We start from the raw sequence: 144,179 nt of genomic DNA, 5'->3' as shown, positions 1-144,179 counted from the left end.
AATATGAACATAAAAGCTTTATAAGAAATGGGGGGAAATCATGCATTTTTCTCAAGCATTTTTAAGATTTCAGACATGATGAAAAACAAGTGAGGATGGAAATGTACAACAGATTCAAAACAGGATGCATTGGATACATAAATTAAGAAAATAGTTTTGAAGTGATTTAATGAAGATATAGATTGGATGGCAGTTTGGGCCATCACTTTCCATTTATGATATTGTCTGTGGCTCCAAGAGTCTTCCATTTTTAATATATTAATTCTTTATTGCTGTTTAATTTTTTATTGCTGTTTTGTAAGAGGGTTCAAGTTTGAATCGTGTACTTATATTTTATATATCGTGTGGTTTTATACATCTTTTATATACTATATGTGGGTGGCTATATTACGGCATTTCAATTTGTTTGACTAACTGTTGTACTAAGGGAAGAAACTAGCATTCACTTTTCAAAAACCTTTTGTTGTTGTTGCTAGGCTTGTATTATTTAGGGTGACCATATGGAAAGGAGGGCAGGGCTCCTGTATCTTTAACAGTTGCATAAAAAAGGGAATTTCAGCAGGTGTCATTTGTATGCACGCAGCTGCTACATGCATACAAATGACACCTGCTGAAATGCCCTTTTCTATACAATTGATACAGGAGCCCTGTCCTTTTTTTTCATATGGTCACCCTAGTATTATGTATGGTAACTCTAATAGGGAGCTATTGCCCTTTAATCCAGGAGTGCAGGATTCTCATTTAGACAGTTGGAAGGTTGTGCCTATTTAGTTAATGCATTACAGACATCAGATGAATTGGTTCCCTTTCTGCTGTATGTGCTCCAGCTGCTCCAGAGTGGATTTTTGAAGGGCTTGTAAAGAGGCATTTCATGTCTTTTGCTTTCTGATGTTTGCTTTTAGAAGTGAGTATTATGTGGAGAGTGGAGGGTTGCTGATATAGAGTTTAAAAAAAATGGGTGAGTTCCCATATGCAGCCCAACCCATAATACTTTTACAAGTATGGCCTACATATATAATAATGGAAATGTAATACCTGTATTTTAAGAACATGACTCTGGATTTAGTCAAGCCTGAACTTGATTCTTCTCCTAAGCAGCTAATCTACTAATTGTTACTTATATGCTACTGAAGAAGATGACTACATTGAAATGTATCTGGTAACCGAAATTGTTGTTCAGAATTTTATTTTATTTTAGTTTTTTGAGTGATTAGGCTGACTTTTCCCTGTCCTGAGATAAAGATGCTATCTTGTTAATTATAAGTTCAGCATTTTAGTTTTGTTTTTAATTGTTTGGCTATATATACATGAGGACAAAATGAATAAAACCTTATTGCATGATTTTGTAACATATTTTTCTGACTTCTCTGGTTTCGCTGGGTAAGAGATTATTTGCTTTTGTCTTGGTTCAGTGTGATTTCTATACCATCATTGGTGCATGTGACACTTGGCAGTATCAAAGAGGACAGATCTGTGCTCTGAAGAGGTTAAAATCTAAAATCCGACTTAGGGAAAATGGAGGAAGAAGAAGGAAGCTGAGGCAGTGGAAAATAAGGAAGCAACATCCTGAAAAAGGCTCTCCTTCCCGCTTTCTCGAACTTTTAGGGTCATCTCACAAGACCCTTCTCTGACTGCTATCAGGAGGAGAGGAACATTATGCATGCACACAAGAGAGGCTCTGCCCTGACCCTGGCATACCCTGCCAGGGAAATTTGACTGGCACCAATAGATTCTTTCTGGTGCCCTATCAACACATTTTTATTTATCCAGGCATTTTAATTGATTGTATTATACTCTTGCCAGCTGTAGTTTGATAGTTTTATTGCCTCTTGCTTGTTGTTCTCACTGTGATTTAATTGCTTGTTTTAGGATTGTAATTGTAATATTAACCTTCTTAAGATGTCTGCACTCTATCCTGGAATCCGCTTTTAGGTGAAGGGCAATCTAGAGATTTTAAAGCATAAATAAATAATATGCCATTCTTTCGGTACCTGTTTTGGCTTCGTTTTGGGCAGAAGTAAGTAAGGCATGGGATCTAGGAAGTTGGGTAAAACGCTTTATGGAAGAGATCAGTTTTGAGGAGGGATTTGAAGGAAGAGGTGCCATCATTTGCATTGCATTATGCCATGCCTATCTGTGGATGATGGTACAGCAGACAATCACTTGTAGGGAAGCAGATATCTCTTGGCTTCCTGTCTCATGGTGGCTCTGCCCTTGTTCCTTGGAAGGGTTTTTTTTGGGGGGGGGGTTACATTTGTTGTTATTTGCAAGACTGCTAATAACAGATCGGATCTTTTCAACCCAAGAAGTTTATGTGCTTTCTCTTGTCCTTATCCAATTCTAGGCACAATGAGACTGGAAAATTTAGTTAGGATTGAGGAATAGAATACTGTTAGCATGTTTTCATTATCAACCTCATATCTGACTGGCCAGTAAACATTGTTTTCACATGTTTTCCTTGGTGGAATGAGAACACTTATGTCCAAATGGCCTCCTCTAGCTTTGTGCTTCCATCTGTTTCTTCTTCTTTTAGGACTGACACGTGGGCAACAGATGGTGCAAATGGACCAAAATAGATTTGTTAAATTGGTATAAAAACACTTCCAGGTTGCTGGATTCTTTGGCAGGAGACCTTGTGGCACCAAGGTCTGGTTAGGAAAAAATGATATCTGGAAATATTGACACTGAACTTCTTGGACTTGTATTCTGAGTGGCTAGAGCATGACAATTTTGAGAATATTTGGGAGTTAGTGTAGAAAGACAAATAGTTTATGAAGATTAACAAGAAATCTTCATACATTCCATTAAGTTTGATGGCGCCTACTCCCAGGAAATTTTGTATGGGATTGTATGCTAAAAGCAGTAGTTGCTAGAAGTCATTGTACTCTATCCTTAATGTTTTGGATCTGGTGTTGCTGATCTTTTTAGCTTTTTATAACAACTTATTCTAGCCTCTATGCAAGCATTGAGACAGAGAGAATTTAGGACTATATTCCTAAGCATCATTAACCATCATGCAAATATGAAATTGGTTCTTCTGAATATAATGCACACTGGAGAACTAACTTCATTATCTGTTAACTAATTAAAGATGGCACATGCTAGAAATTTGGTACTAAATAGGTTTCCTATGTTCTCCCTAGGTTGTTCAAAAATAATCACAACTATCTGTTTTGTAATTTCCTTATGTTTGCTGATTTTACACATCATGAAATTAGTGCAGTCCAACTGAAAGTTTCATGATGTACAGGGGATGCAAAGGGGATCTGTATAGTATACAGCATTCTTTGAGGTGGTGGTTTTATGAAGGATAATAATGGACAAAATTGAATTGCTGACAGTAATAAAATTGGAGGATGCCATGCTTTTCTAATGAATGCTTATTTAACTTAGGATCCGGCATGTACTATGAGAAGGAATACATATATGGAGGATATATGCATATCTTCTCCCTTTACCTGAAGAAACCCCATAATGTCAGCTAAAACTTTGCAAAGGTCAATTTGTGGGTTCTGTGGACAAAAATATGCTGTTTGTCTGTTAGCAGGATAAACAGATATATTGGACCTGTTCAGACAACATGCTAAGCCATGGTTAGGCCTCTAACCCTTTTGCAGCAAATGGTTAGTGAATGATTTTAAACTGTGGTTGTGTAGTCACCATGTTTAGAAATGGTCCACACAACATACTATAAGTCGTGGTTCACTTGACACGCTAAGCCATAATGTTTAGCTCAAAATGCTTGACCACTGTGGCTTAGCGTGTTGTCTGAACAGGGTCATAAAGTTATGTGCTCTTCTTTTAATGAGTTGCCAGCTACCAGTTGCAGCATGACACGTATTCTGATCAATACCAATATTTATTTTATTTATTTCTTAAGACATTTGTATCCCACCCTATATCACAAGGATCTCAGGACAGCATACAGATAAAAACGTTATACATTATAAAACACTTACGTTATAATACATTATAAAACACTTTTTAAATTGCTGAACAGGCAGATGTAGCTATTCTATGCTCACCATGACATCTGACTGAATATAAAACTAGTACCCTTAGAGAAAGTACTAAATCCTAATAATAAATAAGTATTCTGCCCCTGTTTACTGATTGGGTGTAGTCAAATTAGTAAGTTACTTACTATGGAGTGTTGTAATGAGTAGTCATGATGAGTAGTCTAGATAACTTTTTAAAAGTTGCATTCACACCAACAGGATAAGACCACCAGTTCAAGATTTTCCATGAGTTTCTTTTCCCACCACTGGGAAAAAAACCCAATTATTTTAAAGTCAACAAGCCAGTTGTAGTTCTCATCTCCACTAGGAGCAGACCTTTTGTAAAGTTAATGGGTCTTAATTGCCCATTAGAATCCAATACTTTGCTTTACAACAGGGATTGCTCACAGCAATATATTGTTGCTGGGAAAGTCTGCTTCCCCCAGCTGTTGCAGCTCAGAGGGAACAGGAAAGTCTGAGGGGGTGGCAAACGAGGTCATTGTCCCTGCTAATCAGAAAGTCCCAGCACTTCACCCCTGCTTGTCCTGGCTCCACTACACCACTGGAGTGCCAAACTGGCAATGAGATCACAACCAGTCCCATTTGTAGTCCAGTGCTCCATTCGTCTCTGAACAGTAGATGCTGCCAGCTTTAAAACAACGACAAAAAACAACATGGCTTTGATTTAGTATGTTTAGTCTGTGAAAACACTGAGCTGCCAGAAATATTGAAACACCTGTGGCTTTGTTATATTGCTACCTGCTTTGAACAATTTTGCTTTTAGCCCACTGTTACAGCACACTGGGGCATGAAAAGGAGTTTAAAAAAAAGGATGATGAAGAAGGAAGAAATAGCTGAGACAGCCTTCAAATCATTGAAAGTAGTACATTGCAAGCAAGAAGGCCAATAATACAGATTACATTTAGGATATTTCAGATTGGCAGGGAACCCAAGAATTGCCCTCAGTCAGAACAATCAATCCTCCTGGGCCCCTTTTGGAACAGTGGTTGGCAGTGTCAAGTGCTTTCCATTAAAGTGCAGATAATCCATTAAGGGGCAGCCATGAATATCTTTATGTCCTGTAGCAATGAAGCCTACATCACATTTAAACTTAAGGGGACTTTATGTCCTACTATACAGAGGACAGCCTTCTATTTGGAGGCATCCTTTACTTGGAAGTGTGTCCAGTCTAGGTCCAATTTAAAGATAAAGAACCACAAGAAGGGAGAACAGAGACGGACCTTGACGTTGACCATTAATGGTGAGCAACTGAACAGCAGCCTGAAAAGGCACGCGGGTCATCTGCTCACTGTTTTCCTCACTATTGTATGCAAGTAATTATTTCTACATTTTCATCTATATGTAAAAATTATCATATGCAAATTTTAGGCATCTTGCTGTCCTCTTTTTGGTGGTGGTGGTGGTGCATTCCCCCTCCTCCTCCTTTTCTGCAATGTGGACCCCCTATCTAAACTCCACTAACATAGCAGTGGACCATCTCAATTCCTTTTGAAAAATGTAATAGTATGTATACATGAGACTTTTTTTAAAGATTTGGATGCATCATACAAACATGTCTGAACAACATGAGCCACCCATAACCTGAGCTGAACTCCCACTAGCTTTGAAGCCAGCTGTGTGGCAGAGAGAAAAGTGAGGCCTGGAGGGGCAGCGGACAATGTCAGTATAGCATCAGCCACAGGGGGAAGTGGAAACTACTACATGGGTCATGTAGAGCAATACCATTGAGTTCAATGCTATTTCCTGGATGAGTGTGTTTAGTTTTGCAGCCACAAGAAAGCAATGTTTTTACTGCTGCCAGCCTCCTCTGGAGGCGTAATGAGAGAGCCAGGTATGAACCATTTTTGCCAATGGATTAACTACTAGTATGGGTTGCTTTTATTAATTTATTGCCCTGTTAATTTTGAATTTAGTCCAGACTTGTGCATTTAGATTATTTTATTGTAATATAGAATGAATCCTATGTTTATTGACTTGCTGATTTTGTCTTACTTGAATTTGTTGATCTGGTTTATAACAGCTGTTTTTCAAATGTTGCATGTTCTGCAGTAATTATACCGCGTACTGTGTAAAAATGGCATATGAATAAACTAAAGTTAAGTGTGTGTCATGCATAAACAGGTATTTTTGATGGTGGTCCCACAACTATTGGATTCACTGCCTTTGAAGATCCCTTTCACTTCATTTTGGAATACAGAACACTTTATTTGGATTGGCTCTTGGTGGACGGGGCTATGCTGAACAGGATGGTTTTTGGTATTCATTTTGTTCTGTATGAGTTTTAGAAAAATATCTTAAATATAGTTACATGACTTGATCCTTTAAATGGAAGACTACGAACATCATCAGACGAGCATTTTATTACATGCTCATTACTGACTGCTCACTCATGGTTTTTCACATGTCCTTTAGACGATGCTGTCCACCTCCCGCACATCTCCTGCTCCTTCTAGCCTTTGTTCTGTCACAAAATAGACCCCAGTAGATCCTTTTTTTTAAATGAAATGTTCCGCCATTTCCTGCTGTCTTCAGGAAAATCTGCATGATAAAAATGCCCACTGAATGGGCCATGTGGTCATTGTTTACTTCCTCTTTCTTCCCCTGCATGAAGAAAAAGGAAGTATCATAGGATAGAAGTGGGGAGGAAAGCGATAGTAAGGAAACACCATTTCTCTCGTCTGTTAATGCTCTACATATGGGGATACATATGTTTCTATATATGTTTTAAAGACTTTCATATTTCAGTTTTTATGTCAGGATAAGTGCTGCATGCACACATACCCCCCCCATCTGTTTTTCCTCTATCTTTTAACTTATTTGCTAACTGTACTGATCTGCTTAAAAATATATTTCTTATGTTTATTTTTCCGTTGAAGGGTTTTGTGATCAGTTGTCTGGATGTGCTTCCAGATGGAGGATTCCTGGCATTACCAATCAAAAGGCATTGTGCAGCTATCTTGTCTTTTTTGTTCCTCAACAGAAAACAAAACAAAACAAGCAAACAAACAGTTAAGAAAGAAGATGGAAGAAGGAGTTGGGAAAACATAGGAGGCTTACAAATTGAAGATGACACCCCCCTTCCATAACATTCTGTGAATGAGGAAGAACAATTCCAAACAAAACCTTTTCCGGAAGTACCCTATTAATGAAATCAAATTAGTTCACTAGACTGCAAGAAATAAAATAATATCTGGAGTATTAAGAAAGGGAAACAACTGTCAATCCATAATATTGCTAGATTACATCCTAGCGTGCTTCCAGATGAGCCTTTTATTGTGCAATTACCCTGCTCCCCTTCATGGAATGTTATAGGGGATCCAGGTGACATTTGCCTTCTACTCACAACCCTCCTGTATTTTCCTACTGGTTTGTCCATCTTTTTTCTTACCACACAAAATCCATTCAGGAGAAAGATGGAATAGCTGCACAGTGCCTTCCAACCCAACACCTTCCAACCTATTCTGCTAGGAGACCTCCATCTAGAAGCATCCTGAAAGCCAATTTCATGTAAAGTGCACTGAGCCTCAGGAGGTTAGGATTACATCTGATATTAATAATTTTATCTTATCTTTTGTAAGTGGATATGCACTTACTGCATTTTTTTTCCTTTCCAAAAAGTAAAACTTGGTTGCTTTAGTGGCCAGTCTGTGTCTGTAATTAAATAAACAACATCATTTGCTTAATCTTTCTAAGGGGGTATGTTTTTTTTAAAATGTGAGTCACTCTTATCAATAATACAGGAAGCAGCAAATACAGCAAATACTTCCTCATTTTTAAAGTGTGTATGGGCTAATAAGATATATCTGATATTCTGCCAAATTACAAAGGAAATAAATTAAGAAAGTAATATGAAATTATACAAGAGTGATGTCACCACCTAAATTATTAATCTCATACAGTTGCAACTTTTTCATATTGGTCTTTAAACTGATTTATTGCATAATTGGAAGCCCAGAGGTAGCTTGCCTGAGTCACACATAACCTGGAAAAACAACACAAAGCTCTAAATCTGAGATCAGAACGTATATGGCAGCAAAAGCAGGACTTAATTTTGAAAAGAAAAAAAAACTGTAGTTCACTCATTTCTTATTAAAATACCTTGAAGTATCAGTCAATACTTTGCTTTGATGTGATGCTTTGGATGGATATTGTTACATGCTGCATTTGAAATCCTGAACACCATGGAATTGACCAAGATCCCCCCAAATGTGCAACACTTACCTTGTGCTCCAATGTCTAAAAGTGCTCTCAGGGTATGTCTGTAGGGAACTATAGGTTCATTGTAGCAAAAAAAGTTGAGCTGTCTAAATGGCATTCATCTTAAATTAGACATGATGGCACATGGGATGATCCATCACTACTCTTGATATAGTGTGACAAACTGACCCAGATATCACCCCCATCTGCCATGTTTATCTTTCAGTGGAAGCTTTGTTGGCATCCATGGTGGAATCTAAACTTTGTTGGCATGTATGGTGGAATGCATGGTTCAGTCCCTGGCATCTCCTGATTGAAACCCTGGAGAGCTGCTGCCGGTCAATGTCAGCAATACTGGGCTAGATGGACCAATGGTCGCACTCAGTGTAAGCAACTTCCTATCTTCCTAAATTTCTTTATTTATTGACAATATTTCTATACCGCTCAATATCTAAAAAAGATTCCAGAGCTGTGAACATAGTATAAACAGTAAAAAGAAAGAAGGTTTAAAAAACAAATTAAAATTGTTCAACTTAAAATAAAGGGTCAGAAAAAAAGTGGCTAGTCAGTTGGAGAAGGCTTCTCGAAACAGAGTTGTTTTCAGGAGGCACTGGAAGCAGCCTAGCGTTGGCGCCTGCCTGACCTCCAGAGGCAGGGAGTTCCATAGAAAAGGGGCTGCTATACTAAAGTCCCTTCTCCTGGTGGATTCCAATTGGGCCATAGGTCCATGTGGAGCATGCCCTCCAATAACCTCAGTGACTGGGTAGGTTGTTAGGGGAGAAGGCACTCTCTCAAGTATCTTGGTCCCAAGTTGTTTAGGGCTTTTGTATACTTAAAGCTGGCCTGGTAGCCAATAGGCAGGCAGTGCAATTCCCTCAGCAAAGGAGTTATATGCTGAAAGAAGGCAGATCCTGACAACAGCTGTTCTGCACTAGCTCCAGCTTCTGGAGCTGCCTTTAGGGCAGCCCCACATAGAGCGCATTGCAGTAATCCAGTCTTGAGTTACTAATGCTTGTACCACTGTGGCCAAACTATCCCTGTCCAGAAGAGGCCATAGCTGGCGAGCCAGCTGAAGCTGGTAAAAGGCATTCCAAGCTGCTATGGCCACTTAGGCCTCCAGCAACAAAGATGGATCTAAGAGCAACTCCAAACTATGAACCTGATCTTTCAGAGGGAGTGCAACCCCATCCAGAACAGTGGGCCTATTTCCCGGACTCGGTAACCACTCACCCGGAGGGCTTCTGTCTTGCCAGAATCCAGCTTCAGTTTACTGGCCGTCATACAACCCATTACTGAGTTTAGGCACTGATTCAGGACTTGCACACCCTCTCCTGATTCAGATGTCATAGGGAGATAGAGCTTGCGTCATCAGCATACTAATGGCATTTGACTCCAAATCCCCTAATGGCTGCTCCCAGTGGCTTCATATAGTTGTTAAACAACATTGGGAACAAGATGGTACTCTGACGAACCCCATAGCTCAATTGTCAGGGGGGCAAGAAATAGTAATCCAATGTTACTCTCTGAAATTGACCCTGCAGGTAGGACCAGAACCATTGTAACAGAGTGTCTCCAATGCCCATCCCACAGAGTCTATCGAGGAGGATACCATGGTCGATGGTATCAAAAGTTGATGGGAGATTGAGCATAAATCCAAACTTAACCAAGCTGGTGTCCTCCAGATATTTTGGGCTACAACTCCCAGCATTCCTGACTGTTGGCCATGGTGACTGGAGCAGATGAGATTTGAATTTGAAACATTTGGAGGGCACCAGCTTGGGGAAGGCTGGTGTAATCTGCAGCCCTGTGCAGATCACATTGGTTGGTTGCGTATCTAATGCAGACAGAGGCATGCATTTGTGCTACTGCAGTCACAACTGTGCTGCCTGGTCATATACGTATTCATTGAGAAGTGAGCCCTCCATAAAAGCACACATAGGATTGCAAACGTAGCAGATGAAGATAACTAGTAACGTTTCTACAGAACCATAGATTCTGATGGACCTGGACTTTTTGACATTGCTAGGTCAGGAATTAAATTACTCTCTTTTCTTGCCTCTGAAAGAGATGTAGCAATTAGCTATGCTGACAGCTAATGAGTGAATAAAACAGTGAACTTTGTTTTTCAGAAGTGTAAATAACTCATACTTCCTCAGAGTTGAACAAATACCTAATTGCTGATTTTGCCATGCTTTTGCCATGCTGCAACAGTCAAAATACTTGTGTTGATAAGGCATCACTTGTTCCAGTTGGACTTTCCTGAAAGTTAAGACAAATGCAGGTAATACCTATGACTCATTCATACATTGCATGTATGCAGATTTCTGCAGATAGTGATCTCACCTATGAACAGGTTTGTAAACCCTGGCATTCATTTTGGAATCCTGAGTTATACCTAGGAATTCCTATGTAGGTATGAATGGATAAATCTCCTTGCAGACCCTTGTCAGTTTCACATATGCTGATTCAGAAGACCATTCTGTTCTGTTCCTATGTCAATCTGTGAATTAAAAAAAACCCACATGAAAATATGGATTTCTGCTTATTTGTATTTTCTTACAAGATATGCATTTCTAAATGTATTTTATATTAAAATATACATTTCAATATGCATTTTGGTAAATCTTTTGAGCAGAGAACTGCATCGCAGAATTCAGAGAAGAGTGACATCACAAGGATAACTGCATTCCAATTTACATACTAGTCCAGGGGTCTGCCTAGACTCTCTGAAAGACCCACACTGGGTGGTGGTGCTGCGTCAGTTATAAGAAACAGCAGCCACCCTGCAGCCATCGCAGGGCTTTTCCACGAAGCTGTGAGTTAAAGATGTTGGGGCCTTACCCCAACTTTTTTATCAGAGCGAGGCGAATACAGAATATCCACCATCTAACCTCATTTGGCATTTCAACAGAGGCATTCCTGGGTAGATGGCAACCCCTGATTGGTCTCCATCTACCCAGGCAGAGTGCAGGGGGTGGGCCTGGCATGATGAATGGCCACCAGAAACCCGCTCTTCCTCTGCATTGGGATTAGCCTCCACCACCCCGCAGCAGAGAAAGTGCAGTTTTTTAAAAAACGTGGCCACAACCCAGCACTGTCTGGGCAGCCCCCAGGAGGTGTGGATCAGGTTGGTTCACTTTGAAATGCAAATTAACCACATTTTTAATTGTCTATAGGAATTCTATCTCCCTCTGCAGGCTCCCTGTCCATGTGACTACTGGTCTGGAGTGTTTGCACCTTGTGTTGGGTCAGCGGGACAGATTAGGGATTCTGTTGGTGTACCACCCACCCTGCTGCTCAACAGATTCCCTAGGTGACCTGACGGAGGTGGTGTCGGCTACACTGCTGAGATCCCCCAGACTGTTGGTTCTGGGGGATGTCAACATTCATGCCGAGGGTGCCTTATCCGGGGTGGCTCAGGATTTCATGGTCTCCATGACAACCATGGGACTGTCCCAACATGTCATCGGCCCAACACACTCTTGACCTGGTTTTCACAACTGGACATGGAGATGGTGATCTGGAAGTGGGGGACCTTACATCAATCCCCGTGTCATGGTCAGATCACTGCTTGCTGAGGTTTAGACTTACAGCAGCTTTTCCCCTCTGCAAGGGTGGGGGACCTATTAAGATGGTCCGCTCCCAGAGACTAATGGATCCGGATGGTTTCCAAAGGGCTCTGGGGAGTTTTCCGGCTGATAGGGCTGGCTCTCCTGTCGAAACCCTGGTTGATCTGTGGAATGCAGAAATGACCCGGGCGGTTGACAGGATTGCTCCCGAGCGCCCTCTCCTGAGTAGAGCTCGTACGGCTCCATGGTATACCCCAGAGCTGAGGGCGATGAAACAAAATAGGAGACGGCTTGAGGGCAGGTGGAGACGAACTCCTAGTGGATGCAATCAAATATTGGTAAGTGCCTATAGTAAGGCATATTCAGGGGCACTGAGGGCAGCAAAAAAACAATACTTTGCTGCCACTATTAAATCTTCAATTTGCCGCCCAGCGGAGCTTTTTAGAGTTGTCCGGGGGCTATTACATGCTGGCCCCAAGGACATGGTAGAATCATCTGAGGCCCGCTGTAATGAATTTGCCAGGCACTTCCAGAATAAAATCTTTTGCATCCGCCAGGACTTAGACTCCAGTGTTATAGCAGGTGAATCTAGTGAGGTGTCCAGAGTACAGTCTTGTCCTATAATCTTGGATGAGTTTCAGTTGGTACAGCTCGAGGACGTGGACAAGGTGCTTGGACAGGTCCGCGCAACCACCTCTGTACTGGATCCTTGCCCCTCTTGGCTAATAAAAGCTAGTAGGGATGGAACAGCCGGCTGGGCCAAGGAGGTGATTAATGCCTCTCTACGAGAGGGAGTGGTCCCAGACCGTCTGAAAGAGGCGGTAGTGAGACCACTCCTGAAGAAAACTTCCTTGGACCCGGAAAATCTTAGTAACTACAGGCCGGTAGCAAATGTTCCATTCCTGGGCAAGGTCCTTGAGCGGGTGGCGGCGGGCCAGCTCCAGACACTCTTGGATGAGACTGATTATCTGGATCCATTTCAGTCGGGTTTCAGGCCTGGCTTTGGCATGGAAACAGCCTTGGTTGCCCTGTATGATGACCTATGTCAGGAGAAAGACAGGGGGAGTGTGACACTGTTGATTCTCCTTGATCTCTCTGCGGCTTTTGATACCATCGACCATGGTATCCTTCTGGAACGTCTGGCTGAGTTGGGAGTGGGGGGCACTGCATTGCAGTGGTTCCGCTCCTACTTAGCAGGATGGCTCCAGAAGGTGGCGCTTGGGGGACATTGCTCGGCCCCGTGGATTCTCCAGTATGGGGTTCCGCAGGGGTCGGTCTTGTCCCCCATGTTGTTTAACATGTACATGAAACCGTTGGGTGCGGTCATCTAGAGTTTTGGAGTGTGCTGTCATCAGTACGCTGACGACACGCAGCTCTACTGCTCCTTTTCATCCTCATCAGGTGTGGCTGTGGATGTGCTGAACAGGTGCTTGGCTGCGACGATGGACTGGATGGACTGGATGGACTGAAACTCAATACAGACAAGACTGAGATGCTGCTGGTGGGTGGTTCCTCTGATCGGATGGGGGGTGTTCAACCGGTTCTGGATGGGGTTGCACTCCCCCTGAAGCAGCAGGTTCATAGCTTGGGGGTTCTCCTAGAACCATCTTTGTCACTTGAGGCTCAGATGGCCTCAGTGGCACGGAGTGCTTTCTACCAACTTCGGTTGGTGGCCCAGCTACGCCCCTATCTGGACAGGGATAACCTAGCTTCAGTTGTCCATATTTTGGTAACTTCCAAATTAGATTACTGCAATGCCCTCTACATGGGGCAGCCTTTGAAGACGGTCCGGAAGCTGCAGCTTGTGCAAAATGCGGCGGCCAGATTGATAGCTGGAACAGGGAGGTTTGAGCATATAACACTGATTCTGGCTTGCTTGCATTGGCTGCCTATATGTTTCCGAGCCCAATTCAAGGTGCTGGTTTTAACCTATAAAGCCCTACATGGCTTGAGACCGCAATACCTGATGGAACGCCTCTCCCGACATGAACCTACCCGTACACTGCGCTCAACATCTAAGGTCCTCCTCTGAGTGCCTACTCCGAGGGAAGCTCAGAGGATGGCAACAAGGGAGAGGGCCTTCTCAGTGGTTGCCCCCCGACTGTGGAATGATCTTCCTGATGAGGCTCGCCTGGCGCCAACGTTGTTATCTTTTTGGCACTAGGTCAAGACTTTTCTCTTCTCCCAGGCATTTTAACAGCATTTTAACAGCATTTAACAACGTTAAGTTTGTTTTTTATGGACCCCAGAATTGTTGTTTTTAAATGGATACTGTTGTTTTTATACTGTTTTTATGTTTTTTAAATTTTTGTATACTTTTAATGTTTACTATTTTTAATTGTTGTAAACCACCCAGAGAGCTTTGGCTGTGGGGCGGTATATTAATGTAATAAAATAAATAAATAATAAATAAATTTTTGAGCATCCCTATTCACATGTTACATTGTTCCCATGTTTGAGCTGGGAGTGAATTCTGTACCTGATAAAACTTGTACAATTGTAATACATGAACTGGTACTTAAAAGCTACTCAAATACATTAAAAGCCTGTTTTAAATAACTGTGACAGTATCTCCTGGATCAAATTACAGGTGTCAAAACTAAAGAGCAAACTAACAGAAAGCTATTTCACAGCATAATGCTATACATGTCTACTCAGAAGTAGCCCCCACTGAGTTCACTGAGAGTTAGTCATGGGTACATGTGTATAGGACAGCAGCCTTAATGTATTTGAGAAAAGCTTATTTGTAGAAAGAATAACACAGAAGGTAATGAAGTAAGCCATGCTATCCTATATTCAATAGATTAATAGCAGTTTTCCTGAAAAGATTAAAGCAGGCAGCCTGGCATAATTTTGCATTGTGCAATGTATGAATACATATGCTTTGAAGGGATATATGTATTTGTGCTTACGGCAGAGGATGAAAACAACAGACCAAGGTTTTTAAATGGCACTCAAGGACTGTCAGTCATGAAAGCACTGCTATAACCTTTCTCCTCCCCTTCACCAAGGCCGGTAGTCTTGGCTTGTGTTGGATACACCTCGCTGGAAGCTCAGTAGCTATTTTCTCTAATAACTAAAAGCTGACTGGCTCTGAAGGAGGCACGTTGATGTCTTACCAGGATGTCCATTTGAACTCCTGTTTTGCAGGGAGGGCAAAGGGTCACTTTCTTCTCACCTGCAGTTGTGTAAATGGTTTCACTTCCCTAAAAGGGTATTCAACATGAACCTGGCATAAATCAGGAGTGATCCTACTCAGCTTCCTGAGAAGGAAATGTGAAGAAAACAAGAACAATCTGCAATCGTAAGAGGAGCAGTTTCAGGGACACAGTTTGATTGAACCAAACTGAAATGTGAGATCAGCCAACTCAGGATACAGAGAAGGGGGAGAGACAACAGGTAAGTCCTAAGAGTCTCTTATGTCAATAACAAAATACAGGTGATGCCAAATAAAATTACTTAGCTAGGTGGAAATCCTTTATGAACAGTACAGAAACCAGGAAGGTACAAGCCTATACAATGTACTTGATGTTAGTGTTTATGGGGGACTGACTTTTACAAATATTTTATCATATATATTTTTCTAATAAAATATAAATACCCTTTTTAATGTTGTATAACACTACATTTTAGCTCCAGCCTTTGGGGTGATATATATATAGAGAGAGGTAGGAGGTAGGTAGGTTTTATAATTCTGTACATGCCATTCTTAAGGTTTTATTGAATCGATTGGAGTTATTTATTGCTCATTTGACTAAACAAGATAGAGGCAGGATTCAGCCTTATGGATGGAAAAGAGAGAACTTCCCATCAATAACACATTTCCTAAAGTTTCAAAAAGCAAACAAAACTAAACTAAGGTTATATAGCTATTAATTCCAGGTTGCTATTACTTGTAAGGAACCATGAACATAATTGAGAACAACAGAATCCAACAGAAAGTTCTCATAATCCTAATTATATTTTTATTTCCTTAAAATCAAAATAATTGAGGCCAGCAGAATCTAACAGAAAGTTCTCATAATCCTAATTATAGTTTTATTCCTTTAAAATCAAAACATATGATCCAACTCACTACAAAATTATGGGCAGATGTGCATTTCAATCCTTTTTAAATGCATGAGTTGCAGATCTCAGATCTTTCCTGTCCATTAACATATGAGCCTACCAGTATTCCCCCCCCCCACACACACACACTTTGAATCAGGAAAGCATGTTTATTGTATAGACTGTATAAGAACAACTATGCATTTTCATTTAGATATTAATACTTTGTGGGAAACCTTTTCCTGATTTCCACTCCTTCCTACTACATATGATCATCAAAGCCAATTTATTGCTGAAGATTTCAAGTCAGTTCAAAAGCTTTTACACTGTTTTACATTCGTTAACATTCTAGAAATGAACCTTAGGCAACAGCCACTTCCACTGCAGGATGTGTCTCACCAGATGCAAATCTAAACAAAACCCACTACTTTCAACGTGCCAGTAAGAACTTTATTCCATATGGCTGTAAAGTGATCAAATACAAAATGGGTAAATTGATACACAGATGACATTTTGATAAGGGAACTATATCAATATTCCTATGGAACCTGCATTGCGTTTTCTCATTTACATATAGGAATGTTCATCATGCTAAACATAGCCCACCTTCTATGTACACTACTTGGTAATGTGGGATATGTCAAGTACGGGTTTCTAAGGCAGTTGCAGCTGTGTCCAGGAGTTCCTTCTGCTCGTTAAATTGACTCCTATAATTTGCTTCATGTCATACTTCCATTGAAGAAGTTTGAAAACTGGAGTTGGTGGAAATGCCACAGCCTTCTCCTTGCTGGTGAGGACATATATGGCTAGTTCTGTGATGAGAACATATACAGGTACTTTTGTGGCAAATGCATGCTGCTGGTTAACTGGCTGCCTATACCTAACTGGTCGCCTCTTAGCTACCGAGCCGCGTACGAGGTTATGTTATTATCCTATGAAGCCCTAAACAACTTGGAAACACTCAGATGATATTTAGGATCTTCAGAGGAGGTCTTGCTGGTCATTCCTATAAAATTTGGGACAGTTATTCTTACTGTGCTATTTGAAGACATACTTATGCCCTCTGGAGCTATAGTGGAAGATAATATATGAAAGCTTTCTTTTATTGCAAAAAGAAATGAAGAAAAGAAATAGTAGGATATTGGCAAGCCCATTTTTCTGAACAGCAAAGCATAATTACCCACGAGTCTTCAAAACAGTGGGAAACCACCCTCTTTTCCTTTAGAAATATGTGCAAGCCTACTGATCTTTTTTTCACAAAGTTCTCTGTATATGATGTACTCTGATGTATTTTCTATAAGTACTCTGTCATACAGCATGTATTCATCAAAGAGCTAATAAGAACATAGGCTTTTTCAACTTCTTAATGAATATGACTTTATTCATTATAAATTAGATTATTAGAGGGACAGGACGATCTTTTGCCAAAGGAAGGGAAATTCAAGAAGTGTGGCATTCCACAACACATATCCTATTACATAAAGTGGATAACTCACTAAATTTCTCAGGCCAGTATCATCAGGGGGCTTGTGTCCCCACTAATGCCACATAATGGCTTATGCCCTGGTGATTCCTGTGTGCAAGAGGCAATTTAACGCTTCTGGGGGCAATGCAAAACAAGCAGAAGTACTCTTTGCTGAAAGGAGGCAGGTTGGCAGAGCTCACATAAGGGAGCCCCACCATAGAATCATAGAATAGTAGAGTTGGAAGGGGCCTATAAGGCCATCTGGTCCAACCCCCTGCTCAATGCAGGAATCTAGCTTAAAGCATCCCTGACAGATGGTTGTGCAGCTGCCTCTTGAAGGCCTCTAGTGTGGGAGAGCCCACCACCTCCCTAGGTAATTGGTTCCATTGTCTTACTGCTCTAACAGTCAGGAAGGTTTTCCTCTTAGAGGAAAGTATTGTGGCATGGCAGAGGTGAGGATGTAGCGAGGTCAGTGGATGTTCTGAGAGTAAGTACTACTGCAATCTTGTTGGAGTCAAGTGTGACTCCTGATCAATGTCTTGGTGGGAGGCTACAGGGAGCCCTATGTAAATTGTACTGAGTATTGTAAAGGTAGAGTATATAAGGAAGGATATAAGCAAACTAAACACTTTAATCTTTGAGCGTCAGCAGTTTCCCCACAAACCCCAATTGTTGCTACACAGCCTTTTGACAAATAGTATCTATTATTTCTTGCTAAGACATCAGACCTGGAGGGATAGTTCTAATCACAATAGCTGGATTCTGTATCCTACTGAGCCATTGTTGTTACAGCTGTACAAACAATGGATCATGCTGCTCCATTGGCAATGGAGGCAGAGCTTTTCAGCCCTCCTCCCTGCCCAAACAGTTCTGCTTCCACCTCCATAAATATACCTGAAGCCATGACAAAGTAACACTGCCCTCGGCAACCACAATGATTATAACTGGCTGACATAATGCTGCAGACAGTATCTGCACCATCCAAGATGGCTTCCATGCTGTGATGATAGATTTAGGAAAAAAAGGAACTTCTCCTTTTCTAGGAGACTTCTTGTGCTGTTGGTTGTGCACTGAAGTGTCCACTGGGAAATACAGGTGGATGCCGCAGGCTGGTACCTCGCAGTTACATCCTTGGTTTCCTTTGGACTACCAAGTTGACGCTCCGTTAATGGAAGGGCTCCTTCCATTGGTGGAGGGAACCAGATCCCGTGGAGCCTCCAGACTGCAAGAAGGATTGGAGCAGTGATTTTCACTGACTCCTTCTTTCCCAAGCAGCCCCAGCATATCATACACTTTTCAGGGGGGAGGGTTTTCAGTGAAATTGCTTCCCTTCTACCACCCATGAGAACACCCGCTTCCTCTCTGCATAAGTGTAGATCCAACCCCTTAAATTTATTTATTTACCACATTTATACCCCATGCTTTTCCCTCCCTCCCAGAGTGGTTTACCAAGATAAGTAGCATCACAGTCCCTTCCCCTTAGGCTTACAATCTAAATGTAACATATCACAGTTACTGCTGTTACAGCTGATGTGTGCCAATCTCCCTGACAGTTTTAAAAGAAACCTTTTAAAAGGGAAGGAGTGAATGGCACCCTATGGAGGGGGGCATGCCTAACTATGCCCCACCCATTTGCCCCATCCCGTTCAGCCACCATCTAAGGGTGGCTTTAAAAAAGCTGTCAAGAATATTTGCCCAAATTTAAAGGCTGGGAAATAAATGGATGGCTATTTTGCTATAATTTAAGGGCTGGAGAAGAAATTTGCACACCTGCTGTAACTGCTCTGAAAAGGAGTCACAAAAAAGGGTGTGGAAGCCAGTAGCTCCCCTTTATGGTCCAGCTGGAGACTCAGGGAAGTATTGAATGAGAGGAGGACACAGACACTGAGAAGTGTCACTTCAACACTTAAAAGTGAGAGGATCATATTGCCAAGGGGGAGATACTGTCCCCTTCCTTTTGGTGAACTTACTTAGTTTGCCTCCCCCACCCCACATTTTGGGTGCTTCTGAATTGTGCTGCTGGGCCCCTCCTTTCTGTTACCATTATTTCTCTCCCAGCCCTTCACAAGAGAGTGCAAATTAGCCTATATCCAGCCTCATCTTGTCAATTTCCTTATGTGTTACCTACTGCACTACCTCTGGTTGACACCTGCAACATACAAGGATATTGACGAAGCAAGGCTACAGATACCATACAGGCAAAAGTGCATACTTGCACACTTGCAAAACACTGACAACCCCCCCCCTTGCAATCACATTTGTATACTCCTAAAAAAAAAAGTGGCAAATGAAAAGGGAGAAGGGGTAGGGAAAGAGCAAAGAGACAAGACGGGTTCTTCTGCAAAGGTGCCTGGGAAAGGAGGGGGAGAACAAACCAAGGCAAGCCCATTCATTTGCTGGGTGTATCACGGGATGTTCAGCGAACAGCTGACCCACCATGGCTTATTCACAGAGTGGCTTAGTGTGATGTGAGAACCCACCTCATATTTTAAAATAAAAAAAATCACACTGACTATTAACATCTCTATTATATTATGACAGAACCATTTTATTAAAATAGTTTGTGAACAGAATTGTAAGTATCAGGCCTTGGTTAGGCACTGTCATAAGTCATATGGTTATATTCTGTCATCTCCAATGTTTTTTTTTGGGGGGGGGATGTACATACACTTTGAGAACTGAGAGCAAATAAAATAAGATATTCACTGAGCAGGGTTATCTTCCATAATGATTTCAGATTGCTATATCCTGTCTCGTATACAGTTAGTTAATTTCTTTTTCCAGCTGTGCAAAATAATTTAGCTATCTTTCTCCATCATTTTAAACCAGCTGCTCTTCCTTCTAGAGATGGTATCTAATGTAACATTTGGAAAGCCTATCTTTTATCATGGCTGTCATGGAACAAAACCAGATCAGAGTGGTCATAATTACAATGTCATTTCCCCCACACCTCTGGATAAATACCAACAAATTTAGGTATAGATTAATCTGTCATTTTCATTTTCTCATTTTTCCAATATTCATTTTGTCTCAGTGTGCAAAAAACAATTATAAAAATAAGTTCAAAAAAGTGTATGCATTTTGTGCACATTTCTCCTAGTATATACATTTTTGTATTCTAGTTTGCCAAATACACGCTTTTCCAAATAATTTCTCCTAGCAAAATGCATTTTTCTACATTATTTTTACTAATATTCAATAGTTCACTAATTGTACACTATTTTCATCAATTTGTTGTGCACTACTTTCATGGCTTTTTAGGAAAAAGAGAGGATGCAGTATATAAATGCTTACAATACGTATGAACATTTTTGTTGTCGTCCCCCATTCACATTTTTGTATTGGGGAACTGTATTACAAAATCTGGAGAAGTGCTAATACCAAATAATAACTGCATTTCAATTCACATATTAGTTTGAGAAATGCAGATTAAAAAGTGTCCTGGTTCAGAATGATGCAGTTAGATTGGTAACAGGAGACCCATACAGGGAGTAGTTATTGCACATTATTCCACATCTGCAGAGGCTTCCACTTCATTTCCAAGCTCAGTTCCAAGTGTTAGCAATGACCTTTAAAGCCCTTCATTATTTGGGACCAGGCTATTTGGAGGACCACCTACTCCCTTATTTCATTTATTCAGTTTATGAGCTATTGCCAAAGCTCCCAGGGTGACATACACAATAAAAGCAAAAAAATAAAGCCAACGGTAAAAACAAATAATAAAACACATTAAAAGAACTGTTTTTAAAAGGAGCAAGAAAAATTCATCATCTAAAAGGGATAAATAACTGAGGAACTATAACATGAAGATCATTTCAAAATGCAACATTAAACATACTAAAAATAGAGCCAGCAGAAGCTGACATACATATGAGCTAGCCTGTCTACTAAAATCTTCATCAGAGGCCCTCTTCTGTGTCCCAATGTCCTCAGAAGTATGCTAGTTGGGCCCTTTTCAGTGGCTAAACCCAAGCTCTGGAACTTCCTCTTGAGGAAGCTTGTCTTGCCTTCTCCTTAATGGACATCACCAAATGGTAAAATCTCCCGTTTAGGAGGCTTTGGGAATATATGAAACATTCTGTTTTCATATATTAAACATTCTGCGCTGATTTGCATTTTAAACTTGCTGCACTGAATTGTTTTCATCATTAAAGGATGCCTACTTGCTTTAATGGCTGCCTTGTATGATATTTATCTTCTCATATTCTCTTACTTCAGATAATCTAAAAATCTTAATTTTATATTGTTAGCTGCCTTAGGCTTTTTAAAGGAAAGGTGGGATGTAAATGTTTCACATAAAGAAATAGGCTTTTCTCTCTTACATCTGATCTTTCTAAAAGTTAAATTGCAGTATATGGCCATAGCCCAAGACACATTTGAAAGAACTTTCCCAACTTTATTTTGCCACTAAGTTCTCCTATTTTCTAAAACAATGTGCTTTGGAAAATTATTTGATGGAGCATAGAAAAATAACTACACTGTTCTTCACATTGACAACAATATAATGAAGATGACTGATCTTAACATTATTTATTAGGAAAGGTTTCCCATTTATGGTTCAGAGGATGTGTAGAGAAAATATTGCTTACCTACTCTGGTGTTCCTCACATGGCTTTACCAAAAAGGAACTGGTAATTAGACTTGAAATAATAAAGACACATACAATGAGTTCTTTTTTTCACTAATACAATGGCAGTGTGAAAAACTACGGTTTGTTTATGAGCTTTTCTACATGAAGCATTCATCATGCACTTGTAAGTCTTTAATCATGGTTGTTTCTGGGTTTTTTCGATGGCGTTGTGATTCTCCAGTTTCATTCTATTTTCTTCTCCTGGGTTTTTTTTTTTTGGGGGGGGTGTTGCTTTGTATTGTTCTATAGAGCAGGAAAAATGGAATATAATTTCTGAAAGCAAAAAAATTACCTGTGTATTTGCACTATTCCACTATAGCACAGTGCCACCTAGAGATCATGTAGTAGAAAAACAGGAAAGGAAAAGCTCTGAATTCTGTGATGAATCCAAAAGTAGATACAGCGATTAACAACCTTGTTTAGAAAAGCTCTATTAAAGAATTTCTATGTTGCCTTTCTACACGTAGCACCCTAGGCAGATAATAATAATGATGATAAAAGCATAATAAAAATTAAATGATAACAAAATATAAATAGAGAAGAGCAGATAAAAGCCAATCAAGGGCCATTTAAAAAATAAAGTGAAACAGCATTAATTTAAAAACAAGTCAATCAATAAAGGGGTTAAAATCAGCTTGACACCCAAAAGCTCATCTAATAAAAAAAAGTGTTTTCTGCTGGCAGAAGAAATTACTGAAAATAATATAATTTACTATAAGGGATATGAACTGCTACAATATTAAAAAGTTCCCTAATTTTCATGCCAAGATATGCTGGTTAGGATTTTGAATGTGTAGCTATATACATTGTGTTAATGATTTATTCATCTATGGATACTCTGCATATTATGGAAACTGCATATTGATTTGACCTTGTGACCTATTCCCATTCCATTGATGTTAATAATAACGTCACAGCTTAGGACATTGGAACATTTTACAAAGACGAACAGCTGCAGTAATTTAAAGACAACCATTCTAAATAAATTAATAAGTTCAGGGAAGGCAATTACAGTAGCTAACTTCATTGTACGTAGTCATTAATATCACAATAGTGTTTTGGGGAACAAGGACTTTGGATACTTAAAGGAACCTTCATACTATCCTGGCACAGCACAATAGCATGGGATCTGTGGAACTGTTTCGATGGAGACTGATTCATTATTATTATTATTATTATTATTATTATTATTATTATTATAGCACCATCAGTGTACATGGTGCTCTAAAAGTAAAACAATAAAATAGCAAAACCCTGCCGCATAGGCTTACATTCTAATAGAATCATAATAAAACAATAAGAAGGGGAAGAGAATGCACCAAACAGTCACAGGTAGAGTAAAACTAACAGTATAAAAATAAGATCAAAATCAAGTTTTAAAAGCTTTAGAAAAAAGAAAAGTTTTTAGCTAAGCTTTAAAAACTGCGATTGAACTTGTAGTTTGCAAATGTTCTGGAAGAGTGTTCCAGGCATAAGGAACAGCGGAAGAAAATGAACGAAGCCGAGCAAGGGAAGTAGAGACCCTTGGGCAGGTGAGAAACATGGCATCAGAGGAGCGAAGAGCACGAGCGGGGCAATAGTGTGAGCTGAGAGAGGAAAGATAGGAAGATATAAAAATGTGTTAGCATTTTAATGTTTGCCTTGATCATTGTATAATAAGTGCACATAATTCATATATTCAGTTGATTGAAGTGATGATTTGGCAAAAATTTACAAACAGAGATATAAACATTCCATCCTAAAGTATAGGGCGCCTCCTTCATGTCAATGAAAGCAAGTCCTGCTTCCTAATAATCAGAACTGGCACTTCTAAAGGCTAAAAGAAATGGGTTGTGGAAGTGAAAAAGGGGAAACTTTCAGTTTTATACATGATAGCAGCATTTCCTCATTGTTTTGAAAACAGAAGTTGTAACCATTACCCATTTAGATAAAGAAAAACTGCTTCTGATGGGGGTAAAATGGAACCCTTTCTCTATTCCAAATTGTTCAAATAGCCTTTTAATTCTATTGCACATTAAATGAGTGTTTGCAAGACTAACATCCAGGTATTTTTTCTTTAGAAAGCAGGCATGCAGTGCAATCCTATATACATTTACCTGGGAACTCAAACAGGCTTACATCTGAGTAAGCATGTATAGGATCGCACTATTAATGAGTGAAAAATTAGAAATTATGCCTGGCATTTAGTATCCTAGTAGCTATATCTTTTGAAAGGGACAGATTCCTGTGCAATTATGTAGTTGCATGGATTGGGGAAATATGCAACTAGATTCTAATGTGTATTAAATAAAAAGATGTCTATCAGTTTTGATCACTTATAAAGGTACTCCACTACAACAGCATTATTATTTGCAATATCAGTTTACACCAGTGTTTTCATCATCTTATAACAGTCAGAATAGACTTGGCTCTGATCCAGAGAGAAAATCCAGGAACAGAAGCAGGTATCCACAAACACATCCCCCCTCTGAATCAGGACACACATACCCCCGCCACATGCTCACAACACATGCTGCATGAGTGGTTCCCTTTGTCTAGCAAGCAGAGCAGGACATATGGGTTGAGTTACTAGATGAAGACAGGGTGTGTGTTGTACCAATCAGATGCTTGGTACTGTGAACTTTGACAGTGGCAATCACCATGGGGGAGTGAAACATGATTTCTCTACTTAGATTATGCATGATGTGGAATAGTTATTCTGGTACAGCCTTGGGATAACTGAAATGGTGGTATCAATGAGTGGTTAAAGAAAATTACATGGTTTTAGCTTCCCATGAAATGCTAGATTTCTCCCATAACCAATGGCACCCCCGCCATTTTTAAATGATACCACAACATTTAAATGGTATCAACTTAAACACCAACTTAAATGTATCAACGTAAACACCAACTTAAATGGTATCAGCTTAAATGGTATCAACTGAAATAGTATCAACTGAAACGGTGGTATCAGTGAGTGGTTAAAGAAAATTGCATGGTTTTATCTTTCTATGAAATGCTAGATTTCTCATATAACCAATGGCACAGGCCATTTTTTATTTATTCTACCTGCAGCATAATATAAATAACTGCCAAGACCTCAGAAACGGAGAAAAAGGCTATTTCCTGTTCGCCAGTCTTAATAAAATAGAACACTCCAGCAGTTTCACAAATTTACGAGTAATGTGTGTGTGTGGGGATTCTTTGAAGAAAGTTTTTTTAAAGGGATGTGCTGCAAGAACTTGAAATGAATCTGCTACTCCTGCCACCTGCATGTATTCTGCCGATAAAACCACACCTATTATCTAAATTATTTCATGTACTGCTGCAGAGCAAAGTGTCCTTGTGGCAACAGGCTTTGCCCCTTCCCACATAGGTGCAGACTGGGACCGGTCAGTTCGTGGCATTGACAAATCTGCATACAGGGAATGCAACATAGACTGTTCATTCTGTTTTTACAGCTTAAGATACTCTGTCACAAATTGCAAATATATTTTCATTAGTAGAAACATTGAAAATGGGTACTAAATTGGGCAAATGGAACTTTGTAACAAGATCCTACATGCTAGCGTCCAGTTGAGGGACCCAGATAAAAAACAGAGTGTTTTATGAACTACAAAGTATCAGTATACAATAGGACAGATAAAGTTTGTAAGAGAATACAGATAAGAAAAGTGTTACAGAAGAGTAGTCATGTTAGCAACAAGACAAAACATGCTGCAGAACGTTTGGGAGTGAGATTTACCTGATTGTGCCACTGAAACTGCATGCCACAATAACCCCAGTAGCCTCTAAGGTCCTGCAGCATGTTTTGTCAATAAGAAAGGAGTGGGAGAATGAGCCAGCTGCTATTAAAGACAAGGAACTGTATGAGGTTTGCTGGGAAGAATGGCTCCTGCAGTCTGGTAAAAGCCAGTAAGTGCACTGTGCCTGGAATATGTTATGGAACATTGAGCAGCTGCTTGACAGGAGACACCTGGAGTCTGATTTGCAACTGGTATAAATCCTCACAAGTCTATTGATTTCAGTACTCTTTAATCAACTTAGGTTAACAGAGAATCTGGACCATAATGGCATTTTTTATGACAGTTTTGGAGAACAATTTTAAATCTGCTTTCATTTTCTTTGATGTATACTGGTTGGAGATAAAGAAAAGTGAAGATTCTATAAATAGTTACTAAGGATCTCAATTCCATTCATTGGATTTGTTTAAGCAGCTAAGCCCTGTTTCATTTCCCTATTGTACACCTTCTTTATCCTTCTAGTGTGTGCAGAGTTTGGGTTTATTCGCTCTTTTTGGCCTAGCTGTGAAGCTTTGCTCCAACTGCTTAAAATCTCCACAATTCGCGGAATGATTTAGTTGTGTCTTTTCAAAGTAATATTCAGAATGCTCAGCACTCTTTTTGGTTGGCTTCATTTCTAAAACCATCCTACAGGATCAAGCAAAGAAAGAAATGGATTGTTTTCTTTATGCACAATAAACATTTGGTTAAAATAGCAGAGCAAAAAACCACATACTGTGTCTATATAAGTGTCAGAAAAGTTAGCCCTTAAATGAAAAGAAAAATCCTATACAAATTGATTTTTGCTCTCTCTATATGCCTGTTTTCTGAATAATTCTGTGCATCTGATTTACATATACTTTTAGCATTTTCTTGAAAGCACTATCTTTTATCATTGCCTCTGATTTGGGTGCTCACAGACTTTTTTTTAAAAAAAGAAACAAATTATTCCTTGCATCCATACCAATACTTCTACAATTGGTTATGGTCTGGATTCCCATAGAAACAGTGTGTGTTGACTGCATACATTTCATTGGATAATGTGGGTACAGGCTCATGGCTTAGTCCAAGGCATTTCCAAAAATGCAACAGAATGGTTGTATGCATGAATTTTAGAATACTGCTCTTAGTGAGATAAATCTATTTTGAAGGTGACAGACAATTGTTTGCTAAATGACATATTAAATGTTGTTTAAACCAAAGCTATTTTTAAAGCTGATTTTTTAAAAAATAATAAGAATGAATCATATTATTCTTGACAAGATGAATTGTATTTTGAGTCATTATAATTAGAACAATATGCAAGTGTGTACATGTTGGGCTTTGATCCCACAAATATTTCTAACTATGAGCAGTGCCATTGACAATCACTGATGAGAAGTGCACCCAAGAAAAATGAGGGATACAGCAAACACAAAGTCCTCAGGAGAAGAAATAACATTTAAAAGACCCCATACTACTTTACATAGGGTCTCTTCTTTACAGAGAATCTTGAGTGCAAAATTAATAGCCTGTCCTTCAGTAATGACCATAGTGAAGTCAACTATTAATAATTAAGATATTGCTATTTTTTTCTCTTCAGTTAGCATGATATTGAAATGTTGTGCACTGAAATTGCATTAAGAACTTCAACACATGCTAGAAAATACAAACTGTTTTTAATCTATCTGCTTTAAAAATGGGCAATTTAGTGCATGATGGAAAGCCTTAATTTGTTCTTTAACAAATTTCTTTTCTTCTTAGTAAACTTAAGACATAATCTGATTGGGATAAGACCATGTCTTGCTTTGCAAACATTTTCCTGTCTCCCCCTTTCTTCCAGAAGTAAAAGGGGGGGGGACTCAAATCTCTTTGCTTTGTATGATGCTGCAGTCAAAAATAATTAACTGTCTAATCCATAACCCAGTTAAGTCAAAGTATATGATGTTGTCCTACTGAAATAAATTCCAGTATTTCCTCTGAGATTAGTTGTGACATTTTTGTTAACTGAATGATCCAGGATAACTGGTATATTTTGAGGAGAGAATCTTAAGATCTAATATTTGGGGGCTGAAGCAGTTGTTCCTCTATGTGTGCCAGCAGGCATCCACAAACCCCTCAAAGAAAGGCTACTTCAAAGCCAAGTTTCTAGAACTTCTTGAAATAAGATAATACAATATATTACTCCAACATGACTTATATAAATAGATTTATAAAAAGCCGACTGCGAGTTTGAACTGGTATTAAACCATTAAAATGGAGGGTAAAGATTCTCAGTTAGTCTTTTCTAATCCATGCTAACTTTTTGGGGAGACTGCAGTTCAAAAAAAAAGGTGAGCCTGGTCCAATCCAAACTTTCTAGTTTATGCTTTACAGATCATACATCATGCTACAGTGTAAAAGAGAATGTCTGTGCAAATGAAATGATGACTAATCCCAGACCCACCCAGCCACCAATCTGTCATGATTTATCAGACATACATGCCATTTAATTGCCCACCTCCAACTGACAAGCAGATTCAAACTTTCCAAATCAGTTTCTAAATGAATTTATAAATCAATGCACAATTCTTACATTGGGAAGGAAATGGTTTGGAACTTTGGGCACTTGTGTTAGGTGAAAATCTTTCCAACACCCATTCTGTAGAAATTGAATTAATTTCCAAAAAGACAAAAAGTGGGTGAAGGAATCATTACTGTTCAGCTTACTACAGCATGAATTTCAGGAGTGCTCAAAGCCTATGTCTTCAAGTCTCAATTAAGTTAGAAAAAAATAAAGATTCAAACAAGAGTCAAGAGAGTGACCTACCAAAATCCCTAGAAATCCCATCTCTGGACACCAGCAGTATCACAGAAGCTTCACAGCAGCCTTGCAAATGAGCACTCAAAGTTACAAGCCCTCCATGCTGCAGCCAACCTGCACTGGATAAATCCCCAAGTTCGGGTGCAAACCCGTATGATTGTGCCCTACATCTACTTTGTTTTTCTACTTGAGTCCCAACTTACACCAACCAGAGACTGGTGCAAAAGACACACACTTCAAATTAAAAATTCCAGAACAGAACATAAGAAAACTCAAAGCCCTTCCATACAAAAAAAAACCAGTCCTGTTTACTGGCACCATTTCAGGGCTTTAAACAGACATTATTTTAAAAACATAGCTATATCTCCGCCCCCATTTTTACTTTCGAGTAGGTGAGAGGGTGATCTGTATCAGGACCATTGTGCGGGTGGGGTAAGGAGCTTTAACCTTTTCTCCTCTGCTATGGGCTTGATCTAGAGTTGGCCTCCCACCCCTCCAATATCTATCACAAAATAGTGATCACTATTTTGCAATAGAAATTGGAGGAGCTTCCAATCCAGACCTGTCCCATAAAGCCCCCTGCTTCCCATGGTGGGCTCCCAATCCAGATTGCTGCTAATAATTGAGAACTTGTCAATCAACTGCAATTTACTGAGAGATCTAACGGTAGATCCAGACCTAACTTCTGCCTACCCCTCACCTAGGACTGGCATTTTTGAGAAACCTCAAATTATGTGTTCAAAAATATTGATGCTTCTTGGCCACTTTGAATGGAAACATTTTTGGACTGTACATTTCCTATGGCCCCTGTTTCCTCTGTCTCTTGAATCCGTGGACCCCTTGCCTCTGTATACTACATCTGCACCCTTGCCTTCTGATTCTGGGCCCTCTGAGAGCTCCATTGCACCTACTTTTTTCCCTAATCTGCACCAGTGATTTTGACCTCCGTTTCATTAGCACAGCAAGTACTAGCCACTTTCACATGTGTGCCTTGTGCTATTTCACCTCATTGCTTGTTCACTCTCCCACTCTACCCTGTCCCACTCTGCCCCTTCTCCTTCCCCCTCCAGTACATTGGTCCTTGCCATTGATGGACATTGTGATGGCTGTGGCTGCATCCCCCCATCCCTGCTCATCAGAGCTCCGTTCGGATAACCACTTCATTATACCCTATGGGAATTAATCAAAATGCTTATGGCTCCCTCATTTTTAAAGATAAAGAGATGTAACTTGGCACTGTGAGATCTTAAGTAGGGCTTTAGCCATGCCAAGTTTAAATCAGATCAGTTCATCTCTCAAGTTTTAGGATTCTTTTTTTTAAGTTTGAGGTTTTAAAATTAGGGTGTTTGTTGTTGTTGTTGTTGTTGTTGTTGTTGTTGTTGTTTTTACAAAAAACCACTGCCAGATTTAAAGATAAAGAGATGAAACTTGGCACTATGATAGCTCTTAAGTAAGGCTTTAGGCATGCCAACTTTGAAGCAGATCCCTTCATCTGTTGATTTTTTAAGGATTTTTTGTTAAAAATCCCCTCAAACCATTTCCTCCCCTTAAACACACACACCTCTGATTCTACATTAATCCATCCCTGTGAATTTATGGAGGGAGCTTTTCTCCTTTGCTGATGCAGAAGGGATGAAGGGATTCGCTTCAAACTTGGCATGCCTAAAGTCCTACATAAGAGCTATTATGGTGCCAAGTTTCATCTCTTTATCTTTAAAAATGATGGACCTGTAAGCATTTTGGTTAATTTGAATTGAGGGTGGGATTGGAGCCACTGAAGTCCATTTGTTCGACACAGCCTGCTGGAGAAGGAGAACCACCCTGCCCTCCTCTTTCCTCAAACCTCCCTTCAAAGCACACATCCCCAACAAAGGACATAGCTTGAGGACTGCAATACACAGGAGCAGAAGAGTGCTTTGATTCCATGTGGAAGAAGTAACCTGGACTTTCCTCCCTCTAGGAAAAGACAAAAATGGAGGGGAAGAGGTGGAGTGACTGCAGGACAAGCACGATGACATGTGAGTACCGTGCTGCAAAACAGGCATGAAGAGAGTGTGATAAAACACTGGTGTGATGGAACCCTGAATGGAGATGCCAGGGACTGAATGTGGGATTTTTAATTTTCAAAGCAGATGCTCTATCAGTGACCTATGGCTGAATGGTTATTGTTTCTTTAACAAGGATGCAGCATTGCATGAGGGACAGACTAAAGTTCAATACAAGCAGATACAGATTTTTTTTTTTAAAGAGTCAAGCAAAGAATTTAATATTTAGAAATACATCCTGACATGCAATTGATGCCTCAATGTGAAGAGGAAGAGGCAATTTTCAGTATCCCTCACAGTACAAAAGCCAAAAGTAAGCTTCAATACATCATCGGAAGTCAATGCTTTACATGCAGCAGTACATTCAGACAAAGTAACCCACCCACCCCATTTACAAACTGCAAGGCCATGACTAACACCAAAATGCTTCTGTTTTGTCCCTGACTAATTTGTACAATAAAATAGTACAATAAAGCAGTGGTCAGGCCAACAGGGAAGCGAGGAAGGCTGGTAAAGAGCGGCTGCACAGCCACCACAGCAGCACAGCACAGCTCCAGCATCAGCATCTCCTTTCCAGGAGGGGACTGCTGAGCCAATCAGAGCAATGATGAGGTGGGACCAAAGAGGTGGACCCTGCAGAGTGAGATCGCTCCTTTGTTCTGCCTTCAGTTCAACCTGAGGCTCCCCAAAGACAAACCTCCCATGCAGCTCCAGGATTATTTCCCTTGTGTAAGTGGTGCATCCCACTTAGAGCTCCATCCGATGAGTGTTTTATTGCATGCTCGTTACTGGGCACTCACGGAGTTTGCTAAGGTCCCTCACATGATGTTGTCCACCTCCCGTGTGCCTTCCATCCCTTCTGGCTTTCCTTTCGCAACAACCCCCCCCCCCATTAAGTCCGATGTATTTTTAAACACAGAATTGTTGCTCTCTCCTGCTGTGTGCAGGAGAAGCAGCACGATTAGAACAGCAGATGGAATGGGCCTTGCGCTCATTGTGTACTTCCTCTTTTGAAAGAGGAAGTAACTGAGGACTGAAAACACAGGTGGAGAAGCGATGGTAGGGAGCGGGTTAACCCCTGGTGTGATGGAGCTCTTATATAAGAAAATCAACAGGATCTACCACTTGTGAAAGGGAATCCATTTGGGAAGAAGGAAATTGGCAGGGGCATAAGTGCCCCATTGGATAGTGCCATTTATTTATTTATTTAAAAAACTAGTTTGCTTTAGAATTTTTGAATGGTATTGGCAGAAATTATCTTTTAAGTTCTTCATCTTCTGCAAAACTGGAAGATAACCTTCATGCTGGTTCAATTCAGCTACTATCTGGGATGTGATAGGTTTCATCATCACCCAGGAAGAACTTGTTTTGTGGGAAGGAGAATGTTCTCCCTTTTCCACTACCAAATATGGCATGCTGTTGCACTGGAATCCTTGGAACTGTGACTCCATATTTTGTATATAATTTTAGAGGCTTATTTTTCATTTGCTGTGATGCATGGTGGAACTGCAATTTTAGTTTTTATCTTTGAAGAGATGAAAAATATGAAATCCTTGAACAAAGGAGGCAGGAGATGAATTCTCATTGTATAGAATTGCACAGTAAAAGGTAGTTCAGAACTTGTGAGATCATCAAATATTTATCCCTTCTACAGGGCAAAGAAATATTCTTTCAGAATATTTAATTACTATTTAACACTAATAATCCTGATATATTAAAATTATTTTTGGATTCCTTTTCCATAATATATTTAGGGTCATAACATTTGTTTTATACAGAATTAGCAAATGCCATTTAGCTTGAACTGCAAGCTTATAATGCTTAATGAGGATGGCAAATTGATAACAGATGACAAAGAAAAGGCTGAAGAGCTCAATTCCTACTTTGCCTCGGTCTTCTCCCAAAAGCGGGTCTATGACCCCCCTGGAAAAAGTGAAGCAGAAGTTGAGGGGGCAGGATTGCAGTTTGAAATTGATAAACAAATGGTCAAAGAACACCTAATTTCCTTGAATGAGTTCAAATCTCCAGGGCCCGATGAACTGCATCCAAGAGTAATGAAGGAGCTAGCGGAAGAACTCTCAGAACCTTTGTCTATTATCTTTGCAAAATCATGGAAGATGGGTGAGGTGCCGGACGACTGGAGGAGGGCTAACGTCCCTATCTTCAAAAAGGGCAAAAAGGGGGAACCTGGGAACTACAGACCAGTCAGTCTGACATCCATCCCTGGGAAAATTCTGGAGCAGATTATAAAGCAGTGAATCTGTAAACACCTTGAAATCAATGCGGTGATCACTAGAAGCCAACATGGATTTGTCAAGAACAAGTCCTGTCAGACTAATTTGATCTCATTTTTTGATAGGGTAACCTCCCTTGTGGACTGTGGGAATGCTATGGACGTCATATATCTTGACTTCAGCAAAGCTTTTGACAAAGTACCACATGACATTCTGATTAACAAACTAGCTAAAAGTGGGCTAGATAGAACAACTATTTTGTGGATTCACAGTTGGCTACAGAATCGGACTCAAAGAGTACTTATCAATGGAACTTTCTCAAACTGGGGAGAGGCAACGAGTGGGGTACCGCAGGTCTCAGTCCTGGGCCCAGTGCTCTTCAATATTTTTATTAATGATTTGGATGAGGAGGTGCAGGGAACGCTGATCAAATTTGCAGATGACACAAAATTGGGTGGGATAGCTAATACCCTGGAAGACAGAAACAAACTTCAAAGTGATCTTGATAGGCTGGAGTGCTGGGCTGAAAACAAAAGGATGAAATTTAATAGGGATAAATGCCAAGTTCTACATTTAGGAAACAGAAACCAAACACACAGTTACAAGATGGGGGATACTTGGCTCAGCAATACTACAAATGAGAAGGATCTTGGAATTGTTGTAGATCGCAAGCTGAATATGAGCCAACAGTGCGATATGGCTGCAAGAAAGGCAAATGCTATTTTGGGTTGCATTAATAGAAGTATAGCTTCCAAATCACGTGAGGTACTGGTTCCTCTCTATTTGGCTCTGCTTAGGCCTCATCTAGAGTATTGCGTCCAGTTCTGGGCTCCACAATTCAAGAAGGACGCAGACAAGCTGGAGCATGTTCAGAGGAGGGCAACCAGGATGATCAGGGGTCTGGAAACAAAGCCCTATGAAGAGAGGCTGAAAGAACTGGGCATGTTTAGCCTGGAGAAGAGAAGATTGAGGGGAGACATGATAGCACTCTTCAAATACTTAAAAGGTTGTCACACAGAGGAGGGCCAGAAACTCTTCTTGATCATCCCAGAGTGCAGGACACGGAATAACGGGCTCAAGTTAAAGGAAGCCAGATTCCAGCTGGACATCAGGAAAAACTTCCTGACTGTTAGAGCAGTACGACAATGGAATCAGTTACCTAGGGAGGTTGTGGGCTCTCCCACACTAGAGGCATTCAAGAGGCAGCTGGACAACCACCTGTCAGGGATGCTTTCGGGTGGATTCCTGCATTGAGCAGGGGGTTGGACTCGATGCCCTTGTAGGCCCCTTCCAACTCTGCTATTCTATGATTCTATGATAAATGGATGTACCTGAATTTACATTGTTTTAAGTGCACAGATTCCATCAATAAAGCAAGTTCCTCCTGGGGTGATGAAACTTGCCACATCCTACAGGGCACTTGAACTGAGCCAAGATTCAGGCTTTATGAAGTCTTATGAATTTCAAACATAACATGACTTGTGGCTCTATCATTCAAAACTTCAGTTGTATGACAGCTTCAGTTACTCCACCATTCTCCCACTGACAGTCATCCAAGGCAGTGGTGAAGCAAGAACTAATCACAGCATAGTATACCACACCATATGGATATTGCCTAAATAACATGTCTGTTAAGGACATGGCTCATTTGGTTTTTATGTATTTAGTTGTAGGTTTTCTTACTAAAGAGTGTTCACCACCTTTAAAGAATTGAGTCCTACAGGCAAAATATCATGCTTTCATTAAGATAAATAGAAAATTATTGTACGCATGTAAAAATCAGAGAAAGGAAACAAAAATTCATGCATACTGTCAGAGAAAGTTTTGGCACTGCCATGGGGCTTTGTAATCTGTAACTAGGATTTAATTAGAGGTAGTAGTCTGGAAGGGTTTGGGCCTATTCATCCTCTGGAATGAAAGAATCTGCATGAATTGATCTGTCTGTCAGCACTCTCAGAGCAGGGATGGGAAGTTGCCCTATTTCTTGCAGCCACCTGCTTGCTTTGGCCTTCACAGAGAAGCTGTCTGTGAGAACTTGATAGAGAAAAGGTGGGGGTTTGCAGAATGATTGCCCAGATTGAAGCATCATCGTGGTGGGCTGAGCAGTGCTGCCCTGTTTGGACAGGGGCATTGCTGAAAGGCCAAAAGCCCCTGTCCATCAAGTCAAGTGGTCTGGAAGAGGCCTACATCTCCCTTTTCAAGCTGGTGCAAAGGCAAGAAGCCTTTGCTAGGAACATCTGGTCTGCATTCCTGGAAAACCTCCCTATTTGGATGCATCATCGCCTGAGACTCTGGGGGCACTCTGCACATTCTCCCTCCTAAGTGGAACTTTGCATTACTAAGAACTTGCCATGAAAAGTACTGTGAGACTTTTCATAGACTTGAACTCTTTTTTGCTGCATATTGTGTATCTTTGTTTGTTGTCAGCTCAGTGTACTGGAAGACTGGGTTTGATCTATAACTATTGGACTTCCTTTCCTCTGCCTGGACTCATGCGGTAAGGAGTTGCCTGTGTGAAAGCAGTGGCATGGTCCTCCTTGTGTCTGAGAGTTTACCTTTCCTTGTGATCTTGCTTAAGCCTTGACCATATTGCCTAGAGTTATCAACATATGATCCGAGGTTGGATTAGCTCTCTTTGAGTGGTTTGTTAGGCCTTTCAGGAATGTCTTCCTTTGATTGCCTGAAGGATCATATCAGGAAACATGACCCTCCCTTTTCTGGGTTTGGAACCCGTGTATCGATTGATCTTCCTTTGTGTTCGGAACCGTGGAGATGGCAATGGGGAAACCATGTTGATCTCTTCATGGTAATAGTGACCAGCTTTGGCTATACTGGAATTTCTTGAAACTTATAGCTACTGATCATCAGCTACATGATTTCTGAAGTGTGCAACCATTAAGCTTTTGCCATGGGATTTCCTGCAATAAAGGTCTCACTGATTTGAGTGTCTTGTGTCAGCTTGCCTGAACGTCTGTTTGCCTGAGGAAGTGGGAAACCCAACACATATGTAAATATTTCCAAACACACACACAAAAAAAAAAACAATTAAATGAAGGATGCATGTTATTGTAAATAATTTCAGCATCAGATGACAAAATATCTTCATGGTGTTTAGTACTGATATTCTTATCACTCTAGTATATTACTTGTCATATTCTTATGATACTAAGTAAATAGTCTTTTCACTTGGTCTTTCTCTATTTGCAGTAGAATTTAAGATATCAATGCTTAGATAGTGACTTATATTTATGAACTGTATTATGTCATGCACTTTTTGAATAAGTGCATTGACATGCTAGCTTGTGGTTTGAAAAAAAATCACATATTTTAAGCATCAGTAAATAAATGTCAACCCTAATGATATTCAAAAAATAACATTAATAAAGCGAGTAAGACTAAATCACTACCTTTAACAAAATGGACAACTGGGAATAAAGAAAGAAGAGAATTGTGTTTCCTTTTCTTTGCATGAATTCTTTTGAATAAATCCTAGTGATTTGGCATTTTTGTTAGCAGTTTAAAAAGCCATTTCCAGCCAGGCAAGGGGAATATCATGAAGACATTCTCTTTGAGAATAAATTTAGCTGAAACGTTTATACGTGCGCTTTTAAAATTGTCCCATTAAGGCAAACAATGAGCCATTATATTTATATTTTAAGCACTAAAATCTAACCTTTTTAATGAAGAAGCTAGTATGACACCACAAACTATTCTTTTCTTGAACCATGCTGGAGAGAACTTGCTAGAGCTGAAGTGACTCCATTGAATTAGTAATGAACATGAGCAAATGTTGGAAAATACTTCTAAACTGGCAATCATTTAACAGCTGCATCTCTTGAAGTTGACAGCCTTGACACTTATACAGAACACTGCAGGCTTTGTCCTTCAAATAATTTTATGCAGAACTGACAACCAAGAGGCAGGATGAGACTGAATATATCAATTCATTATTTAATGGCAACATTGCCTTATACTGAGGTTGCCTTTTGGTATATACATAGAGTGTTACAACTTGAATACTCTATTCTACATATGATCTTATGTAAATCCCAAATCTCAGACGTAATGCAGAAAGCATTCAAAACAGTCATCACATACAAAACATAAAGTTGGCATTTTTAAACATGGCTTTAAAATAACTCTATCAAGCAAACCAGTAGTTGTGACAGAAATGGCATGGCAGAAGCTCAGTCCTAAAATCTGTTCCTAAAATTTGTCCACACAGAAATGCTTAGGGTGGTATGTAACAACTGTTTTATTACTGTAGCATACATAGGTATTAGGCAAATTGCAAATAGGCACAAAATCAAATGAGCTTCTTGACTATTTGCCACATAACCCATTTCTTAGCTCCATATGGCTGTTTCTAAATGTGGACCAAACTTATATTTTAATAGCAACTTGTATTTAAATATGTGTTCTTTGGTATAAAATGGAATTATAAGCAACTGAAGGGAAACAATACTGATATTATTTGAGATACTACTTTTTAAATATTGTACTTTGCAATGTGAAGACAAAGTATTAAATAGAACTATTTTCTTTACCCCTATCTTTTGAATTTTTCTCATGCACACTGTGGAGAGGAAACTCTTGGTTCTCCCCCCAAACTCCCATATCATTAATAGGGATGAAGATGAATCATTTGTATCAAAAGTAGAAAACAAAAACAAAAATAGGCACAAAAATAAAAAGATAGAAATCAAAATTGGTCATCTTAGAAAGACCTCATCATAAAATGGAAGATGTGGCTATACAACTGACTTCATATAAATAAAAGTATGTCAATGCACACATGTAAAGTTTCTTTTTATTAGTAAAAACATTGTTTTCAATGTATTTTGTGAATGCTTGTACCCATTGAGGCAGCTCCCTGTGAACTTGAGATGCAACCACAGTTTAGTACAGCTTGCATTTGAAGACCAAAATGTATCCCAGTCAACCCAACTCTCAAACTACTGTAAGAATACCTAGAGCTCATAGATGAGCTGTACAGAGTCTTCAGTAGAACTATTTATGTCACTGGAAGCAATGCTGTGCAACTATACTGAACAGTGAGACCTTGGTATACAGCCTATATTTTAAAGATATGATCACACTCACAAGTTGACATAAAATATTTTTAGGGTTATGTCAGCCCAACTTCAGTTAGTATAGGAGTATGCCATACATAATTATATGGAATTCTCATATGAGAGCCATTGAAGCTCTCTACATCTTTGAGAGATCAGACTTTATTCTATGTAACACCAAGGGGCTATCTATACATCTTCTAAGCTCCTCAGTGGCTGTGCAGTGGTGCTGGGTCAGTCATACGATGCAGCCACCAACTCACAGTCTTTTCATCAAAGCTGTGCGGTAAAAAAAGTCAGGAACTTAGCCTGACTTTTTTCTTCAAAATGAGGTCACCATGGCCCTTCCGCCATGTCACCTCGCTCCAGGGTTGGGCCAGGGGTGGATGGTAACCCCTGATTGGTTGCTGGAAGCTGGGCAGAGGGCAGGGTTGTATTAATTAACTTCTTTGATTCTGCGTTAATTCATCCCAATTTATATCTGAAACTGCACATTTATGAAGGGAGCTTTTATCCTTTACTTTGCTGATCACAGTTGTGCATCTCCAGTTTATAAAAATAGAGATCTGTCCTCTAATGGGGTGAAATTGGGGTGGGGGGTGCTCTTCTAAGAGCTCCCTCCACAAATGCACAGATTCTCCCTTCAGATCCTGCCCTGAATAACTCAGAATTTTTGCTTCTTCTCAGAACAGTGGACATAATAGGGGGAGGGTGTGGGAGCTATTACTTCCATACCCACCCACCTGGAAGTATTTTTTCCAGGTTTTAGGGACAGCCAGCCCTGCTCTATAACACTGAAGGAGCAGAGCCAATTTCATCATACCGAGGAAAATAAGAGCAATGCGCTTTCCTTCCGTGCTTGTCAAGATGAAGCCCAAGTGCTCTGACCACTAGGAAACACCTTCATGTTTTATTTCAGATGAGAAGCTCCTTGATGTGCTGTCCAAATTAATGTAATTTTGTTACACAGTGATTAACACATTTTTTCTTGGCTATATGAAATTGAAATGGCTCTGGACTGGAAACGCAGACATACTTAACTTTCAGTTGGTATGGCTTCAAAGGCAATTGATGTTTCTTATTTACTACATTACCCTTGGAGGACCTTTTGTAATTTTAATTCTTTCAGCCAAGGCTGGAAATATGCCAGTGACCTTGTTGCTGAGGCTTCTAAAATGTGGTGCTGGCACCCAAGAATGGATGTGTATATATTCAGTTCAACTGAGGGCTTGCCCTGAAGGGCCTGAAATATTTTTCCAGCCCAGCCCAGTAATATGCAGCTGTATTCTTATTAATATGCTGTGTCAGCTGCAGTCTCTTGCTTTTTTGCTCCAAAAGGCAGCAGATGTGATGTTAATATTAATCTAACAATGAAACACTGATTTCCGTTTTCTCTAAACACCTAAAGGTGCAATCTTATGCATGTTAGGCAGAAAAAGGTCCTGCAACTACTAGCATCCCACAGCCAGCTATGCTGGGAGTTGTATGACTTTTTTCTGCCTAACACCCATAGGATTGCACCCTAACTCTGACAATGAGTACATTGAAGGATTGCTTCCAAATAATTAGTTGGTCCAACAGAAAGTGACATCTGATGCATTCAATTCTATTATTTCATCAACTATTGGATGATTTCAGTTTGTGGGGGGATGCCCTTGCCCCTCTTTGTCTAGGGCAGAAAAAAACAATCCCTTAACGTGGCCTTACATCTGCCAAACAGAAAATATATTAACTGGAAGCAACTTACAGTCTATTAATGATCCAGAAAGCCAAGACCTTCATTTAATCAATTGCTCTTTGTCTGTGAAAATAGTTATAGATTTTCATTCCCAGGAACGCTGTTAAAAGGTGTTGTACAGGTTTCCTTTTATGATAAGGCCTGAAAGGTTAGAAAGCAGCCGATCACATTGGAAGATATGTTCAGCCACAGTTCATAAGTTGATCTCACCCATGTCATTCAAGATCTCAAAGGCTGCTTTGTTTTATGCATAGCAGTGGAGGCATGTGGCTCCTATTTCAGCGGGTGGCGTTTCCGCTCTGGATTTCAGTCAGAACTCTAAAGGAGCTATCCAAGGTTCTGAATCCATTTTGGGGATAGAGTTCAGCCCTTTGGATAATTCCTTTAGAGTTCAGCCTGGTTTTGACTGAAACCCAGAGCGGATTCATTGCCCCACTGAAATAGGAGCCACCAGCTTCCACTGATGCATAGAGCTGTCACTAGATATTTACTGTACTAGATATTCCACACACAGTTAATGTCTGATATTTGCTATCATGGCTATTAACTATCTTAGTGGACAATGTTTTGGTCTGTAAAATGTTCATTTGAGTACAGCTAATGCCCCAGTCTGCTTTAGAGATATTTTAGGTTGTCAAAAGCCAAATGTTTGAATGGAGCAATAAGAGGGTGTGTGTGTGTGTGTGTGGTGTGTTAGGAAACATATTTCAGATTGTACAGATTACACATGCTGGATGGCTTTTCTTAAGGAATTTATATGAAACCATTTCTTAACAAAAGCCATCCCATATATATTTTCGTGTGTGTGTGTGTGTATGTGTGTGTGTGTGTGTGTATGAAAACACACACACACACACACACACACACACACACACACACATATATATATATATATATATATATATATATGGGATGGTTTTTCTTAAGAGGCAGATGATTATCACAGGCAGATGATCATTTACATTATTTATACAGCTTAATTGGGGAACCCGGGATCTTCTGCATGCAAAACAGGTGCTCCACCATTTTAGCAGGTTGTTACATGGTATATATAATCAGATCCAGAAGGCTAAAACGGGGAGTGGAGAGATGCTTAACCATTCCCCAACTCATTTTGGGGGAGGCCCATCAAAATCACCCCATGCTATTTTTCTGGAACTGAAAAACATTTTTCCCTCCACCCAAGGGTAGGGGGGAAATAGCTGGGACTCGGGGCAAATGCCTATGGAGAAATGGCTGATGGGGAGATGGTAAAACACTGCCATTCTTCTGCTTCTGACTGCAGCTTCCCAAAGCTGTATTTCATTAAAGAAGAAGAACCAGGTCACACCATTGGTCCATCTAGTCTATTTGGGATAATAGCAGCTCTACAGAGATTCAGACAGATGATCATTAACATTACTTGTTCAGTTTAACTGGAGATACCAGGAACTGAACCTAGGATCTCCTGCACGCAAAATAGGTGCACCACCATTTTAGCAGTATGTTACATGCATCAGCATGTAATATCTAGTTCTGTCCTTTGTGTAGTATTATAAATAAATAGTAATTAGAGATTGAGGTTGGGTGGGAGTTCTTATCTCCATATTTGATAAAGTCTCCACCTTGACAGTTCATTCATGCACCAACAGAAGCTGCTATAACAAAATGTATAATTTCTGATATTTTCTATTTCTTATTCTCCAGGACCAACATAGCAATTACTGTCTATATAAGGATCAGCCATTTCATCTTCAAAATAATGTTTTCAATTATGTTTTATTGCTCTGCATCTTATGCAACAGGTAAATTGTAGGCAAAAGCGAATATTTAAAAAATATTTTATCTGAGCTAAAACAAATACTCTAGCCCTCTTAAAACAAAAAGATTTTTTTAAAAATCCTGTAAGATGTAATAGGATGACTTGATTTTTTTATTTTATTTTTTACTGACCAGAATGCCATATTAGTGCTGTCTGAGATAACCTTACTGGTTCTACTGGATCTTCCAATGGCTTTTGATAACATCAGTCATGGTATCCTTCAGGACCATATGGCTGGGTTAAGCTTAGGAAGTACTGTGCTGCTGTGGTCCTGGTCTTCCCTGGAGGGTCAGTCCAAAAAAAATCTTGGGAGGGGGAAACTTTTGCTGTTTGGCTTATGTATGGAGTACTTCAGGTTCCCACTTTGTTTCCAAAGCTATTTAACTTCTACATGAAAACATTGTGGGAGAGTCATCTGGAGGTTTGATCTGTGCTGTTCTCCTATCCATGTGTATTAAGAAGGAAGTCCCATTGTGGATGACACACAACTCTACCTCCCTTTTGCACCTACAAAACAAAGAGAGGCTGTGGAATTCTTGAGTAAATGTTCAATTGGCTTTTGGGTGAAAAAGGATGAAGCCTAACCCTACTACGTTAGAGGCACTGTAAGTTAGGAAACCAGACAAATGAGATAAGAGCCAAGTGATCAATCCTGGATGTGTTTGCATTATTCCCGAAGAACCAAGTTTGTATCTTGGGATTTCCCTACACACCCCACTTTCTGTGAGGGAACACCATTTACCAGTTGAGACTGGTTTACTTATCTAGAATGGTTGGTCTTAGCTTCAGTTGTCCATGAACTAGTTACATCTATGTTTCACTACTGCAATACACTTTAAGTGGAGCTAGGCTTGAAAATGATCCGGAAGCTTCAATTAGTGAAAAATGTAGCTGCCCAGATATTGATGGGGCCAGGAAATCAGAATACATAACAATTTTGCACCACTTGCACTGGTTACCAGTGCATTATTGGGCCAAATAATAATAAAAAAAACTAGTGTTAAACTGCCCCCAAACCACTTAGAGGTTTAAAGATTATCTAAGAACCACCTTCACCTACATTTTTAGCCATTTTTAAAGATTTGTTAATTTTTGTTAATTTTTATGAACGGCCCTGAGAACTTCAGCTAATGGGCAGTATAGAAATGTAATAAATAAAAATAAATAAAAATAAATCTTCTTTGGAAGCCCTGCTAATAAGATTGAATAGGTTGGTGGGCATGACACACAGCATATAGGGCCTTCTCAGTCAGCATAGTCCCATGGTTGAAGAATTCCCTTCCAAATGACATACCTATGCCCCTACAGTACAGGCCTTAAATGGACCTGAAAACCATACTTATTCTGATTTGCTTTCTCAGTACTGCTGGATTCATGTCTTTTACATAACCTTTAGGCCTTACGTCTACCTGACAAGCATCTCTATTAAATTGTGTACTACAGCCTGATCTGATCATTTTAATGTATCTTAATGCATCTTATGTTTTCTGTTTGTCACTTTGTGAGCACTATACCCTAAACGTCACCTTTTAGAACTCCAACTCAGTTTTAAAAGTGGATTAGAATTTGGTGGGTGAATGGAGGTGTGCTGTTTCAGATACACACACCCATAAGGAATTAGCTACATAGTTCTCTGACTCTGAATCAGGAACTACAGAATTAAAAGAACTTAAATAATTTAAGAGAATTGGCTTTTCTATTAAAGTTGTGGGAATTAGAATGAACTTTTGTGTTAAATATTGGCACATTACAGTATTTGTTGGCCTAATGAGTTATCATCCAACTCATAAAATGTTCCAGAAGCTGGAAACAAAATAATTTATGAACTTTTGAATGCATAAAATGCCAATACATTACACATGAGATTTAGCTATCAGTGCATTTTATGTTAAATTAAAATGAAGACTTCCTAGGGAGAACTGGTTGGCTATTACATGCACAGGTAATCAGTCTCTTCAACAGACCACATGGAGTTGAAATGCCACCTCTTCTCCAGAAAGTTGGCCCAAAGGGGAAGGTTAGAGACTGTACAGTAGTTGCCCCAGATCATCAGGTATTTGTACAATAGAAACTTCTATAATTCGTGTTTAGTGTAATCTTATTCATGTTTGTTTAGAAGTAAGCCCCATTAAGTTTCAAGTATAGGGTTGCATCCTTTGTTTAGTTTTCCAAGTCAACAAATATATTCACAATCCTAATGAAAAGCAAGACTAAACAGAATAGAGACAACTATGAGTACACTAATTAGAAACTAACATTGTTTCCAATGTTAGTCCTACTTAGAGTAGATCCATTGAAATAAATGAGACTTAAATTCAATCAACATTGAACACAACTGTTGGAATAAAACATCCAATATCCAAAATGGATGAAAATGTAAAAATGGCGAACTTAAAACACCACTAAAAGCAAAACGGAGCTTGTGGTAGAAAACAACAAAATTAAGAGTTTATTAATCTTTTCATGAGTCATGTTCCTTTTGTCAATATTACGAAGTGCTGCTTTAGTGTAGAAATATACTTTGTATGGTTCCAATTTGCAAGCATTATCCTCGGTCTTGGCATTCTAGACTACCCTAAGACACAGATCACTTGAGAATAAGTCAAAATAGGGAAATTCTTAATTCTTTCCTTGCAATGGGTGTATGGTTAATTTATTTAGATATGTAATTTTAAAGTAAAATAGATAAAATCCCTGTCTGTTGAGTGTACAAAGTGATTGGCCTGATTTATTTGTGATTAACATACACTAATACAATAGTACAATTCTCCTAAACTTATTTATATGGTAGTAAATCCTGCTGAGTTCAATGGAATTTACTTCCAAGAAAGTATGCTTTGGATTGCAGCCTTAGATGTTGTTATGTTAATACAATCAAGAAAGGACCTTCCTTATTCAAATATAAATTACAACTCCTTCAATTCCAGATTATTAACACAGTAGACTGTGACATATTTTGCAAATCACTATGATATCCTGGATTAGAAAAATCCATTTAAATGGTCTAAGAGTAGCTGAAATAACCCTGATTTTCAGGATTACAATAATCTTGTATTTTTATATGTATATAATCTACTGTGAGGCCGCTTTGAACATTGCATAATCTGTTTGAGCAATAGAATCTGTCTTATTTTCAATGAACTTGAAATACTGATCACATTGATATATCTGATCATGCCATCAATTCTTAGAGAAGAACTTAAAAGACCAAAACATGTCACTCATATAAATTTATTAGAGGTGTTTTAGACATTAAATATTTTGCAGATTAATTTAGAATTTCAGGCTCATCCATCCAAGCAAATTGTTCCTGTAGACTTTAATTTTTAGAATTCAAAGCAATGGAAATATGGTTACCAGTTTAATGATGGGTGTTGAGAACAGCATAGCTGTAGCACAGGGATCACTTTTTTGGTTTAGGAGTTTTTCTTTCTGCAATTAAAAGCAAAACAAAACAAACAAAGAATTTGTTCAGCACATCCACCTTATTCTCTTTGGAATCTGTTAAAATGAATTATTCACCTGAAGATGCTGGGGGAGAAAAGACAAAATGGTAGCAGATGATCAACTTTAGGGTTGCTGCAGAATAGAATTTCAGGAAACTGGATCCAAGTCAGAAACGCAATTACTTAATGACACTGATCCCATTTCACTGTTCGGCTTCTGCTGACCCACTAGGAGTGTCCCTATGACATGAATCTTTTGATCATTTGGTATACTCCTGGGGTAGTTTAAAAAGAAAAGATTTTACGTTAACCAATGTTTTCCAGTCTCTGAGGTTTTCTTTTACAATAAAATACTTTTTAAAAAGAACTGTTGCTAGAACAATTTTTTTCTAAAGGTATGTAGGAAAATGACTGAAAGTGGAAGAAACCTCAAAATCATATATCTGTACTATAGAATTGCCATGTTTGCAGTTTTACCATTTTTAAAAAGAATTAATTGCTAGACCCAACCCTGCAGATTCTAGTGCAGACTTTTTCATTCCATGTTAATCAGCAAATCACATGAGAAGCCCCAGTGAGTAATAATCCACTGCGTTCAACATATATGACTGTGTTTAAATCTTGGCCATCATATGATTTGTTTGGACTATACTCCAACATAGCTAAAGGGCTGGATGCTTACAGCTTATGTTTGTTGGGCTGCATGGATGCTTGGCTGCATATCTGGCCTGGAAGATATACAGTACCATTTTGTGAATTGGGCTTTTCCCCTATCCTGGAAATGTCTTAGCCACATTCTGTCTTTATTATTGTAGAACACTCCTTCTATACCACAAATTCCACTGCAATCTGATTTTATCCGGTGTAAGATGTAGATAATATATGCAGTTCTGTGCAATATAAGATTTTAGTGATGTACTACAAATGTTCATAGAAATACTGTATGACATACACTGAAGTAGTCCCAGTGAAAGGGTTACTCATGAACAAACACGGAATGACTTATATACACAAACATCTACAATATTGGGTCCAGAATATTTCAGTTGTTTATTTCATTTTCTGATCCAACACAATGGCAAGGGCTGAAAATTGGCAAACAATATTTTAACAGTGGATGATGGCACAAGTGATACAAACATAAAATACAAACATATGATAATTTAAAATACACTCCCCCCCACCCCAAATACAACAAGCCTCTCAAATACACAAATCTTACACTGCAACATTTATTATTATTATTATTATTATTATTATTATTATTATTATTATTATTATTATTAATTTATATAGCACCATCAATGTACATGGTGCTGTACACAGTAAAACAGTAAATAGCAAGACCCTGCCGCATAGGCTTACATTTACACTATTGATTTTCATTTCAGGTCTAGGAAAGGACAGAGGGAGAGAAGTGGAGGGTGAATCTGTGATTGGATTGTGCTTCTTTAAAACGGGGAGACTTGAAAGCGGTATATTTTTACCTGTGTTTCAATGCCATAATCTCTCTCACCTCTAGATAATACAGGAAACTTATCTGTCTAGGGCTGTAGAGGTTTCTTGAGTGATTGCCTTACATTCTGTCGGGCTTTCACAAACAGAAAAGCCCAGCTGAACAGAGAAAGGCGCTAACCAAATTTCGTGTCTCTCGTGTGTGTGTGTGTGTGTGTGTGTTCGCGTGCGCGCGTCTGTCTGTCTGTCTTGCAGAAACCCACTGCGCGAGGCTAAAGGGAAGCCCTCGCGAAAGGCGCCTGGGGACAGCGAGGCCGCTCGACGGGATTTGCCGAGGCTGGACAGCTCCCAGCGGATCCGAGCTGCATCACGCTCAATAGCCAGGGCAGACCCTCCCTCCCAGCGCCGTTCTTGGTGCTGCCGAAGGCAGGACGGGCGGAAGCGGGACGCTGCTCGACATGTTTCGGAAAAAGCGTAAATGTGCGCGAACGGCGAGGCTCTCCCTCGGGCGGCGGCGCGCTCGCGAGGTCGGGGGAAAACCCCGCTCCAGCTCAGCTCAGCCCAGCCGCTCCCTCCCCTCCCCGCGCCAGCCAGGGCTTCCCCGCGCCACTGCTCAGCCCCGGCGGGGGAAGCGACTGCAGTTGACTCAGCTCCCGCCACTCCCCCCAAGCCGCGACAGCTGGCTTTGGGCGCGCCGCTTTCGAGCAAAAAGGCCACATTCCCGCCACTCGCCCGCAGCACCGGCTGCCCCGTGGCTTATAAACGCTCCACCGAGGAACAAGGCGTCTATGGTCTTCCCTCAAAGGGTTAACGAGTGCTCCCTCCCTTCCCTTACTCTCTGATGGAAAAGCATTTTCCAGCTTCCTCCCTGGAACAGGCGGAGGCGCGCGAGCACCGCCTGCCGCGCGGGCATTCCGGGATTTCCCTTTGTTTAGAGCCGGGAATCCTCAGCCTCGGCATTCTTTCCCTCCCGCAATCCCCAAGACTCTCACTCCGGTCCAGTTCTATAGATTTCAATGGAATTACACCGTTTTGTGGTTTGGATATTTTTTTAAAATGTCGTTTTTATGGCATGTCAGAATTCCTGCTCTCTGCCAGTACATTATATACATAGTAGGTGCTTTGAGGATCGCCTCCCTCCCACCCCCCGCCCAAGGCATCTATATTCGATTAAGCCCCCCCCCCAAAAAAAAACCACCCTCAATCACCCTCAATCACACAGAAGACCAGTTTGGCCGAGGCTGCCTGTCCATCTGACGCGCTTCGATTTCTCCTTGCTACCTGAGCCCTCGCATTAAACGCAACGGGTTTCTAGCTCTGGTGGAGGTGGGGGCGCCTTGCACAATTTTTAGAACCATTCAGGAATTCAGAGCATCTAAGACCAATTTAAAGCCTCGCCAAGGGCTCACGCGCACGTCGCCTACACACTTGCAGGGGCAACCTGGGGGAGTCGAGGGCACGATATAGAGATGCAAATTTATTAATATTCTGAGTTTTAGGGGCCGGAGGGGAGAAGGGATGGGATAGGAGACCACCACGCTCTTCCTTCCCGGGTGGGATGGCGAGTCGTCTATATTACTGCTCATTTTAGGCTGCTGAATAATTCTTTAAGGGGAAAGCCCTGGTTTAAACGCCCCTGGAGGAATCCAGATTAAGGGTGGGGGGATAAAAATAACCCTTACCTGTCTGAGCAGCTCTTGCAACAGCAGCGGGTGGTGCTGGTGACAGCGCCTCTCCTCCCGCCCAGGCTTCCACTGCAGTGACTGTCTGGTGGTGGCAGGTGGAATCCCCACCCCGGGCAGACGGAGACACTGTGGGAGGAAGTGGGGGGGGAGGGAGGGGAGGGAAGCAGCACGCGCGCGGCCACCTTGCTGCCTGTCCCTGGCACCAGCAGCGGCACGCGCCGCTCCTGGGATTCTCTCTTTCCCTCTTTCTCTCCCCCCCCCCCCCTACCTCGGCTCGCGCGCTCTTCTTCTCACGCTGCAGCTTCCCCCCCTAACCCTTGCAGGTGACGTGATGCCCGTTGTTTTGGTACGCCCGACCAATCGGACTCGCCGCCTGGATTCTACGGGAGCCGGGATGGGCCCGTCGTGGCGGCAACAGGACTCCCCTCTGCCGACCATAACGCATTGCGCAGGGTGCACCACCGCCTGGTCCTCCTGCAGCTTTAACAGCTCTGACATGGAAACACCATTGCAGTTCCAGCCTGGCTTCTGCTCAGAGCAGCAGCAGCAGCAGCAGCGGCGGCGCCCACACCCGCATTGCCAGCAACAGAGTCAGGAGAAGCAGCAGCAGCAGCAGCAGCAGCCGCCCAGCCCATGCCTCCAGTGCAACAACTGCGCTTACTACGGGGCTGCGGCTGCAGCGGGAGATAACCTGCCGCTCTTGCTCCGCACTTCCTCGCCCCTGTCGGGCGCCTTCCGGACTCGGAGCTCGCCGCTCTCGTGCTCCGCAGCCTCGTCGCGCCAGGGCAGCCAGCTCAACGTGAGCGAGCTGACCCCTTCCAGCCATGCCAGTGCGTCCAGGCAGCCCCACCACTCTTCCCACCAGTACCACCACTCCCACCAGTGCCATAGCGTGCAGCAGCAGCAGCCGCAGCAGCAGCCGGGCAGCCCCAACAGCAGTGTCAGCAGCGGCAGCGGCAGCCACCACTACCAGCAGTCCCAGCAGCAGCAGCGCCGGGAGAGCAACCCTTTCACGGAAATAGCCATGAGCAGCTGCAGGTACAACGGCGGCGTCATGCGCCCGCTCAGCAACCTGAGCTCGTCCCGCAGGAACCTCCACGAGCTCGACTCTGAGTCGCAGCCGCTGCAGCCCCAGCCCCAGCCCCAGCCCCAGCCCCAGCCGCCGCCACACTCCAGTCCCAGCGCCTCGGCCGCCGCCGCCGCCGCGGGGGGCGGCCCCGAGATCGTGGTATCCAAGCCCGAGCACAACAACTCCAACAACTTGGCGCTCTACGGCTCCGGCGGCGGCGGCAGCCAGACCAACAGCGGTGGCAAATCGAGCAAGAAAAAGAACCAGAACATCGGCTACAAGTTGGGACACCGCCGGGCGCTCTTCGAGAAGAGGAAGCGCCTCAGCGACTACGCGCTCATCTTCGGCATGTTCGGCATCGTGGTCATGGTCATTGAGACCGAGTTGTCTTGGGGCGCCTACACCAAGGTATCTCGCCCCAGCGTCGTCCGCGTCCCTTCGCCTCTTCACGCTTCCCCCTTTCCTAATCTTTACTCTTTTCCCCCTCGGACTTTTTAACCCCCTTTCCTTTTCTCGTTGCTTTCCCATTCCATTTCCCCCCACTTTGCTTGGTTTCGCTTTCCATTCTCTCTCTCTCTCTCTCTCATTCTTGTTCCTTTATTTTTCCTACTCCTTAGATACTTTTGTCCCTTCTCATTTGTCTGCACCGCCTTTAGATACTTCTTCCCTTTCTGTTCTCTGTAGAGAGAACCTCTTTAAAACCCTTGCCGGCACCTTAAAGACTTTATTATGTGACACTTTTATTATGGCATAACCTTTGGTGGACGCAGTCCATTTCATCAGATGTGACATTTATTGAGAAAGTCCCAACGACAATAGTGGAAATTAATTCTAAGGAAGTGCCTAATGTGCCTAATGTGGCCGAACCCTGCAATCCTATACACGTTTACTTGTGGAAGTAAGTTCCAACAACTGCATAGCCACAGATTCCTGAGTTCCCACTAGGAAGTCTGTGGGACTGTCCTAGTATATTATGGAAATAGTCTCCAGTGCCACTGTTCTTGAGTACCTCGGTGGGTAGCTAGTTCCAACTTGCTTGCTTTTTCTGCAGCTATTTAAATGCCTATCCATCCATGCTTTGTTATAGAACAAATGTGCAATGTACTTCTGCTACATTACACATTAGACCGTTCAATGAGTAACGCAGGAACTTCTGACTTGTACATCCAATAGAGATTAGCCTAGTCAGATTTCCCTAATCTGCTTTGTATCATTCTTGTTCATCCATACACTCTGAATGAATGCCTTCTGCACTAAGATGCCCTGCATCTGGCATGCAGGCATTTGCAGCTTGTAGCTCCCAAACAGAGCAGCGACAGCTGAATTTTAAACATTGTCTCTTTGTTACCCATACTGCTAAGCTTAACGAAACATTGGGTAATGCCTTGATAAGATAATAGCTTGAGATGGCAGCTGTTTAAACCTCTTGCACTGAAGGTTTCAGCATCCCTTATAAGGGTAATGTCTCCTTGATTGTTTTAATTCCAAAAAGACTTGCCCAATTTTGAGACTAACTTTTTTGGATTGGGGGTGATTTTGTTATTCCCCATTGTTTTGGCAGACTCTTAAGAGTTCATCTGTTTCCAGCACAGGGCTCCTCTGCTACAAAAATGAGTTTTACATTATTATTATTATTATTATTATTATTAGACCATTGGCACTTTTCTCTTTTCTCTTTTTCTTTTTAGGAGAGTAAGTCAGCTAGTAAGCTAAGTCTTCCTAGCAACAGATAGCCTGTGTTCCCCTCTGCGATCTTCAAGATGAAGGGCAAAAAGATCAAAGTAAAAAGTATCTATTTTTTTCTTGCAGGAGTCGCTGTATTCATTAGCCCTAAAATGCCTTATTAGCCTCTCTACAATCATTCTGCTTGGTCTGATTATTGTATACCACGCAAGGGAAATTCAGGTATGTTCCACTTATAAATCTGAGGCTTGCTGCTACCTGTGTTTCAAGGACATTTCTGTGAAACTAAGCAGACTGCGTTGATGCATTCTTACTTAACAGTTAACAGTGCAACCTCTTAGGTGCTGTATTTGCTCCATTGTCTGAATACAGTAGTCTGCATGTACTAGTTGTGCTTTGCTTGTCATCAGAGTCAATTTATTAATGCAAAAGTAAGAGATATAATGCCTGCCCTTCTACAATAACTGCATGTTATGCTAATCCACAGAGGATCACATGATTAACTGTGGCGTCCCCAGTCACCTCTAAATATCAAACCTTGGTGATGTTGTGTTAAGTGTTAAATGTACAAAGATGGGCTTGTTAAAAGAAAAAAAACCTCAAGAAAATATATGTTTACAATCCATTCATAAGTGTCACAAGATGTTCAGTCCTCAAACAATGAAATTTAAGATTTTTTTAAAAAGTCAGCAAAGCACAGTGTTGGTTAAATAGTGGATGACTCACTTTTTCTTTGAATAAACTAAGTTTTCATATCAATTAATCTTGAGACTAAGATACTTTTCACTTAAGACAAATGTTTTTTCTTCTAAGGAAATTGTCTCTGAATTGTAAAAACTACTCCCATACTTATGAAATGTGGCTTCCTGATTTGTCTACTTGCAAAAAAACAAGTAACTCTCTTACACAAGTAGTGATGTATGTGTTTTCCTCTACATGCAACTTAGTGCTGTGTATGTTTACTTGGAAGTATATCCCAATAATTTCAGAGGTACTTACTTTCAAGTAAGTGTGTATAGGATTGCAGTCATGTAAATTATCACCAAGTAGGAAAAGTGTCATGTGAAGGGTATTTTGTATTCCTATATAATGCTGGGCAAGTTTTATTATACCCGCCTTATGGTCATAGTTAATGTCTTTCAAAAGGCAAGAATTTTTTGTGATGATGGAGGGAAATACAAAACATGTAATCACATAGTGTTTTAGGTCATTTTCAGACTAAGCCAGATATATTAAAGGCCCTTATCGAGGTAGAGTATATGGTTTTGGTTCAAGGTCATAGGATCTGATTGACTTAATTTGCATGTAATAAGACATTATTGTAATGATAATCATAATAATGTCTTATTATGATTATTGTTATTAACAGGGTAATCTTATACATATCTACTTAGATTTAAGCCCCACTTCATTCAATGGGACTTACTCCTAGGTAAGTGTGTATGGGATTGTAGCCTTCAACACCCTTTCTTTTCCCCAAAGGTGAGAATACATCTCAATGAAAAGAGTAGGAATGTATGCAAAAACAATATTTTAAAATATATTTTAAAAGAAATCTATTTTTTGTATCTTTTGCTCTTAAAATCATAACCTTTATGCAACATTTCTTCATACACAAATTTGCAGTAAATCTAAGTTAATATTTTCCACACTACACTAATATTATATCATTTTCAATGCCGTAAATAAAACACCCCAGAGTCAGCTGAAGCTTTAAAATCTTACTGCTTGTCATAAAAGATGAATAAAATTTTACTAGTAAATTAATATAGATAAAGCAGATCTTTCAATTTCTTTAAACATACTCTTGATATATAGCAATTTTCTAAAAAGGTCTATTTTCATTTGTAAATAAATGTGGTATATGTGATTAAATTCAATTAAAAATAAATACAAGGCCACAGTTCTTTTTATACTTAACCTGGAGCAAGCCCCATTGAACAGAGCAAAACTTACTTTTGAGTAAACATTCACAAGATTGAGTAGTGTGCGTTATAAAAATGAGCATTGCTTACACTTCAGTGGCTTCTCCCAGCAAATTCAGAGAAGCAGACCTGAACAACAGTTTTGATTCTAGAACGTTTGAACCCAGTAATACCTTAGGGAATTGCAAACATACAAATACTTTGCACTGGTGATTATCTTTATTTTAAGACATGCGTTTACAAAAATGTTTCTTTATTGACTAAAGCACACCTTTTGTTACAGTTCTGTAATTACTTCTAGATATTACCCATTTAAAGGGATCTTCAATAAATAATGAAGTTTTTTTTAAAAAAAACACCAAAGTTGAAATAGTTGTTATTATGTTGTGTTATTATAAAGTAGTTGGTGCAGAGCAAATCTTTGTGGGCATATTAAACAAGGAACCAAGTTTTTTTGTCTCTCTGACTACAACCCTACAGATTACAACGTGATCTGTGGATTATGTGGTTCATTTCATATTTTATCTAAAAGGGCTTTGACTATTTAAATGTATTCTGAAGAAATTTGTATCAATATAAGTTAATAAGAACAGGAAACAGCAAAAGATTTCTCTAATTATGGTGCAATGAAATGCTTTAGTTTTGAAGAATGTAGTACTACATTCTATCCAAGAACATTAAATTATCAAATGATGACAGTTTTGTGATAAAGTTTGAGAACTGAGGGGCTTATTTCAGTTCTGGAAACGCTCTCATGAAATTATCCACTACAAATTGTTTCCTTGGGCTTTTCAGTGTCATGCTCTCCAGAGAACTTAATGGTAGAAAGTTCGGTAGTCTTGTTTTTCTATGCATTTTCAGTAACTATTTTTAGTTCTGGTATAAAGCTTTTTAGATAGCATATAAGCCTACATTAGTAGTAAGTCTATCATTGTACATGAGCAATCTTATAATCTTGGTTGATCTTAGATAAAATATCTAAGCTTTTTTTTCAAGCTGAATTTCTATAGAAAGAAGTATATCATCAGCTCTCTGCACTGTTGCTTTCCTGTTCAGCACTGTGGACAGCTCAAAGTAACAGAAGTTTTGTCTCTACTTGTGTATGCAATTTAGGCTGCAATCCTATACACACCTACTTGGGAGTATGTCTCATTGAACTTGATGGAACTTACTTCTGAGTAGACATGCATAGGATTGTGCTGTAAATATTTTTTCTTACAAAATCAGAAGTACATATGTAAACTTTTAGCAAAAAGAGTATTTAGACCCTGTTTCAAACTATTTGTTGAAGATATACGGTTTCTTTTCATTGTACATATATGTTGCATATACATACTACATTTGTTGTCTGTGTTATCTGTCAAAACATAAAGGAAAACAATACAAGAAATTTGCAAGTAGAGAGGAGTCAAAATTCTTTGATTTTTGTGGAAGGTATTCAGAGGTGATGACCACTTACTTCAAAAACTTTTTAGTTTTCTTTTATTTGGCCAATTTAGTTGAGAAGATTTATCAAATGCTAGAAATCTGACAACTGTGCACAGCTAATCTTCATGTTCTAAACCCATAAGCAAAACAAATAAATGTTTCTGCTGCAATAAATGTGCATGGAATTTTGCAATTGGCAGAAGAAGCCTCCTAGCAGAAAGTGATACTTGGCATGCTGTGAAAAACTTTAAAGTTGTTTTGATTTACAAAGGAGCACAGTCCTTAATGCACATAATATTTCAGAAATTAATTGCCATAAAGTTATTCCAGGTGTTTAATGGATGAACTATTATAACTATCATTTTTGAAACTGAAAAAGAAACATGAAGATCATTCTTTAGGCCAATAGAGGGAGGTATATGTTTTGCTTCAATATGAATCTTAAACACATGTAGGCTGGTGAGAAAATCTTAATGAAGAATTAATGGTTTTGGGGTGTGTTTTTTTAGTGAAAATTAAGAATTACTTTTTTTTTAAAGGGGAGCTATTGTGAATTAGATCTTGTTGCTAAATGGAGTAATGGCTTTCTCTTTCTAGAATACAGCAAATTAATAGCCCATCACTACTTTTACCAAAGGACTTATAGACACAGTACAATCCAGTAAGAAATAAGTCCCATTGAGTTCAATATGGATAGCTCCCAAGAAAGTAGGCATATAGGTGGTAAAAAGACAAATAAAAGAATATGGACTTCCTTATAGTCCAATGGTGACTACCCAATACTGAAGTGAAAATGATTTGTACCTGAAGATATATAATTAGTACCTTCAGTGATATGGTGTTTGCTTAGAATCACCAAATTCTTGCTTATTTTGAAAACACATGTTAGTGCATATGAATGTGAAAGAAAATAGGTTTGAAAAATAACAGCTAGGGCAGATTTGATTACTTTTCTGTAAAGGATTAGTGTCTGCTTGGTTTTCAGTGTTGCCACTAACATATGTTCAAGTGAAAATGAGAGAAACAGGACGTATCAGCATGTAATGCAAATTGCACCTTATTTAGTACTGCTTTGTTGTAGCCATATCATCAGTGTTCATGGAGAGTCAAAATTTTGGTTATTTCCTTCGATTTACAGAAATGTACTACCGTATTTCTTTGATTCTAAGACACACTTTTTCCGCATATAAACATCTCTAAAAATGGGGTGCATCTTAGAATTGCAGGTGCGTTTATTATTTCTTAGAATCAAAGCTTTTTTTCTGTTGGTACTGAAATTAGTGTGCGTCTTAGAATCGATGGCATCTTAGAATTGAAGAAATACGGTATATTCAGTAATTGTGGTGTGAGTTACCCAGATGGTGACGATAGTGATCGGTTTGTAAACCATTTGTGCATATTTCGTAGAATTCTCTCTGTGTGATAGGAAGACCAATAAAAGATATATAGACTGTCTTATAGCAAGTTGGTCCAATCATGCTTGCCTGATACTGAGAATCCTTAGCAGTACCGTTGTTGAGATCCTTTATCTAAGGCCTTTGCTAGTCCTACCTTAAAAAGCGCGACGAGGAGGGGAGAGCCCGCGATGCAACTATCATGGGCTGTTGTGCTAGTCTATATGTCAGGCGTGATGAGCTCACAAAGAGCCGTCGCGCCAGCCATTTTTTTTGTTCTTAAAGGGCCAGATGAGCATGAACGCTCATGTGCCCAGGTAAGGTTGTTTTTTTAAAAAAACATTTTCCCTGCTCCCCCCACCCTGCCTCCGAACGCTGTGCCATGTGCGCAGCTCCTGACTATGCATGAGTAATTTTCATGGCGCGTAGCCGTGAAAATGGGCCACACGGTCCGCGGGCTCGGGCTCAGCCCGAGACCGCAGAAAATACCGGGCCCAAAGGGGTAGGCTATATCCTGGGGCCAGGGAGGGGTGATCCCTCCCTGAGCCTGGGATCCCCTGTGTGTCATCTGGATGCACAGGGATGATCCCAAGTATCAGCCTGGGATATAGCCTGGTCTAGCAAAGGCCTGAATGTCATAATGATTGGGACTGTGTGCAAGGAAAGAACACATGCTGCCATTACACTGTGGTCCAACGGGCATGGTTTGAGAGTGGAAGGCATGGTTGTTTTGAATAATGTAGTCTGATCGGTGAGATGGAATCAGTGGCAGAATATATTTCCCCATCCCACTTGCAGCCCCCCACAATCTGCTCAAGAGAGTTAGGAAACAGATTTTAAATGTGTGTGGAAGGCTGGAGGGGAGAGGAGAGGACAGGAAAGTCCCATCATATGAGTGGACCTCAGCTAACATGAAGGTTGGATCCAACTCCATATCTTTCAGAGCAAAATGTTACTTGGTGGTGATTGCAATTTTAAAAGTGGTTTTTAATCATCATCATCATCATCATCATCATCATCATACAGCTGTTTTTATGATTTTAATAATATGTATGTGGGCTCTTGGTTCTTGATGATCTGACTGAAAGTTTTGTATAAAACCAGTAGTCTGTGTTTAGTTGTTAGGCTTATGTCATTCTTCAGATGGGATAGATGAAATATGCAGAAAAATATTTACAAATTTATACTCTCATTTAGAGATTCTCTCATAACTACAACAAGCAACAGGAAATTCAAATTGGGATTGATTATTTGATTGTTGATTTCAACAATAAGTGCTTCTGGCAAGAAGTTACCTGATGAATGTGTCTGCCTCTTTGTGTTTATTGGTGTTCAGAAATATGAAATATAGAGGTCATGCTAAAAAGCTTGTCCTACATATTTGTTAGCTTTGATAAGCCAAGTCCCCCCCCCCAATGGGGAGCGATGAATTGTGGGGCAAGCAGGCCGGCAGTGAAATGAGAAAGGCTGGTAAAGAGCGGCTGCACCACAGCAGCACAGCCCCAGCAGCAGCATCTCCTTCCCAGCAGGGAATTGCTGAGCCAATCAGCGTGATGATGAAGCCGAAGAGGCGGACCCAGCACAGTGAGATCTTTCCTTTGTTTTGTCTCCCGTTCAATATGAGGCTCCCAAAGGCAGACTTCCCATGTGGCTCCAGGATTGCAGTTGTTGACTTACCCACCCACCCACTCACTCGCAGTAGTAAGATGTCTTGCAATGCCAGAAGTAGTTGCCAGTTAATGGGGCTGGGAAGGAATTTTACCTGCACACCTACTGACGAAGACTGTGCAGGGTTTTTGGCTTCCCTGTTGCAAGATTAATCCCAGTTGATTTGGACTATCAGTAAATTCTTTTTTAGGGATGCTTCCTTTTATAACATTAGTCACAACTTACGTAGGTGTGATAGGCATTGTGCTGGATCCATTGGTGAGGATTCACAGTGAGGATTCTCATAAGGTATCTCGGGAACGTGGCACCAAGACCAGACCAGCATGGGGGCTGTGAGCTGGCCATGTCCGTGGTGGTGGAAAGGGGTTCACATTAACAGTCTGTGCCATGGTGTGCTCCTGGCCCTTCCAACTAACACCAGTGCTCCTGGCATGTGGGACAGAGGAATTGGTCAGCAGGTGGGCTGGCCAGTTACAAGATCCATGCCCTATGGCACCATCAAGCCTATTCAAGTGAGTCAATAAAGTTGTGGCCAATTTATTATCCCAGCTGTGTGTCTATTTGTTCTCATCACTTCACCAACCGGACCCAATTAAGCGCTGCCCACACAATTATAATTGTAGAGCAATTCGTTAGATATGCAGTACATTCCTGTTCATATTTACTCAGCAGTTCATTCTACCTTTTTCAGTGGGACTTACTCCCAAGTAACAACTTTAACAACTTTTTATCCCATATTACCAACTTTAATATAATAGATGCACATTTATAATAAGTGACTGTGTAAGTTTCTAAAATTATTTCTTTTTTTCCCTTGTGAATTTAACAAAACAGAACAGAAAACAAATCGTGGGAGGAGGAGGGTGGAAAGAACAAGCATTACAAGCATAGCGGGGGTGGGGGAGGAGAGTTATGCATAGGCTTCAAGAAAAGCGGACCAAATATCCATGTGTTTATCCACTCACAAGTGGTGACTATATACCACCCATTCAGGCATTGACAGCATTGTGAAATCCTCAGTGTAAAATTCATCAATCCCCCTCAACAATTCATGTATGGTTTTATGTATATAAAACCCTTCCTGTGACCCAGATCTTGTGATTGCATGGTTATAGGTTCAGATGCCTGAACCATTTGTTGCAAGATATTTTGTACTCGGTAAAATTCATATAACTACAAAAAAATAAGATGCACAATTATTGTTACTACTACTATAGAGTTGCTGTAGCTCATGTTTTCATTAGCTTTTGAAGGTTTATTCTAAAATTACTGTAGTAATTCAGCACTATGTTCTTTATATATCTATTTTTTCCCAGTAAACCCCCCCACAAACCATGACATGCTATATAATAAATAAGCCCATTGAGGAATCGTGCTGTCTTTACTAGTGTGAAAAATAAAAATAGGCTTTGTAATAACAAAGAACCATATTTTTGGTAGCTGTCTGGATGCTTCAGTGAATAGATAATGTATGCATAGTTTAGTAAACTATCTATGAAACTTAGCAGGATTTAAAATTAAATGTAAAGCAAAAGAGTACCTAGATCTTGAATAAACTATTATGATTTGGATCCAGAGTTGTGTGGAGCAGAACTGGGTGGTCTCATGGGTGGAAGGTGTGTGATTTTTCATTTATTTTTGCCAGTTTCCCCTTGACCCTGCAAATCTGCTCTGGAAGGCTGAGGCCCCTCCAGAAGACTGTGGGCACTGAAGACTGTAGGGGAGAGAGGAATTGGTGACATCACCACTCCACTTCCTTTCAATGGAGCCCCTGCTGAATCCTTGCTCTTTGTACCAACAGAAGGAGCCCTTTCATTCACAGAGGGGCAATCCTGTGAATGGAGGCAGGAGCCTATGAGGCAGGTGAGACTGAATGAAACAGTGTTTAAATAAGAGAAAGCAACCCCAATAAAGGTGGTGGTGGTGGTGGTGGTGTGGGGACTAGCTTAATTTAACATTAGATGTTATTGCTTCAAAGTGGGTCTGCTCATAAATCTGAGGTTACTTCTCTGTCCTGCAGATGAAAAGGGGAAAGCATACATCTGCACCCTTTTCTTTAATATTGGGTTCTATCCAATGTTGCATAAGTAAACTTCCCGTTCCTCTCCTCCACCTTGTACCTCTTGCATGCTTCAATGTGTTCTGAAAGCTCCCACCCCAAACACTATGGAGAAGATCTGGGGTGTATGCAGGAGGAAAGGGACACAATTCTGTCAGTGGTGTCTGTTCTACTGGTAGATAGACTGGTGATTTGCACTGCATTTATGCTAAAACAGTGTATGGTTTACTTTGCCCTGCCTTTATGCTAAGAGCCTGCTCCTGATTAAAACCCAGGTTCACTACGTTTTAGGGGACACTAGGGCCATTTCAACACCTGCCTTTTTTCCAGGGATCGTCCAGGCATCATCCCTGTGCATGCAAATGACACACAGGGGATCCCGGGAGCAGGCAGGGACGATCCCTCCATTTTCCTGGGATATTCCTTAGGTGTAGAAAGGGCCTAGGATATCTTTGCATTTTAGTGGGATTATGGTGATGGTTATTCCATAGACTAGTATTACACAGAAAACATCCAGCTGTCTTCTATTACATTGGTATGTTTTCTATTTACATCTCTAAAATTCAGTGTAAGTGAAAATGTCATTTTAGATAAGTCTTCTAATGACACACTAAAAGACAGTTTCTCTCTCTAGAACTCTATCGCTGAATGAATAGCCTGTGAAACAATGTGGAGCATTCTCAAATGTATACACATTCCTGCTTTGGGATCCTTCCTGACAGGGGTTCATAGACCCTTACCGGCATTCCCAAAATGCTTTGCCTTGGCAGAGGACTTTCTCAATGACTGCTTCTGTCTGCAGCCCCTTGCATCCTGCTGGATGCTGAACTGGCATCTCCCCAACTCTCCTGAGAAGTTGCAACATCTTTGGGAATTGCAAGAACAGTTGCTGTGGACAGGGAGTGCCTAAAAAGTTCCAGTGTATTTCATTTGTTACTTTATGTTTAATAAAAGAGTGTTATGTCTGCAGTTCTACACACAGTTACTGGAAAATAAGGCTCAACAGCATGTTACATGGCAACACAGTTTTTTTTTTTTAAAAAAAAAAAACATTTGCCCCCAATAGCACCTTTTTGCTGCAAATTGGGAGAAGAGGGGGCAATTTAGAAATGGAGAAGTGACTGCAGGTGCTTTACTGTCGAACGGTCTCATCTCTTTGCAAGTTTGTGGGAGGAATTTATGGGGAAGGAGACAGGTGGTGGAAGGATTAAGTTTCCCTCACATTGCTTGTTCTCTTCAAATTATCACTTCCCAATTTTGTTTTGAAGCAAAGAAATCTATAATTGTAATGCAGCTCCCCCAAACCCCGTTGAATTCACAAGGATTTTATTCCCAGGACAGTATGCTGAGGACTGGGTATTTAGGCTATATCTACTATATATAACAAGGCTCTGGATTTTGACTGGTTGCATATATTATTATAAAAACATTCCTTATTTATCTCTTTAGATTTGCTTTTTGTTTTTTAAAGGAGAGCAAAAGACTAGCAATTCCTCAAAAGCTAAAAGTTCAACTAAAGGGAATGGCATAGTCAGCAATAAAAGATAAGTTGCATTAGTATGTAATAATCCTTGTATCAGATTCAGCACAGATATTAATCCTTCGTTCAAAATATTCTGTGGCCTTGCTCAGTTATCTTTCTACTCTCATATCCTAATAATTGCTCCTGGTTTCTGCCCCACCAGTCAGTTTGGCCATGAGCTGCCACTGCTTCTCTGCCTGTAATCTTCACTTCTCCAGATTTATCACCCTCAGCAGCCCCCTTCCCCCTTGGTCCCTTACCGGGCTCTGCCGCCGTCGCCGCACGGGCGGCGACGGCGGCAGGGCCCGGTAACCCCCCCGCCCTCCTCTCCCGGCCTTACCTGGCACCACTCCCCTCCACTGCGGAGCTCCAATTCAGAGCCGGAGCTCCGCGGCGAAGAGGAGCGGAGTATGGGCAGAGCGGCGCGGAGCGGGCCGATCTGAAATTTTCGGATCAGCCCGCGGGGCAGAGCGGGGGGTCCGTGCACACCCCTAGTTTATAACAGTAGTGACAACTGTTAGGGCCCAGGACACACTACATATAGTTTTCAAACTCTTTTCAAAGTGTCATATCCTGCTTGGTGTAGATCTGCCCTAAGACTCACCTGTTTATCTTGGCCGATAATTTAGTTAGGGCTCTACTTTGGTGTTAGCTGGTTTTAGTGGTTAAATTTTAATTTTATCATCATCATCATCATCATTATGGCTTTTAAGTTTGGCTGTACACTAGAGGTGTGCAAAGTGGGTCTTCTCCAACTTGAAATTCGATCTGGAGCTCTGAAGAGGTGTTTCTCCACCTCAATTTCTGGAGCAGTCCCCTCTCTGCCTCATCAAATTACCCGTTGAAGAACTGTTCCATTTTCGGTTAACTGCTACATTCTTGTCAATGAAAATTAACAGAAATGTTTACAGATCCCTCAGTTTTAAACATAAACACATGAAAATTGGCACCCAGACAGCTTTTAAAAGGGGCTTTAGGCATGCCAATTTTGGAGCAGATCCCTTTATACAATGATTTATAGGGAATTTTTAAACTGTGAACTCAAATGTCCTCTCTCAGGCACCTCTTGTGGGGGAGAGGGAAATGAAGCAGTGGGAAAGCTCTTAGTGCAATAATAAATAAGTAAATATATTAATAAATGCCACAACAGCAGCACACAGCTTGCCCAACCTCAGAGAGGACTGTTGGTCGGGCACATTGAAGCGAGTTGAGTCAAGGCAACAACAACAGCTTCTCCTTAGGCTAGGCGGCTTGGAGGAGGAGGAGAAGCCCTCCACTGCACTGGAAGCCCAGCTAGCCTATAGGAGTAATAGTTTAACTGAAATAATAAAGAACCTGCCTGCTGAACTCAGGTGTAGACGAAAGCTTACTGACTCAGGTGTAGAAGCAAGCCCAGCAGCACTTTCATACTGTGGCTGACTTACGAGTCTGAGCAGAAACATGCAACCAAGCAGCCCTGCACTACCTATCTCTCCCCTCCCCTTAGCCAAAACCACCAGCAGCAGTGCATCCCACGCCTCATGATGGAATGTTATCAAAGTGTGCTTTATTAGTTGTATACTGCTTGTGTGCACGGCACAACCCTAAGACACTCAAACATACAGTACGAGAAGACATTTGTAACTTTGAAGCCAAGTGCTGCTGGGAAGGCTTAACTTAGAGGAAGGAGAGCTAAAGCACATCAAACCGTTAAGGGGAATAATAACATAGTAGGAAAAAGCTTGAACAGAACAGGCAGCAATATTTCCAAAAGGATTTCAATTGAAATGGCTTTCCCCCCTGATTTTAAGTTAAAGAACACCCCCACACACACACCTGCCTTGCGTGGACTTAAATGAATATTTGAAGGAACAAGTCAAAGAAAAGTCTTTTTAAAAGGATTTCTTAAGATTTTTGGATGCGCATATGCTGGGAGTGGAACAGCTCAAACAAATGAAGCATTAAAGACAGTCGAATTAAAAAAACAAGACTCTCTCCTAAATAAATTCAATTGCAACAAACACTAAACAAACAGAATGTTTGCACTCTTTCTGTCTCTGTCTGTCTGAAACAAATGCTGCAAGACCGAGAACCCCAATGAGTGAGATAAAATTATTAGCATTCCCTCCCCTGAACAGTGATTGGAGGAGAATATGGTCATGGACAATGCTGTGGCAATTCCTAATTGGTTGGCCACAGATGTCAATATCAATTATCAAAACTACCCCACTCCATCACCAAACGTTCCTTATTCAGAGGTTTTCAATTAGACACACCACACACACAAAACGGTCATGTTCCTTATTGGGATGTTTTCAATTAGCTACACACCCCATTCAAAATGGTCAAATAATTTCGGAGATGTTAGAAGCTCCAATTGGGCCGTCTCTAATCTGAATTTATTTGATGGGTTTTAGAAGCAGCCAATCTCTGCTCTGGAAGATCAAATGCTCTGCAGATGTTCACAGTTACCAGATAATTCCGGGGCGGAGATCACTCCCCTACTGTACAGTGTCTTCAGAGGGTTTATCCTACAAGGTGACATATAAAACTTTAAAATAAATAAGCACATGGTAAATTGGAATTAAGACTGAATGTACTTATGATAAAAATGCTAGATCATGTATCCCATCAATCAACATAACCATGTATCCCATCAATCAACATAATCCTGTAACATTCAAAATAATATACTTAATAAGAAACAATATAAATAAAAGTATGTTGCTGTAGAGCAGAATTTAGAACTTTATTTATTTATTACATTTCTAAAATACTGAACAAGACACTTGTACAGCTGTTAGCAACCCATACATTTATCATATACTCATGTCTTTATCAGTATGTTAGCTAACATCTACATTTGCTGGTGTATAAGCCTGATAGTTTCCTAACTGGCCTGCCATCCTAAATAGGAAGTAAGCCCTATTGAAGACAGTGGAATTTACTTTTGAGTAAACATGCATAGGATTGTACTGTAAGCAAAAATGTTTCCATGTTTGAAAGAGAGCAAAAAATAAATGGAAAAATAAATTATAGCTACCATGAATGGAGCAGAAGACAGTATATGAATCAGAAGTCAGCATAGGACTTCAAAAACCTCGATCTACAGGAGTATATAGTAGAAGTCATCCTATGTTTTGTTCAGCTAAAAGGTTGCCGTTGTAACTGCATTTTTTCTTGGTTCAGTCCTCCCCACTGGTATGAAGAAATCCATTCAGTCAGAGAACAGTGAGTAAGTATAACTTTTCTGAGTACAGCATATTCTGTCACCTCATTGCCATATCCTGATGTCTCCATAACACAGACTGCAATCCCAAACTATTTTGCTATCTGAATCAGGAACTGGTGTCCCCTATACCAACCTCCCTCTCCCTGTTAAGGAACTTAGCACCCTAGACCAGCCAAGTTATTCTGGAACTTAAGGCAGAATATTCCAGAAGCATCTTTGCCTCTCCTTTGGGGGGAAAACCAAGAGTAGTAAATTGAATATCTAACCATTTCATGGTGCCCCAGATCAGCTGCCTGAGGTGGACATCTCACTCTGTGTAAAGGTAGGGCTGTCTCTAATCTTAAAATTAGTGTTGTTTCCTTGTTCAAGAGGAAATTTAAGCAGCAGTTGGAGTGGATGGGAGGGATCTCTAAAACAAACAAGACAACTGACTACATTTATACCACTAGAATGGAATTGTGCTGTCCTATAAACTTCTAATCCAGCAATGTAGGGGTAAATTTTGAAGGCCAACACTCATCATAACAGACCCCATAGCCACACATCTCCAAGTGGAGGCCAAAAAGGCAGGCAGCTGTGTTGATTCATATCAACCAACCATTTCTAGTAGTTTTCATCTCCTCCAGGAGCAGGACTTTTGTAAAGGTTGTGTGTCTTAGTTGCCTATTCAAGACCGAGCCACCCCCAAAATACTTTGTATCACAGCAGGGAACAACAGATTGTTTCTAGGGGAAAACATTTTCTCCCAGCTACTGTGAGAATTGCAGCTAAGTTCAGAGGGAACTGGGCATTTGGAGGTGGCAGATAACATCATTGTCCCTGTGAATAAAAAAGTGTCTGCAGGTCTCGAGTCCATTACACCACTGCCTAAATCTGCTCTGAATGCTCTGGGATCACACACTGTTGGTGGGCTAAGCAGCAGATCAGTAGAAAGGGGTATCTCTTTTGACTTTGTTCTTAAATCAGTGGGTTGATGTACAATAATATCTGCTTTCTCAGCTTCCTCACCTTACAGAAGGATTCAAATGTTGAAACTTGAGTTTCATCCTACTACACTGTTTACTCCCACTTGAGGGAGAATCAGGTCATGGCCTTGTATTGAATTATAATTGCATTACCTATTAAATGTAGTATATGAAATATTAAAATGAAGACATTATTAAAATGGCGATGCATGGATTTCATCTGGCCACCTATCCAACATGTGTAAACATCAACCCAGTACATTCAGAGGGTTGGTTTTACTAATATATTGGTGACTTTCTGAAAGATCAATTTTTAAAATTCATTTAGCTAAATAGTTTCCAAATTACTACACACATAAGTCTTGAGAGTGCTGATTATTTCTTTTACTGTAGAATAAAAAAAAGCTGCCTCTCAATACACAGGCTGGTGATAACTCTTTAAGAATTGGCAACATAAATAATCTTTAATGCCAAATATGTTGTTTTGAAAAGTTTATCCATATAAATCCATGTGCTTGCAAATGAAAAATAGCTTAGCATCCTAACAGGAACGTGAAATATCAATCTTCACCAAGGTGGAAATTGGATTGTAACATATGAAGAAGACTGTATTGGGAAATGCTGTGATGTACCAGGATGAATGAACTAACAAGAAAATAAGTGATGTCAGTTCAGCACTTCACTTTCTACATCATCAAGGTTACAAGGAGCAGGCAAACAATGAAGAGAGGGTCAGACGTTCCCGACTCCTGTGTTATCTGGTCCACTTGATTTATCTTTTTAGTAGCTGGCTTGTAGCGGACTCCAAGCATTCCAAATTCACATTCATGTGGACAACATAACTCGTGATTTCACTGATGATATAGTGGCAACTGGAGTAGCTAGATAATCACAGAAATTGATATCTGCAGTGTTCATGATTGGCTTGTTCACATTTTATACTTCTTTATGCAAGTTCATGCCTCTGGATGATTGGACTGTTTGTACAGAGAGTAGGGTGCTTTGAGTGAACCATCCTCAAGTATTTTTCACAGGACAGGGGCTCTAGGTCACAGTGCTGTGGTGAAGGGTAGCATGGTCGATAACTTAGCATTTTCTAGTGATTGACATTCGATGTCCCTGCCCCAAATGATCTAAAAACATGTTTTGTCTCCCTCTTGAGTTGCACTGGATGGGTTGAAAGGGAGAGGAATCTGAAGCTGACTGAGTGTTGAACGCTATACATTAATATTATACTACAGTTCAGGACAGGAAATGGAGAATACTGATAGTGTCCAGTTACAAGCAGAAGAGAAATTTGAGCAGGGCTTTAGGATGTCAAAGGGTTCACAGCAACTTCACTCACTTTTAATTCAGAATCACGGGTTGAGCACCTACTAACAATGCATTGTGATCTCCCTGGTATGAAAAATAAAACCACCCGTGCCATTTTTTTTAATGGAAGCAGTAATTGGATAGGATGAGGGCAGCGTCAGTTTGCATATCCCTACAAATCAGGTCATCTAAACCCAATGACCTGAATAATAACAACAAGGTGGTGGTGGTTGTTATCGTTATCTTCTATCATTTCTACAGCACATTTAATCTGCAAAACTTAAATTTTACCTTCATTTTGTCTATATGTGGGTGCTCTATTCTTACAGTGCAGAAAGCGTAATCTAATCTAATCTATACATTACTTTCTTCAGTTTGTGAAAGATAGATATTTAGAAATATATTCCTAAATTTAAAATCCTTGATATAATTTCACACAATGTGAGGGGTAAATCAAATTTTCCCTTACACAAAATGTAGGTTAAAACATCTAGTAACTTATATCAGGAAACTCATTAGGCAAGCGTTTCATCCACAGAATTTTATGGATATGCAACTGTTCTAAAGTCTGTATACAAATAAACTAAACTGGACTTGAACATTCCCTAACTGAAGGTATTTATAAATGTTAGTTCTATAAAATGACATAATGTTTTTGTTTAACACATTGATACTACATCACTGAGTTCTTCCTATTTTAAGGAAGGTTATCACCCAGTGGATGTTCAAGATGAGCTGCCTGCAATGAAAGAGTTAAGAGTGATCTGATGAAGAAACGAAACAGCTATAAATATCTGGAGTAACTGTTATCTTATGTTGTTGTGTACATCACTTGGACTGTTTGGCATTCAGTATTGTATCTCTGTGTTCACAGTAATTTTTCAGTGTCACAAACAGTTGTCACTTACCACAATAGTTTTTTCATGTATCATTGGTACCTTTTGATTCTTTTGTTCTGGTTAGTGGCCCCTCTCTTTTTACAGTATTGAGTGGAACTCTTCTTTTTTCTCTTGGTGTTGATTTCCTGGTTCAAGCTGTTCATCATGAAGCATATTTATGCAAAATAACTCTACTTACCCAAAGACAAAGTTGGCAAATAAAAGAACCAAATATTATCGTTAGAATATTGCGGCAGCATGTAAACATACTAGTCTATATTTTAGTTTTAATGCCCCCTACCCCAGTTGGTTTTCCCCCTCCCTTCCCTGTCTGTTACTGTGATTTTAGGTTGTAAGCCGTATGGCAGATTGTCTTGTTTTGTTTTATTCTGTACAGCACCATAAACATTGATGGTGCTTTATAAATAATAATAATAATGATAAACAGGGAAGCTAAGTTTGTCATTCACAGAAGACTGTGAATGGAAATAATAACAGGTGGAAATAATGTAGGAATCCTATAATAGGGTGGATTTTGTTTTAATCACGCTGATTTAATCACTGGGAAGAAGTCTCAATTTAATCCTTGATTTCAATATACTGTACTTCTACTTAAATAAAATGGTGTCTTTCCATTGATTGATATAATAATCAAAACCTTTACTTCTGCAGTGGTAAATAACGCTTTGAACAATGAAGGCATGATATAATTTAAAAGCAAGTATTTATTTGATATTTTCAGATAAATTTGATATCGGAAAACCTATTTTCATTTACTGTGTTTTATTGATGCTGATATTTCCACTGACCTTAGTGTGTTAATGTTAGGACTTATTGTTTATGGTTGTTTTGGGGATCAGGCATGAAATACACTAAACTGTATTAGGAAAGTAGTTGGGGTTTGCTAATTTAAATATTGGCAGTATCCAATGTGGCTGCTCCATCACTGCTTGCTCCATTGCACTTGTAGACCCACAAATTGTGCTTTTAAAAATAACCCCAGAAATGAGAAACACTTGTTTCTCAATTGTGTCAGATCAAGAGGTCCCTTCTGCAAACTCCACTGACCGGCCTCATTCCAGAAATGAGTGTTTTTCCTGGTTTTAGTTTATTTTAAGACGGCAGAAGCGGTAGGTCCTGTGAGTGTATGGGCACAATAGGATATTTGCCATTGTTTTATTTGAACAATGTCTGTGAAGGTTTGAGGCCTACAGAGGCAAGGTAATAAAGGCCTGGAGTTTTTCTGTTTGGAGGGGATATCCCAGAGATGACTGGTTTCATTTTACTGGTTAAGATTCATCTCCCACTTAAGTTCCATTTTTCCAATTAAGTTTCATTTCTTCAAGATTGAAACAGCACTTTCAGTTTTGGGGGAGAGAGCCAGCCAAAGAGGCAGAGCAGAAAAAGAACAGAGCATGAGGAAGGACTTGCAGTTTAAAGGACTTGCATTTTGCAACTTTTAAAAATGCCTTTGTATCACTCAGCTGTATTAACTAAATACCTTTGATTGCTTTACTTCACCAGTAAATGTTTGTGTTAAGCCACAACTGTCTGGAGTGTCAATCACCCCACATCTAAAGCCTAAACCCCATGTTACTGGGAAAGGGTAGGAAAAGGAAGAAAGTGGGACTCCTGAGGAAGCAAAGGTCTTAAGGAGTTGCTCAGGAGGTCCAGGACATAGAAGGAACCTCAACAAAGTCATACTTTTTCTTATCAAAACACATTTTACATTTACCAGTACAATTATAAATTAATTATTTCTGTCATTCAAACAAATATAAAATTTGGTTTTTGCCTTATTTTTTAAAAATAAATAAATCTTGGGCTGTATTCCCATACATCAGAGGTGCAGAACGTCTGGCTCAAGGGCCACATTCAATCCTCCTGGAATCCCAACCCATTCTTCCAGGATTCCTGAGATGGCCACAACGTATTAGAATCTGGCCTAACACCGACACATTAGCTAGCTATAATTCCAAAGACACACAGAGATAGTATTAACTGGGGTTACATGCTTCAACTGGGATTTTTCCAATCCATCGTGCTTCCATAATTTTCCATGTACAAAATGCTCACAGCTCATATCAGTTGAAAGTGGTTTTTTGCACACTTAATGTTTAACCCTGTGCCCACTTTCCTAGGAGTAAATCCCATTGAACTCACTGGAGCTTACTTCTGAGTAGACATGTATAGGTGTGCACTGTTTTAACTATGGGCCTGTCTTGCATCCCGCAGCTATTTACAAAATAGTAAGGTAAAGGTGTCCCAAGTCTTAGTAAAAAACAGTAAGTAAAATAGTGAGATGTTAACATTTGGGTGACTAAAGCAATATTGTTGAGGTTTTCATAATGGAAAAGCTCAATAACACAAACACCATTTTCATTTTAATATGAATATGTCTCTCTCTGTGTGTAAATAATTAGAATCCAAGTAATATTTGAAAGTATGATGTGTTGTGTCTTTAAAAAACCACTTTTTTTTAGAATATTACTGAAATTCTTTTTGTTTAAAAGAAGTCCTGGTAACGTTTCACTAATGTTTACCTTCTGTATTTCTTTGGCAGTTGTTTATGGTGGACAATGGAGCAGATGATTGGAGAATAGCCATGACTTATGAGCGCATTTTCTTCATCTGCTTGGAAATCTTGGTGTGTGCTATACATCCGATCCCTGGCAACTATACATTCACATGGACAGCCCGGCTTGCCTTCTCCTATACCCCATCTACAACAATAGCTGATGTGGATATAATTTTATCCATACCAATGTTCTTAAGACTATATCTTATTGCCAGAGTTATGCTTTTGCATAGCAAACTTTTCACTGATGCCTCATCCAGAAGCATTGGAGCACTAAATAAGATAAACTTCAATACTCGTTTTGTTATGAAGACTCTAATGACAATATGCCCAGGAACTGTACTCTTGGTTTTTAGTATCTCCTTATGGATAATTGCTGCATGGACTGTCAGAGCTTGTGAAAGGTAAGTTTCCCTTTATTTACACATTTCTAATAAGTGGCTCAGCTGTATTCTTCTAATACCTTGATACCACCACTCCTACCTAGTTCAGCTTTCCTGTCCCATGAATGCTAGTGCTTTTGTGTTTAAAGCCATGTTGGTTCCCTGCAATGGTTAACTTCTTCCTCTGAGGCATATTAAGGAGAAGATTAAATTGAAACATAACTTTGCTATAATATAATGCTGAACTTAATTTATTTCACTTTACCTAAACTAGTATTTAAGACATTCAAATCTGTCTTCATTTTATTGTGCCTTACCTAGAACATTAAAGAAATCAGCGGAGAACTAAGTAAATTTATTGTCATTATTGTTATGCTTTATAATTTTGATATTTTAATTATGTTATAATAAGGTAATTAATGTGATGATGCACATTTAATAATGGAAAAACATACAGGAGAACTGTTGCCTCACTTATGTTGGTGAACTTTATCCTATGTAGTAAGTAATAAACGCAATGTAACTTCATGTAATTCTCAACATTTTCTGTAGGCAGGTCTTTTTAATTATGGTGAAATGTTGCTTACGGACATAATGGCCAGGTAACTGAGACATATGGCTATGGATGTATTTATTTAAAAGATGTATAAGTCTACTTGGAAGTAAGCCCCATTGAGTTCAATGGGACATACCCCCAGTAAGTGTGTATAGGGTTGGAGCCTCTATTTGTAATTTAGTTGGATGAGAAAATAAAATGAATGGTTTAAAAAAAAAAAGAAGAAGAAAAAGAGCCAATTCAAACACACTCTCCTCTCCTCACTTTTAAAACTAAGGCCATAGCTAGACCTAAGGTTTATCCCTGGATCGTCCAGGGGTCAAACCTGTTCATCTAGGAGACACACAGGGGATCCAGCGCTCAGGCAGGGATGAACCCGGGATGATCCTGGAATAAACCTTAGGTCTAGCTACGGCCTTTCTACTTGTTTGCATTTGTGCTATTCATTGTTTATCACGTATCACATCTTCTCACCAATAAATAGATATATATCCAGTATAGTAAGCTGAATAGAACATAGTTTATCTGTATTCATTTTATGTTTTTAAACGAATAAATAAAATCCACCTGTATTTTGAGAAGTGGAGTTTAGAAGATTGTCAAGCAGTGTTTGATATCTTATATTTGTAGAGGAACAAGGAACTATTTGTCTTGCAGTGTCCAGGGGAACAACCCAGCATTTCAGTGGGAGGGCAAAGCATGCACTTAAATCTTTCCCAGGTAACCTAATAGTACCGAAAGTAGTTTGCCTTGGTTGGATTGTACTTTTCTAATTTTAATAATGTGCTATGTTAGAATTTTATGTTCATACAAAATTAGACAAATCAGCTTTAGTTGTTGAAAGTAGTGCATTGCAGTTGTGACTCTTGAAGTTCTTTGTAATATGCAGATATGTAAAGTAATATAGTCAACCTTTGAAAAATTTGCCCTGCAAGTGGCATAAGATATTTGGCCAGTGCCTACTCTACCCTTTGCCCAGTAGTGTAAATTGAAAAATAATCTCTTACAGATAATGTTGGTCTTTTGGTTCTTCCCCGTCTGATTTGAAAGACAACATTAATCACCACCCATGACTATGCACTTTCTTTAAATAACCAGAAACTTAAAGTCAAGTATAAAGTCATTATGTTGTGTTGTGAACTAGAGAATTGGTGTAATGTCATGTCCAAATTACAGAGAAAATTTTACACAAATAAATCCACATGTACCTCTGCTAAGACGTAAGCTGGTTCTCCGTGATTTACTATACTTGATCACCAGTGGGGGCTGGTGGCTCCGAAGTCCACTCCAGGTTTCAGTCAGAATACTAAAGGTAGTTTGTTTAGACATCTGACTGGTTCTGACAGAAACCCGGAGTGGATTCACCTCCCCATTGACATTGGAGCTGCCAGCCTCCACTGCTGATCACTTTTATTGCCTACTCTAGTGCAATGGTCCAAGCCAGTTAGCTTCTTATTAGCATATTCCACCCATTTTTAAGCACCAAGCTTTGTTTATGTGGCTGACATGACGCCAGCAAAGCAGGACATGGATAAAGCAGGACCTGTAACCAGGAAATTTTGAAAATGGAGCCATATATTAGACGATTGGGACAAGGGATGGTGACTATATCATTAGTGGACAGTTCAAATTCATTAAATTAGTTATTGGATCATGTAAGTCCATGATGGAGTGCTGATAGATGTCCAGATAGCACAGCTTTCCAGCTGCTGTAAGGATAGAAAGCAGTTTGGACTATTGGGCCCACCCAGTAATTCTATCAGTTTGATTGCTTTTTCATTTATTATTTCTTGAATTCCTTTCTATAAGAATAATAATTATAGTTTGTTGTCATAAATAAAATTGTCCTGGGAGGGGGGGAAACAATTCTTACTTATGAGAACTGCACAGTGGGATGTCTCATCGAAACTGGTGTGATTTAAAAAACAAAACCCCTAAATGCTACCTTTAAAAAAAAAATAGCACAATGCCAGGGGAATCAGATCTTTGTTTCCTCGCATTAATTGGAGTTGCATGCCTAATTTCCTGCACACCATGCTGCAAATGTCTCCCTAAAGTTGTATGTCTTGCAAAAGTGACGCATTGAATCCTTGTCACTTGCTTTGACTGCAAGCTACTAATTAGTCAAGTTTTAAAACATAGTGAGAAATATATAGTAAGAAACCTTTATGGGATGGAACATCAGACTCACCTATTCCAAAATATTTCTTAATTTGTTATCAGAAGCAATATAGGGAAGCATGCCTATTTTATTCCTCTTTTACTTTTTATGTCTGAAGTAGGCTTCCAACAAGGCAGGGGAAAGGGCTAACATGCAGAGGTCAGACAGGAATATTTGTAAGAATGACATTGGTTAGCAGGTCAATTGACTGTTACTGTTAATCTATTTGGCCCACAAATGGTGGCTGCTGTTAAAGGTCGAACACATAATAATAATAATAATAATAATAATAATAATAATAATAATAATAATAATTCAGTTGATACCAAGGGGTAACAAGAATGAAAGCTTGAGTGGAAAAGTCCATGAATGCCATGATCTTTCCCTTGTCTTGGCTATCCCTATCTGTGGATGATAGTGATTTCTATCTGCAGGTATGGGGCTTGTTCACATATTATGATTATTACTTTCCTAACGAGAGATTCCATAAAACGGCTCCTCTTTCTGTATACAAACTGCAAAAAAGGTAGTAGTGGCATGATAAATATGCTAAAAATCATTCCTCCCCCACCCACATTCTACTCCGATGTTGAGATTAATCACTTCAAATTGTGAAACACTCTTCTGATGGAGATTCATCCAGCTCCCTCTCTCTTTTCATCTTTTGACAGATAGTAAATACATTTTAATTCAATATAGTGTTTCATTAGTGTCCTGCTGCTTTTTATACTGGGTTTGCTGGAGTTTAAGACTGCTGCCTTTTGGTATTTTAACTACCACTTATTGTTGTAATGGATGGGTTGTTTTTTTTTACTGTGTTTTATTGTGTACCACTTCGGTTATTATTTTAATAGATAAGCAGGTTACAAATAATAAACTAAACTTTCTTGCTAATTTCTCGCTAAAGAAAATAGACGTGAAGAAGTTGCAGTTGGGAGAGAAGTTGTAAACAAAAACAAGAAAGGTTTACTAACATTCTGGGTCTGGTTTAGTTAACTCACTTTATTACTGGGACCCTAGAATTGAGGGAATTGTACAGAGCCCATTGCAATCATTAGATGACCAGCATGGCATTAGCGCCATTTGCCTAAAGACCGACCTGGGTTGCTCAACTAGTGATTTAACATCTTTCTTTCCCATTGCAAAACTTTCAGAGGAAATAATCAAAGCTGCCATAACTGGTACCCAGTGTAATCCTGCAAGCCTCATGCCTGAGCTTATTTATTTATTTATTACATTTCTATACCGCCCAATAGCCGAAGCTCTCTGGGCGGTTCACTAGCTTTTCCTAGTAAAAGAGAGGAAGATTTTGGTTGATACAGTTTCATCATTAACATCATTATCATCATCGCCACCACCACCCCTATTTATAAAAGCACTTAATACGTGCTAGGTATTGTGATATTCAAAGCACAGATAAGTCATTTCTTGTGAGTCAATTTTGTTTTAAAAAAACTGACTAAAAAGGCAGTGGAGTTGGAGAGAAATGGGGAACTTTGTTCAAACTGGGAAGAATGAATGAAAGTGTGGGGGGGAAACATGCTGGAGGTTATGCAATTATTATTATTATTATTATTTATTTATATAGCACCATCAATGTACATGGTGCTGTACAGAGTAAAACAGTAAATAGCAAGACCCTGCCGCATAGGCTTACAATCTACAAGAATTAGACCAAGAATACGAAGAAGCAGAAATAAAATAGTACATTTTCATTTTTTTCAGAAGAAATCTATTAAATGAGACAGAAGGAAAATATTCAGTCTTTATAGCCCTGTGCACTAAAACCAGTATTGCTAATATCTTTGATGTGATTGAAACTGAAACATTACTTGTGATCAGTTTTCTTCCATGCTGTAAAAGTAGTCTTAAAAAAATAATTACAACAGTGATTAAGCCTTGACCATTATCACCTTGAAGTATTGCAGTACCAATGGAGTTGGTGGACGTTTTTCTCCACTCCAGCTTTCATTCCAGATGCTAGAATGTAAATCTCAATTAGGTGAAATAATAATTTGTTTTGCTGTTTAAATGTTTGTACATCAGGAACTGTTATCATAAATAAGGATGGGTACAATAATTCATTAAATCATTTTTTCTATTTTACATAAAGTAGAAAAGAAAAGATGCAGGAGCCAACAAAGATGTTGGCAAACAAAACAATAACAAGATGGAAACTAATTTTCATTACTGAAACTTGGCTCTTAGTCAACTGTGAACTCAGAATTAAGTGTTCTTAATCCAGTTGAAAAGGGAATCCCACTGGAATACAGAGACACAAACCACTGTTCCATATACCCCAGCATTATCTGCTAGAGAAAAACAAGCAGTAAAATCAAGACAGTTGGCTAAGGATCTTAGAGAACTTATGCAAGGGAGGGCTCAGATAAAGCCATTCCAAATAGATAGTCAAAACCAGTTATGTTAGTGAATTACTTTCTATTGTGCCTTACTGGATCTTGGTAAGTTTTATTTGTGAATTAAAACTTCTGTAATTCTAACTCTTTCTAGTAGGTAGAGCCTATTCTAGCTGATACTCATCAATGTCTTGACAGTTCATTTTGAGTCCAGTGAAACATTAACCCATTCCTGGAGTTGTGAAACTTGATACATTCCATTAACTTGGACACATTCCATTACCTTGGATATATTCCATTAGCTAAGTTGAAGCTCATGTATTTCAGGGTATTTGAGAGGATGCCACCATTTCTTGCCGCTCCCTCCCCACAAGGTTATCCCAGTAAACCCCACTTCACACTGTCCTGCTTCTCCCCAAGCCTTCCAATCATCCAGACCATGGGTCCCCCACAACAATGGTTTTTGTTTGTATGTTTGTTTTAAACGTTTGTATGGGTTTCCAACCAAACGTGTTGTTTTTCATTCCTTCAAGACTGCTTTGTGAGCAGATTTGGAGCACAGGTTTCTGGCAGGTTCCGTTGTTTTTTAAAACTGTCTGCAACCCTGCTTCTGAATAAATATGTTTAATAGCTGTTTGGGAGTGCGGTTAAGGCCCAAGGAAATTCTTTCTGTCCAGTTTACAGATATCTCAAAAAACTATTCTTAGGTTTTAAAGGCAGAAGTCTTGCATTTAGATTGCCAAAGGAAAAAGCTCTCTTTTAATTGCATTTAGAGGAGACATGTTTTGTTCCTCCTTATAAGAGGCAGAGCGAAGAGTTATAAGAGGCAGATTTCAAAGTATCGTGAAAGGCTAGCTACACATCTGAACATAAGGTTAATGGGAGTCATGTGGCTAAAAGACAACTTACTGCTTTACAAATGTGCTTTCCTTCATGTTCTCAAGCTTTGGCTGATAAGAAACCTTTGAAAGACTATGACACCCTCCATCTCTCATAACTGAAAAAGACTGAGATAGTGAAATAAACTTTATATACTGCAAAAAGTAATATTTTCTTCCTGATTGGTAGGAATTAATGAACCCTGCCTGTTCTAGTTCAGAATAAATTTGGACTTTCTGGATTATTTTCCTGGGTGTCCAGATAATTCTGGAATTCAGTGGCAATTCTACCAAACCGTCATATTAGACACATCTTTTTCATCTAGCAAGATAAACATTTGTTAAACTATTTTCTGTTATACACCTTCCTACATATAAGAAATTCTATGCTGAGGATCAAAGACAGCAATACTGTCTGCAATAATTCAGAATATGTGTCATGTGATAAATCAACATGCAAAAGCTAAATATGATATACATGATTGAAAATATTGCATTAAACTCCATACAATTGTGATCCTAATTATGAAACCTGAGAGAAGTTCCAGCTCATGTTCTTCATTTTCTTCTGCCTTGATCATATCCTTAAATTCTAAAAACAAACAAAACAAAACAAACAAGACCCACTCCTTTGTGTATCTTATGCTCCTACATTCCCCAGTGTGGTACAATGCATAGGGTTTGGATATTCAGGGGGGAAATAATCAATAAAATAAATAATGAAATCAATCTATAGTAAAATTACAATGTTTTCGCCTGAATGATTTTGTGCTGGTGTGCCTCATTGGAGACACTAGGATGCCACCACTTCTGGGGTGGGGGTCTGAATTCTTATTCAAGAAGGCCCTATGAATGCCATGTGATATAATATTCTTCCCTCACAATTAAATGGCTTTCTTGACTGTTCTTCATCAAAGTGAACAGACTGCCAATTCAGAAATTTAACCCAACACGTTGCATCAAATTGGGACTCTTCACAGGCCATCATTCAGTCTTAAGCCCCCTAGCCAAAAGGCAAACCAAAGAAGCATACAATGAAAATGACCTGGAATCTGATGTAGTCTATTTAATGGGGGTATGCATATAATGCTTTAATTAAAATAAAATAACTAGGAATTTAATTTTTAAAATATTTATATTGTTTGTTGTTAATGCGACCAAATAAAAGGTTAAATAATGAGAATCTACCACAACTAAAATACGGAGACACGAAGAAACAATTACTAGTTAGGCTGCGCCCATTCTGAATTTTACCTCTGCCCTGATCCATACTCTAGACTACATAAGCTTATAGGGTAGAGGATAATCCTACAGCTTCTAATTATGGAGAGAATTTGTATAGGAGAAGGCCTTCTGTCAAACTGGGTCCAATAATGGCCAGTACCTTGAATTGTTCTTAAAAGCTAACAAACAACTAGTGCAATAGCTTTTGCAGCTGACATATTACATGATCTACTCCAGAAACGTACATTATCTGCAGCTCTGAATAGAATTCTCTACACAAAATACTCTACAGTTACTCAAGTCTACTAAAGCACAGGTGATGGTGATCAGCCTTTCAAACTCACAAACCAATCCTGAGTAAGCCCCACTTTATTCAATGGAACATACTTCCTGGGCATGGGATTATAGCCTCAATTGAGGCATGGGACTAAAACCTCCAGTCCTAGAGGTTTTTTTTCTTTTTTTTAGCCCACCCTCCCCATGACATTTTGGGGCAAAAAATGAGAGGAGAAAGTTTAAATCCCCCACTGATTAGCAGAATGTTTAGTTTGGCCCTGAGTGGCAGAGAACACGTGCTTTGTGTGTGCAAAATTCAGTCCCTGGCATCTTGTTAAAAACTGATCTCATGTTTCTGCTTATGATGTTGGAAAGCCACTGCAGTAGATAACACTGGGCTAAATAGACAGTCTGACTCAGTAGATAGCACCTGTATGTGTTCATAGGGCCATGGCTGCCAGCTGGGATTCGTTTTAGTCTTAATTTGGAAATTTTATCTGATTCAGGAGTGTTCCCAGACCTTGGGGCTGGTCTTTAAGGGATGTGTGAGCCCTTTCATCATGGATATGATCCTTTGTCACTTGATCATCTGGGCATCTCTTCAGAATAAATTATTATTTCCCCGCCTAATCTATGTCAGGATTTTTTGGACGATGAATACATAATGGATGAACTGAAATGCATTTCGTACCCTAAAAGAGCCCCATGTGGAAAAAATAGCATTTCCTCTGAAATTTGTCTCCTTTTCTGTTGAGTTTTCCTTTTGCATTGCATCCCTCTGACAATATTATGTAACTTGTATGTGTGCGCGTGTCTGTCTGTTAGTAGAACTAAACACTGTGGTAGTGCCATTATTTATTTGGCACTAAAAAACTGTGACATTAATTCTGTTGCCTTATGCTCAAACACTGGACAAACATTATGTGTAGCCGTTCTAAAAGGCAACCATCCAGCTCTCAATTATATTTGCTTTCTAACAATGACATCTGCTTCAAAGCAGAACACAGAGGTTGCCTTCCCTGATCTCTCAACTAGCTGTGTATCTAACAAGACTGGTGGCTGCAGACCTGCTGACATAATTAGTTTGTCACATCTGCTTACTGTAAAGAGATTTATAACATGAATGCTTTTTTAATTTCCCCTCATACGAGAATGCAACAGGCTATGTGAATAGGCCAAAAGGGTGGCCTTTTAATATAATGATTCATATTCCTACATAATGGTCAGGCCAGGCAGTGAAACATCCAGATCTGGTGAGCAATTTGCAGTGTGTATGGCACGAATGGCACAGTCTTAGGAGTAATCACAACTACATGTAGTCCATCCCTAATACTTGGGAGAAATGCAGTGTACAAAATAGACCAGGGTACAAAACAGATCATATATTGGCTGAAGCAAAAGACACTTCCCTATAATCCCACTGATTTTAGGATTATAGGTAATATTGTACTTAAAATTCCAGTAGAGGAGTATAGAGAAGTGTTATCTGTACAATGGATTCTATGGATAAAAATAGAAAACAAGGGTTAAATGGGAAGGAATAGGAATCTTATATTGACAACCAATGTAACTTTTGACAGATTTCTTCGGCTAGATAAAAACGTTTGGAGCGTCAGATTAGTATTCATGATGACCGCTACCATGGCAGTAAATATATTCATTGTAGATACATAACCTTATGGTTACAAAACACAGATGCTGATGAGCTGATTCAGGCAGTCATTAGAAGCAATTATAAAGTTACTTCTATCCGAATCATAAGTATGGCAAGGTTAGGGAGATGAATCAACTCCTATATCTAAAGAAAAATGAAAACGTAGTGTGCGTGATACTGAAAAGTGCCAGCTATAACAAATTTGGCTATGTTGCTAAATTGCTTCTTGCCAACCCTCTAAACTGCTCTCTCTGGAAAAATGCTTGGAAGGAAACCATCAATAATGGAGGAAGACAGCACTTATAATCATCCCGGCAATCCCTTTATAATCTTCGGTAGTTGCTCAAAACAGACATGAGTCCTGGTTTCTGCCACAGTCCTGCACAAACTCTATGCCTGTGCAATCAAAAAACGATAACGTGAGCCTCACTGTCAAGGTTCTTTGGAAGCCACCACATACCTCTGTGCAAATATAGCACTTATTTATTATCTATTAATTAAAATACATCTATACCACTTAATATATTAAATCCATTAAAACACAACATAATAATATAAAAACCCAGGTAAAATAAGAATAATAACTTTGCATCTTTATTTATTTATTTTATTTATTTAAGGATTTTTATGCCGCCATTCAGCCAAAATAGGCTCTCACGGCAGCTTACAAAAGTATTTCTTGACAGTCCCTGCCCACAGGCTTACAATCTAAAAGACATGACGCAAAAGGAAAGAGGATTGGGAGGGAGGAGGAGGGGGGAAAGGAAAGCAAATTCAGGCACTACAATCTTAGTTGCAAAGTTCAGCAGTGACAGTTGGCAGCAGCAGGGAGGGGGCTCTCAGCTGGAGCTGGACCCAGGCACGGTGGAGAGGTGCCTGGCTGCTGCTTCCTCCCTCACTGGTGGCCTCTGCAGTGTCAGTTGGTAGCAGGAGGGAGGGGGCTCTCAGCTGGAGCTGGACCCAGGCACGGTGGAGAGGTGCCTGGCTGCTGCTTCCTCCCTCACCGGTGGCCTCTGCAGAGACAATCTTTATCAATCAACACTATTATAAAGGAGGCCCAATACAAAGTTCTCAACAGGTGGCACATTACTCCTGCAAGGCTTTGCCAAATACAACCAAGGGGTATGGTCAGATTGGTTCATACTTTCATTTTTGGTGGGAATGTTCAACAGTACAGGGATTTTGGAACATAGGCCTTAGCTAGACCTAAGGTTTATCCCGGGATTGTCCTGGGGTAATCCCTGTGCATCTCAATGACACACAGGGGACCCCGGGATAACCCTTAGGTCTAGCTAAGGCCATAATTGCTGATTACTGTCATGAATTTCTCCAAGTTAGACCACTACTAATTCCTAAAGCTATGCTTTCTTCATCTGGATTCCTGCATAAAGACTTTTTTTAAACAATTCTATACAGCTGCAAAGTCATGTATAGTGTGTAATTGGAAGTTTCCAACTAAAGCAACCAACTAAAAAGCTGTGGGTTGATAAAATCTGGGAGACTATGGGCAGGTTTACTCATCACTTTAACCCATGGTGGTTTAATAAGCTACGCATAGTAGCTTATTTTGGAAATCGCCCATGTGCTCTGTCACACAATAGGACAAATAAGCTAGTGTGCATAGCTTATTTCTTCCCCCCTCGCCCCTCCTCCTCTGTAGTCCTCCCAATCAGGCAGGCAGGTATTCCAGCTTCCTTTGTAGTGGAAGTTATATCCCACTGTTCCTCGTGCCGCTGCTATATCACCTGCCTATCTCCGATTGGTCTTCTTTGTGCTAGGGCAACTCATTCTATTTCCTGTCTCTGGCATTCACTGCCATTCTCTATGCAGCATCTATCTTTAGTCGCTTTCCCCTACCCCAACCACTCACTCACCACCCCACCCACCCTTCTAGATGTTTAGGACTTCGGCTCCCATCAGCCCCAGCCAGCCTGGCCAATGGTCAGTAATTCTAGGAGCTGTTGTCTAACACTTCTATAGTCTTAACACCTCTGGAGAAGGCTGGGCTACACTAAAGAAAGTGACTGGCCCAAGGCTACCTAGTGAGCTTCATGGCTGAGTGGGTATATGAATTTGAGCCTCCCTCACCTTAATCCAATACTCTAACTTTGGCTATTGGGCAGTATAAAAATATAATAAATAAAATAAATAATAAATAATAACTGCTAGATCACAGTGGCATTGACTGCAACTTATTTCCAAAGTACAATTGGGCTGTGTGTGCTGGTAGAAAAGCTGGAGTAGTTTCCCCACTGGGAGATTTAATTGGCTTTCAAGATTTGAGATTTAAAACTATTTCCATTTTATTAGCAACAATGTACGATCACAGTAGACAGACCTTCTCCCCACCCTCAATAACCCAAATTTATACTGCATTAGAAAGTGGAATATGTAGTTATTCTATCAAAGAAAACCAGATATTATCTTGCCTCTGTACAGAAAAGTGGATATCTTCTGACTAAACGAAAAGATAAAGCTAGAAGTAATTTATTTTAAAGATGCCTGGAATGAACCTCTTGTTCTCTTCACAGAAGCTGGAGGTCAGTTAGCTTGATGTCTCTGTCCTCTAGGATTTGGAAGGCAGTGACCAGCGAAAAGGGGATCAGTATCTTTGAGAAGGAAGACAGAATTTCTCTAGGGTCTTCACGAGGCTACAATTTCCAAATAACACTCTACACCTCCCAAAAATCATGACAAGCCTTCAACAGTGGTGGCTTGAGAAGAATCCAGTTTCACTCAGTAATCCCAGCCTTACTCCTGCATGTATCATAGCAAGGCAGAAAAAACCCTGCTATGATGTAGGCAGTGCCACAAAAGTGCCTCCCTTGAAGCACCTCAGCGTCTTTTCCTGTCTCTCACATCCAAAACACTTTTTTAATGTTTACTGTTTTTAACTTTTGTAAACTGCCCAGAGAGCTTCGGCTATGGGGCGGTATATAAATGTAATAAATAAAACAGACTGCGAGTGGAAAGCTGCTAAGAACAGCCACGATAAGAGACAGTAGAGGAAAATAACTTGTTAAATGGTTCAGGCCCTGGAGATTTCAATCGTCTTGGTCTTGAGTGGTCACAGTTAAGGCAACTAACCAGGGCAGGAGCTAAACTATTGCTTTATAACTGTTTATAATGGTATTGACAGCTCTTGGGGCCCATGACACATTCCATATACCTTTTTCAAACCACTTTCAAAGTGTTATATCCTGCCTGGTGTAGATCTGTCTCAGGCACTTTGATTTCAATGCTGCACAGTCAGGGAGGAGGATTGGGTAAATCCTGCAAGCCCTCCTTCCCTTTTCCCCTTTTTGTTTGAGACAGTGTATGGTCATATTTTGTTTCCTGTTGGACTGAGTTCAACTCCCATAAGTTCACTCCTGTCTTCATTTCCCCCTTTCCTGACAGAAACAAGAGGGACAAGGAAGGGAACCCTCATTTCAACAGGTTTTCTCATGGTTGCTCTTGAGAAAACAGAAAAGTTCTGCATTCACAAGCAGAAACAAGAGCCATGACAAGAGATCTGATAAGCCACTTTTGGTGGTCCTGTTGTCACTTTCATATATACTCAAGATAAATTCTCATCATCACCATCTAGGCATGTACATTTATTCTGATTTAGAGATCCTACTTTTCTTTTAGAAGGAGTTGGAACTTTTGATACTTTAGTGAAAAACAGCTGTTAAGTGAGCTCCATACCTCTCATTCCATCTGGGAAACACACTACCCTATGAATCTGATGTTTCAAGGTATGTATTCTCTTTCAGTTTTATTTTATTATGCGACTCTAAGAAGTTTGGGGAATTTTCAGCTAAAGATCAGCAAAAGACATGGCCCCATCAAGGTAGACTCCCACCCCACATCACTAATTTCTTTAAAGATGGTAGAGTCTCAAAAGTTGGCTCAGGATTTCTTAGAATTTGATTTATCAGAGAACTACAAATCTGCTGTACCTTCTGGTCTATCTATTATATTTTTCTTTCAAGTACTCCATCCATCCTTTCCTTCCTTTGTTTGATGCTTCTGCACAAGGAACATAGAAAACCATCAAGTCAGCTCTTAATTCTCCAACCCCAAGCTATGTAATTATGTTTGAAAGAACATCATGCAGAACCTTAAAGAATGATACACCAAGAAGTGCCTTATCTTCCAAAGCTATCTTGACATGTGACTCAGGGCTCATCTACACCAAGCAGTTCCTCTTGGTCTCTGTGCATCACACTTAATGGGGCTCTGCGCCTGCGTGGAGCCTCAGTCGAACTTCTAATAGCTGAGAAATTTTTGGGCGGGAACTCCTCCCCCACCATCATGTGGTATATATATGGTATTCCCGCCCAATCCCTCAGTTCCTCTTTGACCGCCATCGCCTTCGCCACGTCGGGACTAGAATTTTTTCATACTCACCCTTGCTGAGATCTTCTTCTTCGTTTACCCTTCTTCATTCTTCACCTTCATCTTTTACTTCCTAAAAAGACAAAGAATAAACAAACTAAGAACGTTCAGCGTCGCTCGCCGCATCCCTCGGGTGCATGGCCTCGAAGGCCCCGTTTACTAAATGCAGCCAGTGTGGCAGTAAATTGCCACCCTCCGATGGACACACCCTTTGCCTTTTATGCCTCGGAGAAACCCACGTTGTCGAAACCTGCAGGCATTGTATGTCCTTTTCTAGGCAAGCTAGAAAAAACAGTGCAGATAGATTAAAGGCTCTCCTTTGGCAAAAAGCGCTCCAAGCAGTCAACTTCAACCGCCAAACCAACATGGCGGCCATGGATGAGCCCACCTAAAAAAAAAGTCCTTTAGCCTTCCAACCTCTGGAGGCTCCACGGCACAGGCAGTGGCCAAAAAGCTGACAAAAAGGGCAAAGAAGGCTAAGTCTTCAGCCAAACCACGGCCCAAAGAGAAAAAGGACAAGGCTAAAAATCATAGCCCACCAAAAATGATGCCACCGCCTCCCCCTCTACTCGACTCTCCAATTCGAATATTGGTGCGGTCTCCTTTGCCTCCACTAGTCATCGAGCCCATTTCAACGGCCTCAGAAGGAGAAATTGTGGGGATCTCCCCTCGCACCCGACTCCACACTCTGACCGCTCGTGCCTGAGAACCCTAACCAGGCCACGTACACTGTGTCTCCTCGACGTCGGCACTCCCCATAGCCACCTCACATCCATCAGACCAGTTCACGGAGCCGCTCACCCTCGCATCCTCACTCTAGGGAACGGCAACTGTGCCCACAACCAGAGTACGATCCATACCGTGCCCGCTCCAGGTCACCACACCGAGATTGGGACCCTTCTATGAGCATTATTGTCCACCTAGTCATCATTACTATGACCACTGGAGAGGCTACCCAGAGCGCACAAGCCCTCAATACCGGGACTACTATTACGACCCTTTGCCACTTCCACTGCGGCCCAGGCAACCTACGCCTCCCCCGCCTGTACCACCGAGGCGAGTGTCCCTTGCCATCTCACGCAGGGAACAACGATACCCACCTCTCCCACCTCCACCATCTACAGCCCATCAACTTGGTCCAATCCAATCAACTCAGCATACCTCCCCTCCTTCAGAGGAGGATTACCAGTCCGACTCTTCCTCGGCCTCATCGTCTGCACCGTCGATGCCATAGCATTATGCCGGCATGCCTGGTTATGCTCAGCAGGTTTGACCCCTGTAGCCAGAACCAGGATCGAAGACCTTCCGTTCGACGGAGAAGGCCTTTTTAATTCTAAAACGGATGACCAAATGGACTCGGTACAGAAAGCACGGTCCACGGCAAAAAAGATGGGGATCGGCCAACCACCAGCACAAACATCTAACAGACCCCGTAGATGGTTCCGACAACAGAACCTCTACTATAACAAACAGTACATGGAGCGCCTACCACGGTACCAACCACAACACTAGCAGAAGCAGTACCAACTATCAAAACCATGTCCAACTCGTGGCTGCACCGATCCGCCACAAAGACGCCACCTTTGACACCCACTCAGTTGTGCCCATCACATTCGGCAACAGGCTAGCCCAGTTCCATCAAGCCTGGACTTCGGTCACTACAGACGCATGGGTACTCAACATCATAGCAAATGGCTACTGCATAAAATTTACTGGCCTTGCCCACCTGGACATCGTAAAAACCACTGCCCCTACACAAATAATCGCAATGGAAACTTCAACCCTCCTCCAAAAGGGAGCAATAGAGCGGGTTACCACCAATCCATATACAAGCGGTTTCTTCTCCCGCTATTTCACGGTCCCCAAACACGATGGTGGACTCCGCCCCATCTTGGACCTTCACCCCCTAAACAAATTCATCGAAACCAGAAAATTCAGGATGAACACATTGGGGACAATTCTACCTCTACTGCACCAGGGAACCTGGTTCACCTCCGTCGATCTCCACATCCAAATACATCCCAATCACCGCAAATACCTCCGCTTCACAATAGGTCCAGTTGTTTTCCAGTTCACAGTCCTCCCGTTCGGTCTCTCCTCTGCCCCAAGGGTCTTCATGAAATGCATGGCCCCAGTGTGTGCATTTCTCAGAACCCAGGGCCTGGAGATATACCTGTACCTAGACGATTGGCTAATTGTCACACCCAAGAAAAACAAACTCCAAGCTGATTTGCTCTACACCCTCCGTCTCCTGGACTCCCTTGGTCTCTGCGTCAATACCGAAAAATCCAACCTACAGCCTTGCCAGACCATCCAATTCATTGGAGCGCAACTGGACTCACGAGATGGGAGGGCATATCTTTCCAGAGACAGAGCCATCAAGCTCATCTCCATGGCAACCTCAATCTTCCACAAAAAGCGCACAACTGTGCACACCATCCAGAGACTACTAGGCTACATGGCAACAACCGTAGCTGTTGTGGAATGGGCCAGGCTCAAAATGAGACCTCTTCAACTCTGGCTAACAGAAGTCTTCAACTTCACATCCAACGGCCGTCGGATCCGTCTCTCCCTTCCACCCTCCACAGCACAGTCCCTGCTCTGGTGGATGGATATTTCAAACTTGACTCGGGGCACCCCGTTCCTAGCCCCCTCACACACAAGGACCATAACAACAGACGCGTCCCTCAAGGGATGGGGAGCCCACTGCGGTCACCTCCAAGCACAGGGTCTCTGGTCCACATCCAAGACCCAATCCCATATCAACACACTGGAACTCCTTGCCGTATGGAAAGCGTTGATTGCTTTCAAGCCAGACATTACAGGTCGCCAAATCCAGATTCTCACAGACAATACATCTGTATTGTGGCACCTAAACAAGCAAGGGGGCACACACTCGCCACCCCTTGTCAACCTCACAATCAAAATTCTCACTTGGACAATGTCCAGGGATATACGCCTCAATGCAGTTCACATTGCAGGCATTCCCAACACCCTAGCAGACTCCCTAAGCCACACAACAAAGACATCCCACGAATAGGAACTGGCACCTCACATTCGCCAAGCCATATTTCTCAAATGGGGACAGCCTACGGTAGACCTGTTCGCCTCCCCACAGAACACAGCCTGCCATATCTTTTGCTCCAGAGGAGGACACCAGCCTGCTCGGAGACGCCTTCTCCATTCATTGGTCAGGAACACTATATTACCTGTTTCCACCCTTTCCCCTCCTAACGAGGGTAATGGCAAAAATTACCAGAGAAGGCACAGACACCATTGTCATTGCGCCATGGTGGCCATGACAAACATGGTTCCACACACTATTTCGCCTAGCACAAGGTTGGTACATACATCTCCCCTTGCAACTCGATCTCATATCACACAGCCAGGGCAGGGTTCATCACCCGGACCTGAAAACCCTAAAACTCACGGCATGGAGAGTACACCAGCCACCTTAATACCTAGCCAAGTCCAGAGAATACTTGATGCATCTAAAAGACCATCCACAAGATGCTGGTATGCATCTAAATGGACAGCTTTTCGACGCTACGCAACCAACCACGGATTCAACCCGGACAACAGTCCTGTAACAGACATCCTCCAATTCCTAACAAACCTCATTGACACAGGACTTAAACCTTCGTCGGTTAGAGTCTATCTGGCAGCCATATCAGACTCTCAACCTTCCATTGATGGTTACACGCTATTCTGCCACTTGTCAAATCCTTTCTTAGAGGCCTAAACAACCTTCCACCGCCTCTCAGAACACAAACACCTTCATGGGACTTACCTCTGGTATTAAAAATCCTTATGGCCGAACTTTTGAACCAATGGCAACTTGCACTCCACAATTTCTCTCTTAGAAAGTCGCCTTTTTGGTAGCCATTACCTCGGCCAGACGGGTCAGTGAACTCTCAGCTGTAAGAGTGGACCCTCCTTACCTGATGTTTCACAAAGAATCAGTGTCATTGCGCCCGGACATCTCCTTCCTTCCAAAGGTGACATCCGACTTCCACATCAATGAGCCTATATCACTGCCATCTTTCTTTCCCAATCCAACCTCCGACCTGGAAAGACAGTTGCACTCATTAGATGTGCGCAGGGCTCTGGCATTTTACAAGGCTAGAACCCAACCCTTTAGGTCCACACAGAGACTATTCGTCTGTTATGGAGAACCTAAGAAAGGCGCACCAGTATCTAAACAACAGATCGCTGCCTGGATCTGACAGACAATCCAGCTAGCGTACCAAATCTCCAAAAGAGACCTTCCAACCCAGGTTAAAGCCCACTCCACACAAGGAGTAGCAACTTCCACAGCATTCGCCAGAGGGATTCCCCTCTCCGATCTGTGTGAAGCAGCTACCTGGTCATTGCATTCCACATTTATTAAGCCCTACAAGAGGGGTATACATGGCAGATCCACTGCTCACTTTGGAAAGGCTGTGCTGTCATCAGTCTTGTAATGAGACACGTTACCCACCTCCGGTAAGTGAGCTTGCTAATCGCCCCATTAAGTGTGATGCACAGAGACCACGAAAAAGAAATGCAGGTTGCTTACCTATAACTGTAGTTCTTCGAGTGGTCAGCTGTGCATTCACACTACCCACCCACCGTCCCTGCTTTGGTGTCAGTAAATCTGTCAGTACTGAGGCACGGGTTCTCCTGAAGCCCGGGATCAACTTTCGGTCTCGAGGAACTGAGGGATTGGGCAGGAACATCATATATATACACCACATGATGGTGGGGGAGGAGTGCCCGCCCAAAAAATTCTCAGCTATTAGAAGTCCGACTGAGGCTCCACGCAGGTGCAGAGCCCCATTAAGTGTGATGCACAGATGACCACTCAAAGAGCTACAGTTACAGGTAAGCAACCTGCATTTATTCCACTATGAAAATGGTATGAAAGCAGTATATAATTTATTTATTTATTTATTACATTTTTATACCGCCCAATAGCCGAAGCTCTCTGGGCGGTTCACAATATAAAATGCAAGAGCCACACTACTGCTTTATAGCAGTATTGAACTTCATTGACAACTGCTGGGGCCCATTGACGCATACCATTTACTGCTGTCATACCACTTTCATAGTGTTATATCCTTCTTGGTGTAAATGTGTCATGGGCTCAAACAGCTGTCAGTGCACTTCATTACCACTATAAAGCAGTAGTGTAGATCCTGTAGTGCACTTCAACATCACTATAAAGCAGTAGTGTGGCTGCTGCCTTTTATATACTGCTTTCATAGTGGAATATCCTGCTTGGTGTAGATGAGCCCTCAGATACTCTTCCTTTAACCCAGTATGTCTGTTAATAAGAAACAATGGTGAAACAAGGTTTTGACTGAATCTGCACCTCTTCGTCTATGAGTTCATGCTACAGCTTCTGGGGCAGCCTATATCTAATATGTAGATCTTCTACATCTCTCTGCTCTACACAAAAGGACATTAGGATTTCTTTTAGGGGTGTGCACGGACCCCCCACTCCGCCCCGCGGGCCGATCTGAAAATTTCGGATCGGCCCGCTCCGCTCCGCCCATACTCCGCTCCTCTTCGCCGCGGAGCTCCGGCTCTGAATTGGAGCTCCGCAGTGGAGGGGAGTGGTGCCAGGTAAGGCCGGGAGAGGAGGGCGGGGGGGGTTACTGGGCCCTGCCGCCGTCGCCGCCCATGTGGCGATGGTGGCAGAGCCTGGTAAGGGACCAAGGGGGAGGGGGGCTTTACCTGCCTCCGTCCGCGGTCCGTCGGCTTCTTCAATTGAGCCCGCGGTTCAACCAGGAAGTCTGGGCCGCAAGTGCGGCCTAGACTTCCTGGTTGAACCACGTGCTCAATTGAAGAAGCCGAGGGACCGCAGACGGAGGCAGGTAAGGGAGAGGAGGGGGGGTTTACCGGGCCCTGCCGCTGTCGCCGCATGGGCGACAGCGACAGCGGCAGGGCCCGGTAAACCCCACTTACCTTTCCGGCGGAGCTCCGGATCAAGGCGAAGGATCCGCCTTCACCTCGATCCCTTCGCCACGCTCCGCCGGCCCCACAATCCTCTTCGCCTCCGCCTTAAGGGGAGGCGAAGCACCCCGCTTCGCTTCTAATTCGCCGGTCCGATTAGAAGCGGAGCACGTCCCTAATTTCTTTCACTATAGCTTTCCTTGCTGATGTATCCTTTAACTCCATACAATTAGAAGTGTGATTCCTTTGTTCTAAGGTGGTAGCCCATCAGAACATGTGACTTTATGAATGGGTAATATATGCCAAGCTGAAGATAATTCTTACTAGCATTCTCTTCATAGCTATGCTAGCCATTTGTTTGGAGATCCCCTAAAAGCAATGATAGTGAAAATTTATTTATTTATTTATTTATTTATTACATTTCTATACCGCCCAATAGCCGAAGCTCTCTGGGCGGTTCACAAAAATTAAAATCATAGTAAAACAATCAACAGGTTAAAAGCACAAATACACAATACAATATAAAAAGCACAACCAGAATAAAAACCACGCAGCAAAATTGATATAAAATTAAAATACAGAGTTAAAACAGTAAAATTTAAATTTAAGTTAAAATTAAGTGTTAAAATACTGGGAGAATAAAAAGGTCTTCAGCTGGCGATGAAAGGAGTACAGTGTAGGCGCCAGGCAGACCATTCATGCTCAAACCAAAATTGAGGATAAGAAGACTTCAGTGTCTTTTCATTATTTTGGAACTCTCAACTAATTCTCTTTTTTATAGGTAAGACTCTAGAGACTCCTTATATCCAGTCCAGTAAATCTAGAGCCAGTTTGGGGGACAAACTTCTAGTGTTTGTCTAAATGTAACTGGCTTCTTTATTTTGGGGAACCCACTATGCCTTGAACATTTGAGCTATAGAGGCCATTTCACTGTTAGAGAGTTCTCTTTTCCATTGTCTTCATTGCTCCTTAGAAAAAAGAAAGGAAAAGTTCAGGCCATTCTTCATTAGAAATGGGTAAAATGAATTAATCAAGCACAGTTTCTTTATGCATAAACTTCATTACATCATGTCTTGTCTACAAGATGGTTTCTTCTTAGCCTCAGCCAGGCCTGTCTCCCCATTCCAAGTTGGTAAAGATATTTTCTTCAGTAGCTGATACTAGTAATTTCAATACTAAGCTTTCCTATCAGGTCTTTCCTCTGCACCTTGGGTATTTATAAAGATCTTGATTGCCCTGGAAGCTCATCTGAGGGAAGGGAAAGTTAATTCTTATTTAGGCCACAGCTAGACCTAAGGTTTATCCTGGGATCATCCAGGGTTCGCCCCTGCCTGAGCACTGGATCCCCTGTGTCTCACCTAGATGAACAGGTTTGATCCCTGGACGATCCAGGGATAACCCTTAGGTCTAGCTATGGCCTAAGATGACCTTCTCCTTCACTCTAAACAGAGACATCAGTGCCTCATGGACTTAGAGACTGAACCTTACACTCTTCTTTCCCACCACCACCCTAGTAAATAGGAGCAAGTGCTCTATGAGCTGTACCCAACATTCCCTACACCTGGGAGTCATCTTTAACACAGTGTTGAATCAAGAGTATTCCCCCACCCCCGAAAGATTACAAACCTTAGCAGAATTGGCAAAGTGAGATGTCTCTTATCTTCTTAGTTGATGTGCCTGAAAAACTTTGGAAAAGATTGTCCATTATAGTCCAAGAGCCCATGTCCAAAAAAAAAAAAAAATCCTTATGTCATAATGTTGTACCAAGTGATTAACTATCTGGATGTCTTGCAAAAGTTGTGGCATCACAAAAAATACAGGAAGGTATTTCTATTAAGTGGTACCAGTTTCAGCCATGTAGCTTGTGATGTAATTAACAACCCCCTTTTTGGAGGTGTCAGGGCATAAACCACAATGAAGTCATTCTTATTGGACAGTCTGGAACTATATACACTATTCTCAAACAGATGCTGCTTGTTTCATCCATATAACTTATGATGTAATTATTGGCCCTAAAAAGAGGTTTTTCGGGGACAGGAGGCACCTTCTAAATGCCCCAGCAGTTAGGTATAGCACTGGCACTTTTGGAAATGCCACAACTTTTATAAGATGTTCATATACCTTATCTTCCTTATGATATAAGTGTTTTGACACAGGTTCTTGTAGTATTTACCTTCTTAGAGGAGAAAATTTCATCCAGTCTGCATTTTAATAAGAACTGACCTAATTCACACTTCCCGAAGCATTATGCAACCTGGAATGCCAATCTCCATCAGTTTTCACATGCCTCAGAATTTTGCAATGTAGTTCTCCATTTTAAAATTCATACCAAAATGTTCACATTAAGGGAAATTGTGTACAAAAGAGCCTATTATGGAAATGCATGTTAGGGGAAATTACTTGCTGAAAACATGTATATTAGGGAAATGTAAAAATGTGGATATTGAAAGAACTTCATAAAAAATGTGTATTTTTTCCCTGATCTTTAAAAAAATGTAAAAAAATCCATGCAGAAACTGGGTGGAATTAATTTAGGATTGAAAACATAGAATCATAGAATCATAGAAAAGCAGAGTTGGAAGGTGCCTACAAGGCCATCGAGTCCAACCCCCTGCTCAATGCAGGAATCCACCCTAAAGCATCCCTGACAGATGGTTGTCCAGCTGCCTCTTGAATGCCTCTAGTGTGGGAGAGCCCACAACCTCCCTAGGTAACTGATTCCATTGTCATACTGCTCTAACAGTCAGGAAGTTTTTCCTGATGTCCAGCTGGAATCTAGTTTCCTTTAACTTGAGCCTGTTATTCCGTGTCCTGCACTCTGGGAGGATCGAGAAGAGATCCTGGCCCTCCTCTGTGTGACAACCTTTTAAGTATTTGAAGAGTGCTATTATGTCTCCCCTCAATCTTCTCTTCTCCAGGCTAAACATGCCCAGTTCTTTCAGTCTCTCTTCATAGGGCTTTGTTTCCAGACCCCTGATCATCCTGGTTGCCCTCCTCTGAACACGCTACAGCTTGTCTGCGTCCTTCTTGAATGGTGGAGCCCAGAACTGAACGCAATACTCTAGATGAGGCCTAACCAGGGCTGAATAGAGAGGAACCAGTACCTCACGTGATTTGGAAGCTATACTTCTATTAATGCAGCCCAAAATAGCATTTGCCTTTCTTGCAGCCATATCGCACTGTTGGCTCATATTCAGCTTGTGATCTACAACAATTCCAAGATCCTTCTCGTTTGTAGTATTGCTGAGCCAAGTATCTCCCATCTTGTAACTATGCATTTGGTTTCTATTTCCTAAATGTAGAACTTGGCATTTATCCCTATTAAATGTCATTCTTTGATAGGAGATGACAGAAGAAACTGACATCAATTGAAAATGACAGTTTTGTCCATCCCAAATCTTCCTTAAAAACATTATCCTGGGTAGGGTTTTATTTTGTTTAATCTTCTCAATCTTCTGCTTCAGTCATTCGGTTCATTTCTTTATTCAGTCATTCGGATCATTTCTTTATTCTGCAGGCCTTAAACCCAATGGTTTTCTCTTCTAGTTTTCTGCAGGTACAAATTAGTCCTTGTATGTCATCACATCTACATCAGAAGGTTTCTCTGAGTGGCTACTCTCATCAGTCTGGCTCTTTTCCACACAGTTACCATCGGAACTTCTAATTTTGTGATAAGGAATTTATTTTACTTTGCCAGCGTTTCAAGATTGTAGGCAGCACGTCCCTTGAAATGTTTACTCTCAAGGTCATTTTCTTGGTAACAATGATCTGAGCTAAGTGGGTGGCTGTGATTTGTGCCCTTTCATGGGGGGAAAGCTACACTTCACCAAGGTAATTCAACACTTGAATCTGTATTTTATTCCAAGGGTAACTCTTAGTTTGACTGGGCCAGAAACTGTGTTCACATCCTTTTGTATTCACCCACCTAGTTCCTGTGAAAGGAAATGGATGACTCTTAGTGTTTGTAGGGTTCTGAAATTCTATAGCACAGTGGTTCTTAACCTTTTTTGAGTCACGGACCCCTTTGAAAATCTGGTGAAAGCTATGGACCCCCTCCCTAGAAAAATGCACATAAGCACATAAACACAACTTTGCATGCAATGAATATATTAATTTTGAACAATAAATAACAGACTTGTTGTAAATAATGGATAAAACAAATAAATACAACGCACCAACCGTTCTTGGCTTTTTCACAACACTCACGCTTCTTTCTCCATATGCACACACATACGCACAAACACATATTTACACACTGTAAACCCATCACTCTTCAGTCACACTCTGAAATTGTGGTCAGAAGGCGGTCGGAGGCCTCCAACCTCGGCTGGTACAGCTGTAGTAATAATAACTAAGGCCCTCTTTCTCATTGGAATCCCTCTCCCAGCACAGGGTCCTTAAACAGGAATCTCCTCCACCATCTCCTCTGTCCGTCTGTTCCTCCCTCCCTTGCTGCTGCCCCTCAATCCAAGCCGATGGGGGATAGGAAATCTTCTCAGGGCACCCCTCAATGGAGTAAGACATTGAGACATTGCCCTCAATGGTACTTACTTCTGAGTAGACAACACAGAGAGAGCCAGCCAGCAATCAGAGAAGGAATTTGTGCTCTCTCTCCCCCTCCAAGGCTCCAGGCATGCTGGGCAGGAGGGAACAGGGAAAGAACCAGAGAGCACATGGAGGGGAGCTAAGTTCAAAATGGCTGCTGAGTTCTTTTAATGATACAGCGTTTTAAATTTAAAAAATCAACTCCAGTGATTCCCTTAATATAGTGAATATACATTTTTATTTGACTTTCACGGACCCCTTGAAGCCCATCCATGGACCCCAGGTTTAGAACCCTTGCTATAGTAGAATCAAGATGACCCACCACATGGACAAAGGCCATAGAAAAGGCATCTTTGGGCAAAATAATCTCTACTGCAGCTTTGCCCAGAAGGTTGAGGGAATGATAATACTGGCTTATATTTCAATTAACCTGCATGTATCTAGCCTGCTCTGTTTTATATTCATGCCCCGCTGGGCTAGATAAAACATTGCAGATGTTTATATTTTACTATGGAATGGACGTTTGGCAAATATTCTTCTGGGGAAGAAAGGATAAACCCTCCTCACTCTGGGAACTGTGAGAAGACTTCCCGTGCCAGAGGAAGGGCCTGTGTGTTGACCTCTGGACTTCAAGGTAACGAAAATCACTGGCTCCATGTGTAAGAGTGCCCTTGGTAATGTGTCCTTTATGGTTCCTCCTCCTATGTAAGTTAGCTGCCTGGCTGTGGACTTACCTGTTGGCAATTGTGGGTAGCTACAAGCTGCCATTTTAAAGTTCTCATTATGCTGCACAACTCTGGGACATTGTGAGAAATTTGCTCACAGCTGCCGACTGCTCAGTGTGTTGGGTTTGAGGCAGGCATCAGTGCCAGTGGGGCCTGCCAGAGTGTTGGGGCCCAGAAGTTGCTGGAGAGTACTGGGAGCTGACACAAGGCCTAGTCCAAAGTGTCCTTTTTACATGTCAGCAGAAGGAAAATGATCTCCTCAGAGGATTGTTCCATTGAGAATACTCCAATCCTGCAATTCATGGAAGTTTCCTATAAAGTGAAATGTACTGGAAGACCCTGAACATAAAATGCTGTCTGTAGAAGCCCCAGAACTCCTTGGATTGTTACCCCTACATGTACAGTTAGTTGCAGTTCTTTAATACTGTGAGTTGCGTTCTTTAATACTCGCAGTTCTTTAATACTGTGAGTTACCAAGCACCGTAATTGTCTGCATCAAATAAGCAGCAAACTGTTTGATTCTGTCTGGCACATTTTCAGGTTATTTGCTTGTAAACAGTGTTCATTTTCAGGATTGTCTAGCAAATATTCAGCAACACTTTTCTCTGACTGGTTTTAACAGTTTGAACTTTTAAAAACAGAATAGTAAACAAAATGCTTTTCTGCTTAATTTTTTTTAGAAGTGGGTCAGAATAAAGACATGGTTTATGAAACAGCCTACCAAAGTAAAAAAGAATGTTTCCATTTTCTAAAGTGGTTTAAAACAACAACTGGGTACTCGGTGACTATCTTGCAAAATGCAATGAAGTCATGGATGTTTAACAAGACTCTAGATACCTACTTCCAGCAAGAAATGGATGTTACACAGGTCCTCTTGGTGCATGTAAAGAGATATTTTTAAACAAATGTACCCCTGATGTGGAACCATGCTCAAAATGCATTGGGATCTGTCCTGCAACTAAAAATGGATTTTCTGCAACTGTTTTGATCAATTTGGGGTGTACTTGGTACTTTTAATATGTAAAGTGCTTTGCATTCTTTATTTTATTTACCTCAGAATAACCCTCCTGGTATTGTTGCTCCATAGATTGGGAACTGAACTCTGATCTTAAGGCTGAGATACTTGACCTCCCTGGGAGCTATGGGTGCTTTTGTCACTGTGCAGGCAGATGTTAGATGTGGCTGCACTGGGTGTTTGAAGGGAAGAACAGAATCCCATAAGCTGACTGTGCCACATTTTATGTGCACTCATTATAACATCTGGACATAGCTCGTATAGCTTGAATGCATTTAGTACTATTTTGACATTCTGCTGAACATGCCTAGGGAGATGGGGCCGGTGGGTGCAAGCCCACTTCTCTGTCATGAATAACTACCCAGATAAAATGTCTGCATAGTTCTGACACACATGCTCCACGTGCTGAAGGGGCAATGGGGCGTGCTGCTGCACTCTCCCCCAAGGTTGGGTGCCTCATGCTTTAGACATGGATGTCTGCAACAAGGAAGTCTACAGGCTTGTTTATTCATTTAACCACCTTTCAAGACTGCAGAAGAAACATTCACATAGGCAGAGTCTCAGACCAGGCCAGATCTACACCTTGTGTCATATCCATACAATCCCATCATGGTGATGCTATATCGCTTTTGTGCATTTATATCTCATAGTACACACAGTGACATCCCTTGCAGTATTTTGGATTACAAAATTAAAAGCAGGAAATAACCTTAGAAAAGTGGCGTACAGAACCCATAATGTGCCCCAACAGTTATCAGTGCACTTCAATACTGATAAAAACACACACACACTAGTGTAGATCTAGCCCTTTTGTGAGCACTTGACATATTTGGGCATTTGCTAGGGCCCACATGTCCGAGCAAGGCCAACCAGGGTTGATGCCATGCTTACTCCTGCAGGTGCAGCTGGAGGTACCCTTGCACCCATCCGCAAGCTTACCTAGTGGCCCTTGTCTCCTGCTTTATTACAGCATAGCTGTCAGTCTCCTTGCAAGCGAGCATGATGGGGAAGTGGGCAGCTGCCTCATCTTCTCCCTCTGATGGACTTACCCTGTGGAGGTGGATACAGTGCTGTGATTGATCTTAAGGATATGGTGTAGAAACTGAATGAAATCTAAAAGGCAAAAAGCATAAAACAATGCATTTGGAGACTAAAAACAAAACTTTTTTTTAATCAGCTGCCAAAATCCTAAAATAACAGTGAGCTATAAATAAGATGTAGTTTGTCACTAAGAAGATCATGGTGTAATGGTCCAGTGTCTGCATCTTCACTATGGTAAAGTTGTCAGATATGTCTTACCTATAATAGTTTGGACTTATTCTAGAAAACTGCAGCCTCTACGACCAAGATGGATGTCCTATATTTTATTCCAGCTACTTAATATTCCATACCATATAATGTAACACCATAGTGTTAGGCACAAACTCCCTTCTTCAAAATGTCCCCTTCTACAGTGTTCCTGAGTTCCTGGCTCAGAGATATAGGACTACCTCCTTCAGATGACTACTAATTTTCTCTCTTTACTCCAGCTGGATTCAACGTGGCCTTACTTCAATAGTACATAAAGTTCCTTGGAAAACCTTACATTGCCAGAATGCATGGGGGAATGTCTTATACAAATGTTGCTTCTGGAATTCATAGAAGAAGAAAAGCCTTATTTCCTGCTTACTGTAATTAGCTGTGCTTATTGAAGGCCTTTTAAAAATGGAATGTTCCAAAAGTCTTGATTTTAAAAGCAAAAGGCATTTGCTTTTAAAAATCAAAACCATCAAAAGTAAATGTTAAAACAGGAAATCTTATTTATTTATTTCATTTTTATACCGCCCAACAGCCGAAGCTCTCTTAGGAAATCAGGTGAAATAAATGCATATAAGGCTCTAGTGGAATTTTGTTTTTCTTTTCTTTTGTTAAATTAGAAAGAACAAGCCTCCTCCTCGCCTTAACAGTCAAAGACCTGCTTGGACAAGCATATTTTAAAACTCCCTTTGTTTTGTACGTCAAGGGCCATAGGAAATGTTGCTGCATCACAAATGCAAGAGAACTTTCCATTCATTAGTGGTTTGAAAAATCAGAGTTATTGCTGCATTTCATCTATGCTGTGTGACAGTAAGTCCTTTCTGCCCTACTCCTCTTTCAGCTACTAATAATGCAGTCTAAATATTTCATCTGCATGTTTTCCCTTTTTGCAAAGAAAAAGAGTGCATTGAGAAAGTGGATAGCACCAGATCACAGCAAGCCACACTCACAAGTAATGGAAACCAGATTATTATTATTATTATTATTATTATTATTATTATTATTATTATTATTATATTTATTTATTTATTTATTTATTTATTTATATAGCACCATCAATGTACATGGTGCTGTACAGAGTAAAACAGTAAATAGCAAGACTCTGCCGCATAGGCTTACAATCTAATAAAATCCTAGTAAAACAATAAGGAGGGGAAGAGAATGCCAACAGGCACAGTGTAGGGTAAGCAGACACAGGGTAGGGTAAAACTAACAGTATAAAGTCTGCACAACATCAAGTTCCCCCAAGCAATATTTGTTTGTTATAAAGGACTGCAATATTGGTATAGGATTATAGGATCACTTACAATATTGGTATAGGATTATAAATATATCCTTATTTATTATAACCTTTGCTATTTTGCAAAGGTTTCTTTCTAGAGATCTGTTATTTAGAGGAGATGAAAGAATTCTGCTTCCAGTAGCTTTCTGGAATTATTCCCTATTGCAAAACCTGAATTTGTGTCTGCTGTCCAGTTCATATTTACATTTAATTAGTATTTATAAACTTTGCTTAGAGAGCTTTTTTGTTCACTTCATTGGCATAAAATGATCTTGTTTCCATCTCATGGTTATTTTTTTATTATTATTATTTTATTCCTCAATATTTCTTTAGTACTCAATTAAAGGTTTGGGTTCTCCTTCTCACTCCTCCCTTCTCCAATATATTGTCTCTTCTCAAGTAAATTGAATATGTCCCATGCACAAAATAAAATAAAATGTTTGAGATACTTTTTTCCAAGCAGTTGGATTCATGAAGACCATTCCAATATATGTAGTGATACGATGACTGTCATTGACAAATGAGCCAAACACCAAAAAGTGTTACTTTGTGTACATCTAGCATAGAAATAAGTTTCCTCTAGAATTGTGACGTTTAATTTATCAGTCTCCTTTGAAAGAGATGACATCTTATTTACTAAAAGTGGCATAGTGGATTTGGGATGTGTTCATCAAGTCAGTTACATTCAAATGTTTTAAACACTAATGTTTATATTTCTAAATACTGAGGGAGCAAATACAGTGGCAAACATGTGCCATTTTAATTATCTCTGCATGCTGGCAATGTGAAATGAATCACTATGATTTTCAAGTTCTTGTTTACCCAACCCAGGATATCTGGGGTTGTTTCTGAGGTTGTTGAGTCAGTGTAAATGAACAGGTTTGTTTACAGCCACAACTGTATAGCTAATGATAATGGCTATAGTCAAAGGATTTTATTTGCTAATTGACTCGTTTCAGCATAAGATAAACAATTAAATCTATTATTATTATTATTATTATTATTATTATTATTATTATTATTATTATTATTATTTGGTTCATTGTGTGTGAGTGTGTGCATGCGCGTGCATGTAATTATAGATAGATAGATATCTCTGAATTGAGCTCAATCAAAGATTTATGAGTATGTCTTTGTTCCAAAGTGTATTTACTTGGCAGTATTTATTGCATAAGGTCATAACCTCAACCAATAAGTCTGTCTACATCTGCCAATTGCTTAATTGAATAGAACAGTTGTGAATTGTTGTGAATCACCCAGAGAGCTTTGGCTACAGGATGGTATAGAAATGAAACAACAACAACAACAACAAATAAAGTACAAGGATGTTTGAGAGATGGGTTTCCTGTTGCTTTTTTAAGATAGTTAGAATTGGCAATTTCTATGAGACAGCCTTGGTGGCACATAGGGATATCATCAAGCTCATTTATGGGGGGAGTGCTGATGGAGAAGCATGACTTGGTGCCATCCCTGTATATTCCTAAGGTGCTCCTGTACAGACTCTCAGCTGTTGTGAACTGTGCCTTTGTCTTTTTCCATGAATGGCATATAAGTGAATGGGAGAAATTGACAGCCATAAATATTAGTTCTTTATCCAAAGGAGGAAATCTGTTTTGAGCTACATTATGATTTATTAGAACTGGCAACCTGAAAAAAAAATGGTTGACAAACCTGAAATGTTTTATGCCATTGACAATGTTAACATGAATTAGACTGCAAATGCTTAGCACTTTGTAAATTCAGGTGAATGGATTTTACTTGTTTACAGACTATAATATTTGCCAAACACTCTGGCCTGGAGCAAGCGTAATGGGGAACCATGATTTCCTGCTATATGATTGAGCCAAGTACGGGTATTCATCTTCTTTCATACCTTTAAGGAGATTGAAGACTTTCATTTCTGATTTTAAACTTACCACATCCCCATGATGTCCAAACTCAGGGAATTGTGGTTTGTTTATATGGTCAGTAAGAAAATCAAGGCTCAAATGGCAGTTTCAGATCCTGGCTTGTTGTCAAACCATAGTTGAAACAAACCACAATTCCTGAGTTCAGTTGTCATGGGTAACTAAGTTGTTTCTCTGGCACACAAGAAAGGAGGTACACAAGCTTGAGGTTTGCTTGTTCAAATATAGGGAAATTATGGTTTCCCATTTCATCTGAACCAGCCACTGGGCATGTTAGCAGTTTCCAGAAGAGTAACTCAGTTACACTGCTTTAGCCAAAACAACAAAGAACTTTGTTTCAGTTTAAGTATATCTGATGGTGCACACTTTGTTAGATGCAGATGGCCTAAAATTATTTATTTATTTGTACAAATTTATTTACACTGAACATAAAAATTATCACAGCAGTGTACAACATTAAAATCACAGCAATACCAATTCAGGATAAAGATAAAACAATGACATAATTAATAAAACCAATATACATAGCTGGGTTACACTACAAGGAAAGCTTGAGTGAACAGATACGTCCTAAAATGCAAATCTGTATACCTCCTTAATGTTAGTTTTAGTATTATTTGTACCCCACTTAATCTTATCAAAGATGGCTGAAGTAGATTCTTACTAAGTCAAGGGCCAATTCACCCAGGTGTTCCAGTCAGGGTTGCTCCTCCCTGCCCCCCAACTTGAATGATGAGCTGCCTGAAGAATATGACATGAGAATAAACTATATTGTGGATTGCCACAAATAACTTTCCTAGTGTGAATTGAACATTTCCATGCAGTGCTGCATTTGGAGAATTGCTAGCGCTGTAAGTCAGAAGGCATTGTACAGCCATTCCATCTTTTTCTCCTTCACAGATTTTCTGTGGTAAGAAAAAAAGACAGAAGAAATGGTGGGAAAACACAGGAAGGTTCTGACTGGAAGACCTTGTCTTGACCCCATGTAAAATTCCAAGAGTGAGGCAAAGTGATTGCATGATTAAATCTGCATCTGGAAGCAGTTGTAGTTAATGATTCAATGCATTTCCCAAGTGTATGGGCTGGTATGAGCTGAAGAGTGTATCCAGACATATACAGAATGGTTCTTGACATAACATCCTGCATGATATGCTTCTACCTCTTCTTATTTAGCTTTACAGTGCTGTGTGTTGTTTATATGTCTGTATCTTGGACATCTTCTTTAACAACCTTATAGTGTTTTCTGTTGTTTTGTATGCCTGTATGATGGTGGCTCACTTCATTCACTTATTGAACTAGCAAGAATCTTTATATGGGGAAGGATCATGTGGACATTCTTGTTTCCACTGTGCATTTAATGCCACATGGGATGCAGACACTTGACATGGATAGCCAACCCTTCCCATGTGGTTTTTTTTTGGGGTGGTGGTGGTGAGGGAGACGGGAGAATCAGTCATCATATAGAATATTTGTATGACATGTGACATTATGTAGTGAAAGGAAAGGTCACACAACTGCTCTCCACCATGTGGAGATCACCTGCCAGTGAGTGTATTAACCAACCAAAGTATTGGGCATCAGTCAATTCTGAAGTGTAGAAGTCAGACTCAAAGCCTTTTCATAGTATCTCTGAGAGTATTTAGTGGAATTTAGATCAGGCAATAATTCAAATTACTTGTACATTAACAATGGGCTTGGGTTTCTTTTTCTTGAAGACAAAGCATGTAGAAAATGTTCAGTGTATTGAGGTGCGGGGAGGGGAGAAAAGCCATCCTCCTCTACCTATTATTTAAACTACTGATGAAAAGACAAGATTTATTATTTTGGGGGACATCTAATAGCTAGTTACTCCACTCAGTGTCAAATTGACAAGTTTCAGATTTAGTGGGATGAACAGTTTCCGCTATTATTAGTCTAACTGTATAATATTTAACAGGGCTCTGCTTTGCTCAGATCAGTAGTGTTTTTGCAAGATGGTTTTTTTTTTTAGAAAAAATACTCTGAAATGTTCTCCCCCCCCCACGAATCTTTCTATTAATCCTCCTAGTAATTTTGATTGCATTATTTAGAGTTAGAGTTATTGCTAGATCGTGAACTTTATTCTTTAGATTATCAGTATCGAGCAGACTACACTGAGGCTAGCAACTCAGCAAGAAGTAAGCTCAGATGTAAAGTTTAATCCCTCCTCCTCCTCCTTCTTGGGATTCAGATGAGTGTGAAACAGCTGTCAAGAAAAAACTGATGAGTAGCAATTGTGTTCAGATAACAGGCAGCTATTGTAACAATTACAGTGGGATGTATCACTCACCTCAGACATTATTGTGAGCAAAAAAATAATAATGTTGAGCATCATAGTATGCATTTGAGCCATATTAGGGAAAGGAGCACTTCAATTACAGTTTCTTCTATGGGCCTAGGACAGTAACACAATCTGGACAATTGCCTTGAAAAATATAAATCATTTGGACTTTTATGAGTGATTCCATCCCTGCTGAGGTCAGTGGTAAAACTCAACTTCAGGGTGAGAAGAAGCAGAATCATTTTGCATTTCAGTTACTAGTTAATAGATTAAGGCTTGCTCAAAAGCATGTTTAATGTGAGCAGCTCCTGGGGGACATGTTTGACATGTATTATTATTATTATTATTATTATTATTATTATTATTATTATTATTATTATTTCTATACCGTGCCATAGCCAAATCTCTCTGTGGTTTACATAAGATTAAAACAATTAAAAACAAAATACAAAATTTAAAACCACAAAACATACACAGAAACATATATCTAAAAACAATTATAAGCAACTTTAAAACAGACCCAGGATTGATGAAACTTGTCACATCTTGCTAAATGCCTGGGAAAAGAGAAAGTTTTAACCTAGCAGCAAAAAGATAGCAATGTTGGTGCCAGGTAGGCCTCATTGGGGAGATCATTCCATAATTGGGGGTCCACCACCGAGAAGGCCCTCTCCCTTGTTCCCATCCTCCAAGATTGAGCAGGGGGTTGGACTTGATGGCCTTGTAGGCACCTTGCAACTCTGCTATTCTTTGATTCCCTCAGAGTAGGCACCGGAGAAGGGCCTTAGATGTTGAATGTAGTGTATGGGTAGGTTCATGTCGGGAAAGGCGTTCTGTCAGGTATTGTGGTTCTGAGCTATGTAAGCTTTATAGGTTAGAACCAGCACTTTGAATCGGGCTTGAGGAATCTCCTGTGGAGGTTTCTGCTTTGAGTTCCCTGGACAAGATTCGTTCTGGATTGAGACTTTCCATGAGTGGAATTCTGCTCACAGGATACTCCTGCTGGAGGAACAGGTGGGGGAGTCAATAATTTAGGTATTTATTTATTTGAAATATTTATATACTGATCCCCAATTGAAAAACTCAGAATGGCTCATAATAAATTAGAAAACAATAAAATACTGTAAACACATCAATATTACAAATTACAAGGCTGTGCAAGACAAGACTTAAAACAATTTAGGCTTAATCTTCAACAAGCAGGATATTGCGCTATGAAAGCAGTATGAAAGCAGTATATAGAAGGCAGGAGCCACACTACTGCTTTATAGTGGTATTGAAGTGCACTGACAACTGTTGGGGCCCATTGACACATACCATATACTGCTTTCATAGTGCTATGTCCTGCTTGGTGTGGCTCCTGCCTTTTATATACCGTTTTGATATCACTTTTATAGTGCAATACCCTGCTTGGTGTAGATTAGGTCTTAGTCTGCCACCCTATGCTCACTTACCTGGGAAGGGGAGCAAGCTCCTTTGAAATAAATACTACTTACTTCTGAGTAGACATACATAAGATTGCACTCTTAATCAGTTAATGTTTCGGAATGCCAGGGTATATAAATAGATATGTAATAAATGTCAAAAACACATAGTAATCAGAGCTGGATGTATCAAAGGGGGAGGTCATTCCAGAGGGTGAGGGGGCTGCCGCAGAAAAGGCCCATTGCCATGTGGCTGCCAGATAGAACTATGCAGGACGTGGCAAGAAAATCAGAGCCTCCCTGATTGTTGTAATGGTCTAATGGGTCTATATAAGGAAAGATGATATTTCAGGTAACTTGGTCCTAGGTGGTTTAAAGATTTATGAGTCAAAAATAATACCTTGGACCTGTCTCAGTAGCAAACTGACAGCCAGTGCAGCGCTCTCAGCACTGGTTTTATGTGAACATGGTAAAGCACTCAGCAGCCTTGCTGCAGCATTCTTTACTAGCTGCAGCTTCCAACCATCCTCAAGGGCAGCCTCACATAGAAAACACTGTTGATTCCCTCTTCTCTCTACAACCCCTTAGTACCCATTGAAAAGCTGGTCCAGGGGGTGGGGGAAACCACCAGAACAGTATGGGAGGTGGAGCTGAAGCTGCAAGGGGAAGGGTGAATCAGCAACCTTTGCTGGAGGTTGGGCCCTTCCATGAAGGAATGGAGACCTTCCATTTGAGAAAGAGCAAGTTCAGATCCAAACCATTCCTACCAGGTTTGCATGAACACATGCATGTTCAGATATGCGACCCTGACGTGTATAGATATTTAACTTTTCAAAGCACCAGAAGGGTTAGTCCAAGACTTTCTCCTTACTTGGTTTTTGAAAATGGAAGGGCTTCCAAAATGACAATGAAAAGCATTAGGGCACTTCTTTACCTCTCATTCCTTCTCCCCCTTCTAGCTCCAGCCTTGCTCTTTCTTCTGGTATTTCCCCCTTTCTCCCAGAAAGAGCCTTGCTCTTTCTTGCCCTCTCACATTTTTATCTTGCTATGGTGGGGAACAGAGTGGTGAGCCTGGGGCTGAGGAAGAGGACATTTTCCTTTCCTTTGGAGCTGGGGTAAGTAAGGTATGTGTACATGGATAGGATGAGCATAAGATGTAGTGATGGCCACCAATTTGGATGGCTTTAGAAGGGGATTGGACAAATTCCTGGAGGAGAAAGAGATCTAGTCCTGATGGCTATATGCTACCCCCAGTATCAGGGGCAGTAGGCCTATGTACACCAGTTGCTGGGGAACATGGGCAGGAGAGTATTATGCACTCATGGGCAAGATGTGGGCTTCTCTTGGGCAGCTGATTGGCTACTTTGTGAACAGAATTTTGGACTAGATGGACCTTGGTCTGATCCACCACAGTACCTCTTATGTTCTTAATGTGTCTACTGTGTCATCACAAATCTCACAAGATGTGCTCACCTAGCTACCTATGATGATGATTTTATGATGGTGAAGTCATTATAGCCAGTTGTGCATTGAAATTATGCAAGGTACATTATTTGTCAAATACAGTGTTGGACTGAAGGCAACTTATTTATGCAAATCAGCTACCATTGATTCATATTTATTTTGGCTCAATATTTTGTATCTCAAATTTGGTAGCAAACTTTTATTATTATAACCAGTCAGTAATGTGTACAGCATATTTCACAGTAAGACAACCCTGCTGCATTTTCTCTGCACATGGTGCCGCTACGTTGGTGCAAACCAGACTGTGCACTGATGAACCAGTGGTCATAAAATGACTGGATCTGTTGCAGCAGTCTTTACAGCATTTTTTATGGCATGATACCATTTGCAAATATGTGGCTTCAGAATTGTTATAAACCTAATGGCTTTACTAAAGGAAAGATGGATTATTAATATGACATATTGCATTAAGTAAATGACAGCTTTATATAATAATTCATAGTAAATAATCTCTGGCATTGCCTTTAATTTTGGCTGAAAACTTAGAAAACATTTAATCAAGGCTGTGAAATAGTACATTACTAAGTAAGGATGTACACAGCTTCAACAGAAATGTCATCTGAAAGACATTGATAATTAAGATACGTCCTGTCTTAAGCAAAACCTCCAAAACTGCTTCCAATGATTCTGCTGTTAATCTATGGCATAGAGTCTCTTTGACAAGCATCATTGCTGTTGCTTTAAACATCTTGACTTGGGCTGGATATGTTAATACCAACAATAGCTATATTCAGATATTCTTTGATAACTTTCCTAATCTATCTGCATTTTCTATCTGCATTAAAAAAAAAGTCGGGATCCTCTCTCTAAATGGATGGTATTAGGTTCTTGGCACATTAAAACAGATGGTGTGTCCCCACAGTTATGGCTGTTAGAGAAGTTTGATGCTAAATTGATTCAATGGGGAAACCCAGACTTAAGAATTGGTAAGAAAATATTTAACCAGACCTTGACAGATAAGTTGATTTTTACCTTAGATCAACTAGTGGATGCTGGTGATGATTAGTTTTTGTCATTCTCAGCTCTACGTGCCAAACATTATTTGCTTGTTATGGCTGAATGGCAATACTTGCAATTGCAACATTTGTTAGAATCTAGCATTAGCCCTGCTGCTTTTACACTTCAGAGTGTCCCTCACAATTGAAAGCACTTATTGAGGCTGATCAGTCATATTAATCTACAATCCATGTTTATAAATACTTATTATTGGTGAATAAGTATGATATGCCAGGGTCTTCTGTCCTGGACTTTTCTATCGCTGACTTTCCTCTGTCAGATCATCATCTAGTCTCTTTCAATATTACTCACAATCCCCCTCCTTCACGTCCCGCTTCTCGCCCTTGCCGTGACCTGCATTCTATCAACTACGAGGCTTTTTCTCAGTCCTTAGCCTCCTCTCTTCCTTCTGTCTACACAGCCGTCTCCTTGGACTCAGCCGTCTCCTCCTTTAACTCCTCCTTATCTTCGACTCTTGATAATCTTGCTCCATCTACAATTCGGATAGTTCGCCCCTCTCAACCCCAACCGTGGCTCACCTCTTTCCTCCGCTACCTTCGCTCTTGTTCCCGGGCAGCCGAACGCCTGTGGCGTAAGACCAAGGACTGGGCGGACTTTGTCCACTACAAATTTGTTCTCTCCTCTTTCTCTTCTGCCATTTCACTGGCCAAACAGCAGCACTACTCAACGTTGATCCAGTCAAATGCTAGGCACCCTCAGCGGCTCTTCGCGTCCTTCAATTCTCTTCTGAAGCCTAATCCGCCATCTCTCCCCGCCTCCCTGTCTGCCAACGACTTTGCCTCTTTCTTCAATGCTAAAATCCAAACTATACGCTCCGATCTAGCTAACTCTGCTCCGCTTCCAGCTCCTGTCCCTCACCTGTCAGCTCCTCCTTCAACTCTCTCGGCATTCCCTTCGGTCTCAGCTGATGAACTGTCTAAAATACTGCGCTCATCGAAGCCTTCCACTTGTTCCCGTGATCCGATTCCCTCTCGCGTCTTTATTAATCTTATCCCCGCTATCCTCCCGTCCTTGCTTCACATCATTAATTCTTCTCTGTCCTCTGGTTCATTTCCTTCTGCTTTTAAACATGCTACAGTCTCTCCCATTCTCAAAAAACCCACTCTTGATCGACTATCCCTGTCTAACTACCGACCTGTCTCCCTCTTGCCCTTTGTCTCAAAGATCCTGGAACGTCTGGTCTACTCTCGTTGTCTTGACTTTCTCTCTAATAACTCTGCTCTGGATCCCTTTCAATCTGGCTTCCGTCCTTTGCATTCCACTGAAACAGCCCTTACCAAGATCACCAATGATCTTCTTACTGCCAAGTCTAAAGGCCATTATTCTGTTCTTATTCTCCTTGATCTAACCGCAGCCTTTGACACGGTTGATCACGATCTTCTCTTAGATTCCCTCCACGACCTTGGACTCTGTGGCTCTGTCTATAACTGGTTCGCCTCCTATCTAGAGGGTCGCTCTTTCAGCGTGTCGGCTAACGGCAGCTCGTCCTCCTCTTTTCCCCTTTCAGTTGGGGTTCCGCAAGGCTCGGTGCTTGGCCCGTTGTTGTTCTCTCTATACATGCTGCCCTTGGGCAAGCTCATTCAATCTCACGGCCTCCAATATCACCTGTATGCCGATGATACACAATTATATCTTTCATCTCCGGAACTTTCTCCAGATGTTCACGATCGTATCTCGGCATGTCTTTCAGATATCTCAGCCTGGCTGCTTCATCGTCGTTTGAAACTTAACATGGCAAAGACTGAACTGCTAGTTTTTCCTCCTAAACCTTCTCCTCACCTCTCATTCTCCCTTACTGTCAACGATGTCACGCTTACTCCAGTCAAGGAAGCTCGTAGTCTTGGCTTTATATTTGACTCCTCGCTCTCCTTTACTCCTCACATCGAGGCAGTAGCTAAATCCTGTCGTTTCTTCCTGTATAATATTGCCAGGATTCGACCATTTTTGTCTGTCTCTTCTGCCAAGACTCTCGTTCACGCACTGGTTATCTCTCGGTTGGACTACTGCAACCTTCTTCTCTCTGGCCTTCCTTCGTCTCACATCAGTCCGCTGGTCTCTGTCCACCACTCTGCCGCTAAGATCATCTTCTTGGCCCGCCGCTCTGACCATGTCACTCCACTTCTGAAGTCTCTTCATTGGCTTCCAATTCACTTCAGAATCCAATATAAACTTCTCCTACTGACCTTCAAAGCTCTTCACTGCCTAGCTCCTGCCTATCTCTCCTCTCTCATCTCACACTATCGCCCCGCTCGGGCTCTCCGCTCCTCTGATGCCATGCTTCTCGCCTGCCCAAGGACCTCCACTTCCCTTACTCGGCTTCGTCCTTTTTCTTCTGCTGCCCCTTACGCCTGGAACGCTCTTCCAGAACACTTGAGAACTACAAACTCAATCACTGCTTTTAAGACTCAGCTCAAAACTTTTCTTTTCCCTATAGCCTTCAAATATTGAGTTTGTTCTGACTTTACACTGTTGGTTTTGCCCTACCCTGTGCCTGTTTACACTTCCCTGTGCCTGTTTGCATTCTCCTTCCCTCTTTATTGTTTACTACAACTTATTAGATTGTAAGCCTATGCGGCAGGGTCTTGTTATTTACTGTGTTATCTGTACAGCACCATGTACATTGATGGTGCTATATAAATAAATAATAATAATAATAATAATTCAGCAAGCATGGAATAGGAAACTGGATTGTCCCATTTTGCTTAATCAATGGATTAATCCATGTTAATCTGTATCTGAAGTGACTATGGATTTCAGGTTATGTCTTATTCAGCAAAAACTCTTGTTCCATGTCTATTGATTCCCACAATCTCTCTTTAATAAGAGTTCATCTGCTGGCTAATTGCTGGAGGTGTAACACAGGAAATGCTTCTTTTTAACCAGATGTTTTGGCAATGCCCAATAGTTGCCTTTTGTGGGGAAGAGGTTGTTATATTGATAAATCTTGTATTGGAACACTCTTTAATATTTAGTGATGTACATGTCCTCTTAAATTATCTACCTGCTTCCTAGAAGTTAACACACAATCAGCATAAATGGATTCTCCTTGCCCTTTTGACAACTAAAACTGATACCACAACATTGGAAAGATAAACACTCACCTTCTATAATGCAATGGATTGAGAACCTAACAATGCTTTCAACATTTGAACAGGTGGTATATAGACACCACCTGCAAATGGATACTATTTAGATATTTGGTCTGCTTTTGTTGAAATTTATGTATGATCCTTAGAATGCAGTATGTTTCATATGCATGTAGCTAAATTTTTCCTTTTCTTCTTTTTTGTTTCATTTTGTTGAAATTTTACAATAAAAAAATTATTATAAAAATCAAGGTTTTATAAAAAATTGATTTAGTAGCATAATAATAATAATAATAATAATAATAATAATAATAATAATAATACAGTTGTAGCTGAAACAGAGGAAGAGGGGATTCTCATTAAAATTCTAAAATTCTTGATTTGCGTGTCAACCAAGTTCTACTGCTCTTTCTCCTCCACCCAGAGATCAACATTGCTAAAACTAAGAGCAACACTTCATATGTTTAGCAAGTAGTTATATGCAGATCTGTATATAGGGAAGAGGACATACAGTCTAGTGCATTGTGGACCACAATCACAGGGCCAAAGCACAGAATTGCATCCATGTATTTGTTTCAAATAACACAAATATCTTTGATAAGTAACAAGTTGGCAAGATTCTTTTCAAGGACAAAAATCACTACAGAATAATTTGTGGTAAAGAAAATATAATTTTATTTTTCAGGTATCATGATCAACAAGATGTTACTAGCAACTTCCTTGGAGCAATGTGGTTGATTTCAATAACTTTTCTCTCCATTGGATATGGTGATATGGTACCTAATACATACTGTGGGAAAGGAGTCTGCTTACTTACTGGAATAATGGTGAGTGTCCCCAGTTTAAATTGCTACATTTCTTGTCAGTTTGTTTAAACCATTTTCAGAACAATGGCAGAGGTGTTGATATCCATCTTATATTATCAGTATAAATCTGTTTATGAAATTTTCAATCAGATGTATGGGATGAAGTACATGAGACTACTTGCTAAGGCTGCAATCTTATTCTCAATTTACCCAGGACTGGGATAAGTCCCATTGAATTCAGTTGGGCTAACTTCTGAGTAGAATAGTATAGGTTCGTACTGCAAGACTCCTAGCAAGTACCTGCAGGTATTTACTTCCTATTTTTCAGAAAGTACAGACAAACTGAGTTAAATTGCTTGTCATTCTCCACATCAAATATGTCAGTTGTCATTCATTTCATATATTGCAATCATCACACTTGTGTCTCTGCTTTTGCTTGGGGATAAGCATGTGTAACTTCGGATGGGAGAACCGAGGGCCTTTGCTACACCAAGCTATATCCCGGGGCGATACCCGGGATCGTCCCTGTACGTCCAGATGATGCACAGGGGATCCCGGGCTCAGGCAGGGATCAGCCCTCCCTGGCCCTGGGATATATCCTACCCCTTTGGCCCCGCTTTTTCCCGCGGTCTCGGACTGAGCCCAACACTGTGAGCGTGTGGCCCATTTTCGCGGCTTTTCCCAGCTCCATGCGATTACTAGCGCGGAGCTGGGAGCTGCGCACAGGGCGCAGTGCTCCCCGGGAGCGCTCCTCCATTGGGGGCAGGGTGGGGGGAGCGGGGGAATCTTTTTTTTTTTAAAAAAATACTTTTTGCTGCTTGTGCGCAGCCCTTTAAAAGTTTTAAAAAATGGCGAACGCAACGGCTCTCTTGTTGAGGTCACCTCACCTGAAGTGTAAACGAGGGCGGGATCTCGCGTTATTCACAATGCGAGACCACCCATCCTCTATCCTGGAATATGTGGTAGGTCTAGCAAAGGCCGAGGATGCTCAAACTTACTGAAATTCTCCAAACTTACTTCAAGCCTTGGTTTGGCTTGCTCCCATTCTCATTTGAGACCTGTTTTTCAGTTTGTTTGAATGAGAAAAGTGTGCACTTTTTCAAATGTTGGTCATTTTTTAAAAGTTGGTCATTTTATAGTTGTTTAGTTTTAAAGAGTTGTGTAGTTTTTTTAAAAAAAATCTGTGTTTAAAGTTGTGCACTTCTCAAAAGTTGTGCATTCTAAAAGTTGCACATTTTAAGAAGTGCACATTTTGCAAATACAAGTTCAGGAATTTGCGCTCATTTCTGGAGAACATTTACTCCCATTTGGTTTGGGGTTGTGAACAGGGCATTTTCAAGTGATTTGCAAACTGAAATGAAATTCTCATACCTCCTTATGTGTAACCAATCCATTAAAATATTAGACCTATTGTTCCTGGATTTGTTGTCTTCTAGATTAAGTGATCTTGCATTTATAAAACTGGCTTAGTGTTATCCAACTTATCATCTCCATATTTATGAATCTATTATTGCTATATACTCATCTCTCCCGCTCTAGACCTGGTTTGAAACATCTTTTAATGAAATTCTCCAACTTTTGTTTGACCAACGGTCTGAAAATTAATTTTGAGAAATCTAAAGTCATGGTCTTTGAAAATAGATTTTCTCAATGTCGATGGTCCCTTGATGGGCATATCCTGGAACAGGTGAAAAAATTCTCTTACCTGCGGCTGTTATTCCATCATACCCTGTCCTGAAGTGCCCATAGATCAGCCACCCTTAATAAAGCCTAAGTCAGTTCAGCCGCAATAACATGCTTTTTCTTTACTAAAGGGGGAATGTTTATACCGTCTGCCATCAAAGTGTTTAATGCCAAGTCTGCAGCCCAGCTTTTATATGCCTCCAACATCTGGATAGGGGGATTAACATCTGAGATAGATAAGCTACAGACAAGGTTTTTGAGGATCCTTCTTCAACTCCCAAAGTGTGTCCCTAATTCTGTACTTTTGTTGGAAACCGTGGAAAGCTCTCTTTCGCTTAGGGCTTGGTGGTCTGCCTTAAAATTTTGGATGGAAGTTAGTCTTTTTGGGAGGGCTTAGGTCTGCTTCCATGTCTGGCCCAGGACAACTATGTGAACAGCTGGTCCAAGCTTCTTGCCAGGAAGGCAGCTTCAATCGGTCTCTCCTCTTCCCTCCTCCTTAATCTGGGCTTGAATTTTGCTTTTAAATCTGTTAAACAAAGACTGTGGGATATAGCCTTCTGCGACTTACGCACTCACTATTATGTTTCTTGCTCTCCCAGCGCATTGCACATTCATTACGTTGGGCCTCTTCAGCTGGCTGACTATCTAAAGAACCTGTCGGTGGCTAAATATCGTATTGCTTTCTCCAAGGCCAGATGCAATGTTTATTCGATTGAATTATTTCAGGGCAGATATGCTGGTGTCCCTTATCAGGAACGACGGTGCCCCTGTAGGAATATGGAAGTGGAGATGATGGAGCATATCCTTCTGTCCTGTAGCTTTTATAATCAGGCCCGCTATCTTATGATCACCCCATTGTTGAGTAAACTGTCCAGAAGTTCAGACAAATTTTATGTTAAGTTTCTGTTGGAAGATAAGTCCTCAAGAGTAACTTTGGCTGTTGCTAAAATTCTTACAGTGGCGGCCAGGATTAGAGCTCTCTGTGTATTAGACGAAAGTTGATAATAGCTCTAACTGTACGATTTCATGTTTGATTCTTGTTTTTTCATGGATCTATGGATCGCAATAAAGAAGTATGGTATGGTATATACTAATTACTGCAAACAGTGGCAGTGAAAAAGTCAAATGCAATAATATGGAAGAGATTTAAAAGAAAAAAGAAGTAAAATAAGAAAATTATATTGGTCAATATGGTATTCCATTGTTATAAGTCTGACCGAACACGGGTTAGAGCTCATTATTGAGCCTACTCTGTGGCAGTGAGGGTGGCAAAGAGACAGTTCTTTTCCACCAGCATTGCATCTTCTCAGTGTCGTCCAGAGGAGCTTTTCCAGATGGTTTGTGGCCTGTTACACTCTGGGCCAGGGCGTGAGATGGTTGAACCCTTGGTAGCACACTGTGACGAGTTTGCACGGCACTTTGAAAATAAAGTCGCTCAGATTCATCTTGGGCTGGACACCACGCTTAATGCAGTTCCACTAATAGAGACGTTCAGAGCGCCGTCTGGGCCAGTTTTATTGGATGAGTTTAAGTTATTGAGGCCTGAGGATGTGGACACAGTGCTTGGCCAAGTCTGGTCAACCACCTGTGTGCTTGACCCTTGCCCTTCATGGTTTATTACATCAAATAAGGAGGGGATCACCGGCTGGGTCCAGGAGGTTGTAAATGCCTCCTTGAGAGAGGGAGTGGTGCCGGCCTCTTTAAAAGAGGTGGTAATCAGACCACTCCTAAAAAAGCCAAACCTGGACCGGGAAGATGCTAAAAACTATAGGCCAGTGGCGAACATCCCCTTCCTGGGCAAGGTGCTTGAGTGGGTGGTTGCAGGACAACTCCAGGCACTCTTGAATGAAACGGATTATCTAGATCCATTTCAATTGGGTTTCCGGCTGGGTTTTGGAATGGAAACTGCCTTGGTCGACCTGTGGGATGACCTCTGCCAGGAGAGAGACAGGGGGAGTGCGACCCTGTTGGTTCTCCTGGACCTCTCAGTGGCTTTCGATACCGTCGACCATGGTATCCTTCTGGATAGGTTGTCTGAGCTGGAAGTTGGAGGTACTGCGTTGCAGTGGTTCCGCTACTACTTGGATGGCCATTTTCAGAAAGTGGTGCTGGGGGATTATTGCTCTGTGCCGTGGCACCTAAGCCATGGGGTTCCACAGGGCTCTATCTTATCCCCTATGATGTTTAACATATACATGATGCCGCTAGGGGAGGTTATCCGGAGATGTGGACTGAGGTGTCATCAATATGCGGATGATACCCAGCTCTACCTTTCCTTTTCATCAAACCCAGGTGAGGCAGTGGCTGTTCTGAACCAGTGCCTGGGCACGGTAATGGACTGGATGAGGGCTAACAAACTGAGACTCAATCCAGACAAGATGGAGATACTGTTAGTGGGTGATTCATCTGTCCGGCGAAGTGATGTTTACCCTGGCCTGGACGGGGTTGCACTCTCCCTAAAGGATAGGGTCTGTATAAAGAGATTCCATGATAGATCAAGTTCTACACTACAGAGGCATTAATTAGGATCTTATTATGAATTGTCACACTTTTTTGAAGAGCTGCCAACTTTTTGAGGGGTGAAAGGTTAAAGCTTAGGGCTATGTAAATTATCTTCATATCAACAATGTAATTATCTTTGCTAAGAAAAGATTAAATTATAGATTTCTCTTAGAAAAGTTTGAAAAGGTCAAATGAGAGTCACTGATGTACGAACATCTTGAATAATTAAAAATGAAAGGAAAAAATTAGGAGATACTAGTAAAACATAAACAGTAGCACAATAATTTTCTCTGTCTAAGAAGTCTAAAAAGACCATAGATGGAAATAGTCAATCTTAATTAAAATGTTTGCATGAAGAATTAAACAAAACACTGCTAAGTTGTACACAGTGACTCAAAAGCTCAGGATAATTTAAGCATGTTAGCCAGAAACACAAAGCAATGAAGAATAGCAAGGTTTGATTCACTAGTTGCCACTGATAGGAGCCAATTTCTTATTGATCAGATGATTGAGCTTATAGCACTGTGTATATGAATGTTTATACTTTGGGCTTTGCTAGACCTGCCGGGATAAGCCGGCAGGGAGGCGGGGCGACGGCGCGCTAACTTTAAAGCGCACTGCCCAGCCTCCTAGACAGCCGACGCATAGGGACGACGCAAGCCCTGCAGCGTTGGCCATTTTTGGGGGGGGAGGTTAAAGGGTCCATGTGCGGCCCGAAGCCGAAGGCAAGGTAAGGGTTTTTTTAACAAAAAATTAAGGCCCCCTGCCCGCCCCATCTCCCCCCTCCCAATGCCTGATGACCCCCTCCCCCCTCGCTCGCCCATCCTCCCCCCTGTGCCCGATGCGTGGCCTCCCCTCGCCCCTGTGCCAGCCCCGTGTGCCCGGCTGCTTTTCCCTCGCCCCCTGTGCCGTGCCTGGCTGCCTTTCCCTCGCCCCCTGTGCCGTGCCCGGCTGCCTTTCCCTCGCCCCCTGTGCCAGCCCTCCACCCTCCTCCGTCGTCGCCCTGTGCCAGCCCCTGTCGTCTCCCCCGGGATCCTCCCTCCTGGCCCGATGGGCACAGCACTCAGCGCTGTGGCCAGTCCGCGGCTTTTTGCGGCTACTCGCGAGTAAGCGAGTAGCCGCAAAAAGCCACGGAAGTCTCTAGACGTTCCACAGCTCCAGCCTCAGGCCAGAGCTGTGGAAAAGGCGCGCCATAAGCGACTTCGCTTATGGCGCGTTAGAGGAGGCTTCAGTGCGGCCTGTAGCCGGATTCCCCTGTGCGTCATGTGGAAGCACAGCAGGGAAACCCGCTCTCAAGGCGCGCTAAGGCCTCGTCTAGGAACGCCCTTTGTTTTAATGCATGCCGTGTTCCTTACTTTGAAAAATTCCCTCCTCCAATTTGATCACTCATAAATGTGAAATTCCATTTTCAAGCCTATATTCCAAGCTGACTTTGTGCATCCCATTCACTCTTTGTGTCTAAGGCTTCTTTAAACATGTGAACGGATGTGGGGATTCCCACTGCCCAAGATTACTCTCCCCCACCTATACCTTACTTTGTTCCTGGATTGTCATGTGGACCATTGTCATCACGACACAGACTTCATGCCCCGTGTTTCAAAACAGAGAAATAAGTTGGTTATGTTGGACTTTACATGTTGCATGCCCAATTTCCTCTTTCTGTCTATTGTGACAATAGAAGTACCGTTACGGGTTTGGCATCCCTGTCAATGAATTAACAAGCTGGTAAAGCCCAAGTGACTAGATGGATAGATTAGGTAGAATAAATACAGATAGAACCAGCAGTTAGATTTTTCTGCAGTCTGAAAAGGGTTTGCATTTTGTATAATTTGAATATTTGAATATTTCATTTCAGATTTGAATATTTCATTTCATTGGAATGAAACAAGTACTGTAGTTTATTTAGATTCTCTCTCTGTGTGTGTATTTTGATATATAATAGCTACTATTTTTTCTTATATATTTTTTTTTGTTTATTATTAAAATATTTGTATCCTTCCCTATATCACAAGGATCTCAGGGTGGCATACAGTTTTATATATATATATCTATATATCCCACCTTTTTACAGTATACACTGTCTTATGTTTGAAGCTATGGTTTTCCCTCTTATAATATCATTGTGAGCTACTTTCAAGACATCTGGAACATGATAGTCATATAGCATCTTCTTTTAGCTGTAAGAATTTTGGAGGTGGACAGAGATCTTGCTATGAGTAATACAAGTGTTACCTGTGAAAATACTGCAAACCTGGACAGGATCTACACTACTGTTTTATAATGGTTTATAGCAGTCTTGACAATAGTTGGAGCTCATGACACATTACATATACCATTTTCAAACTGCTTTCAAAGTGTTGTATCCTGCTTGGTGTAGATGGCTGATCTTTAGGCATCTTGGAGATTAATTTTCTAAGTTTGTTTGTGATCATTTTTCCTACTACAATAATTTGCGTCTCAAGGTCAAATACATCAGAGGATCCATAGTAATTCTAATATGCAGATGTATTGTAGACGAACTGTCTTAAACTGACTTTGCATTTAGGAACATTAAAGAAGGTGAAACAGAAAGTGAACAAAAGCAGAATGGGAAGATCATATTTCAAAACAAAAATGAGAGCTCATCCTGTCCTGGACCTAGTCCCTCTTCCAAGGAGAAACATTAAGAGATTTCTACGATTCATCTCTTTCTATTCCGAGGCCATATCTACACCAAGCAGGATATACCACTTTGAAAGTGGTATATGAAATATTTTCTCTCTCTCAGTATTTTAACACTTAATTTTAACTTAAATTTAAATGTTAATGTTCTAATTCTGTATTTTAATCTTATATCAATTTCTGCTGCGTGGTTTTATCCTGGCTGTGCTTTTTATACTGTATTTTGTATTTGTGCTTTTAGGCTGTTGGTTGTTTTATTATGGTTTTAATTTTTGTGAACTGCCCAGAGAGCTTCGGCTATTGGATGGTATAAAAATGCAATAAATAAATAAATGTGTCATGGGCCCCAACAGTTGTCAATACCATTATAAAGCACTAATGCAGATCCTGCCTGAGTTGTACTTGACCCAGACTGAGCAGGTATGAAAACTCAGTGGAACTCCCTTTCTTTACTTCTAATTTAAAGCACATTAATGGCACATTTTTAAAGTTCTATAAGAAAAGTGTGTGTGTGTGTGTGTGTGTGTGTGTGTGTGTGTGTGTGTGTATAATGCCATACTACTTGTTCTAAAATCCATCTCAGGGATGATCCCCCCCCTCTTTATTTCAGTAATTGGTTCTTTAGAAACTCTTTCTCCTTCAGTCACAACTTTATATAAACTGGACTGTTCAGTTGGCCCTCCTGCTAGGGATAGCAGAATGGGTAGAATCTCTGCTTAAAGTCTTACAGGCTTTTCATTCTGTACAGAGCAGCAGGAGGACTATTGTGCATTTTCTGGCGGGTACTAAGTTTGCCTGCAAAGTGGACCTACTTTCTGTCTCCTTGGATCCCAAGGGAAATGAACAAGAAATAAGACAGCCACTTTCTCCCAGGCACAGGCAGATATAGCAAGGCATTTTGGGGGGAAGACAACAAGCCACCTCTGATTCAGTTGAACTCAAGGCCACTATAGATGTCTAGGGCTGTGTCTTGATGACGATGCCTTTGTTGTTCTCTTGAAAGCCTGCAGCATCGTAGCTGCATAGTGAGAATGCTACATCTTGATTGCAGGAGGGAGCACGCGCTTTCAAGATGAAAAAGCTGGAGTGCTGGCAGCCATTTGGCTCGTCGAGCCCACCTGCTGCCCTCTGCCCTGCCTTCCTGGCTTACTGCAACCTATTCTGGGCCTTGATCTGCCCCTGGAATGCCCCCAGCTTTGCTGCACAGAGAGGTCACCACCGACAGATGGCGGAAAGAAGGTGATGACCTCACAGCAAAGAGAAAAACTATGGGAAGTTGGCAACTTTTAAAGTGTGCAATGCAACTGCACAGCCGTCATGGGGTATACAGGGTGTATAGACAGCTCTAAGTAGAAGCAGGAGGGTTGAGTTATGTTTCCCTAGAAAGGCATGAAGAAATAATGGTTATATCCTGTATCCACCTTACTTTTAAGTAGGCATGTGCTCCGCTCCGATTAGAAGCGTAGAAGCAGGAGCGAATTGGCCTGCTCCGCCTTGCCCAGAGGCGGAGTAGAAGCGGACCGCGGACCCCTAGAAGCAAGGTGAAGAGAAGCAGCCATTTTCGGAGCGCTCCGGTTTCCACGGTCCGATCCGATTGCCATTTTGAAACATTTCGCCCCTAGGATTGCATTGCGGAAAAGAAAGGGGGATAACTGTGTTGTTTTTGAAGCTATCTTTCTGAAAATTCTTGTGCTTGGAGAGTCGTGGATGGGGGTAATTTTGAGCCTACTCTCAGCTCTCTGCGTCCTGCGGTTCGTGTGCTAGAATTTTTTTAAAAACCGGCGGGAAAAATACCTTTTCCCGAGGGCTGAGGGGCAGAGTCAACTCCCAGTCATGATCACATGATCCCAAAGTTGGAGGAGGGGATAGGCAAAACGGGTAACTTGGGATTCTGGGAAACTTCTCTTTCTACTCTGAACGGAGTTTTCCCAGTGTTTTTTTAAAACAGTAGCTCCACCAAATGCACTAACACAACCTGAAATCATACTAACAGATAGGAAACACACAGCAGTGCTACCCACCCTAACTTTGAGGAACAACTGAAAAGATGTGGTGCAAGGGGATGAGCTCCCCTAGGGCATCCCATGTGGACGTGCCCCCACTCTCTCCTGTACCTGGAGGGCCATCGGAGCCCTCCAAAGAGAGTAACCCGGTGGAGCAATGCCTATCATGAGTTGAAGTGAGAGTTCTACTCCTCAGAGCTCTTGTGGTGGAGCAATGGCTTTCATGAGTTGAACTGACAGCGTTGCTTCTTAAAAGACTGGTCACTAGGACCAGTCAAATTGGCAGCTGCTTCCCCCTCCCTGGGCACGTCCCCCTATTGCTGGTAAAAGACAGATTAGCCTTTTTTAAAAAGTTATTCTTGTTGTTTATTCAGCAACACTGCTGCTTTTAATTCCACCCCTCCTTTGTTTATTTATTTATTTATTCCATTTTATATGCATTACTGGCTTATCCTTGGCTCACTTCCTTATGCCTCCAGAAATGTCTGCTGCCTGCCTGCCTTCCCTGTCTCCTCCCCTGCCCACCTCACAGGGATGTTGTGTGTGTCTGGCTTTGACTCAGGGGAGAAGTCCTTCCTGCGCTCACTTGGAGTTTTGGAAGTTCCAAATCCATTTTTCAAGTGTGGAAGAAGATTCATAGGTTTATCTCTACTCCCCAATTCATGGCATGTTGGGATTTCCTTTGAAATGGCCCCATTGAGATGTCTGCAGGTTTAAACCCCCCAAAAATCAGGGGATGATGGGACTGCCTTGAGTCTGGGCGTGCGTGTGTATCCCTGGATAAGCTATCATGGTGGTGAGTTTGAGGTTTCTAACATGCAAATTGACGGAGCTATTGAAAGGGGTGTGAATGGGGTGTTGGATTTTCATAAATTCCCCAAAAATCAGGGGATGATGGGACTGCCTTGAGTCTTGGCATGCGTGTGCATCCCTGGATAAGCTATCATGGTGGCGAGTTTGAGATTTCTAATGTGCAAATTGACGGAGCTATCGAAAGGGGTGTGCATGGGGTGCCCGATTTTCATAAATTCCCCAAAAATCAGGGGATGATGGGACTGCCTTGAGTCTTGGCATGCGTGTGTATCCCTGGATAAGCTATCATGGTGGCGAGTTTGAGGTTTTTAACTTGCAAATTGACGGAGCTATCGAAAGGGGTGTGCATGGGGTGCCCGATTTTCATAAATTCCCCAAAAATCAGGGGATGATGGGACTGCCTTGAGTCTTGGCGTGCGTGTGTATCCCTGCATAAGCTATCATGGTGGCAAGTTTGAGGTTTTTAACGTGCAAATTGACGGAGCTATCGAAAGGGGTGTGAATGGGGTGTTGGATTTTCATAAATTCCCCAAAATTCAGGGGATGATGGGATTGCCTTGAGTCTTGGCGTGCGTGTGTATACCTCCATGAGGTGTTATGGTGCCAAACATGAGGTTTCTAACTTTAACAGAAAAAAAGTTGTATACTTTTTTAGCTTAATGCAAGCCTATGGGGGGGGGGGAAACGGAGCTCCGATCCGGATCCAGAGCTGCGGAGCGGAGCGGGCATGGGTGGAGCGGGGGCAGAGCGAAGCGGCCTGATCTGCAAATCACGGATCTGGAAGAGAAGCGGAGCGGGGGGTCCGTGCACACCCCTACTTTTAAGCCTGACTAAGCTCCTATTTTGCTATCTGGGTGGATTTTTTGTTCAGTTTCGAAGGGTAAGCAACTGACATATGCAACAACCCTCCCTTTTGTTAATGTATTTTAATAAATCTGTAACAATAACAATAAATAATAATATAAATAATGCTGGTGTATACCTTCCTTCGTCGCAAGAGATTACAAAACTATCATGAAGAAATGAGGTTCGAAAGAATGTGTTGTGTCCTTGGGCCTCTGCAGAATTGCTGAAAATTCAGCCTTCTGTTCTCAGTCAGATAATCAGAATAAGGAAAAGGACAAAAGAAGGTAAAAGGAAAACAAGAGAATAGAAGGAGGGAATGGAGGGATTTTGTGTGTGTATGTCAGCTGGACAAAGTTACGTAGAGTACCAGGTCAGAGCAGTTGCTGTTTGAGAGTATTCTGTTATTGTATTCCCCCCCCCCAAATAAATACTATGTTAAACCAAACAAAATAAAAACACACATCAAAACAAGGCCAGAAGACAGATCTTCATAAAATTAGCAACCATACAAGATTCATAGAGTAAGCAAGACCTCCCAAAATGATCTGGGTTGACTTGAGAATACTGAGCTCAATCGTGTTGTAATCAAAGTACTCCAGAAAGATATCCCATATCCCATTTCATTTGTACAGTGCATTATTTTATACTTATATTATTTATTTTCTTGATGGCCGATAATCATTGCACCGCTCTCACCCAGTATGGATGACTCTGAAAGTGCTGAGATAGAAGATCTCCCACACTTTTATTTTTGTTCCCATGGAAACTCATTTTAAGTTTCAATATACTATTTTACTGGGACTACATTTGAAAACTATCCCAGAGAAGTTACATCCCAGCGAGTGCAATAAGGGCATTCTTTATTGCAACGATCACTGCTGCAACGATCCAAGCCAAATTGTTATCAGAGAGTGTTTTAATTTTTATGGTGATGCCCTGATTTAATGATGCTTTTATTACTTATTTTATTGTTTTTTCTTAATCTTTGTTTTATTGTTCATTTGGCTCTTCTGAATCTGATTTTTATTTACTGTGTATTATAGCTGTAGCATTTCTAGTAATTATATTGCAAATGTGGTTCATTATAACACATGTTTTGAGTGTTTTAATTTTTGGAAGGCCTTTGGCCTTGAGCAATAAAGGTTTGACTACCTGTTCATTATCAAGATGGTAATTGAATTGCATACACAGGTTTTATAAATGAGTAATGGCTTACAGAACTCTATACAGATTATGTCACATCATTACGATCCCGTCATGGTAATGCTATATCCCTCTTATACATTTATACCTCGCAGGACACACATGACATTTGTTGCAGTTTTTTGGATAATGTGGAATAAAGTACAGCAAATAACACTATGAAAGTGATACGTGGAATGTGCCCCAACAATTTTCAGTGCACTTCAATACTGCTATAAAGCAGTAGTGTAGATCGGTCTTATATAGAAAGTTTCAATATTGTGTTCCATTAGATTTTCAAGGGGCAAATATGATTTAATAAATGTAAGTCTGTCAGAACTGTTCCATGCCTAACGTAAAGTTGAGCCTAAACCAGAACTCTACATTCAAAATCTGAATTGAACCCAATGGTTCCCTTTCACATGCAGAAAGCACAGAAGGGCCATTTTATACCTTGCACAATTGCATTGCATGAGGAAAGTGAAAAGAAATCCAAAGATGTTATTTCACTTGTACAACCTCTTGCAGCATGAAAACTACTCTGGCACTTAAGTATTATAATACTGTGTGAGTTCTTTCACAAGGTTTTAGTCACGTATTTGCAAACAGCGCTAGGAGTTTTGTTCCTTGTATTCACAGTCCTTGGGATCCAACTTGCTGTATGTATCCTTTTACAGCTGGATCAAAGCATGTGTTTGTAACACATGGACAAATGGATATCTCAAGCCAAACCTTAACCAAAACGTGTAACTTTTTGTTTATATTGTAATTATTTTTTTAAAAAAATTTTTTCCTAATATTTGGTGTTTCCCTAGACATCTCAAGATATTTCCTCTATTCATTGCAAGCTTAGTGACATTTTAACAAAGGCTTTCTTTCTGCAAAGGTTAATTAGTCACTGAAGTGCCAGCTATAGCATATAATCATCTGTTGGAGGTGGTTGAGCTTCTGGAAGCTACGCCATACAGACTGTGTATAGCAGGGAGGAGCAGTAGAGTTCAAAAAGAATTGGAGTGTTTTGTAGCTCTTCCGTACATGTATGAAGGCTTGACAGGTTTTTGGTTTTTTTAAAGTGAGTCGCACTTTTATTCTTTTAAGCCTTTCCAAGAAAGAACTGAAGGAAGGAAGGAAGGAAGGAAGGAAGGAAGGAAGGAAGGAAGGATTTATGATACCCTGGCTCTAATTCAGCATCAATATGTGCTACTCCATCCCCTTATAATGGATGCCTTGAAAAGGAAGACAGGAGAATATTAGAGGATATTGTATTGCTAGGAAAAAAAGAGAAATGTAATTTAGGTAGAAGACACAAAGGAGTAAAAGTGCAGCCATCTATTTGTGGCAATCTTTTAAAATGAGACACGCCTTCATCCTAGAGACCTCTTTCCCCAAACTAGTTTATAAACTTACATAATACATAGTTCAGACAGGAGGTGGCCTTACTCAATCTACTCAATGGATTCTGACCCTAAATGAAAAATAGTTTTGTCTAACTGGGAGGGCTCCAGTCCCTTGATCATTTTAGTTGCCCTTTCCTGCAATCTTTCCAGCTCTACAATATCTCCCCCCCTTTTTGGGGGGGGGGTATGATGACCAAAACTATACACAATATTCAAAGTGTGTTCATACCATAGATTTGTATAAAGGCAGGAAGTATGTTACTGTTATTGTTATTATAAATTACATAAATGTATTACATTTAATCGACAGAACAAAAGTTCATAAAGGTCTTAAAAAAAGCATGTCAGATATCCATCTTTTGAAATATTTGTATGGTTGCAATGTATTACAATAAAACAAAAAATATTAATTTCAAACAATATTTAATGTTTATAATCACTGTAAACAATTATTAATGGAATGTCAGCCTTTTCTCCTTGTGAGTAATGCAGCAGATTTGCCAGTATTTCACCTTTCGTGGATTAATTAGATTTAAGGAAAGACTTTTATTAAAGTCTAAAGATAAAGTTTAAACAGGCTGCTGCTTTTATTGCATTTGTTCCTAATATAATTGTACTTTCTCTTTCAACAGACACAGTGATCAAGTATTATGAATTGGATCAATTAGGTTCATTATTGCTGTACAGTAAATGTTAAATGCTGTTGTAATGTTGATATTAATAATGTAACTTGTTCTAATGTCCATAATTTGTTTTAATGCCTAGCAGAGAAAACTGATAATGTCTAATCATGAATTGGTGATTATTTGTCAGTGTCTTTATATATCAGTATATAGATATATACTAGAAGAGGTACTTAAATATTTTAAATTGTGTGCCACTTTGGAGGACCTAGACTGAAATCCTACACATAATTCTCCGGGTGTATAACCCATACATAGGGTTGTGCTACTAATGCGTATCCCTGTACCCAAAATGCACTCCATATATTGGCTTCTGCTCCCAGAATTCCAGCTCTTATCTTACCCTTCTTCTAGTGAGCTTGTAAAGTCCAACTTCCTTTGCCAACAACTGGATATCTGTAACCTTTGGCCTTTTCCTTTTCCAGTTTACAAAGATCTATACCTATGGACAACTAGTGGCCAATTGCTTAACATACTAGTAACAACGCTTTGAACTCTGTACTCCATCATTCCTTCTCATTGTTGCAGTGGGAGAAAAGGGAAGAGGCACAAATGCCCTGCAGAACCATTGGATGAAGAAGATGACCTGTTCCAGTGCTGCCTGTGAGAAACATTGTGGAGGAGAAAGAACTATGGATGGGCTGGGAGGGATTGAAGGTGCTGTTAGAAAACCTTGAGTAAGAAGTTGTATTGATGCCAAGTCTGGAGCCATCTATTTATGTAACTGAGGCCATCAAATGTGCCACTGTGGTGTAACATTGTCCGAGATGGTAACTAAACTGGCGTTTTCCCCCCTTTTTTTTCTCAATTGTGTATGCATTTTTGAATAACCTATTGTAACTCTTTGGCTTTTGTTTCATTACTCTTTCAGGGTGCTGGTTGCACTGCGCTAGTGGTAGCTGTGGTAGCAAGGAAATTAGAACTTACCAAAGCTGAAAAACATGTGCATAATTTCATGATGGATACCCAGCTAACTAAAAGAGTAAGTTATACATGATAGTCTGTATTCTGTTGTTTTTTTAAAAAAGTAAGGGATCATATATCAGTTTTCCTATCTGTTCTAGGGAAGGATCTTAGAAGATTCTTTATTGGGTTGCTAAATTTTGACAATTCATGGCAAGTATTTTGTCCAGTCATGGTAGATTTGAAGATTCTGTTATGGAGTGGCATATTGGAAGTAAACTTCCAGGTGCCAGAGCATAGTCTGATGATGGAGCAATCTCGGTTAATCTAAGTAGGTTTGGGTCCGTTCAGTGCCTGGTTCAGAGATTGCTTTGAAAATACCATGTATCTTGCCTTGATTCTATCATGAAAAAAGTGAGATATAAATGTAACAAATAAACTGGTTGGGAAATATTTTAGACTGAAACGCATGTATTGAGAAATGCCAGCCAAGACTGACTATCAAACACAGCTGCATTTCTACACAAAAATGTCATCCAGCCTGTTGCAAGTATCTGAAGTTCTGGCATAATTGTTCTATCTGTGTGCAGATAAGATGTAATAACCTTCTGAATCAAGGAGCTTGTGAAAAACCATAAATATTATCTATTGGGCATTCCAGTAAAATTTCCAATCACTTTTCTTTACAAATACATACAGTACATGATCCAAACTTCCAAGGATCCAAACTTTCAGAATCTTTTCTATGAGGGAAAATGTTCCATGATAACACAAGAGAAAAAGGAAATTCCTGCATTTGGGGAAAGGGGCAGTGGGTCATCTATTGCATCACAGCCGTAGATGTATAAAATCTCAGAGCTCCTGAGGCATAGGGTATGAGTAGTTGCTAAGAAAAGTGTCAGGCAGAGTCAGGGGATAAAGATAGTTTTGCTATCATTACTTTCACTCTCTATACATAGCTCTCTGACTGTTCTCAGAAACAGTCATTCCTGTAAATATTTATGATAGACAGGATGTGTCGGTTAAAAGTTTAAAGGGATATAGAATGCTGTTTTAGTCAGCCTGATGTTTTCTTTCGTTAAACAGGTGAAAAATGCAGCTGCCAACGTACTCAGGGAAACATGGTTAATTTATAAAAATACAAAGCTGGTAAAAAAGATAGACCATGCAAAAGTAAGGAAGCACCAACGCAAATTCTTGCAAGCTATTCACCAGTAAGTACCATTTTGGTTTGTCTGTTTTGTCCTTGTTAGGGATTTTGTGGTAATCAGGCAGGTTCAGTTTCCAGTGTGGATGTTGTAGTTCTGCTGGTGCAGAAAACTCTCCCACCTTCTGCCTAATTCTGTTTACTTTATCTCAGGGGGGAAATATTGTGAATCTGAATGTATATCTGAATGCACATCCCATTGAAAGCAAAGGATAGCATCTGGAGGTGAAAGCAAAGGATAGCATCTGGAGGTGAATGTGCAGATTTATTTGCATACAAATTATGCTACAGTTCTTAAAACAAAATATATTTGACACACCCCATGGTGTCAATCACGGCTCTGCAAATCCAGGGGAATGGAGAAGTACATGGAAATAAGTGGACATGTTTCACTACTCCCTATCATTTAAGTATAATCTGTCCCCTTTACTCAGAACTTAATTCTTCCATATGGTTCATCTTTGCTATAGCTTAAAGAAAACGCACTTCATACATGTGATTATTTCGAATCAGAATTATGCTGCTGTATTATATGGCACAGATATCATTATCAATAACATCCTCTTGTGATTTTTGCAGCAGGCCTTATGGCTGACAAGGGAATGTTTTATTATGCTCACCGTTAGTCAATAATCCCTTGTTTTATTATGAGACAAATTCAGCTTAATACAACTTTCCAAATATTTAAATGATTAAAACCTAACATTCTACCAATGTACCAGTTTTAGTCATGGGTGAATACTGTAATAATTTCATATCAAATGAATATTGTTGCTACATAAAGGGTTGATGAAAAGATAATGGGAAAATAGTTGGCTCCATTTTGGCATTTCAGAAAATTCAATACTAGGCCAAATCTTTTGAGCTGAAATTAATTTGTAATCTTTGGGAACTGCAGAATCCATGCAAAGGCAATGGGAACAGTGGATATTCCTCATTATATTTTCATCTCATGTCTGCTTTTGGGCAGTGGTCAACCACTGTTCAGGGAAGGGGGAAAGCACTGCGGTTTGGACCACAGGAAACTGGTGGCAGATAGGAACTGCTACACGTTTCTTCTCTCCATTTCCCTCCTTTGCAGCACATAGATCTTGGGAATAGATGAAAGCAGAAGGTAAGCACCTTAGTAGAGATGTAGCTTAGAGCTTATGGGGAAAGAGGCCTACAAATGGGGTTGTGATCTCAGGACCCCACATCATGACCCTAGAATCCGTGTAGGAGTATACAGTAAATGCAATCAGTGTATTTGTTTTTAATCACAGTTCAGATGAGAATCTTAGATCAATAAAGTAAATCAAACTTGACAGACATCGAACTATAACAGTGAGGAAGGAAAGGATGAAGAGCCAGTTCAGATTTGGATATAAACCATGGTTTAGTATCACGAGAACGAACCACAGCAAGCCTTTGCACCAGTTTCCATGCTCCACCTTTCCATCTGGAACAGTCACAAGGAGGAGATCAGAAGCTTCCATTTCCATTTTAGATTAACTGCAGTTTAGTTTGAAGACTGAACCTAAACCGTGGTTAATTTTAACTGTGGTTTTTTTGAAACAAGACAACTTCATAAACTTATTTGAAGTTGACTTGTTTCAAAAAATTATAGATAAGATTAACCACACTGTCTCCGGACCTGGATGGCATGATAAGCTCCAGTTCTTCTAAAATGGAAGAAAAAAGGTTCCAAATTCATCCTAGTGGCCATGAGAGAGGAAGCACAATGGCCAAAGGCGTGCTGTGCCTTGTTCTTGAGATGCTTAACTATGGTTTAGCATTATGATCGAATGGGGCCTGCGTGTCTTCTTCTTCTTTTTTTTCTTCTTTTTTGCCACTTTCTTCTTTTGCCAAATCTGGTGTAACATGGGAAGTAAGGCATCTCTTTGTGTGTAGGGGAGAAGTTTCATGAATGACTCATGCTTCTTTTTTTTGTTATTGATTTGAACATACAAAATAACTGGAATATTATTTCATTTTCTGCTTTGGAAGAGTGATCTGAAGAGAGAGATTGAATTCATTAATGGTCATATAATAAACTAAAATATCCACTATCTTAATTCAGTTTAGCAAAGATGTGAGGTTAAATCTTGCTAACTCTAGAAAAGAGAATGACAGGAGGGAAAAGATGTTCATACAAAAATTGCATACTTTACATTTATTTACTTTTTTGCATTCTTTTGTAGTTTTTGGAGGGTGGAATATTGATATCTGAATTGCAAAATGTAATACATTTGAGCTCTAGTCACATATTGCAATATTATTCACATGGTCAGACATACTTGCTAGGAGTTAAGTCCTGCTGAATTGTGTGGAAGTTACTTCTCAGTGAACATGTTTAGCATTGGGCTGGGACCCGTATGTTGAGCTAACACATGACCAGTCTTCATGGATCATGATTTCTTTTCATGTTACCGTGGGATTTACCCCAGCAACAGACACCAAGAAGGCTTCTGATAAACAGGGAACAGGGAAGCAATTGACTCCGATGTGATTGTTTTCATTTTAATAGAATTTGTGACTTCAGGTTTGTTTTCAAACCTTACTATCTAGGTGCTTCTTGCTAGGAGTATTTTGAACATTAATATATATGAACATTTATATATTAATCTCCCCACTTATGTGATAGAGGTTTATGCTCAAAAGACATGGTGCACCTTTATATCATTCATCTCAAAATTGACATGTAAGAGTGTTTTTTGCCTGTTATTGAGTAAGAAAATCAATAAAGCCTTTCCTAGCATGGTCATCTTTCCTTATTATGCAGAGTCAGGATTCTGTTTTACTGCTGAGTTTTCATTTGTCCTGCATCTCTTGGCTTCCAAGTCAAATGGATGGGATTAAATTAAGCATTGTATTCTAGCAAAATAGTCCAGTTTCTGTCATATCCTGTTGGATATTAGTTTTCAGAATCTTAATTTGTTAATTTCCCATTCATACCTTTTGCTATTTTAATTCATAAAAATATGTTCTTCATTCACATTTCTATATATTTTCCTTTAACTTCCCTTATTTCTGTTGTAAAATGTTAAAGACTCAAATTAAGAAGGTTGAGGAGAGATCAAAGCTATGGATTCAAATGCCTGGGTGCCTTAGTTTTAAAATTTGAGAATTGTATTTAATATTTCATGGCTATCAATTCTTCCCATGTGTGAATGGCAAGTTGGAATGGAAAGTTAAAATGTTTAGGTACCACTATTATCACTCTGTATGTTTGCACTAAGGAGTATGAGAAGACACTGCTTATTTTCAAACGTGGTAAAATGTGAAACAGAAACCAAGAATATAGACATACTACTGCATTATCCTGCTCAGCCTTTGTTATCCACTGACCCACAGAACTCTATGGGGGAAATGTGTGAACTACAAGCTACGTAATGGAGCCCATTGTGCTCACGTGAAGACCATCCCATGTGTTGATTTGTTTTAGTCTATTTTACAGTTTCTTTTCTTTTGTTTTGTCTTTTTATTTCAACAATGAAAATAGAGCTCGGAAGTAAGTTGTGTGAGCTGTTCCTTTAAAATTTGCAGAATTTACCACTGTCTGCATGCAACAAATTGATACTTTATTTGTGAATTTCAATAGTCTGGTTGCTACTGTGGAACTGCAATCCAAAGTCATGAATTTCTTCTGTGATAAGTGAAGTTCAGAAGGAAGGAATCAGAGTATCAATATTACTTAATTTACAGAGAAAGATCTGGCTAGTTTCATTTTTAATCTGACTGTTGCAGCTAAGAAACGATTAGTTTATAAAATGTTTGCCTCTCCTAAGTCCCATCTAGGGGTGATATTCATACCCTGAAAAATATAAATCTCTCTTTTTCAACATGCATTTGCAAGAGAGGTAAATATTCAGCACAACTCCTCCCCCCCCCCATTTTTATCATATTTCTTCAAAAGTTCATATGAGGAAGGAAGGAAAGAAGAAAGAAGGAAAGTTGTACCCAAAATGTCACTAATTGGCTTTTTTTCTTACAAAAATAACTAATGATATAGTTATAATGCACTTCCAAATGTTTGTACAGACAAATCTACATGCCTAAAGATCTATATATTTAAAGGTGCATATAAACCGGCACTCTTGTTTTATTCCATTTTAGTGTCAACTTTTACAGTCTCTCATAATCTTTATATGTTCCTGTACATAGGCTCTTTGTGTGAGCTTGGGTCCCTCTCCCCAGCAGTAAAGCTGAATTTGTGTGACTGCAGCCATATGTTCATTCATCCTCATTCACCCCAGTAAACTGAATGCTCTGTGCTCACAGGGTGGGCTTCAGATAGAAATATGCATCGGTTGAGTTCTGGAGTTGAGAAGTAGCCAGGTTTAGCTTCTGCTAAAAGAAATTATTAGAAGAAATTCACTAGGTATCCATGGTGAATGAGTGCATGGGTGCAATGGCACTAATTCAGGATAATCTCATTAGAATAAGTAAATAAAAGGACACCAATAATGAATGAGGGTTGGGTCAATGGCCTGGAAAGAGGAACAATATGAGACAAACCTAGGACAGTTTGGACTTCTGTAATGAGATATAACTTTTCATGTGTAAACACATGGAGCACAAAACAGTGACCAATCATGGATGTGATATGAACTGAATAACTTCTTCACACAATCATCAATAATAGATTGCAGGGGGATGGGGAACCTGCTGGTTTATATACACAAACTCCACCATTGCCATTGTAGCCTTATCATGATTGATGGTCAGCATAACCCTCCCGTAATTCCTTGGGGAGAATTATTTCCAACATACACATAGTGTCCTTACTTGCAGGATCTCCACATAAATTTCATTGGAGATAATAGTTTTATGTGTGCAAAAGGGCTCACATGTAGGTGTTCCTGCTCCATCAAAATGAATGAGAAAACCCACTTTCACTGGAGCTCCATGTGTGTGCACATAGGTGTGAATATGGAATTATGGATTGGATTATTTTATGCATTGAAAAACATACATTTAAAAGGTGGAACTATATCTGTGTAGTCCATTCACAATTATGGATATTAATGATTTAGAACTTTTTGTTTTCATCCTGAAGAAAAAAAGGTTAGCCAGGCATAGACTTTTAAACAAACACAGTTTTTCGTATTACAATGCAAAATAATGCATCTTGGTTTTCTTTTCTTACCATGCTCAGCCAATTAACATGAATGGAATTACTTAGGCATCAAGGGAGGAATATACCCAGGAGTCTCTTTTATAGTATGCATGTATGGTACTTCATAGTGTTCCAGTTATATCAGTAACAGATAAACAAGTCAACTCAACTAATTAAGAAGACTGTTACGTGCATTCACATTTTTAAAATTAATGGTATTCCAAGTTAGCAAAGTTAAGGACAGTAAAATTAATATATTAACAAGGATGCTATTTATTTAGCTGCTGGTCAGATAAAAGCTTTTAAAAACTAAGAAGGAACTCACTTATCACTGTATTTTCATCAGGTTCAAACACCTCCTAACCAAATCCATTTCAAACTGAAGAGGGCTTATACCTGTATCTAATCATGTAGGCATAAGGAAGAGGCTTATTTACAAATGCAATAATAAGGAGATCTAATTGTCCATCACTTCCTATGCCTACTTGCCAAGATACTGGAGCTTTAAGGAATGTTTTGGCTTTCTTTCATACACTATGAATAAATCCTTACCTCCCACTTTAAATTCAGCGTTAACCATGGCAAGTAGTAGTCTCGGGGACATCACATTTTCTTGCTCTTTCTTTCTTTTTTTGCGGTGTTAAGGAAGCATGCTTTTCATTGTATCTGACACATAACCAGTTATGACTGTACACAAAGTATTCAAGACATTGTCCATGCGGTTATCTGTTTAGATGCATGCCACATCTGAGTTCTACGAGCTGGCAAAAAAAAGGTTATCTGACTTGGATTTTCGTCTTTTAGATTGAGAAGTGTTAAAATGGAACAGAGGAAACTGAACGACCAAGCAAACACGTTGGTGGACTTGGCAAAGGTTTGTACAACATTTATCAATAGACATCAATGTGGTTTTTCTTTGTATTCCTCTATTCAAGGTAAAAAGTGATCTAATATACAAAAAGAACTACAAATATATTTCTAGAATTATTATACTAAATATGCCGTTTCTTGCATGCTTGTAAGCCCTGTTAAATATGTGTTGAGTGATGTTGAGGAACGTTCATGAACATTCTAACTGCTTAGAGGGAAAACACAATGGCTGGGCTTGCAGGCACCATCCTGAACATTCGACCCACAAGCATGGGCTGTTGTGTCTCATGGACCTGTCAGGTGGGGGTTACATGAGGGTTAAACAATCCTGCATACCTGTATCTAATCATATAAGCATAATCATGTAAGCCAGCAAGGTGCAAATCTCACCAGCTAGGTTCATACTACACAACAACTCGTGGATGGAGCTTATTTCTCCTGCTGCGCGTGGCAATTTTTTGGGGTGGTGGTGGTGGTGCATAATTACCCTAGCCAACACAGCGTATCATATCATGTGAACCTGGTGAGGGTGTCTTGTTGGCATAGTTAACAAGCTACTCAGAACCCATGAGCTGTTATAGAGTTTATTTTCCCCACCAGTATCATGCAAACTGGAACCATTCTGTCAAGATGTTAAACTACTAGAAAAGCCCAAGAGGCAGAGGAAGGGTGGGGGTGGGGAGGGGGAATCAATTTTGCATATAAGCAGTGGAGACTGGTGGCTCTAATATCAATGGGGTGAATTGGATAGCCTTTAGAGTTCTGACTGAAACCCAGAGCAGATTCACCACCCCATTCACATTGGAGCCACCTTCACTTCATATAATGAATAAGGCAATTGTTTGATGGCAGGTTACTATCATAATACAATTAGCTAGTGGAATCACAGGAAGTTGCCTTCTACTTGGTCAGAATATTTCTCCTTCTAGCCCAGTATTGTTTACTCTCATTGGCAGAATCTCTCCAGGGCTCAGGCAGATGTCTCTCCTGTTGCCTTGCCCTTTTTATATGGAAAAGCTGGGGATAGAATTTGGGGCTTTCTGCAAGTCATGTGTTGTAGTACTGATTAGGGTCCTTCCCCTAAGAGAATACTAAAGCTGAATGAATGTCCTACTACCTTTGTTTTTTAAAGTATCCTTTTTAGTTTCCCCCCTCAATGTGAGTGCACCAACACAAATCTCCCATGTTGCATTGGGTCTTGAATCCCCATAAGGCAAATGAATAATAGTATGCTATTACACAGCTTATTTTCACTTTTAGGGCACTGCACTTTGAAGCTGCAAGTCATTAACACACACACACACAAACCACCTCAGCCCAATTTTTTTTACTCCGTGTAACTCATTCATTAAGTCTTTGCACAGATTGCTGAAGTTAATGGGACTACATTTTGTAAGTGGCCTGTGAATGCCACTGTCCTTGTCCCCATTAAAATTGTCAAAATGTAGTGGAGCTTGATGTACATAGTCTCAGGACCACTTTGCATTTTAAAATTGTAAGGTATGCACCTAAAATCTTTTATGTGTATACCAAAAAATAATGTGCACATGGAACAAGCACATTTTCTTTTCTTTTTTATCATGAAATTTGATTTTATTTTGAAATAAAGTTAATAAAATAAAGGCAACAAAAGGAAGAACATATATAATAAGAAATCAAAATTATTAACAAAATGAAGGAATTCAGTAATTATAACTCTTAGTCATTAACTGATATGCTTATGGAACATCTACAGTAAAATGGCCTAAGTAGGAGCTCAATACCTAATGAAAGTAAAAATACAAGTTATACAACGTATAAAAAATAAGTGTATATGTCATTTTGTGTGTATGTGTGTACAGTATTAATCAGAAAAAAGTATAGGCATCTGTACTTGGTTGGAATTTTATCAAAAGTTTGAAGAGCTTCAACATAGGAAATAAATGGAAACAATAGTGCCACAATATCGTTCTTTGAGTGAGGATCCCTTGCTCGCTGCACTTGCTGAATAAGTTTATACCTACTCATAGTTTCCCAAATGTTCACATTTTGAGCAACATGTCTTCTGATGTGCATATCTCAGGGAGCTGGGACAGACAGCAACTCAACAATAGATGCACGCACAGTAGAAAACATGTTTGGCACTAGATAATGTGGGCAGAGACCCTTAGAAAGATGAAACTTTCTTTACTGTCTGTGTTGAGAAACAATGAGAGCACAGTGGATCTAACAGCATGTATTTCACAGAAAGCGTAGTTTTTCCAGCTTCCACTGTAGTTAGCATTTGTTAAACTGAGACACATTTTTATATCTCCATACTTCTGAATGATTTTCCGACCTACCTACATCATTGTTTGTTTGGTATTCAAAAGTGCTCGACTAAGTAATTTTTTGTGAACCGCCCAGAGAGCTTCGGCTATTGGGCGGTATAAAAATGTAATAAATAAATAAATAAAATAAATAAGAAATTGCTAGCTTCAGCTCAATGCTTGGAATAAAAACACTTGGTAAAGCTGTTTTATTCTGGTTGTGAAGCTGGTTGATTATGATGGTACAGTGCGCCTGTTTTCATGTTACAGTGTGATGTTCTCGAGGTGAGGAAATGACAGTGTTTGAAATACAGTGGAAGAATCCTGTTTGTATAATTCCTCCATTCCTTCCTCCTTCTTCTTTCAGACTCAAAACATCATGTATGATATGATTTCTGACTTAAATGAAAGAAGTGAAGATTTTGAGAAGAGGATTGTTACTCTGGAAACAAAATTGGAAACTTTAATTGGTAGCATTCAAGCTCTCCCTGGACTGATTAGCCAGACAATCAGCCAGCAACAAAGGGATTTCCTTGAAGCTCAAATACAAAACTATGACAAGCATGTTACCTACAGTGCAGAACGATCAAGGTCCTTGTCTAGGAGAAGGAGGTCTTCCTCTACAGCGCCACCCACTTCATCAGAGAGTAGCTAGAAGAGAATAAGTTAATCACAAAATAAAGACTTTTTTGCCATCATATGGTCAATATTTTAGCTTTTATTGTAAAGCCTTATGGTTCTAATCAGTGTTATCTGGGTTCTGATGTCAGAATTCTGGAAACCTGAACACAAAGTTTTAGGCCAAAATGAGTGAAAACTCTCTCTCTTTTTCCTTTCAGATGCACAGTGAATGCACCTATTATTGCTATATAGATTGTTTCTCCTGTAATTTCACTAACTTTTTATTCATGCACTTCCAACAAACTTTACTACTACAGTATACAATATAATAAAAGGGTTAATTTCTGCAAATAGTTGGTTGGTCACTTTGACTTTAACATTCCTAGTTCTTAATATGTTTTACATAAATGTTGTAACTGTGTCAGTTATTAGAAGACCCATCCTGTATTAACATTGAGATAAGATCTTATTTCACCTACTCTCTATGCAGGAATAACAGAGCTAATATTTATGATGTATTAGTTTAAGAGACTGTGTTGTCTTTGGCTGCCTTCCAATTCTAGTTTACATGTAGTTAATTCAGTCAAAATAATCCAGGATCACACATGCCTTACTGGGGAAGGATTCAAGTATGTTTGCACAAATGGTAAATCTGAATGCTCACCTTAAGAGTTTACATTTTCATTGTCATTATGCCAGCTCAAGAAGTCAAACTAGTGGTTTGGAAGATGAGTGATGAGAGCTGCCACATCAACACCTGATCCAAACCCCATATGCCTGCATACTATATGTCCTTCTAGATTGTTCATGGCAAAAAGTTGATTACTAAAAATGGGGAGGCAGAGAGGAGGCTGATCTAGAGTTCCCCAAACCATTTTTGAAATTTCCAAATGCGTTTATATGACAGTGGGTGGGAATAGCATATATTTATGTTTTTTTAAAAGAGAAAATCTCCATTGACCAAAAATGTCTTTGCATCTCAATATTTGTGTGTCTCTTGTGTGTTAGTGGAATCCTCTGTACACTCTTCCAAACTTTTCAATCTCTAGATAGCATTCCATTTAGGTAAATAAGTTTGTACATGATGTTGGAAGTTTAACACCTATATATTGACACATCTAGATCGCCTGCTGTCTTTAGGCATGTCTTAATGCAGTGAAAAACATGCCCTCCCCCCAAGAACAAGTGTTTCTAGATTTGTCTGGGTACATTCCAGTCCATCCATTATGTTTTTTGAAATGCCTTTTTCTTTTCTCTCCCTTTCTCCCTTTTTTGTGGAGTAGAAGTTGTTTTATGTATATTTCAGACCTTTTGTTGCATAGAGAAGCACCATGCTTTGATGACATTTACAGGTAATACCTTTATGACTTATAATTACATATCTGAAATGTGAGGATGATCTTACAGATTTTGCAGTACAGTTTCTAACAGTTGCTTGCTAGGAGTTTACCTTCCAAGTGATAGAGCTGGCCTGTCTTCTAGTTTCATATTGCGTGAGGTCTCTTCCCTGCTTTGAAAAGACACATTGCATGTGTGTTGGCTAGGATCTAAAGACCTACTTTAGAGATTGTCAAGGGCTCAGGTACACCCAGTGAGATTCCCCCTTTGGGCATCTGCTGCTTTGAACGCCAGATGCCCATGGCATATTCAGAGATGTCCCTTGGTGGTTGTGGTTGTTTTTTAATGGTTTATTATGCAGCATAAAAAGGCTACTGTTCCAGAAAGTAACTTTTGGACCTGTGAACCTATATAGATCTTTAGATGTCAACCATCCCCTCCCTCTCTCTGTTGCATTTAGTATATTAGGGTGCTGTCTTAAGCATACTTACTTGCAAGTAAATTCCACTGAAATCAATGCAGTATATAATAGGAACTTGTGTGTTATAATGGCTAAGGATGTGAGCTAGAATCCAGAAAGTTCCCGGTACAAATTTCACCTGAGCCATGAAATTAACAGACAGCCATAGATAACTATTCCTTCAGTCCCATCTGCAATGTGGAGATAATAAGACTGGCCTACATTGCAGGATTACTATAAGGATTACTGAAATGTGTGTAAAGTGCTTTGAATACCCTTAAGTATTATCAGTTCCAGATACATACCGATTGCAAAAGGGATGGGAGAGAAATTTGTTTGGTTCCTATTTTAATGCAAATTTACCCAATTTCACATATTCAAACCAATATACAAATCCAAACTCAGTTATCCTTCAACATTTGCACTTCTCTGGATGCATTAATGGAATTCCCTAATCAGAAAACACTAATCAAAATTCCCTATTAAAAAACATGTACAACAATGTGTAGATTAGGGGGAAGTGCACAAAAATGTATATATGACTTAGAATCTTATTTAAAATGCATAATTTGGAGAATCACTTCCCCAAAAACGCGTGTGTTAGGCAAAAATGAGAAACTGAGAGGAGCCAAGCTTTGTCCATCCCTACATTACAGTGTTATGGGTTAAATGTTTTTATTGGATAAATTCAGCCTTGGCTGGGAAAGTGGAGAAATAATGAGAACTGGGGAAACTGCCAACAAGTGCTCACCCTGAACTTCATTTGCACCCCTTGATTGTTGAAATCAAACCACCCAAAACCCTTGAGAGATTTCATACTTGAAGGGCACAATGCCACTCTCCAGCTGCTACCTCCTGCCCACCCTTCAAGGGAAGTGCTTCATCTCAGGGAAAGGGAAAGTGCTTAAGAGAAAGAAGACTCTGGTGACAACAGGAGGAGCCCATCAAGCCTCTCTTCTTTATGGGGAAATTATGTTGTAAGCACCTTTTCCTGGCAGGAATTATGGGATTGGACTACAAACTCAGAGCATCACTTTCAAGCAATTAAAGGTCCATCTCTAGAGCCCTCCTCCACCTGCTAACCACACTGAGTCTGCTCACTGTAATTCAAGCAGGGCTGCTTGCATAATTGAGCACTGCTGCTTTGAAGGTTCACCACATCTCTCATCAAAACATGATGGAATAGTCTTTTAAGTACCAATGGGAAAACCATACAAGTTGTCTCATTTTCATCTGCAAGTTCACGAAGCACAAAGGGAACCACTGAGGTATAAATCTATAGCAATGGATAAAGTAAGTATTTCTAGTCCTTCACTGATTGATCTATACCTACGTGTGTGTTTGGGATTAGGAATATAGGAAGCTGCCTTATACTGAGACCATTGGTCCATCTAGCTCAGTATTTCCTTGAAATACTGAACTGATAGGGGCTCTCCAGGATTTCCAGCCCTACCTGGAGATTCCCCTGGATTGATCATGGGCCTTTTTGCATGCAAAGCATTTGATTTACCACTGAGCTGTAATCCTTCCTAAGAGAATATGACTATGTGTGGAATAAGATTATTCTCCAAAAGTTCACTTCTTTTATATGCTGTAAATCAGTTATTCTTTGTCCTTGCAGTAAGAACCAAATTTGAATTAGATCTGCTGATGTCAGAATGCATGTTCTGGTTTCTGGATTAACCGTTCTCTGGTTTCCTCCAACAGGATCTACAGACATGTAAGTATGTCTCACCTTCCCATTTTTGATAAAAAATATTTCTGATTTTACACCAACTAACTTATTCATTAAGTTTTCTTAATGAATGCTCCAGTTTAATAAAAGTCAGTGCAATATCACCAGTGTATAATGAATTTTTAAGTTTGTGTTTTAAAGTACTTTTGATTATTTACTTCTTTTAAATGTTATCTTTGCATTACATTTTTTATTTTTTTAAAAGAAAACATTTCTGTAAACTCCATTGGATAAGTTTCAGTAGAATGGTAGGATATAATCTTTTTATTAATTAATCAAATGATTTCTTTATACTCATAATTAACATTTTTGATTTGTTTGCTTAGTTAACTGCTCATAATTGATTGTCAAGCCACTGTGAGTGAAGTGCTTCCCCCATATATTCTGCCTCCCCACCCCCAAAAGGTTTGATTCAGAGATAGTTCTGATGATACATGCAATGGTGCAGTTTAGTCATTTTAGGCCCTGGATTTAATTATTTTACAGGGGTCCTTCAGTTGTGAAACAAACAACTAAGATTTCTCTTCTCCCCCATCTCACCACCATTTCATGCTTTACATCTGCTGCTACCTTCCTGATATGTTAGAGCCGAAAAAACAAAAACAAAGGTCAACTGTTTGCCAGCCCTGATTAAAAGAGAGAAGGAGAGAAATCATAGCCCAATAATGACTACAGGAATATATGGAGTTTGCTTCTGTTGTCCTGATCCCGCCTCGTTTTGAAGCCATAGTGTGCAGCCATAAATATAGCAAAAACAGAGCTGCCATGATCTTAACGTTAAATTGCAGCTCAGCTCTCTGGGAGGAGGATGCAATTTACAGGTAAGTCACAGAGGCAATGGCAGTGGTGGAAGGTGATCCAGGAGGGCGGGGAGGGGGAGGGAGAGGGAGGTGAGTCCAGTGAGTCCAATCAACTCACCTGGATTCACAGCTGGCTTGTGCCAGCTTTCCCGGGCAGGCGTGGGACGGGGGGGAGCAGCTCAGCACTGCCCTGAATCGGCTTGAGGCTTTGCTGCCAATGTGCTTCAGCCTCGAGATGCCTTGGACTGAGCTGGTACCACCTTGGCTCAGATTCGGGGATTTGGTCCAAGGCGGTGCACAGCTCTACTAAATATATTTTCCTGGGAATAAGCACTGTTTTCTTTGTACAAAAGGATAATATCTTTTTAAAGTAAAAGTGAGCATCTGAAATCATGTACATTCTCAGCTAGAAACTCCCTGCCTGTAAAATGTTTTTTAAAAAGAAAGAAAGAAAGAAAGAAAGAAAGAAAGAAAGAAAGAAAGAAAGGCTACTCTGGCAACCAGGATCAGCCCAGCATGTCCAGGTGCTGATGCCAGGATGGTTCACTGCTGCCCCATCACCTGCTGATCTCTTGAGTCATCATTTAGGGGGCCCCTGGGATATGAGGCCATGGACTTTGGCCCTGAGGTCCAGCCCTAGCTGCACCACTGGATCGATCTCTTCTCTTCTCTTTCATTCACTCATTCTCACTCACTCACACTTTTATGTAAGTCTGTTTTGCATGAACAGTGTACTAACAGAGCCACGATTTCATATGAAACTGAAGTTTCTCTTCCCTGAAGTAGCAAATAACAAGACATTTCAATTACTCCTTCTCACAATGAGAAGCAAAGTGGAATGATATTTATTGATGGCAGTGTACACATGTCGTGGTTTCTGGATTAACCATTCTCTGCTTTACTCTGACAGGATCCTATCTACTCAGAAGTAAGCCAGAGTGAGTCTAGTATTGCAGCCTGAGTCATTCCAGTGTTACATTTTTCATGATTGTCTGCTTATTTGATGCAAAAGTTGATTTATCGTTGGTTGGAACTGACCTCAATTTTTGTCACCCCTCCCTCATTCCTCTTTTCTCTTCCCATACCTCGATGTACAAATGCTCAAAACAGCCAGGTGCTGTACCTTGGCTCTGCTCTGCCTAGTGATCCAGTGCTGACTGAGCCAGGTTGAATATTTTCATGTCAAGCATCATGCGTCCAATGAGAGTGGAGAGGTTAAGAAGTATGGGAGACCTGGACCATCCTTGGTTATCCACGTGGACACATGCTTTGAAGGTGAGACAACAGTAGGGACAACTAATGCTGTTTGAATAACGAAAGCATCAGTAATGCATACAACATCTTCCATCAATGATTATTGTGCATCCCTGCTAAAGTGCAACAATTCTAAAGTTTTACAAAAACCAGGAACGTTAAAGAGTTTCTAGCTACTTCTTTTTCCTTTTATGAAAAGTGGTGGGCAGTGGAAATAGAATAAGGTCACAAATCTTCCTAACTGTTCAGCTTATGGTTCCATTCTCTAAAAATGCTCTCTCTCTCTTTTCCCCTTTAGAAAACTTATTCACACACATGCACACACACAGAGAGAGACATATTATCAATGGAGAGGCTGCAAAGTCCTCCTAGAAAAGAGCTTACAGGTGCCATCTTGCAGCTACTTTCGGATCCAGCATCTGTGAGATGGGAGCTGAAAACTAGTTCATCTTCAATACCTGAGCAAGAAGATGTAAGTGGAAGTATGAGTGAAGGTGGGGAGAGAGGAATGGAAATACAGGAGATTATCAGACTGAGTGAAACAAGACAGATAGAGAATCTATCCTGTGTGCTTGTTTACCAGTTTCTTTAGATCAAGGGTGGCCAGAAAGATCTCCAGATGTTTTGGATTTCCACTCCCAGCATTCCTGACCACTGGCTATGCTGGCAGGGGCTTCTGGGAGCTGAACTCCAGCATATTTGGAGATCTATCTTCTGCCTGCCCTTTCCCTAAACTGGTACCCTCCAGAGGTTTTGAACTCCCAGCATTCTAGCCATGGCCATACTGGCTGCAGCTGATGGGAGTACCAAAATATCTAGAGGGCACCAGATTGGGGAAGGCTGCTTTAAATCAATGAGAATTTCTTTAAGCTGAGGGGAGCAGAAATCTTTATATTTTGGCTTTATTGGGAGAAATTGAAATTGGAATATTTTGACTTTATTTTATCTCCCCTTCCCCACAATGATTCAAAAGCCACTCATATCTCCCACTTCACAGCTAGGCTGAGATAAAGCTTGAAGGTGAAGGTGTGTAGCGCCTCGGTCAGCAATGTGGTCTGTCTTCTTGAGATGTGCCATTAATGGAAAATGAGTTGAAAGCAAGGTCAAAGGCATGAAACAAGAGCCACAGGGAAAGGTCACACCCGAGAAGGAAAGTGAAACCAGCTCTAAGGAAAAATGGGAAGATAAAAGCAAGACCTCCAAAGGCAAGGGAGCAGAGGAATCTGCATACTTTGACTGAAGGAAGGCAGCACACAGAACACCTGCCCTCATTCCTTTATGTGTTGTAACCGGTGACTATTAGGGGTTGGAGTTTATCTCAGCACATCACTCTGTCAAGTTTGCAGCAGAAACTCTAATATGCTCTAAGTAGTCTAGCCCAATGAGCTAGAAAACATTTTGGGACAGGCACTGGCTTTGATTTGACATTCTAGGATAATCCTGGGAGACTAAGCTCAATGTAATCTGTAAATAAGAGGGGGTTACATATCCATCCTGGGGTAGGGGAAGGCTTTTCAGCTGCTGATTTAGACTGGAGTCAGACAAACATTTATTCATTTTTTCCAGAGAGTTGAAAGAGGGATCACAGCTCATGGTGACATTGATTCTACTTTTGCATCTTGTAAACAGGATTTCTGATTTTCATATAGTAAAAAAAAAGCTTTACAAAGACAAGTTAAAAGAAAAGAAATATGGGCATACAGGATAGGAAGGAATCCCATTGTCAAAACACTACAAACTCTCCAAAACACAGTTGTCTGTCTCTAGCCTGCATTGAATACACCATGAACATTGATGGTGCTATATAAATAAAATAATAATAATAATAATAATAATAATAATAATAATAATAAGTTCCTTCCATGCACTTTGCCATGCATGGTTTATATTAGGTGCAGAACCTCAAGACAGAGGGCCAAGTGTAGCCTGCCTCAGGCCCCAATCCAGGCCTCCTGGGCTCCTTTCCCTTTCAAAGTACCTTAGATAGCTCCTTTAATGTTCTGGCTGGTTCTGGCTGAAACCCAGAGTGGATTCACTGCCCCACTGACATTGGAGCCACCAGCCTCCACTGGCGGTTTCCCAGCTTTTGTGAAGTTTCCCCCCCATTCTCAAAGGTTCCAATACCTCTGCTGAGGCTTGGTTACTGGCAGTAAGAGATTTAAGCTAAAATGCTGACCAAACTAGATGTGAAGTTAAATATGCCGTTTCATTTAATGGACACTTTTTAAAAAATGCATACAGCAGCTCCTGGGGGGACAGGGTGGTGCTAATGGGAAATGTATTCTCAATGTAAGTAGCAGCTTTAAAGAGTGATTTTCATCATGACCACTGCAGAGGAGGAAAGAATTAAATTCTCCCTGGGATCCCAATAATTATCATCCCCTATCATATCATATCATTCTATGGTGCATGACATTTTCATATAAATTGCACCCAAAACCTAGGGTTGGAGGGAACGGGAAACAAAACACTTTCTTCTCCAAAATAATTTGAGGGCTCCCTTTCCACATGAATCATTGCATGTATCTTTCTGAAACACTAAATTTCTTACTTGGGGACACTTCTAGGATGTTTATCATTTTCAGAAGATTATTCTACCAAGAACAATAGGAGTAGAAGCACATCCTCTTTTGGAGACCCTCAAAATGGCAAGACTGCTCTTGCGCAACCCCTCATGCAGCTATCATTCTGAAATTTGGCAGTCTTACTCTGCTCAGAAGGGGCAACTACCCCAGCAATTGTCATCTGATTCTGCCAGGAAATAGCAAAGTGATCAGCCGTTCCCTTTAATGCCAAAATCGAAATACAACAATTTGTCTCAGCAACCCTTTCTCACTGTCCACCTCCCACACCTATTTCTTCTGACATTTGGCGGGTGTAATTCTCCTCCTAAGGAGCTACTGTACCTGCAACAATCATCCAGTTCTGATCAAGAAAAAAAAGTTATAGCCATTTTTAAAATTTCCCATAGTAGCCAGCGGGAAGCACACATGGCTCGAACTCAGATGCAGTATCAAATCAAAGTAGATGGACTCTGAATCAGTCTGAGTTTAGTCAGACTGATTTTCTGACCCACCAAATCAGGATCCAATTGGAAGCTCAGGGTAGAGCACACAACTGGCAGAAACATTTCATTCTCAACTATGTATGCATACTTTGATTAGCCCCTGTATTGAAGTGGTGAGGGAGTAGCGTGAGGCAGTTTGCTTTCTGTTAACTGAGAGAACCGCTAGTTTCCATGACTTTTATACACTAAGCTTTCTCTAAATGACAAGCAGATTGCTAAAAAGCAATATTTTTCTGCCCTTTTGCCTCCTTTGATCTTCGTTTAGTGTTTTTGTGTGATAAAAGAAAGACATGGGATTGTACGCAAAGATCTCTTGTATAAATTGACAGGCTGCAGAGAACATATTATGCGAGGTGCTTGGCTAATTAAGCCACCTGGTGAACTTAACCGCTT

General features: G+C 40.4%; 1 protein-coding gene across 1 annotated transcript; it reads left to right on the top strand.

Annotated features, from left to right (window-relative positions):
- Nucleotides 1-46,513: 46,513 nt before the first annotated feature.
- KCNN2 (potassium calcium-activated channel subfamily N member 2) lies at nucleotides 46,514-135,473 on the top strand. The gene is made up of 9 exons (XM_063129516.1): nucleotides 46,514-46,741; nucleotides 48,270-49,423; nucleotides 50,825-50,920; nucleotides 69,626-70,044; nucleotides 110,255-110,396; nucleotides 125,017-125,127; nucleotides 126,135-126,262; nucleotides 132,158-132,227; nucleotides 134,879-135,473. The coding sequence occupies exons 1-9, from the start codon at nucleotides 46,720-46,722 to the stop codon at nucleotides 135,164-135,166; spliced, it is 2,430 nt and encodes an 809-aa protein (XP_062985586.1). The 5' UTR covers nucleotides 46,514-46,719; the 3' UTR covers nucleotides 135,167-135,473.
- The last annotated feature ends 8,706 nt before the right edge of the window (nucleotides 135,474-144,179 follow it).

This window comes from Elgaria multicarinata, chromosome 6, assembly GCF_023053635.1.
Source record: "Elgaria multicarinata webbii isolate HBS135686 ecotype San Diego chromosome 6, rElgMul1.1.pri, whole genome shotgun sequence".
Lineage (NCBI taxonomy): Eukaryota > Metazoa > Chordata > Lepidosauria > Squamata > Anguidae > Elgaria > Elgaria multicarinata.
Note: the sequence above shows the minus strand (reverse complement) of the source record. Positions and strands in the feature narration are given on the sequence as shown.

What these genes read in the sequence shown, in the direction of transcription:
- KCNN2 (XM_063129516.1), top strand. Translation starts at nt 46,720, where the DNA reads ATGTTTCGGAAAAAGCGTAAAT. An exon ending in CTTGGGGCGCCTACACCAAG is followed by an intron (nt 49,424 to 50,824) that starts GTATCTCGCCCC and finishes TTTTTCTTGCAG; the next exon opens with GAGTCGCTGTATTCATTAGC. An exon ending in GCTTACTTACTGGAATAATG is followed by an intron (nt 110,397 to 125,016) that starts GTGAGTGTCCCC and finishes TTACTCTTTCAG; the next exon opens with GGTGCTGGTTGCACTGCGCT.